Source organism: Arachis hypogaea, chromosome 20, assembly GCF_003086295.3.
Source record: "Arachis hypogaea cultivar Tifrunner chromosome 20, arahy.Tifrunner.gnm2.J5K5, whole genome shotgun sequence".
Classification (NCBI taxonomy): domain Eukaryota; kingdom Viridiplantae; phylum Streptophyta; class Magnoliopsida; order Fabales; family Fabaceae; genus Arachis; species Arachis hypogaea.
The window spans coordinates 1207579-1349208 of NC_092055.1; the positions used below are offsets into that span (position 1 = coordinate 1207579).

Here is a 141630-nt window from a genome sequence, read left to right on the forward strand (position 1 = left end):
ACGCGTGGTCGTGTTGATATGATAGAATGAGACACGGACTGAGTGGCATTAATAGGACGCAGAAATTTGTCGAGTGTTATGAGGCAATTAAATGAAAAAGTATGTTTAAATTAACTGCTTAATCATTTTCTTAATTTTGGAAAGAGTTGGGTTGGTATTTATTTATGCAGTTGGGCTTTTTTTTGCTAAATCCATGAATTGGACTGATATTGTATGGAGATGATCCAAATTAAGTCATAGTCATATATATAATAAATAAGTTAGCTGTTCGGGAAAAAAAAAAAAGAGAGAGAAAGTTAGCTCATGAATTGTAGAGGGAAAAAACGAGTTAGTTGAAAAATTATTGCTTAATAATCACTGGTTGCATCACATTGAAATTAATTAAATAATTTATTCTTCAAAATATTAATCTGTTAACAATGATTTATTTCAGTTAACCAAATAGTAACATTGTCAGTCATTTAAGGAAATAGGGACTAATTTATTTTATTTTTAAATCACGAAATCAATTTTTTTTACAGTATTAAGTTTGAAATAATTTAATTTATAGTCAATATTTTCAATATAACGCTAATAATTACCAATTTAATAAAGCAAATTTTTTTTTGATAACCAAATACACATAAGTAACAATATTAGAATATTACATGCTATCCCGTCCCAGCAAGCAATGGAGACATAGGCTGTGTAGAGTCAGAGGATATACAGTCTGTGTTAGAGAAGGGGATTTATGTGCTTAGATTTATTCATCCCTAATGATGATGATTATGATGTTGGGGTTTTCGGTGTAGGCCCAACATATGAATTTTGTTATGATGTGGGATGGGCTTTTTGGTTCGATTTTTCGGTAGGTAAAATTATGAGTTAAAATTTTTACGAATTGGATAGAGAAGAAAAGTTTTGGTAAAAAAGATTGATAATTATAACAGTAGAAAACAAAAATACAATGGTAGTTGCTAGTAATTGGTTAATTTAGAAAGGAAAATATATAAACGAACTCGAAAAAGTAAAATAAAAAGAAAAGATGTAACTCGAAAAAAGTAAAATAAACAGAAAATATGTAACAAAATAACTTAGTCAGAAAAATTATGATTAGAATTTAGAATATTGTTCAGAGTCAGTGTCATTTTGATAATTTGAAAATTAATAAGATTTAACGATTGAAAAAATTAGAAAATGAGAACTTTGGTTTGAAGAAAGAATTGTTTCAATTAAAATATAAGTAGATGTTTATTAAACCAACTAGGAATGATAAAAAAGTATCTACGTATTTTTAGAGACGTTAACAGTAGTTGTCATTGTTAAGTATGAGTTAATATTTTTGTAATTTATAATTAAAAAATTCTTGAAGAAGTCATGGTTGTTGTCCATGTACGTTTGTGTATTTTTATATATTGTTTATATATTTATATATTATCTGGAGATGGTGATAATGCATTCAAAAGCGGGATTGAAAAACCTTATAACCGAGTTTGCCGCGGAGTTAGGCGAACTATATAAAATTTATAGAGTTTGCCGGAGATATGGCGAAGTTGCCAAATTTTATAGAGTTTGTTGGCGGTTCGGCGAACTTGCTTAAATGCCAGGAAAAAAGAAAATGGGATTTAGGGAATTAAAGTTCATAAATCATGTTGGGAAAAATTAAACCCTTTTTTCATTTAAAAAAAAAATCCCTTAGGATATGCATCTGATTAAGCAAAATGTAACGCTCAACACAAGACACACCTAGCAAGTGATTTGTGATCATATTCCGCGAAGGCCGTTTCTACCGTGCTGTAGCCGTTATGTTTCAGCAGGCGATAAACTGAGCTGGAGGCATCTTCTAGTAGACGCGTATTGATAAACTCCGCACGTACGCCGTTCTCCTTCCCGAGCTAATTATGCATGAGACTGCATGTGGTGCTTCACGCTCCTCGCTGTGCTTGACGCTGTCAAACCGAGGACAGACAGGAGGGATGCTTGGTGCAGGTAGAGATTGTACTGGAGCGACAAATAGAGGCTGAAGAAGATCCAGAAGGAAAGTCCAAAGACAATGGGAGGCAGAACGACCGACAGGCACACTTTAAGCGGACCTACGGAGGCTACCATCATAGGAAGTAGCTGATGGGTTAAGAGAAGTGTGTTCTCGTAAGCCATGTCGAAGGGGCAGCTGACCTCCGTGTAGGAAGTACAAGAACGACGGACAAAGTACATGAAGGTGGAGAAGGTTGGCCGGCTAAGAGAGCTTGTCCGAAAACACCTTATGCCGGTCTTCTGGACGGAGCAGACATTTTTTGGTGCAAAGAAGTTACGCCGGTTAATTTGGTTAGACGTGTTGTGTAAGAATTACGTTTATGTAACCTTCAATTCTAATATACGGTTTACTTCTATCTAATTTGTATTTTCTTGCAGTGATCAATTATGTATGTTAAGAAAATTATATTTTGATTTCACAATAGTTGCAATATTTACTCTGGTGTCTCTAAGTTTCAATATTGTCCAAAGTTAGTAAGAGTCTTACTTGTTCGGACGATTGGCCCATGAGAAAGGAGTCGAGCCCACTATTCTCCAGTCACCCATCTTAAGAAGATATATAGTCTCATTATGTTCGGTATAGGAAATTACGTTACATTACCTGCAGTAGTGGTATTTTCCAACATATACTTGTACTATTTAATAATGAATCGGATGTAAAGTAGTTAAGAAATTATTGAAATTTAACAATAATTGTTATTTCATTATAAAAACAAATTAAAAATACGTATTCCAGGCTAAATATAGCAAAATATATTTTATTCTTGAACCATATTATTTAATATGCAGTCTGATACTCTTAAGATATTATGGAGAAAATGAATTTCGAAGTTAACTTCTAAATCGGTTATTATTTTTGTTTTGTAGTTTTGTAAGAAGTAGTATAAGCTAATCGTTTTAAAAACCGAACCGGACTGGGTTGGTTCAACCCGGTTAAAGGAGAACTGGTGAGCCAAGCGATCCGAGTAAGCGTAAAGAAAGCAATTGGCAAAGAACCGGTTATTGTACCGGCCAAACTGAAGTTAACCGGTAAATAGGTAAAATAAGTAGGTTTTTTTTATGGTTTTTAAAGGTGTAAAAAAGAAAAACAAACCCCCGGTAAGACAGCCCAACTGTCCCCTTTCTGTCAGAAGAAAATCATAAAACCCCTTTGTATCTCCATCCGAGTTTCACGCCGCAACCACCCCGTTCACTTCCTGCGCCGCTACCAACAACAGTAGTGTCACGTTCTTGGCTTCATAGTAACCCTCAAAGCACAATTTGAGCGTTACTATCTGCCGCCGTAGAATGTCCGCCGTAAAACGCCGGCGCCATAAAAAATATGGTGCTGCTTCATTTGTTTTTCGTGTTTTTTGGGTTAATGTTGGAGTATTTATGTTAATGGATGCTGGTACGGTGTTAAATTTTTTATAATTATTATGTTGATTTTAAGAGATTACACAAAAAAAATGATGCCGATAAGTACTACACGAAATTTATTTTATTTGACAATATGTAGCTGATAAGATTTTTTAAAGGATTTAAATTTAAATTTTTGATGACCGAAGTTATAATTTTTAAGATGTAATTTTTAGATAGTTTATTTAGTTGAAAATTTATTGAATGTACAAAATTAAAAAGGACTTCTTCATTTTTTATAATTGTATGTCATATGTTAATAAACTTTTTGAATCCCAGTTAAAGTATGAATAGACTAATAAACCGTTGAGTTGGTCACTCTATGGATTCATTTGGTGGTTCGATTTTTGCAACCTTTTATAAAATACATATTAAAATATGCTCATACATTGCGAATAAACTGAACGATAAAGTGTGTGTTTGGGTTAGAGTTGGTTAAACTGAAAATTGAAAGAAATTAATTCTGTAAAATTAATTTCGAAGATAAGTGAGTTTGTACCCACATAATTTATGTTTGGCAATTCTATATTAAAATTAATTTGATAAAATGAAATTGTTTGGATAATGTTGGTTAAAATCACTTTTAGATCGATAGTTAGTAAATTACTGAAAAATTATAATATTATTTTTAAGTATATTTAATCTTTTTTTATAGTTCTTTTAGTATTTTTTTTATATGATATTTTTTATAAAGATATGCTTTAGTTTGTTATAATTTTTTGAATAAAAGTTAATACTTATTTATTAACTTAAAAATAACATATAAAGTAATATATTTTTGCAGTTTGTATGAATACTATGAATAATCCTAATTTGTGCACTGTTTTGGATTCTAGTTTTTTACTAATTGTGTTTTTATTATTATTTAGGATAAATTTTTTACTTAATTTATCAATTTCAGTAGAAACAATAATACATATTATAACAAGTTAGAATAATAAACAATGAACAAGAAATATAATAATAGATTTTACAATGTGAAGAAAAAAAGAAATAGTATAATTTTTGGAGTAGTCTCAGTATTCTTTTATTTAAATGTATTTAGGACCGTCAAATTTTATTACTTGTGATTCTATTTTTTATGTAAAATTAATTTCTTATTTACGTTATCATTTTTAATAAGATCACTAATTCATATTATAATAGAATTACAATAACAAGAATTAATTGAGAATCAAAATATATAAAAATACTACAAATTGAAGCAAAAAATAATTATTTTATATAACTTAATACCAATATGAAAATTCTTTTGAAAAAAACCAATAATGATCACGAAAGGTGACCTCATGTTGAAGTGAACGCATATTTTTTGCTTCCAATACACGCACTTTTAAGCTACAAAATGAAATCTGCGTTTAGAAGAAAGGGTGTGTTTGGGAAACTCGTTGGAAGAGAAGAAGCACGTTTCGACTTCTTGAAAGCGTCAACTTTTGGTTTGGCAAATTTTTTTTTCATGAAAGCAGAAGTGATTTTGATACCGAAACAAACGTTTACAAGAAGCAACTATTTTTAGCTTCCGTGTTTTCCTAACGAGCTTTTAGCCATGGATACTTACCGTTTATTTATCTTTTACCAACTTTATCCTTCATGTATGTTATTATATTATTTATAAAATTCTTGTTATTTCTATTTATATTAGCTATATTTTTCTATTATTTATTGTTTTTATTTTTTTTTAACTTTTTGTTTGATATTATACACTTTTATCATTGTGATTCTTGTTTATTATGTTTGTTATTATCTTTTTATAATATGATTTATTGATTCTATTAGATAAAGTAAATTAAACAAAAAACTAACTATAGATAATAATAATAGTAAAAAATTATAGCATATTAAAAAAAAATACCAAGAATACTAAAAATATAATAAATAAATAGATCATAAAAAATTTTCAGATTTGTTTCAATAACTATAAAGTAAAAATTTAATTTTTTAATTATCTTTAGTATTCTCTGATATAATTGTAATTCTCATATACTATGTTTTAGTGTAATTTTTTACAATATAGATTATGATTCTATCAAAAAAAATAAATTAAATAAAAAATTAATCATAGATAATAATAAAATTATAAACGTTGGATTCCAAAGTAATACTAGGAATAAGATTTTTGAAGGTACTAGAATAAGAATACGACGTAAAAAATACTACAGTAACATTCTTAGTTAATACGTAAAAAAAATATAAAATATTTGATTAAATATTCTTTTTTATATATATATATATATATATATCTAAAATTTATATTGATTTATTTTGATTTAAAAATATATTTTATATATTTTTATATGTTATTTTTATTTTAGTAAGTAAATATTCTTTAAAAACCTTGATGTAAACAAAATTCTTTGTTCATAACAATAAGATCCTAATATTGGAAAAAATCTACGGTTAAAGAAGGAAATTAGTAAATTGCGTCCGATTTTATCTTAACCGAAAAAATTAATTATGTATAGAGGTTTTCGTGTGGGTGACGAGAATGGGGTTGGTTTACTGACACACGCAACTTTACTCGGTGTTCAGTTCAGGTCGTATCAGCGTCCATCATATGCCTGCAGCAATACTGTCACCGAGGTGAGAGAGAGACACCAGATAAGTGGAAGCAGCTCACCTCGGGAAATACATTTTCGCTTTTTTAAATAATTTGTTTTATCGTTGTGTTTCTCTGTAGAATTAAATATTTTTTACATGAAACCAAAGGATATTACTTCTGCTAAGACGTATAGTAACTAGTAATTAATACACATAGATAATGAGTAAAAAAATTAACTTACATAGTTAAGTTATTAATAAAATATTATTTTTTTTATTTGAAGTAGATAATAGTAAAATATACAAACTTTTGTTAACAAATATTTTTGGGCAAAATTATAATATAAAAATTGGATGATTTCTGAAGGATATTACACGAAAATCTAATTTTAGTATTAGCTTGTTTAAAAATTATTAATTAGGCAACAAAAGAGTGACTCATGAAATAATTATGTTAAGTCCAATATGGTAAACGATGAGGTCCAGTTTCGAAAATAGTTATTTAAAGGAACTTCGAAAATGATTTCATTAATTAACTTAGATCTTGCAGCCAAATTTTCGTTCCATAATAACATCATTGGAATTAACTTGCTAATTAAATATTTCAAAATGGAACGACAGTACGGTAAGTTAAATAAGAAACCGGCTCTGGTGTTATACTTTCCACCGGTTACCATCAAATATTGTTTTTCACGGGGCCTGGGTATATATCCATCGTGTGCGTCAGGGATACAGAATGAGCAATCCTCTTTCAGTGTGAGTGAAACCCACCCGTAAAATTTTCCACAGTCATTACCCATGAACACCGGCAAGTACAGGCTCTATGCTGTGCGCAAGGGACGTATTCCTGGAATCTACACAAATTGGGAGGACTGTAAAAAACAAGTTAATGGCTTTCCAGATGCAGAGTTTAAAGGTTTCCGCCTGCTGAGAGACGCCGAACATTGGTTGGGAGTTGTTGATCCAGCATTGACACTACCCACACCTCCGGAGGTAGATTCTGTAGTTCATCCTCACACGGGACCGTTTGAGCAACCGGTCTCTTTATCCAAACACTTCTACAACATGCATGTGGGCTCAGGAGTGGGTGAGTCATCGCAGAAAGCAGTTGTTCCGTGTTCTCAGATTCCAGAAGGTTTTGGTGCGACTGTTGGTACGATTACGCCAGTGGTTTCTCTTTTCTTATTATTTTTTCCCGTGTATCCTGGCATTGAGTAACTTTTGCTGTTTGTAATTGTCACCCGTGTTCAGGACCGAACATTGTTCCGGAGAATTGTATTACTCAGTTTGCAGTGTTTGAGGACTTGGAGGTCTATCTCATTCGTCTCTGCTGCCAGCTGAGGCTTGATTATCCGGTGTTTAACCGGCGTGAATTTTTCTCCGACAATGGTGAGTTACTTCATGGCTACTGGGTGACACTGCGATCACAACAACGAGATGTTAGCTGGATCGTGGAGGGTGGTTTCTCATCGGACGAGCAGACCGCAAGACAGGACGCCTCATTCAAAATGTTGGGTAAGGTGCTGTCTTTAGTGGGGAAGGAAATTCACGACTACAACTATAGGATCGTTGCCGCCTTGAGAGTGCGGGTTGAGGAACTGGAAAGGCAACTACGAGTATGTGTTCAACAGCGAATCCGGGATCTGGAACACGAGAACCGAAAGCTTAGGTCTGATCTTCAGAAGTATAACGACTTATTCGAGACTTGAATAGAGGGCTCACCTTGTTTGCAATTATCTACGCTTACAGTTTAGCAGCTTATTGTTAAGTCCTTCTCCGTAACTGATGTTTATATTTAGTAGTCATTCCAGTTTACGTTTCCGTTCTGTTAACTGCAACGGTGACTCTTGTAAGTTGGAGATAGGTAATGTTGTTGTTGGGGTTTAGGGTTGGTTTCCAATCATTTTCAACGAGGGTTAATGAACTACTTATGCAATTGTTCAGTTTAATCAGATATTGTCGTCGGGTTTGTCACTTAATATTACGCAAAGTTATTTTATTTAACTTTACGCTGCTAAACGTTGGCATGCTGTACTAACAAATATGGACCCAAGTATTAGACCTCTAATAATGAATTTAATTTACTAACCCAGGAACTCCACAGTGGAAGCAACTACTACAACACCACAAAATTTTGAGTACTAGCAGACCTTGATATGGTTTCTTGTTTAAATTAATATAATTTCTTTTCGTCCCATACAGTCGGGTATAGTCTGCTACGACTGCCATAGGATATCACTAAGACATCTGATCATTCTGATGGGAAGGAAGGTGATGTTTCTCCTGTGTAGTCACACAGACGTGAATAGGCCTGCGGATCCAGTGGACAAAGGTTGAAGTCTGGTTGGGTAAAGGGAGGGAGACTCCATACATTGAATTTGAAGTTAGGGTCAGCTATGAGTGAATTTTTGCTTGTGCTGTATTGTTCCAGAAGAGGGCCACAGATATGACGTCCTTCGGCCCATTACGCTCCATTGTTCCCAAAAAAACCCACGAATAAGATACCCAAACATGGGGTTGGCTATGCGGTATGAGTAGAATTGGGCCCTTCTTGATGACGTTAGGTAAATACAATTAGCATTGCCTTCATTTTTTATTAGTCACACGTGTCTCCTGTTTACAAACTGCGATGTTATTGGGATTCTTCTTAAGCACACTTCTTACCTTACCCACTGTACTCTCACTCTATTGTGCAGTTGCTTGTACTGTTCCTGATGGAGTTACAGAAAGAGAAGAGCGTTGAGGAGGCGGTGAAGCGTCGAAAGAGAGGAACCAAGGATGAATCTCTGGAGCCTGTAACCACCGTGGACGATGCAGTCAGTGGTGTAGCTGATCATACACAGGTATGACAATGTTGTTCTTTTTCTGCAATGCTAAGGTTTCTTTTTACTTTTCGCTTCTTATCACCCGTCTAAGCATCACTTACACATGGGTAAAGTGACGTGCTTCCCTTCTGTCAACGTTGTGCAGAAAGCATCAACTGGAGATAACATGATTTTGGGGATCCTGACGACGCAGGCGAACCAAATACAAGCCTTAACGGCAGTTGTGGCACAGCACGGTCGAGTGCTGGAACTTCTAGCATCTTTGAATGTACCGGCTTCTTGTGACAAGAAACCTAAGATGGATCTGAATCTAAACTTGCATCCCTCAGGCGTGGATATTTACGGTAAAAATGGAACACTTCAGGAGCCGGTGAAAGTGGTGGCGAATGCCGGAACTCTCTCAGGTGAAGCTCCGACACGCCAACAGTGTCCTCCACCAGAACAAGTGGACGTTGCCCGGGGTTTATCGGGCCAAACGCCTACAAGGATGTCGAGGGTCAACAAGGGAAAAGCCGGCACACGCCAACCAGCATCAGAACTCAACTTACAGGTTTTTATTTCTCAAAATGATTTTCGATTCGTGTTATTTTAACCTTTTTTTAAAAGAAATTTTTCGTCGTATTAGAATACATATGTATATGTAATTTCGTTCATCGCAGAGAAAGCTTTCATTTAAAGATGAAGGGAATTCCTCAGAAGACCTCATAAGAAACATAAGGTCAACAGGTCCTGGCTCTCCATGGACATTTTACACACACCGGAGCGCGGACATTAAGTCGGAGGAGACTCCAAAGGTACATGAAACACTGCATGGAAACCCTGGATGAACATTGATTTGATTCTTTATGTTCTTCTTGTTTAGTTTTCATCATTGATGTCGAAATGAAGAAATATTTTGGGTCTGGGATAATTTTTTTTTTGTCTACTTCCTTTGGCCAAGTTTTTGGCCTCTTTAACCTTTTTCTTGGGCCAGCATATATGCCAAATTTGGAATTTGAAATTTTTTGGTTAAGTTTTTTGCACAACATTTGCAAGTCCAGTATGGTTACCATTGCGGTTTCAGGGGCCACTAATAGATCTTGGGCCCTAGGTGGATTCAGTTAGGCCCAATAGCCTTGTCATAATCTGATTGGAATGCATTTGTTATTAATCACTATTGTATGGATCCCTTTATTTTTTTTTCCGCTTGGGTTGTTTACCGCGGAAACCGTCAACTGTTTATGTATTCCTATGCAAATGAAATATTCTTTCGTAGCATGTTTGGGTTTCTTAATGGTATATTCTTGTTGGGCCACAATACTAACATACTTATGAAAATTTATTTCCTAAAATCCAACACCGTGATCGCGAGGCAGTGCCTGGACCTCTCATTCTGGCCCCCGCCAGGGATGCAGTTTGTCGGCCACGAACTCGCTGTTGCAGCCTACATCTTCGGCAACGGGCTATCACCGAGGTAAGCCGTTACATAATTAGGGTTGTCTTCTTTAGAAGTGCACAATTTTTTTTAGCATCAGAAACTAGTTTCCCTACTGACCACGGTTTTCTCCTCGTTATGTCGACCTGTCAGCGAAATCCTGGTGGAAAATGAACATTGCATCGGGAATAGGGAAGCCCTCTTGACATTACGCCCTGGAGAGGAGGTCGTTGACGACGTAAGCAACTCCAACTCATTAATTTCATCGCAACATAATTTCGTTGTTTCAGATTACATTCGCTAATTGTTTGCGGCTAAATTGACCCACACGTAGGTTATCAACCTTGTCGTAGCAATGGTTTCCTCAAATAAGGCTGAGAAACGACGGTGGTGGCTACCAACCACCTTTGCGGTGATTTTCTTAACCGGTTACATTTTGTTTTTGCAAAATGATCTGTGGTTTTTTTTGGCAGTAAAACTCATTCATGAGCTTCCGTCCCCCAAATGATAATTGTTGCAGCAAATTGCTAGTAACCCAGGCCACCACTGCAAGGCAACTCTTGATTACATCGTAGCAAAGTACACGGGGTTCGCCGACAATTTATTGAAGGTGATACTTGTTAGACCTAAGAAATTTATTAGCCGTTTAGGAAGAAGTAATAGTTGCAATCTGACTGCCTCTGGTCCCTCTTGGTGCAGATTTATGTTCCGCTCCACATGCGAGGCCATTGGTATTTGATGATTGTTGACATGTGGGATGAAAATTTGATTTATCTAGATTCATTAAAGTCTAGTGTGGACCGACAGGCTCGAATAGATAAAATGCTGGAAGTCGTGAGTTACTCTGACATATTATTCTAGTCTAATTTCCTTCTCCTTTTCCAATTTTTTTTATATCAACTTAGTTATAGACTTTGTTCTATTGATACAAGGACATGACTGCCCCTTCAACAATAAGCAAAATTGGTTCCCCTTTTCTTCATAATTTTTAAGACTCATACCACCCATGCTTATAACAATATATATGTCACAAATCACTGTAGGCTCGGTTACTTGAGCTGTTGTTGTCGGAGACGTCTTCATACTTCGGCAAGACGACTGTGCCGAAGTCTATCTCCAAGTTTAGGATCCAGGAGCCACAGATTTCTCAACAGGCAGCCGACTCGTATGCTGTGAACTCTATATCACTTTCGTATCTGCCGTGGTTAATTTACTCTTTATAACCATAATTTCTGCGTTCGCAGCAACGACTGCGGAGTTTGGGTTGCAGAGTGGATGATCCAGTACGATTTATGGGCATCTTATGACCTTCAGGTTGGATAATTAAAGACTTTACCAAATTGCTTTCTTTGATGTAAAAGATGTGGGTTTTAGTACATGTGGTTGTAATGAATGTATGTGTTACCATTATGTGTATGCCTTACAGGTGATCAATGAACACACCAGAATGACCATTGCTGTTGATCTAGTTATGGGTGAGCACAACCCAATCTCCGAAGAAGTTCAACAAAAAGCGGTTCAATTCTGGGACACGAATATGATATGCTCTTACTTGAAAGGAGCTAGACCAAGAAAGAGGACCCGTAGTCCTGTGGGGCCACTAAGTCCCTAGGTTATATGTGGCTGAAAGTATAAACTTTTTTGGGTTGTTGAATGCAGTATGGAATGCTTTAATGGATCTTTGGTAATAGGAATTGGTCTTGGTTAGACACTTTTGTAGGTAGTGAATTTTTTTACTTAGAGTGACAGAACCACAATCTGGGTACAACCAACCTTGTCGTGTGACCGCACCTATTGGGGTAACATTAGTTGGAGTTAAATGCGTCAACAGAGATCTGCTTTGCTTTAATTTTTTTTTTGTGCCCATACATGCGCCTGATGAAATTTTTTGGATTGTAATTGTTGGTCACTATTGTACTCAGAAGTCAAAGTAATCGTATAGGATGATGTGAATGTTCCTCTGTAGATACAAATTGTATATGAAATGCTACTCCATATTCAGTAAGTACACTTGTTCCTGCCGATGGAAAGTAGTCCAAGTGATTGAACCAACCTCCCGAGGAATAACTAGTTTTAATATTACATTTGTTAACAACCCATGCACATGGAAAACATGAGCGAGTGAAATATTTAGTCTATGGTACCATAGACTCAATTCTAACCACTTATAAAGACTGTAATCAGAAGTCGCGATTGAATGTTCACTAGCTAGTTTCCTTGATTAAAGCCTTTAAAAATTTTAACTTACCACCGCTAGCACGAAAACTCAAATAGAACATGCCTGCATTTTTTTGCTCTTCAATAGAACAAGGCTGGTTAAAAACAGTTGAAAGTAATTTATGATAACGCTATACTGTCAAGTAACAACAATGGCATACTAAATGGAGGTGGATCTGCCAGCAAATGGAAGACTATCAAAAGTTATGTTACGCGTTACTGTTACTAGTCATACTATTGGATTCAGTAATCTCATGTTAATCCTCAATGATATATCAAAGAGTCTTAATTAATTTACGCCTACCCATTACTAATTCGTGTATTCACTTCGTTACTCTCATGTTAATCTTTCAATGGTCTCCTCAGATGCTAGTTGCACTTCATGCTACCATCAAAACAAGGCTATTAGACACACTTCATGTAACGAACGTACACAAATAGCAAATACTTCCCTGCAAGAATTTTCCACCCTAAACATATAACAAGTGATCCACATCTCATTAATCAGTGCTTGAATTTACATTTCATTGGCACTTAAGTAGCCATTCTTTTTACCCAGCAAATAATAAACTCAAGCATATATAAGAACTAACACTTAAAATAACAAAGACCATAAACCACTTCTATTATCACACGAAACAGAATTCTCTAAGGAACACCGAATTGGACAACTATTTATGCTGCGGAGCTCGAACCCAATCTTGAACTGAGATAAGTTATTTCAGTCATCAGCTGCATAGGTAAAAGTAAACATAATTACTCAATTCTGGTTTGAACATCTATTTTAACGTGCCATTAGAACATGAGTGCAGAAGTCAGTTATTTGAGTACGACTAGGAAACAAAAACCACATACCTGTGCTATTACTTCGTCGGTGTTACTTATCGTGTTCGGCTCCCATTCCATAGTCTCCTTATGTCCAGCTGCAGCAGAAATTTCATGTTGTGAGGTAATCTTCGAACCTGATGCCTCCAGCCAAATCGGTGCACACAAATTATTGGGACCGGTAACACCTTTCTTCCCTTGTTCGAATCGGATCTGCACGCCAAACAGCTGAATGAGGCCATCGTAAGGAAACAAAAACACCTAATTTTTTAAAAGGAAAACTATGCTTGCTACAATCAACATGGGTATGCGGTGTTCTCACCCATTCCGTCGGTGAAGACTCCTCCGACCCTAAAGTTGTAGCCTGAAAATCTTTGCTCTCTTCAGATTTGGAAACAAAGGACCGGTCGGCGTTGCAGTGTCGTTTTGTGTGACCCGTTTTGCGGCAACGGGTGCAGCGCCTCTTCCGTCCGCCCTGCCTCCTCACACGAGGGGCACCCTTAGTCTTCGCAACAACAGGGTCGTGTAAGTCAACCATATCAAGAGCTTTCTTCTGACCCCCATTTTCAGGGCCTCTATCCAGTTCTTGACACAGCGCATGGAGACCTTTAAGCGCCTGTGTGAAAGACAAAGGGCTCCTGGCTCCAACATAAAGCATCCACTGTGCGGCTGCATGAAGTGCACCATGGCGCAACAAGAAACCAATTTCACTACCAACTTCCGTGATCTCAGCATACTTATCCAACGACTTTGCATCCTTTCGCCACCTCTTCAGAACCAGGCTATCAGGAATTCGAGTCAAGTGCTCATGCTTCATTACAAAAAACATATGCCTACAAGGTATTCCCTTTTGCTTCCAAAAATTGCATGCGCACTCCATTTTCCTTGAAACCCTATCGTACAGGACAATCACCTCTCTACCTGGGTCACCGTATTCCTCCAACGTGTACACCATTGTAGTTGAACGTCTTATCTTAGCTACAAAATTAACTGCACCGACACCCACTATTTCCTTCTTCGCATCAACGAATATCTCCCGTGTGTATGCATCTGCAGCATACCTTTCAAGAGGATCCAAACAAGTTGTCATTACTGGCATCCCATGGAGTGATCTAAATTGTGCAACTAATTCGTTATTTCGGTACTCTCGCACGACCAACTCCAAATTTTTAACCATATCAAGGAGACTGTGCCTAGACTTAAGAAAATTCTTCACGTATGCGTTAATGCCTTCGCACCGGGATGTTGTCCGAAACCCTGCACAGAACTTGTCCTGTAAATACGCATTAGCCCACATCATCCTCTTCTGAAAAGTTTCTTTGGCCCAAAAACTGTTCTGCAACCCATACTCTTCAATGGCATCATCCCACTCAGCCTCAAATTCATCTATTTCCATTTCTGAATACAGCCACCGGGTGAAACATTGTCGTAGTCCCTCTTCCTTCACATTAGCGGTTACATTCTTCTCCATATGCCAAGCACACAATCGATGCGTTGCCTCCGGAAAAACAGACTTGATTGCAGCTTTCATTGAATCACAGCCATCCGTGACGACAACCGACGGCTTCTTGTTACACATGACTTCCAACAAATTTTCCAGCAACCACTTATAAGACCCAACGCTTTCATCTAACACCACGCCAAACCCAAATATTGTCGTCTGCTTATGGTTATTCACACCAGAAAATATCACCAGCGGCCTCTGATATTTATTTTTCTTGTAGGTCGAATCAAAGGCTAGAACATCCCCAAAGTATTGGTAATCAACTCTACTGCCACCATCCGCCCAAAACATATTGGCTAGCATATTATCCTTAGTAAGATTATACCTAGCCATCGACATCGGATCAGCCCCCGCTTTCCCCTCCAAGTATACAACAGCGGCGTTAGCGTCCCCATCAATAATCTTTGCACGCTTAGCCTTGTTAATATAATTGTAAGCATCCTTCTTAGTGAAGCCCATTAGAGAATAGCCACCAGACTGTCCAGCCATATACCCCAAAATCTTAGACGTCGGAACACCATGAGCCTGCATACCAGATATTTGTGCCTTAGCGGAACAATTTATTTCTCTAAAATTCGTCATCATATGAACCATATATGTCGGAGTTAAATCGTGGTTATGATCCAATACTATTTTTCTCACCCTCCATATACCACTGACCACATCAAGGTAGATTGACAACTTTGCCTCACAATTTGTCCGCGTTTCCGGTTTATGACTTCTCTGCCTATCTAGCCTATCATAGTGACGACGTTCTCTCAGGCCCGCTCTATTACAAAAAAATCTACGACGAATAACCCTTCCACTGTCATCTTTTCCCGAGTCACCCTTTCGAATACCAAAACCAAAACATTTGCCTAACATCCTGTAAAATTCATATGCTGCTTCATCGCTACGGAATGCCTTGTTCATTATATCTTCCTTACTCAACTGCAATACATCTCGATACTCATCGGCTTCTTCATCCGACAATTCATATCCACTCTCAGCCATTCAAAATTCTCAGTAAATTTTGGAGTTCACTAAATTCAACAACGAATACCCTGGAAGATTATTTCCATCAAGATAAATAATAAAAGTAACTGCTCAGTAACACAGCAACAACAAATCTCGTCACCATTGTGATTCATTAATTACGAAAATACAATACTGCAGTGGCATAATAGGATATTTCATAAACAATTACTCATCAACATGCAGCAAAAATATCTGACATCACAAACTACTCATCAACTTAGTCTAAACAATTTTACAATCAACCATTCAGCAACAATAACAACTTCTTTTTATTTCTAAAAATTATTCTCAACCATCATTACTTCAGAAAAATAATTTACATCACAAATTATATGAATTAGCAACAAATTCCCCATAAAACTTACAAATAAAGAAAACTTGGTATCAACTGCATATACTTATTTTTCATCACATCCTCAAAAATAAGTAGAAGATGAAAACTTACAATTTCGATGGCCAAAAAGAGGACTCTGATTCTTGAATTTCGTCTTCTCTTTTCTGTCTTCCTCTATTCAGATCTTATTGTTGGGATTGGATGAACTGGTGAAAGTTGAAACCTGAAAGAAGGGTTTAAGGAAGCGCTGTCTTGAGGCAACGGGGTTTCAACGGTAACAAGCATTATCTTCAATGTACAAAATTAAACTGTTCTGTTAGAAAAACTTACCGGAGTAAATGGTTTGGACATAAATCAGCGCCGCTCTTGCTCGTATCCCTTTGTACCCTTCCATTTTTTCGCCCTATCACTGTCTATGCCCGTCACCCTTCCCCTTCCTGAAATCGTTACAGCGTGGGTTACCCTAGTTCTTCCAAGGTTCCAACACTTATTATTATTATTATTATTATTATTATTATTATTATTATTATTGTTGAGAGTAAGCCCAGAGAGCATCCCAATCTATTTTTCTTCAACGCATAACATAGCTTCAAAAAAAATTTTTGGGCTTCAAATCAAATTGGCCCAAACACTTAACCACCTTAATTAACATAATCTACTACCTAACTTATTAATCACTTTGACAAGTTAAAGCCTGTTGTTTCTCTGCTTCCGTCAGATTTGTTTTGTCTTGGGAAACATCTTTACACGCGTCTAATATCCATGCACTCCACCTAGTTTCAGCATGAAAAGAAAATTCTTCATTTCATCACCGTAGCACTGCCCTTATATTAGGACCACCCATGCAAGCAATTAGATTCGAAAATTTCTAAATATTGCAAATACTACAAATATTGATTATTCTGTTTGCCCCTTCGTAATTGAACTTTTTATGAAGAAAACAATACAATTAGTTTGCATTCTTATAATATACATGTAATTTCTTTGCATGTCTTCTTCAATAAATTCTACACCATACTATAATCTTTATTTAATACACCCTAACTAGTAAAACACATAAAAGAAAGAAAAATAATTATCTCTTTTATTTTTTAATTTATTAAAAAATTAATATATTTAAACAATGAAATTACTTAAATACATTAAGTTTTTAATAGATTTATACAATGAAAATTAGTTGTCAAGCTTAATTACCTAACCCATTATGTGGCAGGCCATTTTTGGTGGAGTCATTTTCATTCAAAATTTTATAGTAAATTGCAAACATTCCAGATTCCACCATATATAATAGTTTAAAAATAAATAAATAATTAAATATTCCACTAGGATTATGTGGATGATGATGGTGAGTGGTCACTGTTGTTCTAACAATTCCAAGAAGTCAAGGTTGTCTAAATCGTGGGACCCACTCCATTGTTTGTCCCAAAAGCATCAACAATCTCGTGAGTCTTTTCTATGATCATTATGCTCTCTATAATATAATCTCACGATATATATATATATATATATTTGTCTTTTTATTTAATTTTTAATTTAACATATTAAGAATTAATTTGTTGTAATACTGAGTTTTATTTAAAAATTTATTATTAACTAATAAATTACCGTATATATAAAATAGAATTCAAACTTTTAATACTTACTTAAATAGATTAATAAAATAATTATTAGACCAACCTAACTTAATTATAATCTAGCATTATATTATACTAAACTAAACTAACCTTATTTCATTCCCAAAATAATGTAGTAGTAATAATAATCTATCCCTTGTAGATTGCAATTTCATTTGTGTGTCTTTTTCACCATGAGGCCCACTATAAGACACCATAGTCTAAGATTATTGATGAATCATTTGGGATCAACCATCATAATCATATCATAATCCATAAACATTAAAGTCTCCATACACTTAAATATACCATTTAATCATCATCTCAAAACCACACTTTTCTTAAGATTATCATACATTTTTTATTTTTTCTTAAATTATAAACACACCCAAAATTAGAAAAAAAAATCATAAGGTACATGAGAACAAAAAAAAAACCTTTAGAACTTTTTTTTTTTTATTGTCCACGGTATCCCCCAACTCGATAGATCAAAAACTAATCCGTCGCGAATCTAAGCTCCATTTAAGGGTCTACATGCATAAGGCGAAATTCGAACCCCCGACACTTGTTTAATCGAATGAGTGAGCTGACCACTCGATCGACTAATAAACACACAGTTATTGTCATAAAGAATTATCCATTTTTTATTAGCTCCACAATCACACATAATTATCTTAGTATTATTAACATTCATAATTAATTTTTACATATTATTTAGTAATTTTTAATGGTATGTGGCATGTCTTTCTCGGTTGGTTAAGCACTTTACTTGGTTTATCAGAAAAAACGAATTAAGAAAGACAACAAATCTAGGGCATGGATCTCCACTGCAGAGCATTCCCAATACAAAATCCATACTACACATGTTGTCCCAATGTCTGGTCCCTTTCTTCTATGTGTCTCTCTCTGTCACAAAATACAAAATGGAAATAAAAAAATAAAAATAATACAGAATCTAACTGGTAAGGTGTAAACACATGCATGCCTTTTCTGGATTATTTTATCATTTGCATGGATATATGTAAGATATCAACTCTGCAATCAAATTTTTTGGTAGTTTAAAAAAAAATGATTTTGTATTTTAATTTTTTTTTTACCAAAGATAGAAGACTCGAATTCGCAACCTCTTAATTGAGTATGGAAAAACTATGTCATTTGAACTATTGGCGGTATTTTAATTTCTTGACAACCGAAGGATTTAGTATTTTAATTTCTACACACTTTAAGCATTAAAAAAAAATGCTACAAAATATAGTTTTATATTATTGCATTAATAAACACAATTATTTAACTTCTTAAAAATATAAAGTTACCAATTATTTTGGCTCTCTTGCTATCTGTTTTTTCATATAAATTTAATTTTAATATACTATTAATATAAAATAATTATATATATATATATATATTTAATTATGTAAATATTTATTTAAAAAATAAATATAATTGAATAATTACATAAAATATTTTATGCTATATGTGTATTAAAATTAACTTTTTTTTTACATTACGTCAAGAGATCCAAGAGATTAATAGTTGAATAACTATAGAATATATAGTATGTGTTTGGATTAATATTTATTAATATGTTTTTGTAGAATAAATTTTGATTGAAATTGGATTGAGGTTAATGTAATTTTTGTTTGAATATTTTTTGTCAAATATAATTTTTAAAAATAGATATTATTTGAATAATATTAGCTAAAATTACGTTAGAATATAAAATTATTAAAACGACTTATTTAAATGGTAAAAATTCAGGTGCAGTCAATTTTATATAAAATTGATAGTTGAGCGGTTAAATGATTTGACTGATTTAAATAAATTTTTAGGTGGAAACTCAAGTGCAGTCGACTTCACTCATAGCTGAGAGTCGTTAGATGAAAATTTAGTCAAATCAGTCAAATTATCTAATCGCTCTTAACTATCAACTTCACGTAAAAGTCGACTGCACCTGAATTTCCACCAAATTTTATCTAATAATTTTTAATTATCAACCTCATGTCGCTTTTTAATTTGATTATGGAGGCAAAGCTGGTGCTGGACTTGGATATGGGGAGGAGTGGTGCTTAGCATTGGTGTGGTGTCATGCACAATTCGGACCCAACGATTTCTTGAACTTAATTCAAAAAGCAAATTAACAGAGAAAACGGACCATCCGATTTCATGTAAATCGTCAAAAAAAATTTTGATCATGGAGAAATCGCAGGGTCCGATTTACTTTATGTGAATTTCAGATCCTCTCTCCATGCAAAACGGACCCTCCGATTTGCTTCCAAAAACTTAAAAACAAAGAACTCGGAGGGTCCGATTTCTTAACACCAAATCTGAGCAAAATGCTATCCCACAAATTGGTGTAGCACCTCCATCATCCATAACCCGACACAACACTTTTACCTCTTCTATAACAAAAAAAATCAACTACTTCATGTGAAGTTGACTGCAATTGAATTTTTACCGAATATGAATTAGATTTTAAAAATTTAGACTAGATGAAAATTTAAAGTTAATAAGAAGAGAAAAGCATAGTAACAAGAAAGAAGGGTTAATAAGAAGAAGCTTGTGCTGAAAGCACAACATCCCTTTCTGTGTGTCTCACATTCTCTCTCTTTCTGAGTAGATTCCTGAACACAAAAGCTAAGAAGCAAAGCATCTTCTCTTCCCGTACCTATACATAACATAACATAACAAATTCCCTTCCTTTGCTTTCCCTTGCAAGTTTCAAACTTTTTTTTCCTTGCTTAACAAGAACAACACTTCAAACAAACATTGCCACCTTTGTTTTGTTTTCACATTTTTTAATAATCAAGTCTTATAACTGTCGGTGTTTCTTTTATGTGCATAAATCAACCCCAAAGTTTGGAATATCTACGTAATCCAAATAATTATGCTTAATGCAGTCAAAAAATGTGTCAAGAGTTTCAACTTTTTAGTCATTGAATGGCCCCCAAGTTTCAACTAGATAACTCTTCCTTCTGTTTGTGAAAATGCATGAGAAACTCATGAGAAACTCTCTCTCTCTTTCTCTCTCTCTCTCTCCCCATTCTGTTGCTTCATCATTTCTTCATGATGTTTATGGTGCAGAGTCCTCTGCTTTCCGTTTTGGGTTCTCTCTCCTTTCCTTAAATTTTAGCATGAGGGGCTAAAAAATTGAACTTGAACCATAAGTCCATAACCCACTTCACAAGTTTCAAACTTTTTCACATTTTTGTGTTCTTTGGTTTATGAGAGTAATCAATTTTTTTGGTGTTACTTCAGTTTGTTCATTCATTCTTTGAAGTTCAGCCCTTTTTTTGTGTTTTGTAAACACTGTTTAACATATTGGAGGTGGAAAAACAGTGAGAAATCTGAGAGTCACAATAAGAAGAAGAAAGTAAAGTGACTCAAAATGAGTTTTCTGACAGGAACTTCCAAAGGGTCATGGCAGCCAATAATGACTGCAAAGACAAACACTCAGAGTTACTGGCTAAACTGGAGGGTCTTTCTTTGTACCATATGGATCCTTGTTACCTTAATCTTCTCATCATTTCTTATTTGGAAGTATGAGCATGTGAGGAAAAAACCAGCAAGGAACAATGGTAATGGTGGCAATGGTGAAAACCTTGAAGAAGAAGCAGAAGAAGAAGAAGAAGAAGAAAGAACTTCAGCAACTTTGTATGAGGATGAGACATGGAGGCCTTGCCTTAAAGGGGTTCACCCTGCATGGCTTCTGGCTTTTAGAGTTCTTGCATTCATTATTCTTTTGGTGCTTCTGATTGTCAATGCTGCTGTGGATGGAGGACGCATTTTCTACTATTACACTCAGTAAGTTCTCATTCCTTATTGATGAGTTTTGTCTTAGAAATTTTTGGTACTTTTTAGAGTTTTTGCATTTATTGTGCTTTTGGTACAATACATGATACTAAACACAAGTTTAGGAAGCATATTTAATCTTAAAAAACCTCAATCCATAGTGAACCTAGCTAGCAATCTCTGTTCTTTGAATTTGGCATGTCATTTTCCCATTTAGTGCTCTTGAAGTTAAGCCTTTATAATTTTGTGATCAATCATAGGAATATTTAAAGATTCTCAGAAGAAACAAAGTCATTGTCTTACCTAATTTATGATAACATCTTAAGCAACCAACATTTATGGCAAGGTGGTTTGTTCTTAGCACTTTCTGTATTAATTAATTATCTTACAAGCTTCTGCATTCCATTTTTTGGTGGATTCTTAAACAGGTGGACTTTTACATCAATCACCATTTATTTTGGGGTAAGTATGAAAGGCCTAATGTCACTCTTATCTATCTATCTATCATCATATTTGTACATGATTTCTTATGTATATTTGTCCTTTGTGTGCTTGAATTTGCAGCTTGGATCTTTGCTTTCCATTCATGGATGTTACCAGCATCATAAGAAAGCAACAGGTGATAAGGTTGATAATGTGGATGGAGATGCAGAGCAAGGATTCAATGGTGACCCTGCACTTCCACAAAGTTCTAATGCATTCGACCAAGATAAAATCTTAGCAGCCCCGAAGGAACATCTCGTTCGCCAACATGCGGGAACTTGGGGTTATATCTTTCAAATAATATTCCAGGTATACTTCAATATTCACTCATTCAACTACAAGAATGATTGTATGATACCCTTTTCTGAATAATTGGAAAAATGAAGAATTATAGCTCAGTTCTTAGTACATTTGCATTGATCTTGTTATTTTGTTTCTTCACTTGTGAACAGATGAATGCAGGTGCTGTATTGCTCACTGATTGTGTATTTTGGTTCCTAATTGTTCCATTTCTAACAATCAAAGATTACAACATAAATTTTGTAAGTATCACCTAGGAATTTTCTATGATATCTTCAATCACATTAGAGAACTTTAAAGCTAAACCATATACAAACTCTTCTGTGGCAGTTGATAATCAATATGCACACAATCAATGCTGTTTTCCTCATAGGTGATACTGCTTTGAATTCCCTGGTGAGTTTCTGCATTTGATTCCATTGAAATTGTTCACTCTCTTTGCATCTTACCCTTCTTCTAATTACCTTCACCTCTTCAGCCGTTCCCTTGGTTTCGAATTGGATACTTTTGCCTGTGGACAGTAACATATGTGATTTTCCAGTGGATGGTTCATGCTTGCATCTATCTCTGGTATGAGTCTTCATTGTTATTTTGGCCTCCACTTTTGTGAAAACATCTTATGCATCATAGTTTAACCTCTAACATGACTATTTTTCTCTTAAAAAAAACAGGTGGCCATATACATTCCTTGACTTGTCATCTCCATATGCTCCATTATGGTATGAATTTTATGCCAAGGAATATATTCTCTGCTAGATATGCACATTTTTGTAATGGGAAATTCCTCTTATTTTTCCCATTCCCACTGTTAAAACTATCATTTCATTGTCAAATAATCAAACTCGTGAATATTTGGTAAATTTGATTCATTAAACTCAACTGTTGAGTTTACTAGTAACGCCATAAACTCGATTTCGGACCTAAACTTACAAGAGTTTACGAATTAACTCGAGAGACAACTTTTTGTTTATAAAACTGTTGAATGTTGATAGAGCCAAGAGTTAACCAATTTTGCTGACCCATTTTTTTCTATGACTTGTGATTGATTGATAGGTACTTTGCTGTGGCATTGCTGCATATTCCTTGCTATGGTGTATTTGCTTTGATAATGAAGCTGAAACATTATGTGCTGTCAACGCGGTACCCTGATAAATATCTATGTTCTAGATAGCTAGAAAGATAAAGATAGATTACATGACTTTGGCATTAGGATTAAGCAAGCTTTGATTTTCTGAAGAATATTACTTTTTTCTTTTTTTCCATAGGAATAAGGAAGAGAAGGAATGTACAACCAAAAATAGTCACAATGTAGTGTATGAACTCATATTCATATAGTTAAATATATCAGTCTTTCTTTTGTGTAATTTTCTTTTTTTTTCTTTGGGATATAACTATATTTGTGAAGTAATAACTTTACAATTAAGAATGGTGATGCAAAAATGACCACCGAAAGTGAACATGTTATCACCATGTAGCACACAAAAAGTTTGTTTTATTATATATTAGCTTAACACACTTACCTATGGCAAAGTTGGATATGATGTGCAAGCAAAGAATTAAGACTTCAAGAAATAGTTTTTCTTTGTAATAAAAATTTTATTAATAAATTGACTTCATATGTACATATATATATTATATGCAAGATCATGCTAACAAGTTCCTTGATACCACAAACAAATTTTTTTTTAATAGAAACATTTTTCTTTCAAGTTTTTAACATTAGAAGAATAAAAATTTTCTATTTAACCAATGTTTTTAAGGTACTTTTTAGCTATTTCCTTTTTTTTTAATTCATACCATTTACTCTCACCAAATTTAATATTCAATATAAAATCTTAAGAACTTCTAGTGCTAAACTTTTGGTCATTTTATTTAAATACATTTTCCAAGAAATTATGGCCGCTCCAAACCAACCCTTGCAGCCCTACCTAAAAGTGAGGAATCACTTTCCAGTTTCCACCACTAAAATAAGATATGTAGGGTAAACTATCATGTGCTTATTCTTACTTTTCATAGTACTATGCTTGATCATCTTTTATCCAGATACCATTATGAATATTTTTAAAGAATCTACCGACAAGAGTAAAGAATTACTATCAGTGATTATAAATTTCATTTACATTATTAATGAATTTGAGGGGCAAAAAGTTTACTTATGACATTCACCAAAATTATCACTAAATGTTCATAATCATTTATACATTGACTTACCGCTGAATATCCACATCAATAATGTCTAAGATAACTTTTAACCAAATAATTGTCTGGTTCTAAGAATCTTTTCCAGCAGTGGGACTGGGAAGTTCATCATGAAAGAAGGTACATAACTAATTAAGCAATCATATCAATGAGAACAAATGCACGTACAAAATCTGATAAAGCTATATAATGAATAGAACAAATAAATGAATACAAGAACAGAACAGAACAGAACAGCGTAGACCTTTTTTCTTTTTCTCCAAAGAAAATAGCCTAAACACTACAAAAATTTTTGTTACAAAAGGAAATGATGACCCAAAATTGACTACACAGACAACTGTGATTATTGAACAAACATCGTTAAGAATAAGATGCAACAAAAATGTATAGTACAACTAATCAACAAGAGATATAGACATAGGGCATAAATTTTCATTATAAAGAATTGCTTGGCAATGAACCCATTAATATTATATTTTCGTCTTTATGCTCTCTGGTCTTCTCTGGCTTCTCCCTGGAAAATAACCCAGAGAGTAGTTTAGGTGATAACCCAGCAGAACTAAGTCCCCTCCCTAACAAGTCCAAGGTTCCACTTGAGTCACTAATTCCCTTCTGGCTTGGAATCTTAGTTAAGCTCTTTGTCTCGTTTGATCCGAGCTGTGTGCCGCAAGGACAGTTCGCATGCTTTCTGAAGCAACGCTTATGGAAAACAGATTGACAAGCTTTACACCTTTCGATATCATCTTCCTGCTCATAATTAAGCTCAGGTTAAGAGTGTTGTTTTGAGTAGATCAGAAGAATTCCATAAGAAAAATGTGATTCTATGAGAAGTGTCATATTCCTTTATCCTAATAATAATAGAAATAAAAATAAAATTTGGGCTCAAAAATATCTTATATCAAATGGAAGAATACCACTCGCTACTTGAAACCTAACAATTGTATAAGGAATCCCAATGGAAGTGCTGATAAAAATAATATAGAAGGAAATTTTAGAATAAATTAACTTCCAGATCCCTATGGTACCCACAACAAATTCTGTGACAATCTTAGGCTACATGCAGACAAACCTGAAATGGGAAAATGAGAGAAGATGGGTCACTACAATCTTGTCGGCCACTACAAGGGACTCCCACATCACAGCATATGAGACACTGGTCAGTAATGTGTTCCATGATTTTACTTGACACAGTTTCCACCATAACCGGAAGTGCTGCACAACAGTTGTTATACATCAGGAACATTTTATATAGGAAATGCAGCACACAAACTTCACAGTATACCATTGGTTTGATTTAAAATATATAATCAATAGGATAGTTCTATTATCTCATCATCTCATGTGACCAAAAGAGAGAAATGAAAATTCAGTGAAAAGTATAAAGCAATGTGCATTAATTTACAGCATAGGTGATTTAATTAATCTTAAATCCGGATGCTCTGACCAGATGGATCTCTCTTCATGCATGCATCAAAGCATGTGTAGGTGAAAAACTAGGGTTTAGATATAAATATATTGTAGTGAAACCACATTTATTCATCCGAAGAGATGAAACACAAATGGAAATGAAATAAAAATGAACTTCCCATTCCATTTAACGTACAAATAAGCAATGAACAAGAAATAGAAGCTTACCAGCAAAGACTCCTTTGGAAAGATCAATCAAATCCCTGAGAGAAAAGAAGTCATTGCTTTCAAGGAGATACCTCCGGCTTCCAAGTGCTCTGTTGATAGACCTCCGGAATGGGCAGCGAACAAATGGAAGCATGATTCCTATCTTTTTCCTGACACTCATAACACGACGCAAGGCTGGGACCTTCAACAAAAGGAAGGGATTCACGGCAGTGACACAAAGCATAGGCTGCAGAGAAATTTGTCAGTGAAAATTTAAGTGAATGGGAAGACTTATTTAAAAATATAGAGAGTTAAAATGGCTGGCATTCTGGCAAGGAAAAGAAAATCATATGAATCTATGAATCATATGTATCTAGGAATTGATTGTTACAGAATTAGGTAACAGTAACTCCTTGCTGAACAACACAAATATTACTTCGAATCCTCAATTTTTTTAATAAAAAATACTTCCAATCCCCTGGTTAGGGCATTTTTTTTTTTTTTACTACTTTGAACTTCCTAGGGATCCCATAAAGAGGTTTTTTTTTTTTTTGTTTGGGGGGGGGGGGGGGGGGGTTATAAAACCCCATAGAAAGAATTTCAACTTTACAAGTCAACAGCAGCCAATCACAGAGAAAGGATATGGACAATTAAGCTATGAAACACCATGAAATTTAATATGCACATGTACTAAGCCAATTAAATCTAATTCTGTACAGACATTAACAGCCATTAATCAAATTGGTTTTGCATTACTTTACAAGATTTGCACCAAATGCATATGATAATTCAAACTGATGGCCATTCAATATTCAATATATCAGTGTTTACTGTATACTTGGACAGGAATTAGGATAGGAAATTCTTGTTTTTTACACTGAAAATAGAGAAGAGAAACATTATACATATATTTGGACATTAACAAACATACAAACAAACAATATTTAAAAGGCAAGCTTTAGTTTTAGAGTTACCTGCTCATGTATAGAATCCAGATATGACTTTGCTAACTGAGAAACAGGATGATGCGAGAAATCCCAATGATGCAAAACCCTTGCAGGCAAGACTGCAGTCTCATTTGTGTGGCAAGAAGTGCAGAACAACTGACCAGTGTATTCACAAAGTCGGGGCCTCCCCCAGCCAAATGTCTGTACAAGATCCTGAATCAAGGTTTTCTCATTATCAAGATGCTTATGGCATCCAGCACAAGTGTAATGCTGTGCTTCTAACAACTGTCTCACAGATTTGTTTGGTGGAATTTCAACTATAAGTGATATGGTTTTCCCCAAAGTAGAAGAGTTCCCAATGATTCCTCCTGTGAAAGAAGACCGAGACACTAGTGCATTTGACACATGTGAAAGAGGATCTGAATCTTGAGGGGATAAAAACAAAGCCAATGCTCTTGGAAGACTTGAATAGAACCGGGTACGGAGAATAGATTGTAAACACTCTTGAATGAGAACACTTCTTTTAGCAATAATATCAGGAGATGCGCTTCTAAACATCTTAGACTCCTTTTCAATAGAAGACCAAGGCGAAGGTAAATTCCAGCCTTGCTCGCTGAATAAGGTTTTTAAGCTACGATAGAGGCCAAGGAAATCACGATATCGCCTTTCGACCTCCCACTGATCCCTACCACTCCACACTTTTATTTTATATACAGTGTATTCCTTAACCCCAACCAATCTTTCACTGAAAGAAACATCTCCTTTCTTCTGCCTTGCACCAACAACTTCAATTCTATCTATTCTTGCCGGGCGCTGACCTAGCATGTAAGCATTATCTATACTAGAAGTAGAAGCAGTCAGCCCACCATCTCTTGAAGGCATCGACAATTGTGATTCAATCATTCTATTATGCATGGAATGCCTACCCCCAGGAGAATCCATAGAGTCCAATAAAATTTCTTCCATTTCCTGAACAACCTCATCATAGAATTCATTCAACTCAAAGTCCTCTGTCTGCAATAGTTAGTAGAACATATTAAACCCAATAGAGAATCCATCCGAGCAGAATATTTAATGATTATTGACAAAATGCGCAAGTACACAACTCAAATGTGCAGCAGAAGTGAGGTGCTTCAAACCATTTGTCTGTGACAACATTTCAAACAACCTTTTCTGATAGAGATTAGAGATGGGGGGATGGGGGTAAAACATCCTTTCTCAAACAGTAAAATAGCAACTTTGTTGCAAAATAGGAATGACAATGCCATTTTCATCTAACATATACACTTATTCAAATAATCTAACACAATCAATAATTCCTGAATGTTATGCATGGTTAGTATATATCAGGTAAGGGATACAGCATAAAATGACAGTTTGAAACACATGGGTACTAGTTGCTCACCTTAGATTTTGCAGGAGTTTTTTCTAAATGCTCTGTTAATGTTGAAATACTCTCTAATGTTTGCCTCATTCCAACATTTGAATGATGTAAGATTCGTTCATGACTATCAAATGTGTTTCCATTCATATTCCCTATATGGTTGGATGGATTGGAAGAACTTTGATCAACTCTGCTATCAGGAAAGTGATCAAATCTGACCATAGAACTACCCAAGTCTGTGTTTTTGACATGTTGAGCAAGATTAGCCTCAGTTGTAATTTGACTAATTTCACTCTTGGTGTGTTTATTCCCCTTCTCCAGATTTCCACTATCAGTAGCATTTAGACCCTTGTGCTGAAGACCTCCTTCTGTGATAGGATCCAAATATACATCATATGACATGGTGATTGAAGATGTTTTCGGACAATTAACCAATGCATCAACACCTTGGACCTGTGGATTGACTGTGTTTGGAAAATCAGTTAAGGTATGCGTAGAACTATCCATTTCGTTATTCAATTTATTGGCACCTTGAACCTGCCACATTGCAGGAGTAATATCTATAACCTCTTTCACTGCTTCAGGCTCATCTTTGATTTCTTCAACTTTTTCACTCACAGCAACCATGTTCATTTCATCTTTACCCCTTTCCAAACCCACTGAGCTCGCAGAGTCAAAGTTCACTGCATCATTTCTAACTTCATTGTTCTTTTTTTGCTTCTCGCGGAAAAAAACAGACATCTCAGGACTTTGATCAAACCTATCATTATCTAGCAGAAAATCATCCAAGTCATTTGAGCCAAAGGCCACAGAGGAGTTTATAAGCAATGGATTCTCGTTCCGTGCTTCCAATTCCTCGCGATATTGCACACTCTTCGCCACAAAAGACTCATTCCTATTGCCATCACTGCTGTCGCTTCCATAGTTATACATTGAATCCTCACCCTCTGAATGCTCAAAATCGGACAACCCTCCCTCCTCAACCCTCTCATTCTCTCTTTCCTCCTTGTCTTCCAACCTCAATTGCACACCAAAATTATCGAATTGATCCAATCCCTCACCCTCACCACACAATCCACCCTCCAATTTTACCTCACTATTACTTACCATGCGCATTGAATCTTCTCCCTCCAAATCCGATAACCCATCATCCTGTGCTCTCTCCACATCATCCAATTGATCCATTCCACTTTCCGATCTCGCATCGCCATCACCAACCCCGCACTTCTCACTATCCTCAACCCTAGCGCTACCATTATTATCACAATTCCCAATCCTATCATTACTAAACCCTAACAACTCCGATGAATCAAGCACAGTCATAGCGAGCTCATCACTGCAATCTCCGTACAATTCCAATCCGCTAGAACCGTACCGGAGGCTCCGCCCGCAATCATCGTCGTGATTCGTCTCCGCCCTACCTCCTCCGCCGAGAGTGAAATTATCTAAACCGTTAGCGAAATCAGCGTCGGAGAAATCATTGAAGAGTGTAACGGCGCTGCCGCAGACGCTAGGAGTTCCCATGAGGGAAGCGGCACTGCAGTAACGGTCGAACTCCGATTCGCCACCGCAAGACGAGTACCGCGACAGAGGCGAGACGGAAGCGGCGGCAGCGGCATCGTCACCATCGGATTGAGTGATCCGCAGCAGCAGTGGTTGAAACAGATCCGACGATTCCGGCGTCCTCTCGCCCATCGATCATTTAGAAATGAATTTCCAAACGAAACGAAATCGTAGATACAGAAAAAAATATAACAAAATAAAAAAAATGAAGGAAATGGAAATAAGAGAGGGGAAGCTGAGAATAGTTACAGTAAGGAGAGTGAGATTCTCGAAGAAACCGTTGCGGATGATTCGATCGAGAACGAGAAGAGAGCACAGTGATACATTGAAGAGAACCGTACAGAAGAAGAAGAATGATGACAATGCACACAAAAACTCAAACTGTGAGAATCAGCTTTTTGTTTCTTAGTTTAAACCATTTTTTATTTCTTTTTAAATAAATATTATGTTTACGGGAAAAACTCAGGTGAAGTCGACTTCACGTGAAGTTTATCGACTTCACGTGAAGATCAACTTCATCTGAAGTTGATACTTGAGAGCTATTAGATAAAAATTTAGTCAAATTAATCAAATTATTTAACGGTTCTCAAATATAATTTCACGTGAAATCGACTGTACGTGAGTATCCAGCTATGTTTACTTTTTTTTTTTCATCTTTTTATTTATGAACATCCTAATATCCTTATCAATTATGACTAACTAATTATTTTATCATAAAATTCTTTAAAGATGAATCAACTATTTCCATTTCTATGGAAATGAATGAATCATTTATTGAATTAAATAATTATCTTATATAGGCATTAATCTTTAAAAAATATGTATTTGTTATTTTTATTGTAAATCATTATTTTATTACGATAAATTTAAGGTTTGATTCTTATTTTGTATTTGATAAATCGATAAGACTATTTGTTTGTATTTGTAATTTTATCAAATAAATTAGACAATTTTTTATTTTAAATATTATAAATTTACTTACAGCACATCAATACAAACAATTTTAAGAGTTTTATCTATTATTTAATCTAATTAAATTTTAAATTTAAATATATTTATTATAAAATATATATGATGACTACTAAATTAAGACTTTGCATTCAAGACATAATATTATTTAAGTTGGAGAAATGTAATGAGGATGTAGAAAAGTAGTTTGGTTTCAGAACTACCAGTCCAACTGTCGAAGTATATAAAATAAAACAAAATGGGACATATATCAAGATGAGAGTATGTATGTTGTTTATTTATTTATTTTACCTGCTACCTACCAATCAAAATATGTTGGGAGTTGTCTGAAAATTTAACAAGGCACAAGCACATTGCCCAACTAAGATATATGATAAATCATGATTAATACTTTATCCCTTTCTTTGGCTTATTTACTTTTGACCAATATCATGCTTTCCTTTTATTTTTGTTTCTATTAAATTCTTAAGTTATGCCATCCCCATCTCAATACTATGGGACTTGTTTGGCTTTTACATATAATTTTTGTGTAGTTTTCTCTGAAATAGTCCCTTAATATATAAAGATCGAAATGATAGTGCAAAAATAATATTCATCTACATAACACATTCAAATATGATACTTATAAATAAAATCAAATCAAATAGAGTGACAATAGATAAAATGGTTAATTCAAATCTTAACAAGAAATAATTTAAAATTAACAATAAAATAGATGTGACATTAATCATAAAAGGCGTGACAGCAGATTTTTTTTTTTATTTTATATATATATATATATATATATATATATATATATATATATATATATGCATGTCCCAATAAAACAAAACATAAGAATAAATGATTTGAATTTCTTAAAAAAATTTAATTTTAATTTTTTCTTTATTTGTAAATCAGACAAAAAAGAGTCTGATTTTTAAATCAACTTTCACACTCTTTAAATTTAAATTTTATTTCATTAATATATTATAGTTATTTCAAATCATGAAATTGAATTTTAAATAAAAATAAATTCTTTTTTTAAAGGTTTGAATTATTTACTTTAGTCAAACAAACTTGTTAAGTTGACTTGACAAAAATATAAATGTTTTTAGTATGACTTCTATAAACTTCAATGTTAAGATTAAAATTAGTAATAATAATTAAAAAATAAAAAACCAATTGCATAAAAAAATTTCTCAGCAGAAATTCAAAAGCTACAAAAACTAATCATTTCTGTACCCAACAAAAAGTAAAAGAAACCCATAAAAAAAATTGAACAAGATTCCCCAACATTACATGTGAGTAAAGCTAAATTTATTATTTATATCATTCGCATAAACCCTAAACTTGACACTACTCCCATCACTCTCTCCTCACAAATAATCACACTCATTCTTAGACACAATTCTTGTCCTGTTTCAGTTTCACAACCATGCTAACAACATTAACACATCATGTTCTATGTCTCATTTTTATTATTACTACTCTTTTTCCATTAATAAGTTCAACCTACATGAATTCATGCAGATCATTTTGTGGCAACATAACCATAGATTACCCTTTTGCCCTCCGATACGGTTGCGGCCACCCCGGCTTCAAGGACCTCCTCCATTGTATCAACAATGTCCTCATGTTCCACATAAGCTCCGGATCCTATAGGGTCCTAGACATAGACTATGCATACCAAGCACTAACACTTCAAGAGCCTAACATGTCGACGTGCGATACCCTAGTGCTCGGCGGCCAGGGCAACGGCTTCACGGTCGAGCCGTGGCGTGCACCGTACATGAATCCGGCACCGGAGAACGTGTTTATGCTCATAGGTTGCTCGGCTATGTCACCATTGTTCCAAGGTTTTCCCGGGAAGCACTTGCCATGCAAAAATGTTTCAGGAATGGGCTGTGAGGAGTACTATGGGTGCCGGGCCTGGGATGGGCTGGGCCACAATAGATTGGGCTCAGGGTATTTTGGGTCAGGCCCACCAGCATGTTGTGCTGTACCATATGAGGCTATTAAGTCCATTAACCTTACAAAGCTTGAGTGTGAAGGGTATAGTAGTGCTTATAGTTTGGCACCAATAAGGCTTAATGGGCCTAGTAATTGGGCCTATGGGATCCGTGTGAAGTTTTGGGTGAAAGAAAGTGAAGAGTTCTGTGGCGCGTGTGAGGCAACCGGTGGCGCGTGTGGGTATGGCCTTGATGGAATTAAGCAAATTTGCATGTGTGGGAACTCCAATTCAACCTCCAATTGTGATTCAGGTTTGTTAGTTTAATTAAGGTGAAGACTCACATGCAGTTGTCTTTATGTGAAGTTGATAGTTAAGAATCGTTAAATAATAATTTAATCAAACATGTCAAATTATTTAACGATTCTAAATCAACAATTTCACATAAACAAAACTGCATGTGAGTTTTTGCCTTTAATTAATCCTTCCATTTTAAATTCCCATTTTGTTTTATTAATCAATGTCTTCAAACGATATACTAAAATATGATAATGGAACCACTTAGATAAAGATGTTAAAAATGTCTTTTTTTAAAAATGTTTTTTAAAAATTAAAATTTAACACATAATCAATTAAATTATATTATTTTTTATTAAAAAATAGATTGGACAAATCAGTTTAACAAAAAAATAATACAATTTAAGTGATTATATGTATTAAATTTTAATTATTAAAAAATATCTTTAAAAAAAGACATTTTATGCATCTTTATTTTTATGGAGCATCTCCATATGATAATGGTAGATATTACCACGAATAAATGGAGTGATTAGCAATTTGCACTTTGTTTTGTTGTAAATTAACAAGTGACGGTTTATGAAAATTTGCAGTTAGTTTGTCTTCTAAAACAAGGCCCATGATGGTAGAAATAATAGCAGGTACTTATTGTCATTTTTAGTTTGACTCATATTAGATTTTTTTTTTTAATTATAGAATCTCCGATATTATATCATAAAATTGCTTATCCTATAAATTTAAATTCGAAAAAAAAATTATATAAATAATTATATTTTTAAGGTAAATATTTCTATAAAAATGTCATCACATAAAAATGACATTGTAAATAGTTAGATGGTTTAGCATGTTTGATTGAGTCATTTAATATAGTTTGCAATATCATCATATAAAAATGTCTTCACGTAAATTTTCACCTATTTCTAATACTTACAAGTTACAACTAAATTTAGTTGCTTCATTGATCGAGTTGAGTTAGGACTAAGCAACAATCATCTCTTAAAAAATAACAATTAATGATGAAGGAAAAGTGGAAAACATTTTTTTGTACGACAAATCTACATAGGAACATTGCTATTTCTAGCATTCACCTATGGGACCTTAATAATTTAATGAAATTTTGTATGAACAACCTCACTACTCCAATTTAATGAGTTTGCTATGTGTAACTCCTATTGCAGGGTTATTGACCTACATGCTGGCACGGACCACGACTAATAAATACTAAGATTATATCATTTATATATTGCATGTGAGAATGTGATGTTTGATGTTTAATTTGTACCACATATTATATTCCACGTTGTAAGTAAATGTCATTTTTGCCAAAGAAAGTACATATATACCAACACGAGAAACATGTGGGATTTAATTTTCATTCACAATCATTCATTTTGCATAGTACTTCAATACCTTGTTCAGATGTTCTAACTTATAATATTTTATTGACCATGCAAACCACACTCATATATTATATTGGAAACATTTCAAGTGCACCGGAGAGTACCGGTGCACCAGTTGTTTTAACCGTTGATTTCAATTAATATATATTATATATATTTTTTATAATTCAAATCAACGGTTAAAACAATTGGAACACCAATACTCTCGGTGCACTTGAAAATGTTTCCTATTATATTTACCATATGTACTAAAACAAAAATAATTTATATTTGTGGAGGATATCAATTATGATCCTCTAATTTAAGGCCTTGTCAAATTTATTCAAATATCTCATATTAATACAAAAAATGAGTTAACTTAGAATTATCTATTATTTGTAGAAACTAGAGAGCAATGTAATATGGCTTTTTCACTTGATCTTATTCTTGAAAATCTGACATAATTTGTATAAAAACAGCAGAACATTTGTTTTTCCAGTGCTGCCTCCTTTTGTTCTTGTAAAAATAAAACAATAAAAAGATAAAATGGAAAACTTCAAATCCCCCTATACATTCCTAAAACCCTTTTTCTTTTTTGGCAATAGTACTGAAGGATACATAATTTTACATCCGAGATTACATTAAATTATTAATGTACATCAAAGCCAGTCCATGCATCAAAATGATTCGAGCTTTTATTCAGTGACAGCATCCTCTTTTATTTTCTGCAATAGTTGAACACAGGAAGCAAAAGAAGATCAACCAAATGTGTGTGTGTGTGTGTGAGAGAGATACTCAAAACTCAAAAAGTAGTATATACAAGATCCAATTTTAAGTCTAACTCACATTTGAGATGTCCTTCCACAAATCAAGAGTCTTTAGAGCCTTTCCTGATTGTTGTGAGTCGCGCGCTACAGACACCCCTTCTGCTAGGTTCCTTACGCGGCCGCTGACTAGCAGAGCGGCTGCTGCATTGAGAATCTATAGCCATTTTTTTAATTACAAAGTTCAAAATATCTTGTAAGAGACAAGTGCAATCATAGTTCATAGAATTCGACACAAATTTCAAAATATTAGGCATGGTAGCAATATGAATTCTAGTCCAACAAAAAATGTTCTGTGCTTGAGTGTTTACAATTCAGAGGAAGGGGAATATAATGAAATAATCTGGCTCAAAATTGAAGGTCAATGGGTCAAAATTAAGATGGATGATGGGAACAAACACCATATGAACTTGATTTCATAAATTCCTGTATCAAGGCCAGGGGCCAGCACTTTCCTATCACTAGAATAGAGGTATTATCTGAAAAACAAAAGGTACTCACAATAGCATCAGCAATAGGCCCTGGCTCTCCGCCTAAAACGCGCCTCAGAACCTCTGCATTGTATTCGGGGCCACCACCTTTTAAGCCTTCAAGAGTGCACCGAGGAATGCCAAACTCCACTGGCCCCACAAAAAAAAAATATAGCTGATGTAACGAGTGCATTGAGGTAAACATATGCAAAAGATCCTTTATACAACTCAATTATAGCACATGAGCTATATCAATTTACTTCATTCCAGAAACAAATCTGGAAAACAATAGAAGTATCATAATCTTACAGGGATCAAATGAGAACTTATCAATTCTCTCTGGTGTAACATCAAGAACTATACCAGGGCCTGCATGAAATTCATACAAGATGAAAGTACTGCTCAATTCAGATTCAAATAAATAAATCTTCTGATGAAAAAAACTCCTGATTCAAAGCATGCAGGAGATCTTACCAAGAGGACTCATCTCATCCAAACCTTCAGAGTGAACCACTAAAGCTCTTTTCATGCCAAATCTATGAAGTGCTTTAGCCATTTTGTAGACCTATTTAATAAAAATGAAGTTGTAGACCTATTTAATAAAAATGAGGATGACTCTAAGCAATTAAAGAAGTGTAATTTGAACAGAAGAAAAACAATATGGATGCATTATACAAATAATTGAGTACAGAGAACCAACTCATACATATGCAATAACATGTAATTCGATTCAATTCATTTGAAGGATACTAATACAGAGATTGTTTAAAAAACGTATCAAAGCCTCAAAGGTTAGAGCTCCGCTGCCACACACTTTTATGGTATTAAAAAGACAAAATGACCTAAATGGGCTAATACTACAGGACGGGGTTGTAATTATTTACAAAGTTCCAATGTAGACCATAAAGAACCAAGTTGCTTTCACAACTATCAATGATTCATATGCTAATATTATGAGCAAACAGAATCTTTCTTGATTATGCATTCTCCCCTTACTATAAATTTATCTGTTGGAGAACTTGCAAAGATTACACTGCAGATGGAATAGAAAGTCATTTTTTCAGTGAAATAACACCAATGAATTCTACGCAAATAAACTTACCAAATCTTCTGTGTATACCCCAACAACTGCAAAAGGTGCTTGCGCTGGATTTAACAGGGGCCCCAATATGTTGAATACAGTTTTTACCTTCAGCTTTTTTCTAATAGGCCTGACAATCTGCATTGCTGGGTGATATTTTGGAGACATCATAAACCCAATTCCTGCTTCATTCACACATTTTCTTATCCCCTAATTTGCAAGGATAGGAAAATGAATCACTGAATGCATTCATCAATAATAATTTCTATAAGATAAATCCTATTATTTAAACAAAAATACACAGATAGAGCCTAGAAGACTAGAATAGTCACTTTCTTATGAAGATGTCAAGACTCGCGATATACATCAATGCATTCCAATAGTTTTACATTATGGCTTAGCTTAAGTAGCTTCCTTTTCCTATGAACGCGAAATAAGCAGCAAATTTTTCACTATTATGTTCTACAGTTAACCAGTGATATACTGCAATCTTTTAGAAAAACCATATTTCATTAATTATGCAAAGTTAACAAAGTAAGTATGCCTTCAGATAACAAACAAGGCTAATATGAACCATAAGTAACAGTATAACACATTCACAACTCAAGAAAACTAACTGAGATGTTCGTTTTTTTCACTAACCTCAGGACCTAGGTCAATGACAACCCCCAATGCTTCCAATACATCAGCACTTCCACATTCAGAAGAGCTCGATCGGCTTCCTTGCTGCAACAAGTCACACAATATCCAAAACAAGCATCAATACAGAAACAATTTCAATTCAAATATTCAATCACATCAACATATATTCACCCTAAAACACCTTTGCAACTTTGGCACCGCAGGCTGCAGCAAGTATCGAAGCCGCAGTCGAAATGTTAACAGTGTTGGCACCATCCCCTCCAGTTCCAACAATATCAACCACATCAAGCAAACCTTCCACCTTGGTAGCATGATTGATCATAGCCCTTGCTAACCCCACAATCTATCCACAAAATAATCGAAACAATGATCAAACAAAAGGAAACAACTCAGCATTTGCTCAAAAGCTCATAATTCCAATGTCAATGAACAAATTAAAAGCAGATCCCTTTATATGCAGAATCTGAAAACAAGAGCAACAAAAAAGAAGTTACTTCTTCAAAAGTCTCGCCTTTAGCTCTCAAGAGAACAAGAACAGCGCTAATCAAAGCCTCATCAGCTTCATTCAAGAGGAAGTGAAGAGAAGCTTCAGCTTCAGTTTCCGATAAATCAACTCCATTAATCAACGATTCAATTAGCTGCGCAAAACACACAAGAATTAGAATCAACTTAGAAATGAAGGAATTGAATCAATTAGGAAGTAAGTAGAATGAAAAATGGTTGATAACCTGGGTAATGGAGGAAATGGAGGAAGGTGAACGTGCATTGTTGTTAGAAACGGCGACGTATGCATTTGAAGAAGAAGCGGTGCAGGCGATGGAAAAGGTGGTTGCTTTCGGGTTGTTAAGGGAAAACGAGGTTGGAAGGCGGTGATGAATTGAAGGTGTGGTGAGGGAAGAAGAAGAGAGAGCATGCGGCTGCGTGAGTGTGAGTGTGTGCGCCATTGATGTGTGTGCTTCTTGGGTCAAACTTTGTTTAAAGAATGAAGAATGGGTTTTGAGACTTTTTAGATTGAAATCCAAAGTCTTAGAGTGTGTTAGAAAATGAGATCCAATCTAAATTAACCAACTTGGATTTGTTCGAGTGGTTAGCTCACTTGTCCGCTTAAATAAGTGTTGGGGTTCGAATCCTGCCTTGTGTATACAGCAATTCATTAGCCAGCGACAAACCCTTAAATAGAGCTCTGATCTGTGACGGATTAATTTTTATCCTGTCAGACTGGGAGAAGACAACCCAAAAAAAAATCCAATCTTAATTCAAATTGGTATAGTTTTGGGTTTTTACTTCTTTTGTTTTTTTTTTTCCATTTTGATTTGAATAATTGAATTGTTTTTAAACATTTTTTGTTTTTTTTTTTTCAAAGTGTCCTCAAACAAGACTGAGAAAAGATTAATCTGTCGCGAATTTGAGTTCTATTCAAGAGTTTGTTATTAGCTAATAGATCACTGTATGCAAGCGAGATTTGAATATCTTATACTTACTTAACTGGAGAATGAGTTGGCCACTCGACCATCCCAAATTGGTTAAATATTTTTTATGTTTAAAACATTTCTTTCAATGTCTTAAAAATTCGATGTATTTAGACATATAAATTTAATAATTTATACATAAACATGCTATATTAAATAAGAGTGTTGTATTTTTATTAATTAAATATTTTAGTATTTTCATTTGTTATATTTTATATTAATAATTTAAATTTAAAAGGATAATTTGCTAATTAAGTTAACTATTCTTTTAGTAAAATTATAAAAAAAATTCAAAACTTGTTAATTTATTTGTTGCTTCTAATAGTTGGTCAATTTTTGAGAAAATATGTGCTTACTACTTTCTTTGAAATGTATTAAGATTTATCCAATACATAACTTTCTTTCCTTCTAATTAAATTAGTGATCATTCTTTACTTCCTTTGGCATATTAGAATATCAATGTATTTAAACATATCTTTTTTATTATATTACATTACAAATTAATGTATTTTGGACAAATTATCCTATTTCCTTCCAAATTAACAAATTAATTATATTTTTTCCTTTTGAGTATATTAGAAAAAGAAATGTTAAGAGATTAACATTTTTATCAATATTAGTTGATATTTGACTAACACTTTATTTTTATACTATTAGAATTTAAAATGTTGACTAAATATTGATAAAAAAAATTCTGTTGATAATATAGCATTAAAAATCCTATGCATTTTGGCATGTATATTGTTAACTTTTCTGGATATAGAAAAGAATCCTATGTATTTAAACATATATATCTTTACTTTTATATTTAAAAATCAATGCATTTAAATATATATTTAAATCTATGTTATACATCTTCATAGCTGTGATTGGATCAAATAAATTTTGAAAATCAAAACCAATTCGATAGAAATGGAAATAAATCTCATTCAAATTACAACAATTCTGATTAAAACACTGCTACTAGTTACCCACCTTCTAATTTAATTTTATTATGGAGAAGGTAATGGTGTAGGACAGCAATATGGAGAAGTAGCATGTTTTACAGGCGTGTGGTATCAGGGAACTACAAATCGGACGATGCGAGTGCTCCCAGAGAAATCAGACGGTTTGATTTTCGTTTCATTAAAAAAAAAAAACTTTTCATACAACACGGACGGTCCGATTTGTTTCTTCCAAAATTCAAAATTTCTCCCTTGCAAATCGGACCATCCAATTTGACCATGATATTTTCTTTCCAAAACAACTCTCCCCCTTGCAAATCGGACCATCCAATTTGACCATAATATTTTCTTTCCAAAACAACTCACATGGTCCGACTTGTTTATATCACAAGTCAAAAAAGGCTACTCCCACATTTTAGTCTAGTACCACTATACCCCCATAACACAGCACATCACATACATGCCTCCAATAACAAAAAAAAAAAAAAAAATGAGCCCTAGTTACCCCATCCTTTACCTAGTCATTGCAAAATATAATAAGCTATAGCCATTCCCATTATTGAAAGATTACAAATTTTGAAAATTTTATGTTACATAAAAAATAATAAAAATTTGAATATAAGAACTCTTGTATATTACCACAATTAAATATGCATTAATCCATCTACAACAATGCAAAACATATCCCATGTACACAAAAAAATCAATAATTAAATTAATTACTCATATAAAATACATATTAAAATATAAAATATATAATAAAAATATATAAAACAATATTAGTGACCGATTTTTAGGTACCCATCAAACTTTTATCTATCATTCTGCATTCACTCATATGACTAGACAAGTTCTGAAACCACCATCCCATATTTAATGCTAAGATTGCATTACAAACCTCTTGGTTGCACACTTGCACTTTATGTTCATACAAAGACAAAAACACTTTCTCTCCTTCCTTATTCTATTCCATACTATGCAACAAAACATTGTGTACTATTTGTGTGAGTATTGAATTCAGAGCTGAGCAGAGTTATTGGCTATGGCTCCAGCATCATTGAGGAGGGGAACAAGTTGGTTTGCTCGGTGTTTCTCCAAAACAGCTGCAAAGAACAGGAGTCATAAATGTTTTTTGACAAATATAAGGTAAATTTGAACAGTGATTTGGTTGAGCAAAAACAGAAGGAAAAAAGGACATACAATCACAACCACCAATGTGTTTCCCTCCAATGAACACATTAGGCACAGTATTCTGTCCTGTCCACTCAGCTAGAGCTGCTTGAATGTGACCACCATCTCCTTCAAATAGGTAAACAAAATTCTCTCAGCAAAATTATAATAACCCTTTGGACAGAATTGGATACATTAGGCTGCGTTTGTTTATTGTCTTTTAAATACATGGACACAAACACAAATACACAAAGAGACATATACACAAAGATACACAAATTTTTTATTGTGTTTGGTAATACTAAACAAGACACACAATATAAACTAAATATCAATTTTACCCTTGTATCATCATCAATGGAATAAGGACAAGAATAAATTACTAAGGATAAAAGAGTAAATATTTGTGTCTCATCAATATGTCTCCGTGTCTTATCTTTTTTGAAGGACACAAAATACATGTATTTTATGTATGTTTGTGTGTCACCGTATCCTTCAAAAATCCGTGTCTCAGCAAACAAACGATGGACGTGTACCACCGTGTCTATGTATTAGTGTCTGTGTCTCATCAAACAAACGCAGCATTAGAGAACAATATTCAAGACACTGATATTGAGTTCCATTTTCATTTTTCAATATTTTTTATTTTTAATGTTTTCAAAACTGAAAAGTGAAAGCAACAAAATATGTTCTTACTATTTTGAATTTTAAATATATTATGTATATCCGCTACCAAATCAACTATCATATATTTGTGTATAAATACACGTATTATTTCACAAACTTTGGTTATTTTTTTTGTACACATTGTATTATTGTTTTAATTTTTTCCTTCACAAAATTATAAAAAGCTGAAATCAATCATGCCTAAAAAATTGCTTAAATTTTCTGTTTCCATTATTGAAACATGGAAATGAAAATTAGATAATGCCACAATGATAAGGCAAATATCACAATTAAGAGAAGAAGCAAATCAAAGCTACCTTCCTCATCCAATTCAATGACTTTGAAAGATGCTGATAGCTGTGTGAGAAGATCTTTGACCCTCTTGCAGTATCCACAATAAGTCTTACTGCCATTACACAAATTAACAATGGAACCTTGTTCATATACACATAATTGCCTTGCCAATCAATAATGCCAACTATATAATGCTACAACTCATATTCTAATGAATTTTAAAAGATACTACTTCATGAACATCAAAATAGTAACCAAATCAATCACCACGTATTTGTAACATTTTTCTAGTTGTAAAAACTCAAATGCAGTTTAACTTCAGCTAATGTTGATATCAAAAAGAATACGGATGCTTTTTTTACCACCAAGTAGAGATGAATACTATATGGTAGCTACAGGAAATTCTTTAGCACTGAATCGAAGTATTCGGGAGGAACAGATTGTCCCAGCGCGATATCGTCAAAAATTTCTGACTATTGCATGGGAAGAGGTTCATCTCCGAAGTATTTTCCCCTTTTAATATTTTTCTATTGGAGCTTCGCTCATTCCTTTTATCGAGCATAATGATGCGAATCGAGCATTAATGAGTTCAAATATGCAACGTCAAGCAGTTCCACTTTTTCGGTCCGAAAAGTGCATTGTAGGAACGGGATTGGAACGAAAAGTGCTAAATGACAATTTAATCAAACTTGTCAAATTATTTAACGACTTTCAACTATCAATTTCATGTAAACCCTAAAATTAACTATACCTAAGTTTTCACCTTTCATGTAAACCCTAAACCCTAAAATTAACTATAGCTGAGTTTTCACCTTTTCTGGTATATTTTCCATAATCCGCTATTAAAAAAATTAATTTTTTAAAGTAGCATAATTAAATTTTGTGTTCATGTATCAACCAAAACAAGTATCATGGTATTTCAATTTTAGTTTTAAAGCTCTACTCTACAGTCTACACTATTCATGATTACAAGTCACAACCTGCATAACAATCAAGGTTTGAAAAGTGTGATCATATGATTGGGTCGTTGACTCGATTAAAAAAAGTCAAAATCCAAAATTGAGAACGAGAGATACCTGAAAACAACAACAGGAGCTGAAGATGCAATCTGCTTAGCCTTATTCAACGCCATTTCAAGTTCCTCTTTGCTTATTTTCTGTGAACTCAAGAAAGACCCCATTTTTTTACCCTTTTATCACAGAACAGAGGACAAAACCACAGGTGGAAAAGGTTGCAGCTTTCGGGAAAGGAAAGGGACACGTGTTACAAGCTCCCAAGAAGGGAATTAATGGTGGCAATGTCTGAGAAGCGCACGTGTTGGGGATTCTGCAGTTGATTGCCACCCCAACAATTGAAGGGTTGGTGCGATTTTCGGAAGAAATAAAAGGAAAATTGAAGTTAGAATTGAATGGAATTGGAGTAGCAGAAGAAATTAGGGTTTGATTTTGATTTTGCGTTTAGTAATGATCGGTGAGGGTTGTCGTCTTTGTCTTTTGGCTCTTTGATGAAACGACAATGTCGTCTATTTAAGGAAAAGGGATAAAGCTTAAAAGTCAAACATCAAATTTGGAAATTACTTTTTTTGAAAGGTCGATTTTATTTTATGAGAAAAGAACAAATAGATCCTTAACCTTTTGTCCTGCGGATATTTTTGTCTTGCGGACATTTTTGTCCCGTGGATGTTTTTGTCCCTAACCATTGAAAAATACTTTTAAGTTCCTGACCTTCACAAAACTTGGACGGATCAGACCCTGACGGAGGCATTTGGACGGAGGGACTGATCCGTCCAAGTTTTGTGAACGTCAGAGACTTAAAAGTATTTTTCAATGGTTAAGGACAAAAATGTCCGTAAGACAAAAGATTAGGGACCTATTTGTCATTTTCTCATATTTTATTTTTATTGAAAAAATAGTTCTATTGAGTCTTTAAAATTTAAATAAATTTGTTATGATACTGTTTTATATGAAGTATTGATATTTTTAAAATAATAAATTGTTTAAGCTTTTTTTTAAGTTTTCTAAATTTTAAAAATTATTAAAAGATACTCTATCACTCTAATTAATTATGTATTATCTCATATTTTACTAAATTTATTTTATCTCAAAAAAAATCATTTTATTCTACTATTTCTAGATATGCATTTTTTTTCCATTGCACAAATAAAGTTAATATATCAAATGAACCCATAAAAATATGTTTGATATACCACCATTTTAGAGACATAAAGAAAGAAATAAAAGGGAGAGAAAGTAAGTGATAAGATAAATAAAAAGATATGTTGGAAACTACTATAATTTAGAGATACTCTATAGTTATAAAAAGGTGAAAACTCAGGTACAGTCGACTTTACGTGAAGTTGATAGCTGAGAACCATTAGATGAAAATTTAGTCAAATCAGTCAAATCATTTAATAGCTTTTAGTTATCAACTTCACGTGAAGTCGACTGCACCTGAGTTTTCACCTTATAAAAATTCAGAATTTAATAATAAGTATAATTAAATAACATTTTTTAAATAAAAAATATAATAGATTTTACTATTTTTGTATCTTGTATGTTTGTATGACCTAAACTTTGTTACACATAAATAAGACTTGTCTTTAAATTAGACACAAATTTTTGTCTCAAGTTGAATTCACTTGGATGCAAAAATGGCTTCCAAATCTTGGTACAATGAACTAGGTTTTGACTTGAAATCAGATGAACTACCACTCTTTTTGGTTCCCCAAAAACCACTCCACCTACTAGTACCACTAGTGGAAGGATCATTCATTGCTCCACTTCTTTCTCTACCAAAACTAGATTTTGCAAATTCCCTCAACTGTTTAAGCCATGGTCTATCAGGTGTACCTGAACTCATGCTATCAGAGCTTCTATATCTGTCTCCCTCTCCGAAAACGTTGCCGCCGGTTCCTCGATTTTCGTGTCCATTTTGTGGCAACTCCTTCTCCAAAATCTTGATGCCCTTTTGAGGCATGAAGTACAAAAGAAAACCAATTGAAGCAATCTTCAATCCTTTGAAGAATGACTTTTCTTGAGGGTCAAGAAACCTTGTTTGTCTATATAATGCACACCATTCATTTGCAAGTTGAGCACAATACTCCACTAGGAACAACATAATCATGAAGATCCCAAGCTTTTTCTCAATTCCCAATGAGATATCCATCTTCAAGAGCACAAAGCAAGTAACAAAGAATGCAAACTCACATGAGAGTGAGATTATCTCAACTAGCTGAACCTTTTTCTTTATGAATGGCTTCTTTAGCAGCATAAAGAATAGCTGAAATGATGTCATTGAAAGAATAACAATAATTGGTGTCTTGGAACTTCCATTTAGCACAAATGCACCTGCCATTATTCCAAGGGTGACCCTCCTTATGGTTTCAAGAAACACATAGTAAATCCTGAGAATCCCAAAGAGCTTTTGGATGAAAGGCGCCTCGGCGTCTTCTGTTTCGTCGTCCGAGGCAATGATCCGGTCGCCTAGGCTTGGAAAGCGTCCGCCGGTTATTTGGGAAAGCATGTACTTTGGAGGGCCTCTTAGGTCCTCAAAGAGTGGTCCAAAGATGATTAGATTAAGAGATTTTGGTTGGTCCTTCCAACTCCATTGGCCTCTTTTACCTGGACCAAGAGTTACCCTAATAAGCTCTTGATACCAATGAAATTCCTCACCTTCTTGATGAACTTCCTTGTATTGAAGTAGTTTCCCAAATGTGATACCAATTGAGAGGAATAGGAACAAAAATAGAAGCACAATAGACACACAAACCAATAGTAGAATGCCAACTGCCATAGCTGAAGGACCTCCCCCTATAAAATCCACACATTCAAATGACAAAAATTACACCTGGTCATGACAGTTAGAATCTCGATTTAACTTCTTAAAGATATTACAACTTTAAATAAATCAACCGATTTTACAAAACTTTTACTAAGTCAAATGATTTTACCATTTAAATCTTGTTATAATTCTGTTATTTAGTTTACTTTTTCGATTTCACATGAAATCTCGATTTTCTCTACCTTGTTAACTGATACCTCTCTTGTTTTTTGTTCAAACTTCAAACTATGCAATTTGCTAAACAATACCCTAAGAACACAAGTTAAGGTTTCTAAATGACAAATAAATAACATTAAGATTACCACTAATAAGATCAGAAGAGGCCTTGCAAATAGCAGGTAGTGCAAGAACTACAAGGAATATCTCAAATCTTGGAAATATAAGTGCTCCATATGCCCTTGGCTTATCAGAGTTTCTCTTCCCATATTTCAGGATCATGAGGAGAAGAGCATGCAGAACCAGCAAACCACCACAGATCACAGCTAACCAAAACATGCTTCTATAAAAATCTATCCATCTATAAACAAAATAAAAGGGAAAGGAAAAAAAGAAAAACCAATTTGAAAGTTGATTATTGCATATATATGTAACATAATGTATAGACTATTAACATCCATAAAACTCACCCACTGTAATCCTCTGAATCCAAAATATATTCGGCTTCCGGCCTCACGTTTTCGCTCTACAGGTATGCATTTTCGTCTTTCATTAAAGGATACTAACCAATTTTCATTAATAAATTTCAGTAGCTTGATGAATAAGTTAACTTGGTCTTACCTCAAAAAATTGCTGGTACTCTAAAGAAGTAAGTGGTGATCCATACACTGATGAAGCTGCAATGCTCAAATTAAAGCTTTGGTGAATTGGTTTTGAAGCTTTGGTGAATGATGAATCAGAGCTTCCATAAGGACCAGAGGCTATAGTGAATAGGTTCAGTTGTCCAGGTTCCCATGGCACTGTAAAATAAGGTACAGTCCATCGGATATGCCTCGCGAATTCATAGAACTCGACCGGTAACTTGGCTGTTAACCATCTTGATAGTGCAAAGACTTGAATATGACACAAAATTCTCTGCATGATTTACAAAATTTGAGAATATATTGAAAGATATTGAAGTTAACTAAACAATTTCTAATAGTAAGTAAGGTTTTCAAGTTAGTTAAGTATCCTACAAAGAGATTCCTCGCCGGATCAACGATCAAGAAAGATGACTTGGTAAATGTACCAACAGATTGAAGGCTTGCTGTTGAGATAGTAAGCAGCCCTGCCACAAGTGCAGTCGCGATGAAAGAAGCAGTTGTAAATGCAGAAACCACTGATGAAATCACAGGCATAGTGTCTGCATCATTCATGAGTTGTATCAATGTCTAACAAAAATTATAGATAGCATCAATTTTTAAAAGAAAAGATTAGTAGTAATCATTAATCAATCATCTTACAGTGCCTAATTTGTAGAACATTGGAAGGTAGATTTTGATTTCCTGCTACATCACGAGTCGCATTCTCAGGAACACTGACATATACTAAATCATTATCTGCTTGTAACTCAACAATGTATGTGCTCCTTCTAAATTCATGGAAGCTAGAGAGACATGAAAAAAAGTTTGATTAATTAGGATCCATCATCAACTTTGCAATATAGAGAACAGAAAATGCATACCTTTTTACAAGGCCTCCAGAAACTGATATACAAGAAGTGTTGAAACCAAACACAGGCTTTGCAAATTCAACTAATATTTGGAGATTATGTTCTTTGGTCCTCATGCTATATGTACTCAACATCACAGCAGGCCTCTTAGAATCTGAATTCAATCACATGAAAGAAATATTAGCACTTGAATCTAGATTTCTAGATAGTGTTTTTTTTCTTGGTGGATAATATCTACCATAAAGGAAAGTAACTGGTGAAGTTGGAGAAAATTGAGTCATTTCTCTGCTTATTATAGACTCCGAATTGAAATCGACCGAGATAATTGCAGTATGGGAGATATTACCAACCTGAAATCATAGTATGTCAAAGAAAAAAAAACAGAATATAATGTATAATTATGAAGAGATGAAACTAGATTAAGCAAAAGCTATATTCGACCAACCGAGTATCCGAATCTTCTGTTTCCAAGACTCTCTTCATTGATTGGAAGAAGTGAACCCTGACTAATGCTGAGAGATTTCATGATTTCTGAAGATGAATTAAGAACTGGTGCTGAGAAGTACAAATATACTTTTAGTTTGTCATTGTCATTAGTTGCTTGAACTGTTCTTGTTTCACTGTTAAGTTGAAGTAGCTTCTCTGGTATATGAGTCCTGAGGTTCACATAAACCTTTCTTCTATCTGTAGATCATGTTAAAAAATTTGCAGGATTCACTATAGTTCTTGTCATTTCAAAATTAGAATTTTTGTTTAATAAACTATATATATATATAAATACTCACCAAAATGTACAAAGACACTTGAATTTTGCTTTCTTATAAAGCTGTTACCAGCCATGTCTTTGCAGAAATCTCTGTCCATTACAAGGATTGCGCGGCCGAATTGCGCAGTCGAGTTCAAACTAACAAGAAGAGAGTACATGAGGTTTGGTTTCAAAGTTGTAAGGGAAGATGGTATAACCTGGCCAGCACCATAGACAAGAAGCTGCAAAACAATTATAACAGAACTTTGTTAAAGATTCATTATTCAACATAGAATCTATGTCACTTATTCATTATTTTTTGTTCCTGTTTTGGTTAGAACAATTGGAATTAGTTAACCATGAAATGAAATCACCAACTAACTTACATTGCAAGCATTCACAGACTTGCATCCAAAACCTCCTCCACCCATACAAGGTTCACTGAAAGATATATTCACTGTTACATTTAAAGAACTTGTGAAATTTGTTGAAGTTGTAATATATGCAGTTGGAGGAACTGTATCTGAAAAAAGAAAATAAAAAATTAAATTAGTGATAAGTAAAATTAAATTCAGAACAAATTAAAAGCATAAAGATAGAGAATGGTTCTTCACCAATAGCCCAATTATAAGTAGCACATCCAAGTCCTTGATTCCCATTATTATTGTTGCACACTTCAAATGTATGATTTCCATCCTTCAAGCTTGAGTATGTAACTCTTTCTCCATTTTTACAATCTGATGCAATCCCATCATCCACCTGCATACATGGTATATATATATATATATAATCATCAAATTTGCATTATCCCATGCTAGATCTCACTCTACTTTTAGCTACAGAAGTACCTTTATACGATTTGATTCAATTTGATTCTAGTACCATAGGTGGAAACTCAGGTGCAGTCAACTTCACGTGAAGTCGATAACTAAGAGCCGTTAAATAATTTGACTAATTTGACTAAATATTCATCTAACAGTTTTCAGCTATCAACTTCACGTAAAGTCGACTGTACATGATTTTCACCAAAATGAAATTCTACTATTTTTTCTATAATGCAAACACTAACAAATGAGTTACTACTACAAAAAGAAAGAGACAAACCTTGCAACTGAGGCTGCAGTTTGATGAACATGTTCCACCATTACCAGAATCAACAACTTCAAATGAAAATGCTGCTGAGCTCAAATGAGAGAATGCATGAGGTGCCTTCAAGAACTTCAAAGAGAAATGATCTGAACCACCACCACCATCACATTTGGTTATTGAACACAGTAGTGATGAACAAACCAAACATAGTACCATACACAAGTTCAACACTTTATGCAAACCCATCTCAGAGAACACTCAAACTAACACAAAGTAGGAATTCTTCAAATTAATGGAGTGAAAAAGTGAACATTATGGTGAATTTGTGAAGTGAAAAAGTGTTGAAGGGTGTTTCTATTTCAAGGATAAGTGAACATTATGTATATATATATATATATATATCTTTGTTTATTAGTGACCATTGATTAATGAATAATGCATTATAAGGATAAGTAGTGAATGAACAATGTGACACAATTGTTTTACACTTCGTGACCTTTGAGGTTGTAATTAATATAACAGAACCACGTGTAACAATCACACGATAGAGAAACTGTCACGGGTATATATTAGTTCTTGTCATCTATAGAATCATAGAACCTGCATTTAATTATGAGTCCCGCTAGGGAGACAATAGACTACTTGTTGTGTACAGGCTATTGAGTTACAAAATAAACATCTCTCACCAAGGATCGAACTCTTAACTTTTGGGATCTAGCGCTCTAATACCATGTCATGATACCACTCATCCCAAAAATTTCAACTGATGAAAAAAGATAACACTAATGGTTATATCTCTAATACTCCCTAAACCTCCATTGTACGCATTGTATAAATATTTGATTGCCTCCTCGTACTTTTTCTAAATTATATATGTAATTATATATGTATCTTTGTTCAGGATTTTTTAATTTTTCTGTTTTTCTTTTCTTCGACTCTTCTTATTTTTTGGTTTTGTAAAGATGCAATAAGTGCATTTGGTCTTGTTTGGAAGAGAATGAATCACATTAGTTGAAAAAAACTCACATACAATGATATTCATTTTACAGTTGAGATTAGTAAATTATCTAATTATTTTATGTAAAAACAACTATAAATAAATTCACCATCTCATTAAATTAGATGTTATTCAAACTATAAACTAATTTAGTAGTTTTTGTGGAACTAAGGTTTGTTTGGGTGGGCTTCTAAAAAAAGATCCTTTTTTTAGTTATCTTTTTTTTAAAAGATCTTATGAAAAAGTAAAAGTAATTTTATGTTTTGATATTTTATGCAAAAAGATCTTTTAAAAAAGTACTTTTTTGTTTATTTATTATATGAAAAATATCTTTTTTTAAGAAAAAAAATATTTTAAAAAAGACGTAAATTACAGCTTCTCAAAAAAGATCTTTTTTTTTCTAGTACTTTTACTTTTACTACTAAAAATTTGCTAAACACGCTAAAAAAATAAAAAAAAAGATTTTTTTCATTGAAAAAAAATATTTTTTATCAAAATAATGGCGCCCAAACAAATACTAATTTTCATAAATTAGTTTATAATAATGGTAGTTGAAAGAACCAATTAGCACCATAAATGCAAGATAATAGAAGGATTAAATTAAACCATATATATCTATAGGCATGAATGGACTTAAGAAAATGAAAGGAAAAAATGAAAAAAGTGTTCTTGGTCCAATTCAATTGTATAAGAAGACAATAAAAAAGGGAATTAGAAAAGGTAAGGGGAGAACATAGATATTATTGCTTATTATCATTATTTCAGAGAGTGACAAAATCATGAGAATGATTTGTCATATCAAAACAAAATGGCTGCGAACCACAACCTTAGAAACGTTATCCAATCACCTTATATTATTGCTCTTTCTTATTGGCCATTTGCATTTAAATAGAATAATTACTACACATCCAAATTTATCTGTTTTTAGTCTAACATAATAAAATCAGTTATAATTAGTATTATTTTAAGTCTTATTGTTTAACTCAATTAAATTTGATTTATAAAAAATTTTAAATATGTAGCGTTACTCTTAAAAATAATAAAAAAAAATTAACATGCAAAACATAATCCGTGAAGGATTAACTAATTGCTGTCTAACAACTAGTACTTTTTTAGTTAATTTCAAGTCTTAAATTAGTGAGACAAACACACTAGTCTCTAATTTATTGAAAAAAATTTTAGTAATTGAGTATAAATTTATCACTAAATTATTAAAAACTAATTCTATAAAAAAATAAACTAAAAAAATCGTTAATTAACAATAAATTTTATTACAATAAATTTATCGCTAAATTTAAGCTAACTTTGTGGACAAAATAAAATACTAAATTGTTGCTAATTTTCCTGTTTTATGAGATTTAAAATGAGTACCTAAAAAAATAGCACGATCTCAAGTATTAACAAAGAGAGTTTTAGGTAGTTTGTTAGAAGGGTTTGTTTGATTCATTCAGATTCGTCTAGTAATGTTCATGGATTGGATTCGATCTGCATATTTATAATGTTTATCTGAATCCGATCTGAAAATTGCGGATATAAATTCAATCCGCAAGGCTATCGAAGATCCGATCAACATACTAATAGGATTGGATGTGTAAGTATCCGCATATCTGCAAAAATAAAGAAATAAATAAGTAAATATTCTTTTTATGTTTTATTTCAACTAATAATTATCATATATGTTGTATTATTTTGATTTATTATTTAAGAAAAATATGTTTAATATTTTTTTAATAGTAAACATATTTAAAAGAATAAAAAAATGAATTTAATTAATATTTTTTTAATAAAAATAAGCTTTTAAAAATATTTTTATATTTTGCGAATATATCCGATATTAGATCCGATCTATAAATATGCGGATTGAATCGGATTCAAACTTAAAAACTGTGAATATTAAATCCGATCCGATCCGATCTGCGTTCACTCCTAGATTCGTCCGTTTAACAAAAAGTAACTAACTTGTCATATATTTATTAAAAAATTAACGTAACACTTTATTATATTTATATTATGTTAGTATTATTCTTTATTAGTGGCCTGGGTCTGCTTTTGAGAGCGTGAAGAGCTTGCATGATCTTTAATTCTTTACAAGAAGAGACATAAACATGTGGAGAATCTGTTTTGTTCTTTAAAAGTAAATTAATTATATTTGATCACATTTCTGAACGATGATTTGGCAGTTATATTAATTTAATAAAATATACTTTTTTCTCCCAACATCCTAAGTGTACGATAAATTAATTATGTTATCTATCTATTAAAATTAGTCATTAAAATATAAATATATATTAAAAATAAATTAAACTACACATATTTATACATAAATATATTAATAATTAATTTTAATAACTAATTTTAATATACGAATAATATTTTTATAATTAATATATCTATCATATATACATGCCTATCTTGGCAAAATTAAAGTCCATGCCACATAACATTATATGCTTGTGCTCTCATAAATTTAATTTAAGATCTAGAGTTTCTGAGATCTTATTCCGTAACCACAAATATAGGAGTATCATTAATTATTTTTCATCCTCTTGCTAGCATATTTTGGTTTTCCATTATATATATAATAAAAATTAAACTAATATGTATTTTAAGAACATGTATTAAAGTTATTAATTAAAAAAATATAAGACTAAAATTTTTAGTACGTTAATTGTATATTTATTAAAATTAAAAATTTTACAAATAATAATTTTAATGTATCTCTTTAAAATACATATTAAATAATTAAATCCATATAATAATGAATAAGATATATATGGACACAATGAATGCATTGGTATGTGTCAAAACTAAAATAATACTTAAAAACTATTGTTCAGAAAAATAAGATATAAAGTACCCCAAACTTTAGATAAGAACTACCACACAATATATTATCATTCTAAACCATGAATACTTGTAATTGTCAAAATTTCATTATCGTTATCAGCATGAAGATCACTCTTGTTCCCTTAACCATCAGAATTTCTTGCATGTAATAATAATAATAATAATAATAATAATAATAATAATAATAATAATAATAATAATAATAATAATAATAATTAATATTATTATTATTATTATTATTATTATTATTATTATTATTATTATTGAACTAATTAAGTAAGCTTAACTCATCTTAAAAATTAGTTCAAGAGGTGATAAAATTTTTTATTTATAAATTTTTTAGAGGTTATATTTTTAAGAGACGTAGGTTTTGTTTTATATGTATTATAATTATATAGAAAAACAATAAACCAAGTTGATTATAGATTATCTTAGATTTTTTTTTCACTTTGTTAAAATTGATCTTTCTCTATATATTTATTTGTAATTTTTTTATTGATTATTGTTACTTTACTCTTTTTTAAAATTGATCTACTTTTGAGATTCATATAATAATATATATACTTGATATTATTCTTGTGTTTTGTACAATAGAATACTAAAAACATACATAAACTAATTATGTATGTTAAAAATTTACATGAAAATATGTTATCCATAATATCTTATATATAGGATATGCTTGTGTGATGTTAATTTAGTCATCCATCAACATTTCTTTTATCAGATTTTAATCATGGGTTGCTGCTGGCTTATTAGAGAAATAGTGAAGCTAATTAATAAGTTTCTATTTGATCTTTAATTTAATTTTGTCAAAAATCATGTGACATTATTAGCCAAAGCTAAGGAAGAAATAGAATGAAAAGCAACATAAGAACATTAGCCAAGCAAATAGATTAGAGTATGAATTAAAATTTGATACATATTTGATCTATCTGTATTATTAGACATTTGTATAAAGTTCAGTACACTAGAGCCTAAAATAAATTAAATTAAATTAAATTATATCATACTAATATTATTTTTCTATTATAACTAGAATAACTTCTTAAAATTTATGCCAATGAGTAATAGTTTAAATAGTATAGTCTTTTCATACTCACCTCGTGGGTTCGAGTCTTCTTATCTTTGATAAAAAAAATTTCTTAAAAATTATCCAATCAAGGGCCCAAAATAAATATAGTGAACTTTAATTTATTTGTGTGTTATTGCACTTGACAAATATTTTTGTCTTAATTTGATAGATAATGAAGTAATTACTGGATCATCTGAAAAGTGTTTGCATAAGGAAAATTATGATGAGAAAGAAACAAATATTATTAATCATCAAGAACTCAAGGATGACCTTCTACGCAGACACAGTGGCTACATTACTAATCTGAAACATGAATTCTCCAAAAACAAGAAGAAAGAAAGGCTACCCAATGAAGCAAAGCAAATCTTACTTGCATGGTGGGATATTCACTTCAAATGGCCATATCCAACGGTAATATATATAATCAAACCATCTTTTTTAATGGGTGAAAACTCAGGTGCAGTCGACTTCACGTGAAATTGATAGTCGAGAGCCGTTAAATAATTTGATTGATTTGACTAAATTTTTATCTACCGACTCTCAGCTATCAACTTAATTCACATGAAGTCGACCGGACCTGAGTTTTCACCTTTTTAATTACTTCCACATTATCATTAACTAATGAAAAAGTAAAGGTAAACAGTTATTAACCAACTAACTTTAAACAACTGCAATTAATAATGATTGATCTTGTATTTTTTAAAAAAAATTAAATAATTATTAATTAATGACAATTTAAAATTAAGATGATCAATTAATGACAAATTAGCTGGTAGTGTCAATATTGGTTATCTAGCAGAGTTCATTATTTTCTATCATATTTTATCGTAAGATGAGTTTTTTTTTTATATAATTTTAATGAGATACTATTCAATTTGGTCTATGAACTTGCATGCGAGTTTTAATTTAGTCCCTAAAATTTTAATTGCTCTATTTAATTCCTAAACTTTAAGAATGTGACAGATTTTAGTTCCTAAGATAATTTTCGATGCATAGAGATTAATAAAACGCTTATATAGACTACCCCATTAGACTCTAAATGACATTACTTTTGTTTTGGCACTTGAATAATTCAAAAATAAATTTTTGGAGTGTCCATTAAATATAATTTAAATTATGCAAATGTTTATCAAATTTGATACTTATAAGAATAAAAATAACAAAGTTGCACGATATTTTATATTTAAATAAAATATATGATAAAATTTATTTTATGTATTAAATATGTGTACAATTAAACTTATTTTATAATAATGTATTAATTAAAGAGTAATTTATCCTCCAATTTTTAATAGATACATATGAAAGTAAATTGCCTTATTGCTAAACCAATTTGGGTTGGTCGAGTGGTCAGCTCACTCGTCCGCTTAAGCAAGTGTTAAACCCTTAAATGGAGATTCGATCCGCGACGGATTAATCCTTGGCCTGTCGGATTGGGGAAGATCGTGGGCAACCAAAAAAAAAATTGCCTTATTGCTTTATTTTAACTAGCAAGCCTCATAATTTTTGTAAAAGATAGAATTGAATAACAACTTTTAGATGGATCTAATTGATGCAGCATGCAGATAAGGTTGCCCTAACTAAATGGACCGGTCTTGATACGAAGCAGATAAACAACTGGTTTATAAACCAAAGGAAGCGGCATTGGAAACAAACAGAGAAAATGGAAACCACTGTAATTTTGGATGGTATATATGGCCCTATTTGTATCACTGATTAATAGGGATCTGCCCCCTATTAATTTGCCTACTATATAGAATAATAATTTAGAATAAGTCATTTTATATGAATAAATATGATTTGAAATGGATTTAATTTGTAAATTAAGAAGATAATTTTTTTTTAATGTTATATAGTTTTAATTTTATGCCTAATATATTTTTTATTTTATTTTTTAATGTTAGCTTTATCTCTAATATTTAAAATACGTTCTAGGGACCACTTCGATAAAAACATTAAAAATATTTTTTTTAAAGACGTTTATATGTATCATGATATTATTGGACATCTTTATTAAATCGGTTAATAATTTATTTTTTAATAAACCAGAACAAAATCGGTTTATTATAATAACAATAATAAATCCAATTGTTCGCACTATAATTATTAGATCCGATTTAATCCGATTGATTTACACAATCTAAACCGAATCATGTTTAAATTTTTTTATAAAGAGACAAATATATTCCTGATTTTTGTTTAAAAAAAAAGAAACATGATCCAGTATCAGTTATATATGTAAATTGATCGGTTCGACCGAATTTTATAACAATTAGATTTATTGTTATTGTTATAAAAAAATTGGTTTTATTCTAGTTTTTTAAAAAATTAAAAAATAACCAATTCATTAATTTGTTAAATAATAATGCAACACATAAATATCTTTACAAAAAGACGTTTTACGTGTCTTTATAGAAGATATCCTCCATAAATTTGTTATATATCTTCTAGAAAATTATCATTATGGTAAACAAATTTCTCTATTTTCCACTACTTATATATCCCTTATCTCACACACACACGTTAAAATAATTACATATTTTATATTAAAGGAATAAAATATAAATAATACACACACATATTAAAACAATTATATATTTTATATTAAAGGAATAAAATATAAATAATATAAAATATTATTTTTATTCTTTAATAATAATATTATATTTATTTATTTTTATAATTTAATTTTAATATTTTAACATTATAAAATATTTTATATAATTATCTTACTATATTCATTTTTTTAAATAATAATTTATACGTTTAATATATAACATAAATAGCAATACATAATTGAATACATTGTATCAAAGTTAAATTCATATTTTATTATAATTTTATATATTATTTAATTATTATTGAATCAAATGATTTAATCAATAATTCTCCGATTTGATTGAACTATTAATTCAATGACTCAATAATTTAACTGAATCAATTATCAATTCAATTCTAATAACTATAATTTCGTTCCTTGATTTTTGTTAGTCGGTGTACTTTTTTTGTGTATTTTTAATAGATTTTGTCCTATTCTTTTTTTTTTCTCTCTCTAATTTAAGAGATTTATTTTGGTTGATTTGAAGTATAAATTAAGCATATGTCTTTTTTCTCCCTTCTATATACTTATTTTTTCTATTTTAGAATAATGATAATAATAATTAGATTTTAGACATTTTAATTACAAAAGTTTTGATATCATAATATAAAATCAAGTAGAATCAAATGAGTGATTATTTATTTGATTCTATTTTCATAAATAAAAATAGATAAAAAGGTAAACTAATAAAATTCTATAAGTAGAGTTTAAATGAGAGAAGGTTGGTTGGAGAAAATAAAGTAGAAGGATCATGTTTAAAGAAGACTAACAAGAGGTTAGGTAAAAAAAAAAATATCCTGGTGCATAAGCAATCAATAAGATCTGAAAAAAAGGTTACACTCAAAAGACTCAACTTTATCCAAAATAATTGTGTTAAAAGAAATCTTTTATCATGTATGAAGTTTTTTTTTTTGGTTTCCCACGGTATCTCCCAACCCGAAAGGTTAAGGACTAATCCGTCGCAGATCTGATTCGAACCTCCGACACTTGTTTAAGCGGACGAGTGAGCTGACCACTTGACCAACCCAAATTGGTTAAGGACTAATCCGTCGCGGATCTGAGCTCCATTTAAGGGTCTGCCGCTGGCCAATGGGTTGCTGCATGCACAAGGCGGGATTCGAACCCCCAACACTTGTTTAAGCGGACGAGTGAGCTGACCACTTGACCAACCCAAGTTGGTTATATATGAAGTTATGGAGATGGTGAATAGTATAAGTATCAATAAAGCCTTTAACGGTAGAATTCGTAATAAGTTCTCTTTAATTTTTTTGGCCCTTAGCCCAAAAATTAAAAAAAAAATCTTATCTGTCCTAATCTAAAAACCAAAAAAAAAAAAAAAAAAAAAAAAAAAAAAAAAAAACAAGACATGCTCCGCTCAATCCTACTGAACACCACTTCATATACAAACATAAAACATAACTAAAAATAAAGTGGATTCTATATATAAAGCTATGTGGTTGATGTACGGATACCTATTAGCAATTTGTATTAGATTTATGTGGTATTATTTATTCTCGAATTAAAAAAAGAAGAAGAAGATGGAAGGTTTTTCTATTTGTATTAGGGTATTAGCGTGACTCTTATAAAAAGGTTTTGTTTTTCTCTATTTTGATATTACAGTTTTTTTTATCTTCTTTTTTCTTTGGAACTTATCTTTGCCACCACAAACCCAAATCTTATTATTTTGTCTGTAATTCTTTTAAACTCTCATAAAATTTAAAACTTTGTCTTCACACATGAACACAATATTTTTTGCCTCTCTCTGACAAAAATTCAACTTAATTACTGATATACAAGCTTTTTTTTTATTATTGTCTCAGTCCTATTTTTTTTAAATATTCTTTTGGGTATTAGGATTTTGAGATAGTTGTGGATCTTGATATAAGAAAAAAAAAGAAAATTTACTATTCGAAATATTTTTTATTTTAATTTTTTAAATAAATTTGAAAAAGATTTTGGTCTTTTTAAAAATAATTTTAGTATTAAAATAATTTTTTTTATATTTTTAGTATTAAAATAATTTTTTGTTACCAATTTAAGTATATTATAGCTTATGTTATGATTTTACTTTTTTTTAATCTATTCTTCTCAAGTTGAGATCAGCCTGTTACATTCAATTCTACTCGATCCTAACACTACTTCACAAACAAACATAAAACGTAACTGAATAGAGTGCGTTCTATATATAAAACTAACCCAGCTTAGCCTCGAGACCGACAAAGAGTAATATAGGGATATTCACCTATTATTTATCGACTACGCCTTTCGGCCTGATTTTAGGCCCTGACTCACCCTGTGGACGAACCTTGCGGAGAAATCTTTGGGTTTTTGAGGCATTGAATTGTCACCAATGTTTGCATTATTCAAGCTGACATTCTCGCTACCGCTTCGCCTACTACTACTCGTGTGGATCCTTTCTTCTAAGGTGAAACACTCCCTTACTGATTTATTTTCACATCATTATATGGTTGACGTAGGGATAATTATCAGAAATTTACATTAAATCTATCCCTAACTCATTGAGTTATGTTGTCTTCTCACTCAAACCACTGGACAAGTAGAATCAACTAGGATTTTTATATACTTATACGGTTGGCTTTGAGTTTAGGGTTGATAATGGCACTGCAGAAAAAGATAATTAATACCAGGATGATATTTTTTTTTTTTAGTTTATTTTTGGTAAATTTTGAAATTTTTTTGTTGGTAATTGGGTTTTAATAATAAATTCTTTTTTTTTTGTGAAAATACAGAGCTTAACACAATAAAGTGGAGTAAACAGAAATAGTAGAAACTATAATCCAAAAGTAAAGTACGTACAACCATATCATGAAGAATAATTCCTATGTCATTTTCGGCATAGTCATCAACAACTAAAGGGATCCCCACCTTTCTACTCGTTAGAGCTCAATAACTCTTTAGTGAAAAAAATGTGTATGTTGGGTTAAATGTCTAGTCAATAATTAATACAAAATGGAGAAGTGTGAGCTAGTAGAATATTAGTGGTGAATTTTAAATTGTGGGTATATTGACCAAAGTTTTAACTTTGTAGTTGCTAGAACTATTTGAAATATTTATCCTACCCTCTTAATTTGACTGATATGTCAAGAGTGGTTTAGTGTTTTATTTGAATTTGGGTTAAATATTTTCTCGAAACAAACTTGCTCTTTAAAAATCATTTTAGTTGGAGTTTGTTGTAACTTTAAGATCACATATTCAAGTCGTAGAAACAATCACTAATAAGATTAGATTGCGTATATTATGCCCTGTAGATATGATTCTTCTTCAAATTTTATGTTAATATAGAATACTAGTATATCAGATTATTTTTTTATTATAAAAGAGTAAAATACTTTAAAAGTATGTCACAGCTTAAAATGAGTCATAACTGGCGCTCAGAAAAAATAGTTCCCCATCAAGCCTAACTGATTCGAAAATGAGATAAATAAGAAGGTTACACATATTTTTGATAAATTTACAAATTTTTTTGATGAATAATTACATATTTTTAACAAAAATAAAATAAATAAATATGAATAAATTCTGCCTGTGACATATGGAGCAGATGACGCCCAAGAACTCAACAAGAAATAGATATCCATTGCAGATCATTACTCTTAAATAGAAATACTCACATAATCAAATATTTATTTCTGAAAAATATTAAAAAAAAAACAGAGTGAGTTTTGCAACTCAGTGACTAGACAGTACATCTATAATTCTCATGAGACCATATAAACATTATTATAAAAATAATTTTATTTAGAAAATAATAATTTATATGAATGAGTGAATCAATAAGGAATTTCTCGTACAGAATAAAATCAAATAATCCACACTTGGGCGGCTCCACCTTTAAGGGTAGCCCTTTCCTCTCGTGTGTCTGTACGGAATAACAGATCCAACGTGTGGCCTACACGTTAGGCTAGCAACGCCCCTGCTAGCTGAGGTCTGAGCCAGATGCATCTAGGTTAACGTCATAACCGCCGCTAACTACGGTTTTCTAATACGAGCCTCCCAAACCAATTCAAACATATAATTTCAAATATAACAAATTATTCGATCTTTCAAGCACGAGGTATCAAATCAAATCAAATAATACTTTCTCATACAAATCTTATTCAATTATATTTTCTCAATCTTAAGGCATTTCAAATATATTTTACAATTTCAAAATAAGTGAATACCAACAAATACTTCAATGTTTCAAAAATACATATTCGAGTAAAATCAAATGCTTTAAAATAATATAAAACTTCTTCAAACATACATATAGACTCATAAAAACATATAGTCTCATGTGCACATTAAAATGAGCTTAACAAGGATAAATATTTAGTTCTAATAAATCGATCATTCAAATTAATTTAAAATCTTTTGATAAAAATCTTTGTAAGTATAACTATAAATTCAAACACCGTATATTAAAATAATTATAGCTAAGCCAAATAATTATAAATGTAAAGCATACTCACAACATGGTCCTAAGAGACCGAAGAGGCCGAACTCGGGTGCCAAATTAAAAGGGTACGAAAGAGCGCAGAACTTGAACTGGGACAGTGCAGCAACTTCAATTCTTACGATAGCAACAATGGCCACAACACCAGCCAAATGTAGTAGATTCAAATCGAATAAAAGACAAATACAAATATAGTTCTAAAAATTCAAAACAGAATAGAGGTAAAAAATAAATCAGAATAAGAGCAAGACAGAGAAACGAAATGGCAGCAGAGACAAGGTGAAAATGGAATAGATCAAGGGAAGAAGCTAGACCAGAACAGTGGCAAGACAGTGTTGCCGGCAAGTTTGGAAGTTGTAGCATGTTTTCCGGCAACAGTAAAAGCTACACTGGTGAAACAAAACAGCGGTGGCATTAGATCCTCTCCTCCGGCAGTGGCATCAGTAACTCCGACAAAAACAGGGAGGCTAGGGGTCAGCCACGGTGGAGCAAGTTAGGGGATGAAGTAGCTCCAGGTGCACCAGCGGTGAGCTCCAGTGACGGCAACGGCAGAAACCTCCATCGTCACCTCCTCTCACGAATGCCATCCTCCTTCCCTCTATCTTGTAGCTCTCTCACCCTCTCTTTGTTCTTTGCGCTTTCCGCTACAACGACAAGGTCTCCCTCCAACGGCGATTTCTTCAGCGGCGACGATGCCGCGCCTCCTCCCTCTCCTCGTCGCGTTTTCTCTCTCAATGTCTCTCTTTCTGGTTCGTTCTTCATCCCTCCCTCTCCTTTTTGGGTTTGTGCTTGTCATTACCTCTTCTCTGATTTGAACCTCTCTCGCTCTCTCTCGATGTCAACAACGACAGTGGCTCCAGCCCTGCTGGCCCTCTTCCTTTTCTTTTTCTTCCTTTCTTCTCTTCCTTCTTTCTCTCATTCGCTCTCTTTACTTCTCTTCTCTGATTTGGGGAGAGAGTGTTGGTAATTTAAGAAGTTAGGGTTTGGTTTAGGAAAAAAGAGGAATAAGGGTATTGTAGGAATTTTACAAAGCATATACAAAATTTTGTGAGATTGACATGGACTAAATTATTGGGAATAAATAGTATGACCACAATCCAATCAATTATGTGTCAAATAATTTATTATTGTTATTATATTAAAATGTTAATATAATAAGATCTTTGATTAAATTTAGATATTTATCATTGTGATAATGATAATAATATTGAGAGATGAATCTATTATAATTTAATCTAAATTGTTCTTGGTCATAGGATTATTAAAAAGGACATTATAATCCGAAAAGATATATATATATATATATATATATTAATAGATCTCATTTATTAAATTATATATATAGATGGTGCATATAGAGATATCACCGTTGAACTAACTCATTTTGAGAATTTCTAATAGTTATAATTATCACATATTTGTCAATAGGATATTCTCAAAATAAACATAGTAATAGAGTTTATTTGACTTGAGACTATTATAGTAATTGAGAATGTATTAAATACTTTGATTCCGGACAACTAATACCCTAGGGTGCTAGTTGAATGGACATTGAATATGATTTGAATACTTGTAGAATTAATGATTAATCAATAAAGAATCTGTCAACTCTCGGTAAAGAGTTTGAGCTCTATGATTATGATAATTGAGATGAATAAAACCTTGGCCAAGGAGATTGAATGAATGAAAAAATGAGTTTCTTAGGTTATTATAATAATGGTAACAAGTTAGAATTTGACAATTAAACCATATTTTAAAGGTTAACCAAGAGCGAGAAAGATGAAAAGAATTATACTTTGTTTTTCTGAGGTTCTTAGTAAAAATAGATTACTTCATACTATTGGGTTGTTGAGGAGTGTTGCTAGACGCAAACCTTAATTAGTAAATTTAGTATGTCTAATTTACTACCCTCTTAGTATTGAATAGGGGTGGCAAACGGGCCTAAACCCGTCGGGTCGGCCCGCGTAACCCGCCGCTGAAAAATTGGGACCGCCAAATAGCAAAAGCCAGCCTAACCCGCACCGCTTAAACCGCGGGCTTTGGCAGGGCGAGCTTCCCCGCCGGACTTAATATTTTTTTGACAAGGGGTATTTTTACAATTTTTTTTTGCCAAAACCCAACTTCCCACAACCCAACTTACAAGAGAATGAAGATGAAAATTGAGTATTTTGGATTATGTTTATTTTGTTTTAGAGACAATATTTATAATTATGTTTTCGATTATGTTTATTTTGCTTTGGGAACAATATTTATAATTATGTTTTGGATGAAAACTTGGTTTATAATTATGTTTATTAGATATTTATAATTACAAATGTAACACCCTCACTATCAGAAGTCACGCTTCGGGCTGCGCTACTCTGATAGCAAGAAGTATTAGGACTACTTTACATACTAAATAATAAAATAGGAACCTGTGACTCGACACTGTATCGCTGAATTCTTCGAAAACCAGAAATAAATACTTTATCTTAAGAAAAATACAAACAGACATAGATTCATATACAAGACTCCTTACCTAATAACTCAATATATTATACATATAAAACATACAATTCCTATCCCTCTTACAAACTTGTAATAACAAGGACGAAGGAAGAAAATAATCAAATTAATACAGCAACATATATAAACCAAACGCAGTATAACTCCCTATAACGCTTCCTCATCTGGTTCCTGAAAAGGTAAAGCTGTAGGGGGTGAGAACCTAACCACACGGTCTCACCATGGAATTTCAAAGTTGTCATAAGAAGATATTTAATAAGAAAACTGTTCTCAAGCTCAGTGATTATCATTGCCTTATGAATCTTTTAAAACCATAGGAAATCGTTCAAAACTTTTTTAAAGAAACAATGTTTAATCTTTTAGAAATCCAAAACCTTTCCTTTCTTATAAGAAAATCTCAATCAGAAACCAACCACGCAATCAAACAACACCATCATTAATTCAGCACTAAAGTTCATTCTCAAATGTAGCACGCCAGGACAAACACAGGCAAGACAGACAAGGAAAGCACAAGTAGGTAGCAGTTACAGTAAATAATTCAAGTAGTAGTTAAGTACAGTCTAGCAATTAGGCAAACCAAAACAAGTTCAAACCCAAGCAAAGCATACAAATGCATATAATACATACCTGTCCTATGGCTGATGAGTCTCATCTGTCGGTTATATAGCCAACCCGACATGTCTGGTAGCTAACCCGGAAATCGTCCTCTTGAAAACTGGTGAGCGGTACAGTACCACGATCCTCACCTGGTGGGCGATAAACCACCTCGATCCCCACCATCTGCGGGCGGTAAACCACCTCGATCCCCACAGACGTTTTCAATTGGAAAACAGCACACACGTGGGCAGTAAATAACCACGATCCCCACAAAATAATTTTCATATCAAATTCATCCTCTTTATCTTTCAATTCATTCAACAATTATTATCATTCATCAGTCCATATCTCATTTCCAAATTCATTCAAAATCATATTTCAAAGAATATCCTCATCATCCTTCTTTCCATTCCGTTCACTAACAATCCCAATCCAAAACACAATTCTTCCTTTGATAAATAAATTAATCTTAAACCATATAATGTTTAAAACGAAACCTTTTAAAATAACTACTTCAAACGAAACTCCTAATTTTATAAAATTTTGGCAACATCTCCTCTAAAATTCGGACTCTGCCACCCTTTTCGGGTCCCATCCAAACATTTCTCAAACTTTTTCTCAACCATTTTCAAATCTCAAACAATTTTCCAGAGTTGAACCAGTTCCAATATCAATTTATTTTCAAATCAAACCAATTCCAACAATAAAACTCTTTTTAAAATCAAATCAACTCAAATATTAAATTATTTATAAAATCAGACTAACTCAAAATCAAACCGCTCCCAAAATCAACTCATTTTCATATCTCAAATTATTTCCAAAAATCGATTCATTTATATTACCAAGTAAACTCTAAAACCAAGAAAATTCACCTTTCATAATAATCAAGTAAATAACATTTCAAACCGATTTTTACCAACAACCATACATCATTCACGCAATCAAGCACTCAATAATCCAATCCAACAAACCATCACATCCACAAGACAAATATAATCACAGAAGTATATCTTTTTGCGTCAATATCTATTTATCACAACTCTGTAATGTAAAATAGATTTAAAAAAAATCCCTACCTCGACAAGCCGAAACCCGAAAACCAAACGCGTCAACTGAACTCTTTTATCTCAGCCTGAAATAAAAAGCAGCCACAACTACAGCAACTCTAATTACGGCACGTAAGGACCGAAACTCGAACCTAAAGAATTAATGTTGCAAGGACTTTAAAAACAGATAACAGAGCAGCTACCGAGAGAATTCGGAACAGGAAACAGCTTACCAAACTTACGAATAGCCGAGAAAACTGAACGTCGGTGACTCCGTTGGCGACGCGGCAGCTCGATGTCGCATGCACCACTACTAAACTCAGCATGCGAGAACCACAACTCGACCCTACGTTACCGTCATCACAATTACTATAACAAGCTATGACGAAAAAAACTTATTTTTAAAGGTTTCAGAGACGATAAAGCTTACCAAGGGAAAAGGGACTTCAGTGGCGGTTTCGGGCGGCGACGTGGCGTGGTGCGGCGCGGTGGACGGTGGCGGATCTGCGGCGGTGAAAGGCGGTGGAGGCACGGCCGCTCGAACAAAAACCCCCCTCCGTCGATCTTTCTCTCTCCTCGAGCTTCTCTCTCTTTGAATCTTGCCGACGGCAACCATGGGAGCTCGGCGACGGCAACAACACACGGCGGCGCAGTGTTGCGTAGCGGATCGCGCTCCTCCTCGCGGCACTGGCCCGCGTCTTCTCCTTCCCCTGTTCGTGATTCCAGCGGCGACGGCAAGGATCCGACGAAGCTGGCGGCGATGACGCGAGCAGTAAGACGCCAAGACGACGGCAAGCTACTTCCTTCCCGACGCTCTTCCTCATTGGTGCGACACGGCGGCGCGGCGGCAGTGACGCCCGCCGGCGCCGTCCTTCTTCTCTCCCCCTTCTTTCCTTTTCCCGCGGTCCCCCACTCCTCTCTTCCTTTTCTTCTTTTCATTCTTTCCTTCCTTTCTTTTTTTTTTCTTTCTCTCTTTAGTTTTTCTGAAGCTGGGTTTTGGGGAAGGTTAGGGAAGAAGGGTTGGTGGCGGTGAATAGAAAGAGACAAGGAAAACTGGAAAAGAAAAAGTAATAATAAAGTTAAAGGAGAGAATTAGTATTTAAAATTTATATAAATATATAAAAGAAAACATAGTATATATTATTAATTTTAATTTAGATTTGGGGTTTAATTTAGATTTGATTAATTTTAATCAAATTAGGATATAGAGTGTTAATTTAAAATCTAATTTAATCTTAAAAATTATTTTAAAATATCATTTGTTGTATTAAAATATTAATTAATTTAAAATCAAATTCTTTAATTGAATTTATAAGATAATAAGATTAATTTTCTTTATTCCTAAAACATGAAGTATTAAATTATAGAAATATCAATTATTTGAATTAAATCGCATAAAATTTTTTGTCATTTCGTAACTACTAATTTTATAATTTAAATATAGAAAATAATTTAATAATTATAAAATTAGGTAAAACTCTAATTAATTATCAAAATCTGATTTAATTTTTGATTTAATTAGCTTTGATAAAATAATTTCTGAAGATAAAATTTTTAATGAATTAAATGAATTGAAATTAATTTATAATAAGATTTATTCGAAAATTCTGGATCTTACAACAAAGGCTTTAATGTTTGTGAATATAAAAATTATAATTTGTTTATATTTTTAAAAATTATAATAGTTAAAAGTAAAAAATAGAGGAGATTTTTTTTATGCCTTTATATATATTATTTAATAGTTAAAAGTAAAAAAAAAAAAGAGGATATTTAGCGGGCTTAACTCGCCGGCCCGCCAGCCTGTCGTTAGGCGGGGCGAGCTCGGATTCTGGGACCGCCTAACTAGGCGGGGCGGGGCGGGCTTCCCCACTTGCCACCCCTAGTATTGAACCTATGGAGTCACGTATTAACGAGTGTTTTAATTTTTGCTGTAGAATTGATTAATTATTATTTTGATTTGATCAAATAAATAATTATATTAATTCAAATTGAATATTATTATATTCTTTGCTAGTACTAAGAATATAATAATAATATGATAATTGAGAATATTAAATGAGATTTGAGAATAATTAATTATTCTATCTCTAAACTTGAATTCTAAATTTGGATGAAATCCTAACTGATTCTGTTTCAAATTGAATTATGATATGATTCATAAATTTGAAAGATTCAAGTTTAAAATAGTAAGATATGATTCAAATTTAAATTGAGATTCAAATTTAAAATAAGTAACAAATCTCATACTATATATATGTATGTCAAGAGTAGAGGAAAGATAGATGAGAAAAAAACACAAGAGTTTTATTCCTTTACCTCTACACACATAAACATATGTGAGTCTATTTTTAGAGAAGAATTTTATGGTGTGCAAAGAGTTGAAAGAGATTTCTCAATTTAGATCAAATATTCATTGGTCGAGGAGTTGACAGCAAAGGTTGGTTTCGGTGTGGATACGCATAGCGCCTTTGTACCATCGAAGGGAGAAAGTGATTTTTACTAGGTATCTAGATCTGATCTATATATTGTTTATTTGAATAAAATTTAAGTACAAAATAGATCTTTAAGATTTATTTCTTTTCTTCTGCGGCATGTTATGAACACATGGTAATCCTTCATAAACCTAATTCATTAGGAGTAAATATTAAAAAAAGAAGCTTGGGAGAATATTGTGATTTGGCATTTTATTTGAGTTTAGGTTAAATACTTATCGAAACAATTTGCGCTTCAAAAGTTATTTTAGTTAGAGTTTGTTGTGGCTTCGAAGTCACCAATTCAAGTCGTGAAAACAACTACTAATATAATTATCAGGTTATGTTATGTATATTATATCTTTCAAGTATGGTTCTTTTTAAATTTTATGTTAATGTAGAATATCAATACACTAGATTGTCTTTTTATTATAAAAGAATAAAATACTATAAAAGTGTATACAAAATTTTGTGAAATTGGCATGGAGTAAGTGTTTGTTTGAACGTTATTAAATCAATAAAAAAAAGATATTTTTTATTTTTTAGTGTATTTAATAAATTTCTAATAGTAAAAATAAAAATATTAAAAAAATATATTTTTTGAAAAACTACAATTTATATTTTTTTAAAAATCTTTTTTTTAAAAAAAATATATTTTTAACATAATAAATGAACAAAAAATATTTTTATCTTATTTTATCTAAACATAATTAATAAATAAAAAAATCTTTTTATATAAGATATTCAAACATAAAATTATTTTTATTTTTATAAAAAATTCTTTAAAAAGATATTTAAAAAAAATTTATATTTTTCATCAAACAAATTCTAAACCTAATTCATTAGAGCAAAGAAGTTAGAAGTTGGGGAGAACATTGTGGAAAGTTCTTTAATTGAATAGGTAACTCTATATGGAAAATTGGGAATGAAATGTTATTTAGGGATTTTGTGTGTGTACAAATAGGTGAGTCCTAGTTTATAGGAGGGAATAAATATGAACTTGTTAAATTCCCTTTCCATTGTTTCACAATGCTAACTCAACTTTGTATGCTTTGCTTAGGTTACAGGGACAAACATGGAAGACAGAGAAATTATTGATTTATCTAGTGATGATGAGAGTGAAAACGAAAAGGTTATTCCCACAGCTGTGAAGCAGGAGCCAGATCTTGTTTTCGATGTAAAGCAAGAAAAATCGAGGAATAAAGGTGAACTGGCGAATCGAAATGGACCTCGCATTCATTCTGTTCGAGCAGCTGATGATGATGATTCAGACGTTTCTTATGCGTCAGCCATTTGTGCAGCACCCCTTACTCGGCAGTTTTGGAAAGCTGGGACTTATGATGATGCCGCCGCTTCGAAAAAATTCACACTCCAAAGTAATTTTCCAAATTAATGCAGCTTCTAGTTTCTTCCATGGCCGTTAGTGCTTATATTTTTTTGTTGGACACGGTATCCCTAGCCTAGTGAAGGACTAATTGGTTGCGAATCTGAGTTCCATTGATAGGGGTGGTAATATGTACCCTACCGGCGGGTATCCAATTCGATTCCATCCGATCGGGTAAGGTTGCCAACTTGATCTACAGCGGGTAGGGTAGGATGTGGGTAGGATTTTCGTGTGAGCTGGATAGGGTGCAAGTTGAGTCTCAATCCTATCCGACTGACCAACCCGCACTCTATATATGTTTATGTTATATATTTATATAAAAATTTGTTTTAAACGGATGTTGGATTAAAGACTTCTCACTAAATATAAAAGATCATTAACCATCAAAAGAAAATCATTAATTAATAATTTAACTTTTTTTTACATAAAATTCAGTTCTATTTTAAATTATTATCAAGTTATATAATAATGTTGTATATTTTTTGTAACCCGTGGGTAGGGTCGAATATCCACGGATTAATAATGGGTAGGATTAAGGTTGAGATATTCTCAATCCACGGGTAGGATTAGGATTGGATCCAAACCCTACCCTATTCATTGCCACCCCTACCATTGAAGGGTTTGTCACTTATGGGTTGTTGCATGTATAAGGCGGGATTTGATTAGTGCTTATATTGAGTTGTGACAGAATTTTTCTTTGATTTCAGATGTCAAAAACTATCTACATGTACACCCGATGTTCCTTCACTCGAATGCAACTTCACATAAGTGGGCATTTGGTGGTATGTTCTTATGACTTATATGAACTTGTTCATCCTTTTTGTTTTTATTTTAATGTGTTGGTCTTTTTCTTTGATTTTGGTTGCAGCCATAGCGGAGCTTCTCGATAATGCAGTTGATGAGGTGATTATTAGTGATGTTTCAGTTGTGAACTGCATGAATTTTAAGGATGAGCAATGCTATATGACCAGTAAATAGTATTATTTTTTTAGCCAACAATAATTTGCACTCTTATTTACATACCTTTTGCAGATAAAAAACATAATTTATAATTATATTTATTAGAGTTTTGCACACATGAATCAATATAGTTTGCATCTATGTTTGGTAGAGTTCGCACACATGAATGAGTAAAATTTATTTGTTAAAAATAATTTAGTGTTTGTGCTAGCCAAATGATGGTAAAAAATACTAAAAGTTGCCGGCTCCCAAGAATTTCCTTTTAAGCATTGTATATACTATGTTAGTTTTATTTTTCATTTACCTACATACTAATTTTGGCATTGATTTCTGATGGTGCATTCTTTATTAATTGTGATACAACAAACAACAAATCCTTATCCCACTAGGTGAGGTCGGTTACATGAATCAAACATGTAGATCTTGTTTGACCACCTCGTTGATGGTCTTTCTAGGTTTTTTTTTTTGCCTGTTACCCTTTGTCCATTTTTCATCTCATCCACCTTTTTGACTGGGTGCTCTGTCAGTCTTCTCCTCACGTGTCCAAACCACTTAAGACACGATTCTACCATCTTTTCCACAATATGTGCTACTCCAACTCTCTTATATTTTCGTTCCTTATTCTATCCAATCGCGTATGATCTCTCATCCATTTCAACATCTTCATCTTTGCCACACTTAACTTATGTTCGTGCTCTCCTTTGACCGCCCAACACTCTGTACCATAAAGTATATCCAGTCTCATAGCAGTGCGACAGAATTTACCTTTAAGTTTTAAAGGCACTTTTTTGTCATATATGAAACCAGACACACTCCGCCATTTTGACTAACCTGCTTGATTCTATGACTTATATCCTGTTCAATCTTTCCATCATCCTATATAATGCACCAAGATACTTAAAACTTTTAATTTTTCGTAGGATGTTTTCTCTAATCTTCACTTCTGTATTAGGGTTTTTCTTTTAGCAGCCGAACTTACATTAACTGTGATGTTTTCCAGAAATGATTTCCGTTTTGTACATATCCTTCGTTTCTGGTTTCTACTGTTACTATACCTTTTTTTAAGGTTCATGTTTATTCCGATGTTCTTTACTTAATTATCATTCCATAGATTGGTGTAAAACCATAATTTTTGTTGATGTGATTTTTCCATTTCTTGTTTGAAATCATCATTTAACATCTTACATCTTACATTTTACATTTGTTTTATGCTCCAATTTGTATTGCATTCTCGCCATTTGTGCTTAGGATAGATCCAAAATGGGGCTACCTTTGTCCTTGTAGATAAAACTTCGAATCCAAAGGACGGAAGTCCAGCATTGCTGATTCAAGGTACAATGGTTCTGGAACTCATCAATTTTAGAAATTTAGTAGTTATTGAAAATCCTAGCCTGACTCTTGTTAGCATTTGACATTTTTTATTGATTTTGTACTGACATTGGGTAATCAGATGATGGTGGTGGAATGGATCCAGAAGCAATGAGGCATTGCATGAGTTTTGGATTTTCAGATAAGAAGTCAAAGCTGGCTATTGGGCAGTGTATGGGTCTTGGCATTGTTTCTTCAACTATTTTTGTATTCGTGCTTTATTCTTTTTTTGAGTTTTAGATTTATTGTTGCAGATGGTAATGGCTTTAAGACCAGTAGTATGAGGCTTGGGGCCGATGTCATAGTCTTCAGTCGGCATATGAGTAATGGGTATGTCCGTATGTGACAAAAACTTAAAACATCTATCCATGCTGAAGTTATTTAGGCTTTTAAACATTATACCTTCTGGTCTTTCATTAGAGTGAGGCAGGGTGATTTTGGGACAAAAATTGAAGTTACAGTGGAAAAGAAAAGTGAAAACTATGCTTAATTTTTCTTACTGTTTTTAACCTGCATCAGGATATTGACGCAAAGCATTGGACTTCTGTCATATTCATTTTTGGCGCAAGAAAAGCTTGACAGAATAGTAGTACCCATGGTGAGTGGTATTCCACATTTTTTTATTATGCAAAGGGTTTGGTTTATATTGTGCATAGGCTTCAAATGCTACTCCTCTTCAACTTATTGCTTGAATTAAGGGGTGCCGAAATAGTAATTATACTCCAAATAAAGTTAGATTGAAAAGGGATCATTAAAATTTTTTAGCAATCCTGCTACATCTACACCCTTTATAATAAACACCGTTTTGACACTAGTATTTTCTTAACAACTGAACACGTGTTCTCTTTGTTTTGTTAATTAAAGAATAATTTAAATACACAATTATTTAGTAGCAACCATATTTTTATATGGGTGTTAAGAGTATTTGGTGTATGAATAGGGTTTTTCTTTTTTAGCATTCCTTTTCCACTAGATACACCAAAACATATAAGTTGAGGGCTACCATAAGATTCTTGCTTCTTACAAGGATCTAAAGCTTTTCAACTTAGTGAGGTGTTGATGCAAGTCCATTGTCAATGGACACGTCCAAGCATTCCAAAAAGCTTCTTCTAGAGAGAATGAGAGACTACACAATAGGGAACATCAGCAATTTTAATGATTTGCCAAAAGATGAAAATCAACCAATCACCATTTGGTAAAATCTTTTAAAAAAATTAAAACGAAAAATTTATATATATTATTATTCAATTGAAACATCAAGTGCTAATTAAATGCAATAAATATACATTAAAAGTGTCATAAAAATAATAATTATAAAAAATTTCAGTTACAAATATTTAAATTCTACAATTTATACATATTAAGACTCCTACTATTCTTTATTTCTTAATCTCTCATACCAATTGTAAAAAATTTCTTAAATTTAAGATATTTTTATATATTTTTTATTCTAATTCATTCGTTTTTTTAATTATTTACAAATAAAAAAATGCATGAAAAGATAGTGTAGCAATTAATGCAAATCGAAAAATGAAAAAAAAAAAGATGCAATTTTATATAACTCTTAATATAAATAACTTATGTATTTTTCTAAAATAAATAAGTTCAAAATCTTAAAATAATATGTTTTGTAAAATATTTTTAATATAACATTTATTAAAATACACTATAGTATAAATAATATTAATATATCTCTTCGCGCATTGCGCGGGTCTCACTCTAGTTAGAAATAAATGAGCTCTTGAGCAATCTCTGCACACTTTATTCATATTTTTGTAGATAAAGTTGTGAGATGCTAGTGCTTCTAGGGGCGAATTCCGGTTAATCGTGTTAAGAACATCTTGCCAAAACATTGTGGGTCTATAGGGAGCCTGAGTTGACAAAAATGTCAGTGGTTAATTCATTGCTCCAAGGGTCCCTTTTATTTTTCTTTTGTTTTATTTGTTTCCCCTAAAATAATCCTAAAAGGACCCTTATTGCAACATGCTTATGGCAGACTTTTAAGAGACTTCTGAACACTGATCATTTGCTAAATCATTTTTTATGCTCTTTCTCATAAGAATCTTTTCTGCAATTGTTGATTCTACTAGTGGAGTTTATTTACAACACTAACTGTTCTTGTCAATTTCAGGTAAACTATGAGTTTAATTCATCAACTGGATCATTGGAGATATTAAATGGCAAAGAGCATTTTGTCACCAATTTATCTTTGATTTTGCGCTGGTCTCCATACTCATCAGAAGAGGAACTTCTTGGACAAGTTAGTTTCTATGTTTCTCCTTTCATCTGTGACTATTGGCTGGAAGTTGTTAGATTAAAATGATTTCAATAATAATACTATGTATATTATGGAGAATGCTTTTTTTTTTTTTTTTAAATTATTTTATGTTTTCAAGTAATGCTAAAAATGAACTTCGGAGATTTTTCCTCTCAAACAGCTTAAATTTTGTAAAAGAGATTAAATTGTCTGTGCACAATTTTATTAGAAAAGGAAATGAAAGCTGTTTGAGTAATTTTATTAGAAAAGAGAATGTATAGAAGTGGATGAGACATCCTCACATATATCCAGAAAAATATGGTTGACCAGCAAGAGAATAAAGCATGCAACAATGCTTGTACCCATATGAAGTAATTTGTTTGACAAATTAGTTTGTTTCCTAATGCTGAGTACATTTCTAATACAAACATGCTCCATGAACGCCAAAGGTTCCAGAATAATCAAACCTTGACATGGTAGAATAATCAAATCTATCAGACTGCATTTGGAAGAGAGACTGAGACTAAATTAAGTCTCTATATTATGTTTGGTGTAAAGTGTACAAGACTGAGTTATGTCTTAGTATCTTGTTTGGTTCAAGATAAATATAGAGATGAAATAAGAATATTTACTGAAATACCCTTAATTATTAAGGAAAATGTTATTAAAGTTTCAGTTCCATCTTCAGAAATTTCAGTTCCTTGTGTCTTCATTTTCTAAAGGTATTGAAGGGACTGAAATTTTAGTTCCGATCTCTGACCATCAAACATAATATTGAATCTTAGTCTCAGTCTCATTCTAGTCTTTGAAAACAAAAACTACCTCAGAGAAGAATAATCAAATGTTTTTATAGCAATGCGATCAAATTTTTTTCATAAGCACCAAATACGTATCTTTATATGGTTGGCTGATTGATGGTTGATTTTTGGTGTACACGTAGTATGATTGTTTTTGATAGTTAGTAACATTTTCTTGTATTCTTATTCTCTATTTCTTAATGATATTCGTTGTTTATCCTCTCAAAATGAGCATGTTCTTAATCAGTTCAAATATTCTTCATTCTGACAGTTTAGTGACGTTGGATCTCATGGTACTAAAGTCATTATCTACAACTTGTGGCTTAATGATGATGGGAACTTGGAGCTAGATTTTATTACGGATCCCGAGGTGATATTTCCTTTTTATTTCTACTGTACTGCCTGTTTTAGAATTTTGCTTTGATTGCTTAACGAGGGGGCTTCTATTCATATGCCAGGATATTCGAATCGCTGGGGATGTAAGGAAGATTGACACAATTCCTGCCTGGAGGGAAGCAAATGAGAAACATATTGCTCATCGGTTCCGTTTCTCTTTACGTGTATGCTGGACTTTGAAATTATTCTTATACTTGTGTGGCCGTGTTAAAGGTTGAATTTATTGGTCTAAAATTCTCGTGTTTTGCAGGTTTATATGTCAATATTGTACTTGCAGATACCAGATAGTTTTCGTATGTTTTTGAGAGGCATAATTGTGCAGCCACATAACATTGCTGATGATCTTAAATATATTGAATTTATCTTGTATAAACCACAAGTTGGTGGAACCGTGGAGGTTATTGTCTTACTTTTGACTGTTTTCATATTATTTGAGGGATAAAAGTTATCTTGAGCTGAATGTTTTAATTATTCTATTTTGCTATTAGTAATAAAAGATATTAAATACAAAACTAATAGAAAGTTAAGAGAAATGAAAGGTCTCAAAAGCTAAATTTAAAACTTATAAATGGTAATTTCAATTACAACATACTGTTTCAATTTACTCAACATTTTTTATAATTTAATTTCTTTTTGGGGCTCAATGTGCAGGCAACAGTTGTGACAACAGTTGGATTCCTTAAGGAAGCTCCTCGAGTCATTATGCACGGTTTCAATGTATATCACAAAAATCGGCTAATACTGGTAAATTATCACCCAAAATGTTATATGCTACATAAGTGGTTGTTAACCATTCTCTGGTGTTAAACAGTTAATGATTTGATAATAGTGCATAAGAGCTAAATAACATCACTTTTTATTCTATTATTAACTTGTATTTATAGTTAAGGAAACAAGGGAAAAAGTACTTTGAGCAGAACACAAAAACATTAAGATTAAGTCCTAAATATTCGTAGTGTAGCTGAACACAGTTATAGCAATCGCAAAAGCTGTCAAGCCGACCTCTTCGCACTTAATTGACTATAACTTGAGCTACAGAGATCCAAATGATGTGGTTCCAGTTGCGTTGGAAAGCTAACATTCGGGGCTTCGAAATGATATAAGATTTGCCATAGTTGCATCACGTTTAAGGGGGCGCACACGCGCTGATTTGCACGTGATTCATTAAAAGCAAATTAGTGGCCAGCAAATTCCAAGGCATTTTGGGCCCAATCCAACTCATTTCTGATGCTATTTGGAAATGGAAGATCAATACACATTTTTTTTAACTTATTAGTTGTATATTGATTCAACCTGAAATTAACACGGTTAAGATGCTGTGCACTTTTCAAAGGGCATGAGTTTCTTTCCCTTAATACTAGTGTGTGTAATGTGGTGCTTACTCCAACTTGTTTAACATTTTTCATATATTTTTCTCTTGCAATTTCCTTATGGAACCTTTTACCAATTCTTTTATGAATGTTGGAAATCTTGTGCTAACTCGTTGAACTAGTTTTTGGAGTTAGCCTCCATAGTTTGGGGTGAAATAAAATAGGCTAGATGTTGGTTATTTGCTATCTAGTCCACAAATGGTCCTAGCTTTCATTTTACTATAACTCCTATTTTTAAAAATAGATCAATTTTATTATGACAAATTTTGGCTGCTGCTATTTGGAGACTAATGTAGAAATTAGAAATTATAAGTCATGTCATATCATGCTCTTCATTGTTGTTTTTTGTCTGCTTTCTCTTTTGAATAAATTCTTATCTAGGTTCATTGACAAATAATGCCAGTTTGTAGCATATAGTTATTATGTAGCTTCTCTTTTATTCTCTCTCTAATACAATTGCTACTTTTCAATATCAGCCATTTTGGCAGGTTGTGAACTATATAGACAGTAGAGGCAGAGGAGTTGTCGGTAAGTAAAACGTCACCATGAGGTGTCAAGTTCTTTTCAATTATCAAGACATACCGAGCCGTTATAATATGCTACATACTAAATTATGTTGATCTCGTGTTAGGTATCCTGCAAGCGGATTTTGTTGAGCCAACTCATAATAAGCAAGATTTTGAGAAAACTTCTTTGTTTCAAAAGCTTGAAGCGCGATTGAAGGAAATGACATGGGAATACTGGTATAGTGTTTATGCTTGTGTTAAAATCTATGATTATCCAGGAAAATAACAGAGTAAACAGTAACTCAACAAATGAAAGAATACTGTCATCTATTTATAACAACGTAAAACGCTAAGACTAGTTTTAATGATTTGTAAGCATTGATATCTGATATGTCTAGGACTCTTAAAATATATGAAGGGACGTGCATTGTAGATTGCTTGGATATCGTGAAAATTATCCAGTTCCTAAAGCGAAACAAGCCGAACTCAATAGAAAGTCCTACCTTGTTGATGCTAAAGCAGCAAACGAAAATGCTGAACTACGCAAGAGAACCATGCGAAACACATCTGAGCAAGGTAATTGCTTATGTGATAATCAAGATTTTGCATCACTATCTTAATCAGTGTAATCTAATTTGTATATCCTGATTTGGTTCAGGATCTAATAACAAGAGGAAGATATATGAACAGGTAGACCTCCATAATTCAAAAAAGCGTGCAAAAGAAGAGAATGTTAAAAGTGTTGGCATATCTCAGAATATGCAGGTTGGTAGTAACTTCGTTTGTTATGTTGAAATTTGTCCATCTTGTTCATATGTATATGATGATGTGAGAATAGTCTTCATGGATTTTCTGGTTTTCCTTGAACATCATATTCTTCCGATTTTGATAACTTAAGTATTCTGATAGCAACTTCTGCCTGTGTATTTTATGGTAGGTTATTCCGGCACCTGCAGCGCAGGTGCTAGACCAAGAGACCTTAACATTGTTGGATGAAAACCAGAAACTACAGACAAAGTGAGTATACTTCTGTTTTGTGTTTACCACCACAGCAACGGTCTCAATTGCGTGGGATGCTGTTGTTCAGCAACTTGGATTTTCTTGATTCTTGATCAATTCTTGCTGTCCAACACAACTTCCATTCTGTTTTTATCTCAGTTTTTCAATTTGTTATTCACAATGGTGTTGTAATATGGTTAGTTATATATTGACCTGCTTTTAAATCTTTACCCTGCAGATGTTTGGAATCTGAAAAGATACAAGAAGAACTTAATCTTAAGGTAATCTGCACGGTCTAATTTTATTCATTCATATATACTATTATCCTTGAAAGGGAGCCTTAGAGCAACGGTTGAGTTGTCTCTGTCGTGTGACCTCAAGGTCACAGGTTCAAGCCATGAAACCTAGTCTCTATGTCCATTGTCTCGATATCTCTGTATATTTGTAACTTTTATTCCGAGATACTTACTAAACACAGTTGCCTGATGCAATTGAAGTATTTTAAATTAGATAATTCTCTATGAACTGCATAGAATGAAATAGTTAAGTTGTTTTGGCTTCTGTGATTTAAGAAAAAAATGATTTATGATTTTACAGGTAACAGATCTTAGAAGTAAAATAGAAGCAGCCAGAGAGCAGCAAAATCTACTATTGGCTCAACTACAACTGCTAGATGTGAAAGATGGGTAGTAGTAGTAGGTGTAGCTGTCACAAATGGCAGTGTTCAAATTCTTTGATTTGTAGAAGTGTTGTACCAAATTTGAATCCTCTAGAGTGAAAAAGTTAATAAAGTGGTAAAGTAAAGAGTTGATCATCATTGATTTTGTGATTTCCAAAAAATGTGTGTTCCATTATTTTAATTTCAGAATGATTCTCTTCATTTTACCACTTTACTAATTTCCTCACTTTAGAGATTTTCAGTCGGGTTGTACCATATGTATAGTTTCACTTTCACCCCTTAGATAGGTGTGTGGCTAGCTAATTTTGGTTTTTGGAGGGCCATAGTGGTCATTTCATGCTGTAAGCCAGTTTGGTTAGTCTTCTGTATACATGTAACTAACAAGATACCCGCGCGATGCACGGACAATACATACACAGATTAGAATGACGTGAATATAAAGAATTGTTGGTTATTTTATCTAGTGTAAAAAAGAAACGATCATCTTTATTATTTTTAAAGTATTTGTAAAATTTAAAGTAAATTGTAATCATTTCAATTAAAAAAAAGAAAGACATGAAGAATAGACTATTCTAGTGTTATTTGTAGATGTAGTGATAATATGAATAATACTATTATGATTTCAATTTATTCCAGTGTTAGAATTTTTTTTATACTTAAGTGTAAAAAGTTATGCAAATTTGATTTCTAGTAAGAATTCAATTTTCATGATTCAATTTAAATCAAATCACACAAAAAATGGTCTAATTTTCAATTGTATTCTCATGAGCTATGATATTACTAAAAGTATCCTCACTAAATTCTTTAGTGGTAATAGTTAAAGGATAAAATAATTATTTCAAACACACTCTACATGTTCTATTTCAATTATATTCTTTTGGTTCCTAATCAAATAATTCTCTCCATAATTAATTCAATTCTCTCAAACATTTTATTAAACTCTAACTTATTAAAAACTTCCAAACACCCTCAAAATTAACTCCATTCTTTCAACATTGTTGTTTAACATACTCTTCCTTGTAGTCATTTGGTAAGTTGGAAACAAAAGAACATAATTCATGGAATATAAAATTATACACAAACTAAACAAAAAAATTCCTAATGCCATATCTTTCAAGTGATGTCTCCATTCTAATTACACCAATGATGGACGCACTAATTGTTGCGGAGAACTTCTCTATAATCAAGTCATCATTAAAAATAGAGCATCAGCGTGTATTCCTAAAAGTACAAAAATTAAATGTAAGAAGAAGAAACAAAAAGAAAGAACAAACTTGCAATATTTACCTAAGGCTCATTGGAAGCATCATATGGACTTTAATCTACTTGTTTTTTGGCCTCCAATGTTCTCTAGATAAAAAAAGTGCATATCTCAAGAAGCCATTAGATTTATCAACTAAGGCATCTAGCAACTAAACCATGAAACCAACAAAAAAATATTTTTTTTTATGGAATTTGTAATTTGCTTTAGCCACTTAAACAATGTTTTCAAAATCCGTAACTCAAAATCATAACACAATGAACGTGTAGGGAGCATTTTCATCAAAAGTGTTGTGCGAAATGAGGTTCGTGACCAATTAAGCCTCAACCTGATAGAGCCGGGTCACTAATCACATATTAGTCATTCGACACCAATCAAAACAACAATAAATAAACAAATTGATATTTAAGAAGTTCAAAAATGTAAAAAAAACTTGAATGTGGCCATGAGAATTGAAAATTGCATCAGTTACAATGGCAATTAGCAATGTTCAATTTAGATGAGATGGTACGGGACCTTAGGTGAATAACATAATTTAACTATTTAAAATTTTATATCACCTCACTTACCTTATTATCAGTCTAGACATATGATATATGTAAGTAACTTAAAGTAAAATTACAATTCTCTTTTATGTATAAAACAAATATTATAAAAGAATAGATGCACCAAAGACAAAGCTGCATCAAAATTTTCTTGTTTTGATATTGTGACAACTCAGTTCTTGCTTAAAATAGAATGAATTGTAAAATAGAAGTTTTGGTTATTAATTACACTTGTAGTATGATTGAAGGGGGAAAAATGCCTTGATATATCTCTTATATCTTCAGTCAACACACGTTAGAATTTCACAAATGAACTACTATAAGTAAAAAATTAGATGAAATCAGTAACTTTGATGCACACAATCAGAAACAGAAAGAATCATTAGGGGCAGATGTGGCATAATAAACACGAATTTAAAAAAGGAATAATAATTTTTTAATCGTGTATATGAAATCCAAAATGAAATGAAATAAATACCTGGGTATCATAGCCAAAAAACATGCCACCAATTCAAGCAATCACACTATCAAAGAGACCGAATAATTAAAGTACTTACCTAATGATGCATGAATGCAAATTCAATAAATTATGCCTCTTAAATAGAAAATGTATATATCAAATGAAATCTAAAAAATAGCAAAGGTCTTGAAATTACTTTAAGATCAGACTCTTGTATTTCAAAATATTGCATGAATTCTTTCCACTAGGAACAGAAAATGCAGCAAGAATTTTTGAATTGACAAATGAACCAATCAAAGATGCACCTAGTAGGAAGAAAAGGTTAAAAACAATCAATGCCATCATCTTAACTTAAACTAATGAAAAATAAACAATGAAACAAAATAGTAATCACATTGTGTCATTTCAAGTTCTTTGAGTTCATCAATTGTTGCAATAACATCATCAGTTACAAATTATTCTTCCATATTTACTGTTGCTTTTTCTTAATTTAAATGAATTAGATCCTTGATAAAAAATTAAAAATTATCAGTATTATCTCTTTTTATCTGGCATTTTTATTCTCTATTTTCACTCATTTTCTGTTATGAATTTTATTGTAAGATAAAAAAATTAGTATTTTCTAATATTTTTGAATATACAATCATTTTGGATAAAATCCCATTTTAAAAAGATACCTATCTTGAAGAAAGTTGTAATACACAGACATGGCAACAAACTTTATTGACCTTTTTCTGCTAGTATCCTCTACCTCGTCAATATAGAGATGTTTAATGAAAGATATTTACAATCAAGATATTAAAAGAATATATAATGAATTTGTCACTCATAAGAAGGGCTATAGACCTATAGTTATAGTGTCCAAATTTATTGCCAAACCAAGATATGTTTTGCCTCTGCTGATCTTATCCCACATTTTAGTGCCATTTGAGAAATAAAAAGTAGAAGTCAACTAAAATCAAAATTAATCTCAAACCAAAAGTTTCAAATAACTTTGAAAACCCAGAGGCTGCAATAGACGCTCACCTTCACCCAATTTACTGTCAACTTTGTACAAAGGTTATCCTCCAACTTGAACCTTTAGAAGCCAAAACACAAATAAATGACCAAATATATAAATAAATGACAATTATAGATTTGATGAAAGAAATTTATTAGAATGGATGAAATTAGTTACCATGTTCCCACCTATCCTCCTAAATATAGAGGTTTGAAAGAGTTAATGGATCTCTTGCAATGAACAAAATTAATTAAATAAATAAAGGACCTGAAAACAGAGCATGCACAATATCAGTTAAAACAAAGTCACCAAAATAATAGAATTTAAATAAATAAATAAATAGATAAACTTGATGAAACAATGAGAACTTTTTATATGTGATAATGAAATGTATTACAGAGCAATAAAAAATATATGAAATTCAAGTATGCGAAGCAGTAATTAGCTCAGCCAAACCAATTAGAAATTAAATTGGAGTTTGTCAAAACACTATAGGGGTGATTCTAAATAGATACTTATTTAATTCACAATTTTAATTGAAAACATATTTTTATCAAACATGAATGACATGAAACAAACAAATGAATAATAGGTATGATAGGAAATAAAAAAAGAATGCACACAATATCAAAATAATGCTGTGACGTATTGTCTGAAAAATCCTGCAAGTGTTTAAAGAGATGTTCTACACCTTGTTCCTCCTAAGGAAAATAAGAAAAATGGTCAAGAACAAAAAAAAAAGAGAGACAGAGATATTAATAAAATGATACACATTATCTGCTTTCTCAAGCTCTTTCAATTTTTTCTGCATAGTTTAAGAAAACACAGAAAATGAATTTAAAAGAAAAATAGATAGCAATAAACTTGGCAAGAAATTTTGACGGATAACAGACAATTCAGAATTCGCAAAGAAGTTTGCTTGCAACAAAATTAGATTCCACTTTATTAGTAAGCAAATCAAAATTATAAGAAAGAAAGAAAAAACCTGAAAAAATTTGATGTCATGATCGAGGCGCTTGAGTTATGCAAGAATCCTATGCTTACCCGTGAATTATAGAACCATTACCGAGAACACTTTAAGTTGCAACTAGTTTGAATATGTCTGAAACCCTAAACTGCAAAACAAAAAAAATGAATACTTATTGAAACCTGAAGCCCAATAGTGTTAATCCCACTTTGGAATAAATAACTAACAGTAGAAATAGTATGCATTTGGAGGAAGAAGAAGAAGTATGCAAGGATCTTTTCCTGCTTTCAAGCGCATGACGTGCAGCAGATTCCAACACTTCTCCAATTTCTATTTATTGCTGCGGTTAGGGACGGATTCAAGGGGGGCAAGTAGTGGCCTTGGCCCCATCAAATTTTAAAAGCTCATATACTATTATAATAGATATCTTGTATAGAATAAAATTTAATAATGTAGTGATAGTAAAAAGAGTTATTATTCTTGTTAATGAGCTATAGTTAAATGACATAGTCTCTCTATTCTCAATTAAGAGGTCGCGGGTTCGAATCTCTCTATAGTCTCTCTATTCTCAATTAAGAGGTCGCGGGTTCGAATCTCTCTATTTTTAGTAAAAAAAAAAGTTATTATTCTTTATGTAATAGGGTTTAAATTTTTCTACATATATTTATATTATTTGTATTTTTTATTTAATTCGGACTTTTTTTTACATTTTTTTTTAAGATTAAGTTTAACATTTATAATCATATAAAAATACTTTAATACTATTTATAATAATATTATTTTTTTCTAATTTTATTTAGTTATTTTTTTATTCTTTTTTAATTAATTTTTACCCTATTATTATATAAAAATACTTTAATATATTTTAAATTCACGTAACAAAATTGTTAGTGCAATTAACTTATATTATTTTATGTCATATTTCTTAATGATATAAAACATAAAAATATAACTTACCGTCACATAAATACTTAATAAAGTAAATTAATTAACAAAATATTTAAAAATATATAATTTTATATTTTATTAGATATAAAACCATAAAAAAATTATGAAAAAATTATAAAAATTGAGATAATTTTTTTATTTGACAAGTATTTATTAATTTTTTAAATTAAAAAATTAATTATAGTTATATCTATTATCAAATATATAACATTATATTTAATTAACAATATTTTAATTTTCGCCCCCTCCACTCTTAGATTTTTGGATCCGTCTCTGGCTGCGGTGGCACGTTCTTGAATATCCTTGTTCTTCCCCATCGTGCTTCCTCCATCTCTGGGTCGCCCTACTTTTCTGGACTTCCGAAATCTCCTTTTCTATTTAGTCTGACTTTTAAGATAAACTTCAAATCTTCAGCTACAATCTCGACCCTACTGGTTGCTGGGATACCGTCCGCTGCTCTCTTCACCTTGTGCTATAGTTTCTGCTGCTTAAACTTCTTTATCTGAGTTCACTCAGTTTTTTCTCCTTCGACACAAGGCTTCTTCTTGCTGCCACATTTGCAACTTCCAGCTCTATTCTGATGAATGGGACTGCCCAACCGATCTTGGTGACTTGAAACACAATTTTTAGTTGGTGACATGAAGAGAAAAATGAGAAGGAAAAGGAGGATAAGAAGATGTGGAGTGTCGGGGGTGGTGAGATGAAGAAAAAAATTAAGTTTTTTTTCGTTTCTTTTTAATTTTCAGTCACCAAAAGTAAAAGGGAAGAGAGCAATTTAATTTTGAGAATGAAATTATGCGAAAAAATCTCGACTTTGACGCACCGGAGGAAACACTGTTCTTTATTGCAACGTGTCGTCATTACTGATGATGCTAAATTGGGGAAATACTGCCTCGTGTATTGAACTGTTTAACTTTTATATTTTAAATAGATATAATGATTATTTGTGAAATGAGTAAGGCAATTTTTTCGTTTCTCTCTATGGTCTTCTTTAATATGTGTACATATATTTATTGACTTGAACCAACGTAAAGATGAATGGAATAAAATTTCATGAAATATGGAAATAATTTAATATTTTAACATATTACTTTTTCTATATAAAAATAATTTGTAAATATAAGTATACTACTAGATTTTATATTTAATTATTCTCTTTATTAAATTTATATTAAATTTTTATATATATTTTTAATTGAGTTTATACATTATTTTTAATTTTATAATTAAATTTTTTATATTAAAAATATTAAAATTAAAAAAATATTCTTTTCAAAAAATGTCAAAATTTTAATTAAGTTTTAATTGTTAATATTTTTAATTTATAAAAAAATATTTTATTAATTTTAATATTCTTTATATTGATAATAATTTAATTATAAAATTAAAAATAATATTAAAATTTAATTACAAATTTGATAAAATTTAAATTTAAAATATATTATCAATATAATATAATTCAGCGATAATTTGATGGAATAGTAGTTATTAAAAGTTAAATTTTAAAAAAGAATAGCTAAGAATTAATTGTCTAAAAATTAATAATAAAAATAGAATGAAAATATGTTACTAAATTAATTTCATTAAAAATTAAAAATAAATTTAAGAACATTAGGAATAAAACGATTACTTTTATTTTTCATACTACTGTTTTTTTACGACATATATATAACATCAAAATATTACAAAATTGTCTTGCATTTTTTTTTTTGTTGACTTATCATCTTGCATATTTAGAAGTATATAAATATGGATACGAAAATATTTATGTTTTTTTATTTTCTACTTATTAAAAGCCTGAATTGAATTGGTCACTTATGCTAAAGCAATCCTTGATTTACGCAGTATAATTCTTGAATAATAGAATTAGTCAAGCCAAAACGTTTAATAATTCTTTTTGAATGTTTACTGTTTAGACTTTAGATTGATTCTTTTTTAAGAAAAAAGTATTTTTTTTTCTCTAATTAAAAATTATTTTTATATAATTACATAGGTGTATGAAGGTTCTAACTTGTAAAACTTATTGGTTTTTAGTTTTTTTGTTTTTTTTTTTTAAACCCTATTAGGTGGAGTGAAAGAACGGTGCCACCTAAAGAGATTGGATGCACTGATTGCCAACACATATGAGTTATATGCATTTCTACAACACAACACACTACACAAGTTGCCATAAAATATAGTCCAATACACATAATAAATTCATAATCATATTATGTATTATATATATATTTGATACGCAATCATTTATAAAGAAAATAATAATAATAATAGAAATTAAAATTGATAATCAAGTAATATAAATTCAAGAATATTACGTGTAATTATTAAATTAATTATTTATATAAAATATATAATATTTTTTTATATAAATTTTAGATGCATAACTTCTAAATTTTAAATATTACATTTTATTTTTAGATATATAAAATTTTACCGAAAATTATTAATTAATTTTTTAATATACAGATTTTGAAAATTAATATTGTTATTTTTATTTGTAATAATATTATTTTATTTATAATTTTTGTATTATATATTTATATAAATTTATAAAAGATAGTAAAATTACCGAAATAGCAATGATAATATTTATTTGTATTTTAGTAACAAAATAAGATCTACTTGCAAATTCTTATTTATCTTAGATCTTACGGGCAGCTAAACTGCCCGTTGCCCGAGCAAGTTGCATTGGCAAGTGGTGGATAGTTGCCTCATTACTTTGCCCTAAAAACAGCATTTGAACCTCTTTATAAAAACCTCTCATTTTCTTATCATCTTCTACTCTTCACAATACATCTAACTTATTTTCGCACACTATATTTTTTTTTTTCCATTCATTCTTATATTTCCTATTTTTCTTTATTTTTTGCTTCATTGAGTTCTTCATCTATGTTCATCATCATGTTGTGTTACTTTTGTGATTCTAATATAATTATTTTCTCCATTTTAATTAATTCTTATTGGTTATATTTTGGTGCAAAGCTTCCATCCGCATGTGATGCACAGTATGAACATGACGGCCATATTTTGCACAAATTGACTATGTGTCTTGAAGCACCATTTATGTGTGCTTTAAGCTGCTTCAATAATCATAAGAGGTTTATATGGTTAGTTTTTTATTTTCCATGTTTATATAAACCTCTTTGAAATAGCAAGCATATATGTATATATAATAAAGTATTTTTATTTTCAATGTATATCTTGAAGTATTTGCTTATATAAATGAGATGAAGGTTATCTAACGAACAAAAAATGTCTTAAAAGGTTTAGTTTAAGTACATCCAAAAAATGAAAAAGTGATTGATTGGTGGAAAAGTAGCTTTTCTTACCGATTTAAAGTTGAAAGTTTTGACAAGACAAGTGAAAATGACCCACAAAAGGAATATGGAATATTCTACAAACGGAATATGATATATTCTTTCGTAAAAAAGTATTCAAAAGATGTGTGCTAACACTAAAAAGTAACTATTAGTTTGATTTAAACTAAGATATAAGCAAAAAGTTACCAAGAGTTTGATTGAGAGTAACTATTAGGGTTCTTTTGTTTCAATTTTAGGAGTAATTTTATAGTAAATGTTTTAAAAGTTCATTCAAATGAGTAACATAGTATTTATATTTTTTAACTGGAAGAGTTTTTGAAGTTTCAATACCCCATTCACTTTATTTTTTAAGCTCTATTTTCTTCACTGAATACAAGCCCATTGCATTAAACAATAATACTTTTAAAAATAAATTTTAGGATATTAATAGTATTGGGCTACAAAAATATCTGTGACCACAAAAGATTGATCTCGACCTTCATCAATCAGAAAACTTAGACTCTCATAATATGACCTATAATATATGAGGAACAAAAAATTAACCAAAAACAAAAAAAAAACAAAACAAAAAATTTTACAAATCATTATAGTCATTATTAATTATTACTGACTTATAATAATAATAATAATAATAATAGATTTCTATGGGTTGATGACATTATAAAGGCAATGTTAGTAAGTATTTATTCATAATTCTTTAATAATTTAAAATTATATTTAGTTGACATTTTTATATAATAATGTTTAAGTATAGGGTTCCATTTGTTACAATATTAAAATTTATATTATTAATATAAAAATATAATTATTTGTGTATTTTTTTATTGGTTTAAATTTTTAGAATAATTAAAATATTAGAGATATAATTATTAATATATTTTTTATTAATTTTTAAAAAAAAAATTATAATATGACATTAACAAATTACAATTAAATAGGCAGGATAGAAACTGCTATCACATTATATCCTTAAAATTTTTGAATTTATCAATTAACTGATATTATTATACAAAATCAAAAGAAAATGTCTACAGACCTAAAAATATTTGTTTTTTGATATTTATATAAATATATTTTGGACTATTTAGAATGACCAAAATTTACATAAACAACTAAAAACAAAGAAACAAAAAGGAATGAACTAATTAAAGGAACTTAAAATCTCTATTTTTTGAGACACTAAAATGAATGAGAGTAGCATCAATGGAGTTCATAACTTCATATTCAAATACTCTCCATTCTGTGTGTTAAGATCAGAAAAGCAGAATCTAATGCCCTCTTCCCTCTTATGATTCTCATCAACTTCTTCGCTTGAAGTAATAGCTACTTTTCTCCAATTGCCCCAGATTCTCAACATTACATATAACATCACTAAGCATATCAATGTTTTTTTTTTTTTTTTACCAAAGATGAGGAGACTCGAATTCGTGACCTCTTAAGTAAGTACGAGGAAACTATGCCATTTGAGTTATAACTCATTGGCCTAACATATCAATGTTGAAGGGAAAACAATGGCAACTATTATTGCTGCCACTTGTGTGTTTGACATCTGAATTTTCTCACTAGAAGATTCTGTGCAAGAAACCAATAATGTAAGTATTTAGTAGCAGATTCACCTTGTGCATGATATTACTTTCCTTTATATACTTCAACAATTTCATCAAGTTGATATTGTCTATATTTAGTTCAAAGATAAAATCATTGATGGCCATAGTAAAATTAGATGTTCTACTTTCTTCAGAAGCCTGTTCTATGTGATGATGGTAAGAATCCATCAGATTTCCATTCTTGAGTCAGAACCATCAGAGTTTGAATATATCTCCGGTTGGCTGGTCCCAAAAGACTGCGGAATCTCACAAAGTGCCGTTCTACATGGCAATGCACATTCTCCAGCTGTACAAATAGGGAACAGAACAATTAAATTCAGAAGTAAATATGACTTGTTCAATGTCTATGCTACATAAAATTGACGAGCATACCCGTGATAAAGTAATTTTTGAGTCATACATGCTGATGAATGAATCAGCTAAATCATGTGCCTCATCTATTATAACAATATTGGATATCAAATTCAGACCAAGAGCTTCAGGAGATGATTTCTACAAAAGAAATTGACGGAAGGACAACAAGATCAGCTCTCACAACCATGTTTCTAGAGCCGTAGTACGGACAGGTTCCCAATGTTTATCCAAGGTTTGCAAGATCTTCAATATCCAAGGGTCCTCGTTCAGATACCTCATTTCTGAATTCATGTTGTAGTTTATGTTTTCTAAGCATTGGGCAACCAGAAGAGGCCTTTGTTCCAAGGAACTAGATTGGCTCCCCAAATCGGAGCCTCCCAAGGGACATCAATCCAACAGATAGACGGGCAGGGACGAGGCTCAAATCGGAGTCTCGGATTTGTTCCTCTGTCCAGGTGTCGCCCATGCAGATCATTGGCGTGGAGGGTCTTCACTCTTCTCTCTCCATTCTCTTCGCGTTGCGCACTTCACTCATTTCCATCACTCTTTGTTCTCATTCCCAGAAACAACAATTTTGTTCCAGCACTCCACCTTCTTCTTCCTTAATCATTGTCGAGTAACTTTCTCAATCACTCTTTACAGCCTCAATATTTTGTGCCACAAAGACGTCACTTGCCGTGAATTCATTGGATAAAAGGCCACTAGATGTGATCTTCGTAGAAAGAGTGTGCTCGAACACTTAGTCTTGTTGTCATTAATGATATCTTTTAAAACTGAAAAGCAATCTTTTAACTTGATTCCAATAAATAAAATGGAATAGTAAATCATTTTCTTAGTTTTCTCAATGAGTGAGTAATCAGTATTAAGACAGGAATTTTTGAAAAAATAAAATAACATAATTACCAAATGGACCAATAATACATAATCAATAATCGACCAATAATACATACCTCTTTACTAAGAGGAGAAATAAGGTATTGGATGTTAGTAAATCCGAAAGTTGGAGTTGGGACTCCTCTTCCTTGTCTTTCTCATTCCTCTTCCTTGTCTTTCTCATTCACATCTAGCTTAAACTGCTTCTAACTTCCTTCATCTTGCATCCTGTTCCTCCTTGGCAGGGGATTCCAAATGAAACCAAATGAAACCCCTTGTACCTCTTTTCATCTCCCGACGAACCGCTGTCATTGGGAGGTGACTTGCCGAGACAATTTGAGCACCTATCCCCAGCATATCTTCAAGTTATGATTCATTTGCCATCTCTTGAAAACTAACAAAATCAATGTAATCAATCCAGTATTTAGAACATTGGTTACTGATGCGGTTGATTTTGTTGGTTTTCAGGAGATGACAAGTGAATCATAACTTGAAGATGTGCTGGAAATAGGTGCTCAAATCGTCTCGGCAAGCTACCTCCCAACCGCAGCAACTCGTCGGGAGATGAAAAAAGAGACCAGGGGTTTCATATGGAATCCCCTACCAAGGAGGAACAGGATGAGTAAGTTGAAGATTCTATGTGCCATTTTTCAAAAGAACAGTGATATACCTTCACCCTTGTGGCTTCATTTTTCTTTTTCTTCTGGAGTTCCAAGCATCGCTCATTTATGCGTGTGGAGTTTCCAAGTGAAAGCACATCTATGGTAAAATACAGCATTTGTTGTTAGCCATTTCAGCTTAATCAAATGGAAAATGATAAAAACTTCTTCAAAAACTCAGTTCCAAGTTAACGCAAAGATTTTTCCTTGACCCTAAACTCACAACAGTCATCTCACACTCCCTAAATCCCCTTCATCTTCACTCTCATACTCTTCAAGTAGAAACTCCTTGTCATCAACATCTGTTGTATCGATTTTCTTTTGTGAACTTTGACATACTTTTCAGCAAGAGAATGTTCACAATCCACAGCCCCAAAATCTTTACAAATTTCCTTATTCTCCTTCTCCTTCTTATCAGATACCGAAACTTGTACTCCTTGTTTTTCACTTTATCCTCTTTAACTTGGGGGTCTTTGTTAACAACAAAGTTCCTCAACCAATCAGGGTCATCATCCGAACCAACACGCATCCTGTGATTCCTGCTGTCCCCTCTGATCAAGCACCCATTGCAAAGCACTACAAATAACACTCATAGTCTTCCCAGTAACCTTTTATAACACAAAAATCTCACCAAAATGAACCTAATTCTTTTATCTTTTTTTTTTTACTAATAAACAAAACAAAGCAAAACAACAACATGGAATTGCTTCCAATAATGCAAGACAGACCAAAAAAAATAGTAAATTAATTGTCTTCCACTCTTCTCCTAACTAAAACATAATAACATCACCAAAATTAAACTCATTTTGCAAACAATTAATAATGCAAGTGTGATACAGCAAAACCTCCCAAATAAAATAACGTTAAATTTAAGATTAAAAAAAAATAAATGAATGTTGAATTACCAGTAGGGATTTCTAACATGGAGACGTCACCTTGGTTGAGAGAGTGATAAAGAGCCTTCATGAACTCCATCTGAATCGAATATGGCTTGAAAGGGAACGCTGGGAACTTCACTTCTTCTTCTTTTAACTTCCATATTCCTAATTCCTTCACTTCTTTCGCAGCGTTGATTCAATGAGTTTTCTTTTTCTTTTCCTTTTTTGGGTAATAATCATCGAAGAGAGAAATGAAGACTTGGCGCCACTACCAACAAAAAAGTGATTTTATAATTTTTTTTATTCAGTAAAAAAAAGTTGAAAATTTAAACAATAAAATTAAACAATCTACAACCCTAATCCTCTATGATTTCTTTTGGAAAAATAAAATTCCGCTCAAAAAGGAAACCATAGTTATAAGTAAATAGTAATTGAGAATATTTGTCAGCACCAAGACATAGAACAAGTATACATATAGAGCAGTACCAAACAATCCAATTCTCAATTACATGAATCATAAACAATAGGTTGTCTAAAATATCCACAGAATCAATCAAATTCAGCATTAAAAAACATCAAAAACCAAATTTTGCAGTTAAAAAGAATGAAAGTAAAGATGGGATTTTATACTCACAAATTCCCCTTAATCTTGAACCATGTCTCAGCATTTGTGAACAGCAGCAAGATCATCTTTACAAGCACAGTCCAATTTAATTGGAACACCAGACTCAACTATCACTCTCCAAACCCATGTGACAAATTCTATAATTCCCCTCCCAGGATCATGAACAACAGCAGCAGCTTCAAGATCAGAGACACATAAGAAGCTGCAATCATCAAATGCTGAACCACCATCACCATGTGTTGAATAGAAATGAGAATGGCTTGAACCACAGTCTTCTGCATCAGAGAAATACACGCTACCATCATCATCATCATCATCTATTTTTTGCAACAGCAAGAAAATTTCAACAACACTTTTAGAAATTGAAAAATCAGCAGCATCACAAAATCAATGAGCAGAAGCACAAAATTTCAGTAATTATTTGATTTCCATGTTTAGCAGCTGCAACCAAATTTCAACAAAAGTTTCAGAAATAAAAAACACGGCAACAGCACAAAATCAATGAGTAGCAGGCTAGCAGCACAAAATTTGAATATTGATTTCCTTTCCATTAATCGATTCACAAGAGAACATTCAGACTAAACAGATTGATAAAAGGAAGAAGTGAAGAACCGAAGAAGTGAAAGCAGTGCCACTAACTTTTGACGGAGAGACGGACGGCGAGCGGCGCCACGATGGCGACCTGCTCCAACCCTCGAACAGAGAAGCCAGCGACGATGCGAACGACGTTCCGAGCTACAGCCAACAAGAGAGGGCTTGGGTTCGGAAAGGGGGAAGTAGGAAGGCACGGAGGCGCCGAGAACACGGACGGCGGCGGCAATGCGGCAGAACCGTTGAGGAGGAAGCTAGGGTTTTGGGCTTCGGACGGGGTGAAGGAGTGTGAGATTCGCGAGTGAGAGAGAGGGGGGGGTGAGGGTGACTGACCGGGGGATTTTTTATTTAAATAAATAAAAAAATATAATAATTACCAAAATAAATAATTTAAAAAATAATTACCGATTTAAATTCTTTAGTCTTATCTCGTTTACACTGTAAACGAGATAAGACACGTCAGTTGTAACGTATCTATAAAAGGATGTGTAACCTTTGGTATTCTTTACAAATTTTTTCTATCTTTTTTGTGTTTCTTATTTCCTCACGAATACAAGGCATTAACGGCCAGTAATAGTCCATAATAGTTGTGCTTGTTTATCCCAACTGTCGTACGAGAAACGACGACAACGGGGTGACATTTGAGTGTGAGGATCCAATATTGTTTCGCACTCAGCGTGTGGAGACGTTGTCCGATTTGAGGAGTTTGATATCGAACAAGCTCGGTAGTTCAGAAACGAGGGAAATCGGAAGGGTGGCGTACAGGTTGCTGGTACCCATGAGTAACCGAGTCTTCCGGTTACGACTATTCCGACTTCTAGGGGACGAGCTTGTGCGAGTCAGATCGTCGGCACGTCTCCTCCGATCCAGCACGCCCTTCGGGGGGCAACTCTACCAGCCTGGGGTCCTCCAGAATCTCCTGCCCCGATAGATGCCTCACACGGCAAGTCCCCCGCCACCAATCGTAGTACTCGCTGGTAGGCCTAGTGTCGAACGTATGGTGGATGATAATCCTGCGACCGGGCTTGAACCTCTGCCTCCACCCGTCGTACCACTGCTGGAGTCGCTCTGGCCACCAGACATCCTCACCACGCCCAGTGGTGGTCAGATACCTATTGTTAAATACATTACGTAAATAAAGTAGTAAATCTATCAGATTAACATACAACTACAAATGTATAACTTTGAAGAAATTATAATCCATTAATACGTGTCAAGTTCACTGGAATGCCTGGCACTGGCTGCTCCCCGTTGAACTGCCGTTTCACCCTATCAACGTGGTGAAACCGGATAATGTTGAAGCAGACCAGCGAAACGGCCGACAACTATATATCCCACTCCTCCTCCTCACGGAATTGCAGGCACAGGGCGTGCAGTGCAGGGTCATCATATATCCTCCATGCAAACTGAATAAAATTTTGTGTAACAAAATAACAAGTATTACAACACAGCAAGAATTTAAAATAACAAAATATTTAATTACATGACTAACCTCATCGAACCGTAACCGGTCGATCGAAACCCTCCAGTACAGGACTTTGGCCTGATGCTGATCCCTACTCTGCTGCTGCAGTCCAACCAACCTGACAGTAACAGAGATATATACAATTCATTAAGTAACAAACCATGCGAATTAACAACAATGTTTAACGCGAAATGAAAAAGTAACCTCTGGTTACCTCGCAGCTAACAAATACTGGTAGACTCCTCTGTCTAGTGGACACCACTGAGAAAATCTCTAGTAAATCCAACTCATCAGCAGCGGAGTGCAACTAGCGATGTCCGTGACGCCCCGCTGTGCCGCCAAACATAGTGACTGGTAAGTCCAGGCCAGCACAGCAGAGTCCCAAGATAATGCCTTGCACTCCGCGAAGTCCCGGAGTAGCGGTAGCCACCGTACGTGAACCAGGTTGTTGGACTTGGCACAGCCTGCTGTGCCGCCACCGGAGGCCTGACACCAAGTAGCTGGTCAACCATGGCCCACGTGTCCATGCCATACCATCTACCAAAGTCACGAAGGCACCCCCAACGGGGTTCCCGTGTGAACATAGGCCAAGGTGGTACGCCACGTTCTACATGGTGATAGTGACCTCACCCCACGGGAGATGAAATGTGTGCGTCTCCGGACGCCATCGCTCCACGAGTGCTGAAATCAGGGAATTATTAAATGTGAAGTCCTTGAGGGGCAACCCGAATCCAGCCTCAGCCAGATATGGGACAATGGCGTCCAGTGGAGGAAAGGTATGGCTAACTCACCGGGCAGTAAAAAGCGAGGCCTCTACGGAACGAAAAAAAATATTTTTAACCTATAAAGAGGTAATAATAAATTTTTGTACACTACTTAAAAAATAAACTACTACTACTACTTAGGAACATACTACCGTGTTTCTACTCTACAGATGTCTATAAATTACTTATGTCGGTAAGCAAATCTTTAATTAAGTCATATCAATCTTACAGAAGCAAATATTATTCCAAATTCATCATACAGTCAAATTCCTAAAGCATTTTACTCAATTCTTGTCACTACCAGACTACCCTAACAATATCTACATACTTAGATTAACCGAACATAACGCAACTAACCTCGAAGTCGGCCGTCCCGGTGTAATGCGACGTCTCGTTTAGTCTGTTGATGTCCCCATCGTTCCCTGCTTGGCATGCCATCACCGTATCGGACTCAAATATGGTAGAAAAGGGTACAAAAGAGGGGAGAAAGAGTTTGACTAAGTTAAAATGGGGTCCAGAAACTCCTTGTAAACGACTTATACTTATAGGTGCCATTCGCTCTTATCTCGTTTACAGTGTAAACGAAATAAGACTAAGGAATTTAAATCGGTCATTCTTTTTTAAATTATTTATTTTGGTAATTATTAGATTTTTTTATTTATTTAAATAAAAAATCCGACTGACCGGGTGGATTTTTTTTTCCTTAAAAGGTCAAAACGGCGTCGTTTATACAAAACCGGCCAGTTTTCAGTCCGGTCCAACTGGCCAGTTCAGCAGTTCGGAAATTGACGGTTTTAGAAGGAAGATCGGCCCATTTTCCTTGTCGGTTTCTGGTTGAACCGGTTTGTCCGGTCGGTTCGGTCTGATTTTAGAACATTGATAAAAATTGAAACAGTACTGCAGAGAGGAGGTTACCGTGTTGGTGGGCGTCTATCGGGGCGAGCAGGGTCGCAAGCTCAGTGGTGAGCAAGGGGAAGGCTATCAGGGCAGCATGGGGTGGCGAGCGTGCCTTCGATAAAGGGCAGCACGACAATGCTGCGGCAGTGGGCGGCAGCAGGCTTCAGCGGTGAATGGCGACATGGGAGAGGACGTGTCCACCGAGACGCGATTGAGGAGGGCCACGCGAGGGCCGGGGGCGACGCGAGGGAGAAGAGGCAACGCCAACATTGAGAGGAAAGAAGAACGATGCTGAGAGAGAATTAGAATTAGCGTAAATGTTGACAAAAGTGAAAAAAAAATTCTGATTATATTTTATTAATTAAAAATCTAAATTTTAAAATTGAAATTAACTTTTTTTTTGTTTAAGTTGTTTAGAAAAGCATTGTTCCATCTTATTCATACCAGAGAAATTATTCTCATATTCAATAAAAATATTTATTTTTTATTTTATTTATGTTAATAGTCAAATTCGATTCTGAAAGATCACTTATTCTTTAAATTAGTTCTCAAATAATTTTTTTTGTCATATTAGTCATTGAAAGATAAAACGTAAGTTAAATTAGTCCTTTCATTAATTAGATAATAATGTATCATGTTAAATGCCACGTAGCATGATGACGTCGTATGTTAATGCCACGTGTCATGTTAGTGACACCTAACATGCTATCACTTGATGTAAAAAAGTTATTTATAATCAAAATAATTTCTGAAAGTCTAGACATAAGTTATTTTTATCCCTAAAATTTTAAAAATTAATCAAATTAGTTATTATATAAATTTTTTTTATCTTTTTTCATAATATTAAATTTAAAATATTTTTTATTGTACAAATTTTAATATTATTTTTTAGACCTTAATAAACAAAATTTTATTTACATAAAATTATTTTGTCATTTGTATTTTAAAATTTTACATTTTCAAACTGTAATATTTTTATAGTGAAATTTTTTTATTTAAACGAGTTTTTCAAATTATTGTTGATTATATATTTTAAAATTTAAATCTTTTAATTTTTAAAAACGATCATTTTTATTATTGTTTAATTTATATGGCTGAACTCAATAATTGAAAAATCGATTTGTGGAATCACTTGTTGAATCTTAATATTTTAATATAATTTTTTTAAAATAACTACTATATTTATTTAGTGAGATTTAAAATATTAAAACATTTAAAATAACTACTATACTTATTGATTGAAATCGAAAATATTAAAACTAGTTATATACTAATTATATACTTGTAGTACATTATCAGATACCAAATAATAATAAATATTTTAACATAAAATGTCTGTCTAATTTAAAATCATTACACATATAAAATATTTTAAATTAATTTAAATGTCTTATTCATATATTTTAAAAGATTTAAATTTTGTTGTCGAGGTTGGTCTGTTTCAGTCCAGTTACTTGTATGGATTGTTTAGATATAAATTTTTTGTCTTGAAATATTAAAGGGGCGTCTAATAAAATTGTCCAAGTTCATTGCAAAGAATTAATTCACAAATTTTATCCAACCTTTTTCATTCTTATTGAAACGCATATTCTTTTTTGAGAGAATGAAAAGTTTTTGGAGTAAACTTGATTATCAGGATGGAGGTGTGGTTGAGGCTAGAGGTTACAGTGGGAGCATTTGGATTCTTTGTTCCAATTCAATGATTACTGTGAGAATGTTGGAGGTGATTGATCAATGTATTAGTTTTGAAATTTCTATGGGCAATATTTTTAGTTTTTGCAGTGTTGTGTTTGCTAATCCTCATGACCTGAGCAGGGTTTCACATATGATCCAGGGACCTTGGATTGGGTTAAGGAACTTTAACGAGGTTCTGATGCAGAATGAGGTTAGAGGAGGGGCCTTCAGTGATACTAGAACATAACTATTTGCAGATACTTTGGTAGACAACTGTTTGATATAGAAACTATTGGGAGAAGTTTCACCTGATATAGGAATGTGAGAGGGGCTACAAGTTGTAAAGAAACTGAATAGAGCGATCATTAATCAAGAGTGGCGGTTTTTGTTCTCTAAGACTTATAATGAGGTTTTAACTTGTCTCCATTCTGATTACTGTCCCTTACTCATCAGATGTTTAAAGGTTGGGATTCCTAAGAAGGGTCTACGTCCGTTCTAATTTTAAGATACCTGGATTACTCATTTGCTTTTTCGAAAAGTTACAGCTTGGAATAATGGATCTCCGGATGTTGTCTAGAGTTTGCTGGAAGTTCAAAAGGATGCACTTACTTTTAATAGAGAAATTTTTTGAAATGTGTTTGTTAAAAAGAAGAAGTTGGAGAGGCAGCCGAATGTTATTCAGAGCTCTTTGGGGCATAGGAAAGATCCGGGGTTAAAGGTCCAAGAACAAGATATTAATGAAGAGCTAAATATTATCCTTCTTCAACTAAAGCTTATGTGGTACAAAAAATCCAAAGAGTAGTGGGTTCGATTTGGAGACAAATATACTAAATTTTGTCACCTGCAAACAGGGGAGGCAACACAGCAATAAGATTAAAGGGTTGTTCATAGATGATGGAACCTGGGTTACGAAGTCACGGGTGTTGAAAATGAAAACAAATTTTTTTCTTCAAAAACTTTTTTCTATAAGGGAGGATATTGAGTGGAAGACACGTAACAAAAAAGAGTGGTCATAGAACCGAAAGTTAAGATATTAAGTAAGGTGAAAATGTTTGGTAACAAAAAAAAAATTAACTAAAATAAATTATAATTTTTTATTTAATATTTATTAATTATTATAAAAATTAATAAATATTAAATAAAGTAAATTCTGACTATTTTTTTTAGTTTATCTGACATTCCTATAAGTAAGGATGTTGAAACTGTTGAAGAAATTTTCTGTTAGTAGAACAATATGTATTTCATCTACAATCTACTAGAAAAGATTATCATAAGTAAGGATGTTGAAATTGTTGAGAAGTTCTCCTATTAGTAGTACAACATGTATTTTGGCTTGGTTTGGTAAAGTTTTTTGAAGAAGTTCTTGTCAAGTTCTTTATTTTGTATTTGGTAAATCAAAATGACCATGTGCTTGTGCTTTTTAAAAGTTCAAACTCTTCGTTTTGTGTTTAGTAAATAAAAAAGACCATGTGTTTGTGCTTGCAGTTTTTAAAAGATTCGGGTACTTTTGAAAATACCTAAAGTAGAGCTTTTCAAAATTTAAAAATCTAATATAACCTCATATGATAACTAATTTTCAAATTCAATGCTTACATTTATGTCTATTAAGGTATTTTTAAATTTTAAAAGCTATTTTACCAAACGTAATTATTGTTTCTTGTATTTATTGAAAGCTATTTTTAGTCTGATTTACTAAACATAAATGCTACAATTTTTAAAAAGCTATCTTTTAAAAATTAGCTTTTATAAGTTACTTTTGAAAAGTAAAAACTTTACCAAACTAAGGGTTTGTTTTGGTGAGCTTCTAAACAAAAGAACTTTTTCCGAGTTATCTTTTTTTAAAAGAATTTATGTAAAAGTAAAAGTAATTTTATGTTTGGATATCTCATGCAAAAAGATATTTTATTTGTCAATTATGTTTGGGTATAATAATATAAAAATATTTTTTTTGTTTATTTATTACGTGAAACATCTTTTTTTTTTTAAGATAAAAGATTTTTTAAAAAATATAAATTACAGCTTTTCAAAAAAAATATTTTTTATTTTTCTAATGCTTTTACTTTTATTATTAAAAATTTGCCAAACACATTAAAAAATAAAAAAGTGATTTTTCATTGAAAAATGATTTTTTTATCAAAATAATAAAAGATAATTTTTTAATTATTTTGCTAATATTTTATTTTTATCATTAAAAGTTAACAAATACACTAAATAAATGAAAAACAAATATTTTTTTACTGAGAAAATATTTTTTGATAGACTTTAACAATTTGATCAAGTTAATATTGTCTGTTTAATTTAAAGATAAAATTTTTGATGGTCACTTGACCACAGAAAAATAAAAAATCAAAACGGAATCACGAATATAATTGTAATAAGATATTATGAAAATGAAATAATTAAAAAATAAATTATTTAAAATTCTTTTCTGAAAAGAAAAAAGATAAATATTTTGAATATTTTGAAATAAATGAAGTGAATTGTTAGAATTATACTGTTTTTTATTTCTTATTCCTGCTGTATTGTTGAGTTTTGTTGTAGAGAATGAAGAGGGCTCCCATTCCTGATGATGATGATGATAGTGTTGCGAGAAAGGGCAAGGTTGTCACAACCACCGAGGGGTGGCCGGAACTGCTCCGCCGTACCACCACAAAACCACCGCCTATCCTGCTGGACGAGCTCATAGCGGAAATCCTGCTGAGGATTCCGGCAAGGTCTCTTGTTCGTTTAAGGAACAGCGTCTGCAGTTCATGGAGAACCCTAATTTCCAGTTCCCAATTTGCCAAGGACCACCTTCGACGTTCAATGGCGGTGGATCCAGCCTTGACCCACCCACGTATTGCCTATTATAGCTCCAGGTACTCATACCCCACAATCGGAGTTTTCTCCATCCAATCTGTGTTCGAGAACCGTCCCCATGAACCCACCAGAGTAGTTGCCTATGAGGGACGACGCCACCGTCTCATCATTGGCTCTTGTAATGGATTGCTGTGCTTGCACGATAACGAGCGTGCCATGCTGTGGAACCCCTGCACCGGATTCACATCTCAACCGCTTGAAATTGGTCGTATCTTCTACGTCTGTGGATTCGGTTATGATCATGTGAACGACAAGTATAAGCTTTTTCTCATTGAGGAAAAGAAATCAGGTGGATCTGTCACCAGAATTTTCACATTCGGCCCAAAATCTACCTGGAGAACAATTCAGGATTTCCCATATAGACTACGTGACCACAATAACAAGGCTATTCTGATTAATACGGCAGGGCATTTTGTAAGTGGCACTGGCACCCTTAATTGGCTTCTTTGCAGCTGTCTTACTAGTTTTGTCGAAGTTCTTTCCCTTGACTTGGTGAAAGAGACTTATAGTCAGATTTCCCTTCCCAGTAGGGATTCAGATGATGATCTCAGTGTGTTTCCCCAACTGGCTACCTTGAGGGGTTGTCTTGCTGTTTGTTATGAGACTAAGAAAACTCATTGGACTCTCTGGATGATGAAGGAGTATGGAGTTCCTCAATCTTGGACTAAATTGGCCATAATCCCCCGCCACCCACTACTCCTTGATCCTCCTTTAAATTGTGCATTAGAGCCTATGTACATGTTGAAAAATGATGTTCTACTGGTGAATTCTCCTAATGGCAAGTTTGTTTTATGTAACTTAAATGATGACAGCATAGATTTTCCTAATATTGACAGCTCCGGTGATGGCATGACCAAACTCCGTCCTTTGTCTCGGTGTTCAGGCCCAAGGATCTTTCACATCTATCATGAAAGCTTAGTTTCACCCTCGCACTTTGGTCTTCCAACTTGCTCATCTGAAATGTGGTTATTTAAGCCAAGCCTTTAATCTCTTAAGCCTATTCATTTGGTGAAGAATATCCTATATTGTCTCTTGAATCCATAACTTTATTATCATTAATGTGGTGCCTTGTTTTTTTCTATTTTTTTTATAGACTCTGTCTTCGATTTAATTAGAATATTAGAATATGTATTTATCATGAAATTCTATATAATAATTTATGTTTTAGACGAGTTTGATTTTACAAAACTGCGAGTGCAATTTCTGCTAAGGTTCAGGTGCAAGTGCTATGTAACACCTTATTCAACATGAATCATAAACAATAGGTTGTCTAAAAAATCCACAGAATCAATCAAATTCAGCATTAAAAAACATTAAAAACCAAATTTTGCAGTTAAAAAGAATGAAAGTAAAGATGGGATTTTATACTCACAAATTCCCCTTAATCTTGAACCATGTCTCAGCATTTGTGAGCAGCAGCAAGATCATCTTTACAAGCACAATCCAATTTAATTGGAACACCAGACTCAGAACTATCACTCTCCAAACCCATGTGACAAATTCTATAATTCCCCTCCCAGAATCATGAACAACAGCAGCAGCTTCAAGATCAGAGACACATAAGAAGCTGCAATCATCAAATGCTGAACCACCATCACCATGTGTTGAATAGAAATGAGAATGGCTTGAACCACCGTCTTCTGCATCAGAGAAATACATGCTACCGTCATCATCATCATCTATTTTTTGCAACAGCAAGAAAATTTCAACAACACTTTTAGAAATTGAAAAATCAGCAGCATCACAAAATCAATGAGCAGAAGCACAAAATTTCAGTAATTATTTGATTTCCATGTTTAGCAGCTGCAACCAAATTTCAACAAAAGTTTCAGAAATTAAAAACACAGCAACAGCACAAAATCAATGAGTAGCAGGCTAGCAGCACAGAATTTGAATATTGATTTCCTTTCCATTAATCGATTCACAAGAGAACATTCAGACTAAACAGATTGATAAAAGGAAGAAGTGAAAGCAGTGCCACTAACCTTTGACGGATAGACGTACGGCGAGCGGCGACACGACGGCGACCTGCTCCAACCCTCGAACAGAGAAGCCAGCGACGATGCGGTCGACGTTCCGAGCTACAGCCAACAAGAGAGGGCTTGGGTTCGGAAAGGGGGAAGGAGGAAGCCACGGAGGCGCCGAGAACACGGACGGCGGCGGCAATGCAGCAGAACCGTTGAGGAGGAAGCTAGAAAAAGGGGGGGGGGCGGGGGCTGAGGGTGACTGACCGGGGTCCGGGTGGGTTTTTTTTTTTTCATAAAAAGTCAAAACGGCGTCGTTTATACAGAATTGGCCAGTTCTCGGTCCGGTCTAACCGGCCAATTCAGCAGTTCGGAAATTGACGGTTTTAAAATGAGAATCAAACCGTTTTTCTTGTCGATTTCTGGTTGAATCGGTTTGACTGGTCAGTCCGGTTCAATTTTTAGAACATTAATAAAAATTGAAATAGCATTGCAGAGAGATGGTTACCATGTTGGTGGGCGTCTGTCGGGGCAAGCAGGGTCGCAAGCTCGGTGATGAGCAAGGGAGAGGCCGTCGGGGCAACATGGGGTGGCGAGCGTGCCTTCGATGAAGGGGCAGCGCGACGATGCTGCGGCAATGGGCGGCGGTGGGCTTCAACGGTGGATGGCAACATGAGGGAGGACGCGTCCACCGAGACGCGATTGAGGAGGGCGACGCCAGGGCCGGGGTGGCACGATGGAAGACAGCGACGCGAGGGAGAAGAGCCAACGTCAGCGTTGAGAGAAAAGAAGAATGACGTTGAGAGAGAATTAGAATTAAGGTAAATGTTGAGAAAACTAAAAATAAAATCTCACTATATTTTATTAATTAAAAATTTGATTTTTAAAATTGAAATTAACTTTTTTTTGTTTAACTTGTTTAGAAAAGTATTATTTTTTTTTTACTAAAGATAGGAGACTCGAACCCGCAACCTCTTAATTGAGTATGGGAAACTATGCCATTTGAACTATTACTTATTGGCTTTAGAAAAGTATTGTTCTCTCTTATTCATACGAGAGAAATTATCCTCATATTGAAATTTTTTTTATTTAAACGAGTTTTTTCAAATTATTGTTGATTATATATTTAAAAATTTAATATTTTAAATCTCACTAAATAATATAGTAGTTATTTTAAAATTTATAATCATTTAACTTTTTAAAAATTATAATTTTTATTATTGTTTAACTTATACGGCAGAACTCAATAATCGAAAAACCAATTTGTGGAATCACTTGTTGAATCTTAATATTTTAATATAGTTTTTTTTTAAATAACTACTGTATTTATTTAGTGAGATCTAAAATATTAAAACATTTAAAATAACTACTATACTTATTTAGTGAAATCCAAAATATTAAAACTAGTTATATACTAATTATATACTTGTAGTACATTATTAGATACCAAATAATAATAAATATTTTAAAATAAAATATCTGTCTGATTTAAAATTATTACACATATAAAATCTTTTAAAATAATTTAAATGTCTTATTCATATATTTTAAAAGATTTAAATTTTGTTGCCGAGGTTGATCTGTTTTTGTCCAGTTATTTTTATGGATTGTTTAGATATAAGGTTTTTGTCTTGGAATATTAAAGGGGCGTCTAATAAAATGGTTTGAGTTCATTGCAAAGAATTAATTCAAAATTTTATCCAACTTTTTTCATTCTTATTGAAACGCATATTCCTTTTGAGAGAATGAAAAGTTTTTGGAGTAAACTTTGTAAATCTTGAGTAATTAGTGAATAATTAGCTAATAAATTAATTATTAATCAAATAAATTAAAAAATAGAATTTTATGATTTAGTGAGGTAAAACTAATTAAAACAAGAATTTTGATACTACTTTTAAAGAATTTGGCCTAAAATTGAGTCGAACGGACCGAACCGGGCCGTATTGGGTCCAAGGCGCAACGCAACCCAATAATATAAAAGAGCTTCAGCTCTTCCTCTCTCCTCCAAATGAAACCCACGCTGCAAGCTTGCATGAGGGAGGAGGAAGAAGACCAAACCCTCACTCAATAATTAAACCTCACATAACTTTTGAATCGAAGCTTCAATTGACAAGTCGTTAACGGCCACGTGTTCGTCTCGGAATCCTCTACGAAACTCACCCCATAATTTGGTAAAGAATTCATCTTTTTCTACCCAAATCTTCCCTTCTCAGTTTTGAATTTGAGGGGTGTTGAAATTGAAAATTTATATGATTTTGGTATCTTAGGTTCGATTTAGCTTCGTGGATTTGCCGGGTCTTATCCCAATTTCGCATTGGTAAGGTGAGAAACGTTTAATCCTTTTTAAGTTATCTAATTAGTGAACCCTATGGTAATTTAGTGTTATTTGGTGAAATTAGTTTGGATTGTGTACTTTGGAAACAAATTGGTGGTGTTAGAGACTTGGTACTGGACTCTGGGGAGCCGGAGACCCGTTTGATGAGACTTTGAAAACTTGGGTATCATGGAACGGTAACAAATTGTGACGTTCTGAGTTTACGAGGAATCGGCCAAGGTATGGTTTTGGTTTCTTGTCTATAATATGTAATGTGTCGTGAAAACTTAGGCTAGTTGACCCATACGATATTGTTATTTTTAGATGCAGGTTGAGATGCGCCTCGCTAGGCATCTGAAGTTCTATTGCAGCGAAGATGGGAGTTTGGGCTTTTATATTTTGCTATGTGTATATATATATATATATATATATATATATATATATATATATGCTTAGTCTTCTCCTTTTATGTATTTTACCTTAGTGCCTCTTAGAGGCTTTTGTTGGAGAACTAGGGTTTATTATGAGAACTTTAAATATGGGATTATAAGTATGTATGTATGTAAATATTCTCCAGTCAACCCTAGCTTCGCAGGCTGAGCTTGAAGCTTGACTACTTTGTATCCTTGATCCTCTATTCTTATGTATATATGTTTATATGTATTTATTTGCGCTTAAGTTTTTCTTCGTTACGTTGTCGCTTCGTGAGTGTTACGACTTTTGCTTTAAACTTTTCTTCAAAAGCTCATAGATATAAAACTTTTTCAACTATATATATATATATATATATATATATATATATATATATATATATATATATATATATATTTTAGAGGTCGTAATATCTCACCACCTTCGTTTTATGAGTTAAGCATAAGACTCTGTATGGTAGGGTGTTACATTATGATATCAGAGCAGTTCGTCCCCGTAGAGCCTGAGAAATGGACTGACTATGCCTCTGAGCATACTCTGGTTGTGTGTACATGCTATTTAGAATGTCTGCTTGACATATATAGCATAAATATTCATGAGCGTTACCTTTGGAGACTCGAAGCACTAGACTTTAAATATTAAGACTGATCACCTTAATATCAATTGTTCGGTGTGGACAAGACCCAAATGGCATCTCATGGACGCGAGCGAGATGATACGACTGATTTTAGGGTTGCTGTTGTGCAAGCTATTGCTGAAAAAGGATGGAGCGGGTAACTTAGGAATTGTGATGGAGGCGGTGATGGATTAAGTGGAGAGACAACCAAGGACTAGAACTCGTACGGCTGAATAAATGGTCGACAGCATTTAGTTAGAGAGATAAAGAGATTCAAGGAGTGTTCTGGTAGAATATATGACTGACTAAGATTTTAGTGGCTTATAATCAGAGTAACGCTGTGAAAGCGCAGTGAATTTGGTGGCCCTAGAATTGTAGAGACGAGAGAAAGGAGACTTGGGATATGGAATGATTTCGAAGGTTGTCGTAAGGTCAGAGATGGAAAGTGTGAGTGTGTGGTTTAGGTTTTGTGGGATTGACTTCGATCAAGGAATTGAAGAATTAATAAGTATTTGAAATAGTTGAGAAGGATTAGAGATTAACTTGAATTAGATGGAACTCTACAAGGGTAAGGAAGTTTGCAGTCATCGAGAAAGAGTTAGACGAAACTAAGAATGAAATATACGGGTTTAGCTTAGGCTTGAATTTGATTAAGATTATGATGTTGTACCTGAGACTAGAGAATGTGAATTTGTGTTTGAATTTAAGTTGGAAGAATAGCAAAATGAATGATAAGAGGTCGGTTTTGAGAGTGAATTTTCGAAGGTGAAAATTTCTGTTAGGAGGGTAGAATGTAAACTCCGAGTAATTAGTGAATAATTAGCTAATAAATTAATTATTAATAAAATAAATTAGAAAATAGAATTTTATGATTTAGTGAGGTAGAACTAATTAAAACAAGAATTTTGACACTAATTTTAAAGAATTTGACTCAAGATTAGGCCGAACTGGCCGAATCAGGCAAACCAGATCCGTATTGGGCTCAAGGCCCAGCCCAACCCAATAATATAAAAGAGCTTCAGCTCTTCCTCTCTCCTCCAAATGAAACACACGCTGAAAGCTTGCACGAGGGAGGAGGAAGAAGACCAAACCCTCACTCAATAATTAAACCTCACATAACTTTTGATCTGGAGTTTCGATTGATGAGCCGTTAGCGGTCACGCCTTTGTCTTAGAATTCTCTATGAAACCCACCCCATAATTTGGTAAAAAATTCATCTTTTTTTATCCAAATCTTCCCTTCTCAGTTTTGAATTTGAGGGATGTTGAAATTGGGAATTTATATGATTTTGATGTCTTAGGTTCGAATTAGCTTCGTGGACTTGCCGGGTCTTATCCCAATTTTTCATTGGTAAGGTGAGAAATATTTAATCCTTTTCAAGTTATCTAATTAGTGAATCTTATGGTAATTTTAGTGTTATTTGGTGAAATTAGTTTGGATTATGTACTTTGGAAACAATTTGGTGGTGTTGGAGACTTGGTATTGGACTTTGGGGAGTCGGAGACCCGTTTGGTGAGACTTTGGAAACTTGGGTATCATTGAAACGGTAACAAATTGTGACGTTCTGGGTTTTACAAGGAATCGGCCAAGGTATGGTTTTGGTTTCTCGTATATAATATGTAATGTGTCGTGAAAACTTAGGCTAGTTAACCCATATGATATTGTTGTTTTTCATATGCAGGTCGAGATGCGTCTCGCTAGGCGTTTGAAGTTCTATTGCAGCGAAGATGGGAGTTTGGGCTTTTATATTTTGCTATGTATATTTATATGTATGCTTAGTCTTCTCCTTTTATGTGTTTTACCTTGGTGCCTCTTAGAGGCTTTTGTTGGAGAACTAGGGTTTATTATGAGAACTTTAGATATGGGATTATAAGTATGTATGTATGTAAATATTCTCTGGTCAGGCTTAGCTTCGCAGGCTGAGCTTGGAGCTTGACTACTTTGTATCCTTGATCCTTTATTCTTATGTGTATATATATATGTATCTATTTGCGCTTAAGTTTTTCTTCGTTACGTTGTCGCTTCGTGAGTGTTACGACTTTTGTTTTAAACTTTCTTTCAAAGGCTTCTAGATATAAAACTTTTTCAACTATATTATATATTTTTTTATTTTTAGAGGTTGTAATATCTCACCACCTCAGTTTTATGACTTAAGCATAAGACTCTGTGTGGTATGGTGTTACAAACTTGATTATTAGGATGTGGGTGTGGTTGAGGCTAGAGGTTATAGTGGGAGCATTTGGGTTCTTTGTTCCAATTCAATTATTACTGTGAGAATGTTAGACGTGGTTGATCAATGTATTAGTTTTGAAATTTCTATAGGCAATATTTTTAATTTTTTGCAGTGTTGTGTATGCTAATCCTCATATTCATTGGTGTATGGACTTGTGGCATGACTTGAGTAGGGTTTCACATATGATCCAGGGACCTTGGATTGTGCTAAGGAACTTTAATGAGGTTCTGATGCAGAATGATGCTAGAGAGGGCCTTCAGTAATGCTAGAGTAGCGCTATTTGCAGATACTTTGGCAGATTGTCAACTATTTGATATAGGAACTATTGGGAGAAGTTTCACGTGGTACAGGAATGTGAGAGGGGGCTACAGGTTGCAAAAAAACTGAATAGAGCGGTCATTAATCAGGTGTGGCGGCTTTTGTTCCTTGAGACTTATAATGAGGTTTTAGGTAGTCTCCATTCTGATCACCGTCCCTTGCTCATCAGATGCTTAAAGGTTGGGGTTCCTAAGAAGGGTCTTTGCCCGTTCCGATTTCAAGCTACCTAGATGACTCATCCGCTTTTTCGGAACATTGTTCATACAGCTTGGAATAATGGATCTCTGGATATTTGTCCGGAGTTTGCTAGAAGTTCAAAAGGATGCACTTACTTTTAATAGAGAAATTTTTTTAAATGTGTTTGTTAAAAAGAGGGAGTTGGAGAGGCAGTTGAATGTTATTCAGAGTTCTCTGGAGTATAGGGAAGATTCGGGATTGAAGGTCCAAGAACAAGATATTAATGAGGAGCTAAATATTATCCTTCTTCAAGAAGAGTTTATGTGGTACAAAAAATCCAGAGAACAGTGAATTCGATTTGGAGACAGATATACTAAATTTTTTCACTTGCAAGCAGTGGTGAGACGAAACAACAATAAGATAAAAGGGTTGTTCATAGATGATGGAACTTGGGTTACGGAGTCGCAGGTGTTGAAAACGAAAACAAATTCTTTTTTTCAAAAACTTTTTTCTATAAGAGAGGATGTTGAGTGGAAGACACATAGCAAAAAAGAATAGTCATAAAACCAAAAGTTAAGATATTAAATAAGGTAGATATATTTAATAATAAAAAAATTTAACTAAAATAAATTATAATTTTTTATTTAATACTTATTAATTATTATAAAAATTAATAAATATTAAATAAAATAAGTTTTTTGATTTTTTTTTAATTTATTTGACATTCTGATAAATAAGGATGTTAAATGTGTTGAAAAAATTCCCTAATAATAGAACGGCATATACTTCATCTACAATCTACTAGTAGAAAAGATTATCATAAGAAAGGATGTTGGAATTGTTGAGAAGTTCTCCTACTAGTAGTACGGCATGTTATTCAGCTTTGTTTGGTAAAACTTTTCGAATGGGTGTTTATACTTTTTAAAAATTTAAACTCCTCATTTTATGTTTGGTAAATTAAAAAGATCATATGTTTGTACTTGCATTTTTTAAACTCCTTTAATGGTTACTTGAGCATAGTAAAATTAAAATCAGAACGGAATAACGAATATAATTGTAATAAGATATTATAGAAATTAAATAATTAAAAAGCAAATTATTTAAATTTTTTTTAAAAGAAAAAAAGATAAATATGTTGAATATATTAGAAGGAGAGATTAGATAAGATAACTCGTTAAAATAAGATAAAATACTGATTTTTTACCTTTAATTTTATAAGTGAGACCATAAATAAATAAGAAAGAGAGAATAATAAATAATTAGAATAAACACTCGTCATCATCCAATTTTTTTCACTTGGGAAGATCTACTCACTCACAGGTTAACTAGTTAAATAACATTGGATTTTGTTTTTGATTTCTTATTCCTGCTGTTGTAGAGAATGAAGAGGGGTCCCATTCCTGATGATGATGATGATGATAGTGTTGCGAGGAAGGGCAAGGTTGTCACAACTACTGAGGGGTGTCCGAAACTGCTCCGCTGTACCACCACAAAACCACCGCCTATCCTTCTGGACGAGCTCATAGAGGAAATCCTGCTGAGGATTCCGGCAAGGTCTCTTGTTCGATTAAGGAACAGCGTCTGCAGTTCATGGAGAACCCTAATTTCCAGTTCCCAATTTGCCAAGGACCACCTTCGACGTTCAATGGCGGTGGATCCAGCCTTGACCCACCCACGTATTGCCTATTATAGCTTCAGGCACTTATACCCCACAATCGGAGTTTTCTCCATCCGATCTGTGTTCGAGAACCGTCCCCATGAACCCACCAAAGTAGTTGCCTATGAGGGACGACGCCACCGTCTCATCATTGGCTCTTGTAATGGATTGCTGTGCTTGCACGATAACGAGCGTGCCATGCTGTGGAACCCCTGCACCGGATTCACATCTCAGCCGCTTGAAATTGGTCGTATCTTCAACCTCTGTGGATTCGGTTATGATCATGTGAACGACAAGTATAAGCTTTTTCTCATTGAGGAAAAGAAATCAGGTGGATCTGTCACCAGAATTTTCACATTCGGCCCAAAATGTACCTGGAGAACAATTCAGGATTTCCCATATAGACTACATGACCCCAATAACAAGGCTATTCTGTTGGCTCCGGTAGGGCTTTTTGTAAGTGGCACTGGCACCCTTAATTGGCTTCTTTGCAGCAGTCGTACTAGTTTTGTCGCAGTTCTTTCCCTTGACTTGGTGAAAGAGACTTATAGTCAGATTTCCCTTCCCAGTAGGGATTCAGATGATGCTCTCCGTGTGTTTCCCCAACTGGCTACCTTGAGGGGTTGTCTTGCTGTTTGTTATGAGACTAAGAAAACTCATTGGACTCTCTGGATCATGAAGGAGTATGGAGTTCCTCAATCTTGGACTAAATTGGCCATAATCCCCCACCACCCACTGCTCGTTAATCCTCGTTCATCTTATGCATTAGAGCCTATGTACATGTTGAAAAATGATGTTCTACTGGTGTTGTCTCCTAGAGGCAAGTTTGTTTTGTGTAACTTAAATGATGGCACCATAGATTTTCCTAATATTGACAGCTCCGTTGATGGCATTCCCCAACTCCCTCCTTTGTCTCATGGTGCAGGCGGATGGATCTTTCACATCTATCATGAAAGCTTAGTTTCACCCTCGCACTTTGGTCTTCCAACTTGCTCATCTCAAATACGGTTATTTAAGCCAACACTATAATCTATTTTTTTTTTTTACCAAAAATAGGAGACTCGAACCCGCAACCTCTTAATTGAATATAGAGAGACTATGCCATTTGTGCTATTACTCATTAGCCAACACTATAATCTATTAAGCCTATTCACCCTCGCACTTTGGTCTTCCAACTTGCTCATCATCTCAAATACGGTTATTTAAGCCAAGTTGCTCATCATCTCTTAAGCCTATTCATTTGGTGAATAATATCTCTTTTGAATCGATAACTTTATTATGATTAAGGAGAATGTTAGGTAAACAATGATTTTTTTAAACAATATAAACAATAGATATTTAATTTATTAAATGTGCGAATAATTATTCTAATATTAGATTTAGATGGATAATTTAAGAGTGTAATGTACTTTTTATTTTATTTAATCTTCCAACTTGCTAATCTCAAATGCGGTTATTATTTAAGCCAAGCGTATAATCTCTTAAGCCTATTCATTTGCTGAAGAATATCCTACACTATCTCTTGAATCCATAATCATTAATGTGGTGCCTTGTTTTTTTGTTTTTTTTATAGATTCTGTCTTCGATTTAATTAGAATATTAGAATATGTTTTTATCATGACATGCTATATAATAATTTATGTTTTAGATGAGTTTGATTTTACAAAACTGCGAGTGTAATTTCTGCAAAGGTTCAGGTGCAAGTGCTATGTAACACCATATTTAACATGGGAGTATCTCAATTATAGTGAGATTAGTTTATCAAATAAACCATTTCTTATAATTAATTCGAATATAAGAACGATTCAATCAATAATAATAATCTTATATATTAATTTTGGCCTTCTTAAAATGGTAAAAACAGAATTGCTTCTAATAATGTAAGACAGACAAAAAAAAAAAAAAGTAAATTCGTTGTCTTTCGCTCTTCTCCTAACTAAAACATAATAACATCACCAAAATTAAACTCATTTTGCAAGCAATTAATAATGCAAGTGTGATACAGCAAAAAATTCCCAAATAAAATAACGTTAAATTTAAGATAAATAAATAAATAAATGAATGTTGAATTACCAGTAGGGCTTTCTAACATGGAGATGCCATCTTGGTTGAGAAAGTGATAAAGAGCCTTCATGAACTCCATCTGAATGAATATGGCTTGAAAAAAAGTTGAAAAATTAAACAATCCACAACCCTAATCCTCTATGATTTCTTTTGGAAAAATAAAATTCCGTTCAAAAAGGAAACCATAGTTATAAGTAATCGAGAATATTTGTCAGACTCAGCACCAAGACATAGAACAAATATACATATAGAGCAGTACCAAACAATCCAATTCTCAATTACATGAATCATAAACAATAGGTTGTCTAAAATATCCACAGAATCAATCAAATTCAGCATTAAAAAACATCAAAAACCAAATTTTGCAGTTAAAAAGAATGAAAGTAAAGATGGGATTTTATACTCACAAATTCCCCTTAATCTTGAACCATGTCTCAGCATTTGTGAACAGCAGCAAGATCATCTTTACGAGCACAATCCAATTTAATTGGAACACCAGACTCAACTATCACTCTCCAAACCCATGTGACAAATTCTATAATTCCCCTCCCAGGATCATGAACAACAGCAGCAGCTTCAAGATCAGAGACACATAAGAAGCTGCAATCATCAAATGCTGAACCACCATCACCATGTGTTGAATAGAAATGAGAATGGCTTGAACCACCGTCTTCTGCATCAGAGAAATACACGCTACCGTCATCATCATCATCTATTTTTTGCAACAGCAAGAAAATTTCAACAACACTTTTAGAAATTGAAAAATCAGCAGCATCACAAAATCAATGAGCAGAAGCACAAAATTTCAGTAATTATTTGATTTCCATGTTTAGCAGCTGCAACCAAATTTCAACAAAAGTTTCAGAAATTAAAAACACAGCAACAGCACAAAATCAATGAGTAGCAGGCTAGCAGCACAGAATTTGAATATTGATTTCCTTTCCATTAATCGATTCACAAGAGAACATTCAGACTAAACAGATTGATAAAAGGAAGAAGTGAAAGCAGTGCCACTAACCTTTGACGGATAGACGGACGGCGAGCGGCGACACGACGGCGACCTGCTCCAACCCTCGAACAGAGAAGCCAGCGACGATGCGGTCGACGTTCCGAGCTACAGCCAACAAGAGAGGGTTTGGGTTCGGAAAGAGGGAAGGAGGAAGCCACGGAGGCGCCGAGAACACGGACGGCGGCGGCAATGCAGCAGAACCGTTGAGGAGGAAGCTAGGGTTTTGGGCTTCAGACGGGGGTGAATGAGTGTGAGATTCGTGAGTGAGAGGCGGGCGGGGGGGGGGGGCTGGGGGGCTGGGGGAAGGGGTGGGTGAGGGTGACTTACCGGGGGATTTTTTATTTAAATATATAAAAAAAAAAATAATTACCAAAATAAATAACTAGAAAAAGAGAGAGAGAGGGGGGGTGAGGGTGACTGACCGGGGTCCGGGTGGGCTCTTTTTTTTCTTAAAAAGTCAAAACGGCGTCGTTTATACAGAATCGGCCAGTTTTCGGTCCGGTCCAACCGGCCAATTTAGCAATTCGAAAATTGACGGTTTTAAAATAAGGATCGAACCTTTTTTCTTGTCGGTTTCTGGTTGAACCGGTTTAATTAGTCGGTCCAGTCCAATTTTTAGAACATTGATAAAAATTAAAACAGTATTGCAGAGAGGAGGTTACCATGTTGGTGGGCGTCTGTCGAGGCGAGCAGGGTTGCAAGCCCAGTGACAAGCAAAGGGGAGGCCGTCAGGGCAGCATGGGGTGGCGAGCATGCCTTCTATGAAGGGGCAGCGCGACGATGCTGCGGCAATGGGCGGCGGCGGTCTTCAACGGTGGACGGCGACATGAGGGAGGACGCTTCCACCGAGACGCGATTGAGGAGGGCGACGCGAGGGATAAGAGCCAACGCCAGCGTTGAGAGAAAAGAAGAACGACGTTGAGAGAGAATTAGAATTAGGGTAAATGTTGAGAAAACTAAAAATAAAATCTGATTATATTTTATTAATTAAAAATTTGATTTTTAAAATTGAAATTAACTTTTTTTTTGTTTAACTTGTTTAGAAAAGTATTGTTCCCTCTTATTCATATGAGAGAAATTATCCTCATATTCAATATTTATTGTTTATCTTTTATTCTTAAATTTTATTTATGTTAATAGTCAAATTCGTTTCTGAAATATTACTTATTTTTTAAATTAGTTCTCAAATAATTTTTTTAGTCATATTAGTCCTTAGAATATAAAACGTAAGTCAAATTGGTTCTTCCATTAGTTAGATAATAACGTGCACGTTCAGTGCCACGTAGCATAATGACGTGGTAGGTTAATGCCACGTGTCAGGTTAGTGACACCTAGCATGCTGTCACTTGACGTAAAAAAGTTATTTATAATTAAAATAGTCCCTAAAAGTTCAGACGCAAGTCATTTTCATCCCTAAAATTTTTAAAATTAATCAAATTAGTTATTATATAAATTTCTTTTATCTTTTTCATAATATTAAATTTAAAATAGTTTTTGATAGTACAAATTTTAATATTATTTTTTAGACCTTAATAAATAATTTTTTTTACATAAAATAATAAAAATAATTAAATTATTATAAAATTATTTTGTCATTTATATTTTAAAATTTCACATTTTCAAACTCTAATATTTCTATAGTGAAATTTTTTTATTTAAACGAGTTTTTTCAAATTATTGTTGATTATATATTAAAAAATTTAATATTTTAAATCTCACTAAATAATATAGTAGTTATTTTAAAATTTAAAATCATTTAACTTTTTAAAAATTATAATTTTTATTACTGTTTAATTTATACGACAGAACTCAATAATCAAAAAATCGATTTGTGATATCACTTGTTGAATCTTAATATTTTAATATAGTTTATTTTAAATAACTACTATATTTATTTAGTGAGATCTAAAATATTAAAACATTTAAAATAACTACTATACTTATTTAGTGAAATCCAAAATATTAAAACTAGTTATATACTAGTTATATACTTGTAGTACATTATTAGATACCAAATAATAATAAATATTTTAACATAAAATATTTGTCTGATTTAAAATTATTACACATATAAAATCTTTGAAAATAATTTAAATATCTTATTCATATATTTTAAAAGATTTAAATTTTGTTGCCGAGGTTGGTCTGTTTTTGTCCAGTTATTTTTATGGATTGTTTAGATATAAATTTTTTGTCTCAGAATATTAAAGGGGCGTCTAATAAAATGGTCTGAGTTCATTGCAAAGAATTAATTCGAAATTTCATCCAACTTTTTTCATTCTGATTGAAACGCATATTCCTTTTGAGAGAATGAAAAGTTTTTGGAGTAAACTTTGTAAACTCCGAGTAATTAGTGAATAATTAGCTAATAAATTAATTATTAATCAAATAAATTAGAAAATAGAATTTTATGATTTAGTGAGGTAGAACTAATTAAAACAAGAATTTTGATACTACTTTTAAAGAATTTGACCTAAGATTTGACCAAATGAACCGAACCAGACAAACCGAGCCATATTGGGCCCAAGACCCAGCCCAACCCAATAATATAAAAGAGCTTTCGCTCTTCCTCTCTTCTCCAAATGAAATCCAATAAAGACCAAACCCTCACTCAATAATTCAACCTCACATAACTTTTGTATGTAGAGAGAGAAGATTTTGTATTTGTATTGTGTGTATTTTCTTGTCTCAGATCATGCTTTTTATAGGCATACATAGGTTTGCTTTTCAAACCACATTTATTTTGCTTCATCCTAAGGACTTATTTCAACATAGAAAATGGATTGCCCATAAATGGATATCCATTCTTATCCTATTCTAGTCACAACAATGCTTACATTTATGTCTATTATGATATTTTTAAATTTTAAAAACTATTTACCAAATACAATTATTGTTACTTGTATTTATTGAAAGTTGTTTTTAATTTAATTTACCAAACATAAATGTTACAACTTTAAAAAGATTATCTTTAAAAAAATAAAAATTTTACCAAACTTCCTTTATTTATAATCTACTGATAGAAGAGATTATTTTTTTTTAATTATTTTGTTAATATTTTATTTTTATTATTAAAAGTTAACAAATACACTAAATAAATGAAAAACAAATCTTTCTTTATTGAGAAAATATTTTTTATAGACTTTAACAATTTGATCAAGTTAATATTGTCTATGTTTAATTCAAAGATAAAATTTTAAAGAATATTTTTTATAGACTTTAACAATTTCATCAAGTTAATATTGTCTATGTTTAATTCAAAGATAAAATCTTTGAGGGTTACTTGAGCATAATAAAATTAAAATCAGAACGGAATAACAAATATAATTGTAATAAGATATTATGAAAATTAAATAATTAAAAAATAAATTATTTAAAATTTTTTTTTGAAAAAAAAAAAAGATAAATATGTTGAATATATTAGAAAGGGAGATAAGATAAGATAACTCGTTAAGATAAGATAAGATATATTGTGATTTCTCACATTTGATTCTATAAGTAGGACCCGAAATAAATAAAAAAAAATAATAAATAATTAGATTAAATCCTTGACACCATCCAATTTTTTTTTTTTCATTAAAAAGATCCAATTTCTTATTCCTGCTGTTCTAGAGAATGAAGAGGGGTCCCATTCCTGACGATGATGATAGTGTTGCGAGGAAGGGCAAGGTTGTCACAACCACCGAGGAGTGGCCGGAACTGCTCCGCTGTACCACCACAAAACCACCGCCTATTCTTCTGGACGAGCTCATAGAGGAAATCCTGCTGAGGATTCCGGCAAGGTCTCTTGTTCGATTAAGGAACAGCGTCTGCAGTTCATGGAGAACCCTAATTTCCAGTTCCCGATTTGCCAAGGACCACCTTCGACGTTCAATGGCGGTGGATCCAGCCTTGACCGACCCGCGTATTGCCTATTATAGCTCCTGGCAAAAATACTACCCCGTAATCGGAGTTTTCTCCGTCCGATCTGTGTTCGAGAACCGTCCCCATGAATCCACCAAAGTAGTTGCCTATGAGGGACGCCTTCTCATCATTGGCTCTTGTAATGGATTGCTGTGCTTGAACGATAACGAGCGTGCCATGCTGTGGAACCCCTGCACCGGATTCACATCTCAGCCGCTTGAAATTGGTCGTATCTTCTACGTCTGTGGATTCGGTTATGATCATGTGAACGACAAGTATAAGCTTTTCTTAGTTGAGAAAAAGATCGAGAAATCAGGTGGATCTGTCACCAGAATTTTCACATTCGGCCCAAAATCTACCTGGAGAACAATTCAGGATTTCCCATATAACGAGGATACTCTGATGAATACGGCAGGGCTTTTTGTAAGTGGCACTGGCACCCTTAATTGGCTTCTTTGCAGCGGTCGTACTAGTTTTGTCGCAGTTCTTTCCCTCGACTTGGTGAAAGAGACTTATAGTCAGTTTCCGCTTCCCAGTAGGGATTCAGATGATGCTCTCTGTGTGTTTCCCCGACTGGGTATCTTGAGGGGTTGTCTTGCTGTTTGTTATGAGACCAAGCAAACTCATTGGACTCTCTGGATGATGAAGGAGTATGGAGTTCCTCAATCTTGGACTAGATTGGCCATAATCCCCCACCACCCACTGCTCGTTAATCCTCGTTCATCTTATGCATTAGAGCCTATGTACATGTTGAAAAATGATGTTCTACTGGTGTTGTCTCCTAGTGGCAAGTTTGTTTTGTGTAACTTAAATGATGGCAGCATAGATTTTCCTAGTATTGACAGCTCCGCTGCTGGCATTCCCCAACTCCCTCCTTTGTCTCATGGTCCAGGCGGATGGATCTTTCACATCTATCATGAAAGCTTAGTTTCACCCTCGCACTTTGGTCTTCCAACTTGCTCATCATCTCAAATACGGTTATTTAAGCCAACCCTATCTCTTAAGCCTATTCATTTGGTGAATAATATCTCTGTTGAATCCATAACTTTATTACCGGGGGATGTTAAGTAAACAATATGAACAATGGATATTCAATTTATTATGATGGTTATTTTAATATTAGATTTAGATGGATAATTTAAGAGTGTAATGTACTTTTTATTTTATTTAATCTTCCAACTCGCTAATGAGTTATGGCTCAAATGGCATAGACTCTCCATACTCAATTAAGAGTTTGCGGGTTTGAGTCACATATCTTTTTAAATTTTGCTAATGAGTTATAGCTCAAATGACATAAACTCCTCATACTCAATTATCTTTGTTAAAAAAAAAAAACTTGCTAATCCATCTCTTAAGCCTATTCATTTGCTGAAGAATATCCTAATTTATGTTTTACATGAGTTTGATTTTACAAAACTGCGAGTGCAATTTCTGCAAAGATTCAGGTGCAAGTGCTATGTAACACCTTATTTAATATGGGAGTATCTCAATTATAGTGAAATAAACCATTTTTAATAAGGTAAAAACTCAAATGCAGTCGACTTCACGTAAAATTGATAACTGAGAGCAGTTAGATGATTTGACTGATTTGACTAAATTTTCATCTAACGACTTTCAACTATCAACTTGAAGTAATTACACTTGAATTTTCACTTTCTTATGATTAATTCAAATACAAGAACGATTCAATCAATAATAATAATCTTATATATCAATTTTGGCCTTCTAAAAACAAAATTCCGTACATTATTAATTGAGATTAATTAGTTCACTTCAGTCTCTATTTTTTCCATCAAATGTTAATTTGTTAGGTAATATAGCTGAGCAGGGCCTAATTGTTTTTAAATTGACATATTTTTTGGAAAGAATATTTTTTTAATTTTAATACTTTTAATACAAAAAAATATAATTACAAAATTAAAAGTAATGTATAAATCCAATTAAAAAAATATAAAAATCTAATATAAATTTGATAAAATTATAAAAACAAAGAGAGTAACTAAATATAAAATTTAGTTATATACTTATATTTACAAAATTAACTTTATATAAAAAAAAGTAATATATTAAAAATTTACTTTTATTTTCATATTTCATGAAATTTTATTCCATTCATCTTTATGTTGGTTTAAGTCAATAAATATTTATACACATATTAAAGAAGACCAAAGAGAGAAACAAAAAAATTACCTTATTCCAACTAAATGATAGGAATGTACACTCTAGATTCAAAATAACTAGTATATATGAATATTATATGTGTAATATCTCACATGACTCACCCTTTTTGCCAAATTAAATAGGCAAGATAGAAATTGTTATCATATTATATTTTAAAAATTTTTTAATTTATCAACTAATTGATATTATATATATAAAAAAGAAAAGTATAGGGTATCAATATATTATCTGCCAAGTTATAAATAAGAGTTGGCAGAAGTTGACAGAAATGCTGTTGGTAACATAAGGGGATCGAAAAAATTTGATATTTATATAAATATTTTTTGGACTATTTAGAAAGATCAAAATTTACGTAAACAGAACTAAAAACAAAGAAATAAAAAAGAGATGAACTAATTAAAGAAACTTAAAAATACTATTTTTTCAGAGATTAAAATGAAAGAGAGGTAGCATCATTGGAGTTCATATTCAAATACTCTCCATTCTTTGTGTTATGATCAGAAAAGCAGAATCTAATGCTCTCTTCCTTCTTATGATTCTCATCAACTTCTTCACTTGAAACAATAGCTACTTTTCTCCAATTGCACCAGATTCTCAACATTAAATATAACATCACTAAGCATATCAATGTTGAAGTGAAAACAATGGCAACTATTATTGCTGCCACTTCTGTGTTTGACATCTGAATTTTCTCACTAGAAGATTCTATGCAAGAAACCAATAATGGTGGTCCACACAAGTTGGCATCATTGTTGAGGAATGAACTCATTGGAAACTGTGAAAATGTTGAAGGAATCTTGCCATGAAGGTGGTTGTTTGAGAGGTTCAAAACATGGAGGCTTGTGAGTTTGCCAAGTGAAGGAGGAACTTCACCTTCAAGTTCATTGAAAGAAAGATCAAGTCTTTCAAGCTTCATTAAGTTTCCAATGGATGATGGAATCACCCCAGAAAATTGGTTTCTGCTTAGGTCCAATATTACTTGCAGCTCAGTTACCCCTCCAAGCTCAAATGGTATATTACCTAATATGCATATCAGCAATATACATATAATTCCTTACAATATATCATTTTAGAGTAATGTCCTAAAGGAAAAGCCTAGTGGCCAGCAATTTTGTTAAATTCTGACCAGCATGTGTAAAAAAAAGTGAGTTATTTGATGAAATCTCACACCAATCTTACACCATTAAAACCATCATTGATGGCTATTTGATGGCTACAAATCACAAAAATTGATGGCCCCATAGCATTCCTCATGTCCTAAATTCGTTTTCAAAAAGATTTTAGTTTGACAATTTAACTCTCAACGAATTTTAATTAATAAATCAGTTTTTAATTTTTTATTTTGTTGGACATATTAATTTTCACATTAAATTTTGTCTAAAATGTTAGATAAATAAGATATTAAGAATGTAGTATTCTTTGTAGTAGTAGTTCTTATATATTCACAATTAAAACATAGTCGAAGAAAAAATTTATATTTTACAAGATTTCTTTGTAAAATTATCTAATATGTCACATGGACACATATACAAATATTAGATACGATACGATAAAAGGTATAATTTTAGAAAAGTATTCTAAATCCATTCTCAAAGAGTTTTTAGTCGAACAATTTAATCCTCAACGAATTTTAATTAACAAATCAGTTTTTAATCTTTTAAGACATTAATTCTCAAGTTAAATTTTGTCTAAAAAATTAGACAAATCAAATATCAAGGATGTAGTACTCTTTGTAGGAGTGGTTCTTATATATTATATTAACAATCAAAAGATAGTCGAAAGAAAATATCTCTATTTGACATAATTTTTTCGTATATTTATGAATTTTATTGGACTTAGAAATGATACATTGGAAGACTCAAAAGATTATGTTAAAGATACGATAGTTTTTAAAAAATTTTAAAATTCTCAGATCAATTCCTTTATATAGAGGAACAATCTGATATAAAGACTGATTTGTTGAAGACTAAATTGTTTGACTAAAACTTTGTTAGGAGCTGATTTGAGTTATTACTAAATATTTTATGTTAAGCATAAGAGTATATAATATGTTATTGAAAATGAAAAATGTATAGAAGAAGAATCTTAGTATAACTTACCAGTTAAGAAGTTCTGTGAGAGCCTTAGCTCATAAAGCTTTGTGCAATGCTGAATTGTTGATGGAATGAGGCCAGAGAGGCTATTACTTTGCAAGTTCAAGACATTGAGAGAAGTGAGGTTTCCAATTTCATGAGGGATTTCACCTGAGAGATTGTTGTGATGGAGAGAAAGCTTAAGTAGATTTGAGCATTCACCAATCTCATTAGGTACCTTGCCATGGAAGTCATTGAATGAGAGGTCTAATTCACCAAGTTCTTTCAGTTTTCCCAACCATGGAGATATTTGACCAGTGAATCTGTTATTATTGAGCAGAAGGTGTTCGATATTATGACACAGTGAGAGTTGTGGTGGCACATCCCCTGTTAAATTGTTGAATGACAGATCAAGAAAGTTGAGAGCTGAAAGCTTGCCTAATTCAGAAGGAATGCTTCCTGTAAGGCAATTCTGCGCGAGCCGGATACGAACGAGGTTCGACGACTCTGCTAGACTAGAAGGGATTGGACCCGAGAAGCTGTTGTTGGTTAAGTCCAAAACAGTGAGAGAATTTGAGCCAGTGAGAGGAAACAAACTTCCACTGAACTTGTTGTGTGAGAAATTAATGATCTTTAGGTTCTTGAGAAGAAAGAGTGAAGTAGGAAGAGGTCCTTCAAATGAGTTATTGTAACGGGTAATGGTACTAAGTTCTGAAAGGTAACTGAATGTGGAAGGTATTGAACCTGAAAACCTGTTATCTGCTAATGCCAACAACTGTAGCATCTTACAGTGTCCCATGCTTGAAGGAATTGGACCTGAAAACTCATTCTGCCTTAAATGGAGAACAACTAAGTCCTTAAGCTTACCAATATTCTCTGGTATGTTCCCAGAAAATTGGTTTCCAAAGAAGTCTATTTCCCTTAGGCTTGTGCAGTTTGTTAACTCTTTTGGTATAGGTCCATTCATCTGATTATCATAAAGGTAAATGGTGTTCAATCTCTGTAGTCTTCCAATCTCATCTGGAATTCTTCCTGTGAAGAAGTTGCCAAACAAGAAAAGACCTTGTAAGGTACTAATATTTCCGATTTCTCGAGGCAGAGAACCGGTGAAACTGTTGTTATTCAACACAAGATCTGTGAGGTTCTGTAGTTTGTCCAAATCGGAGGGAAGTTCTCTGTTGAAGCGATTATCCGAAAGATCTAACTGTTGAATCGAGGAGCAGTTGAGTATCTCCAATGGAAACTTCCCAGATAGCTCGTTCCTTGCCACGAACAACTGCTCAAGTTTTGAACCTCTGAAGCAGAAGCCACTTGGGATACTACCTGTTAAAGCATTATCCGACAGAACCATAGTTACAAGATTCTGTAGTTTGCTGTTAAGGAGTGTCAGTGATCCAGAGAGGTTATTTCTGGACAAGTCAAGCTTCTGCAGCCGGCTCAAACCATTGAGTTCCGAAGGAATTTCGCCATTCAATTTGTTTCCAAGCAAATTCAGGTATGTCAAGTTTGAAAGACTACTCAATGATGAAGGGATTGAACCAGATAAACTGTTATTAGCCAAATTCAGAATCTTCAATGTTTTGAGTGACCCTATAGAAAAGGGTATCTCTCCTTCAAGCATGTTGTTCGATGCTGCGAAATTTTCGAGCTCTTCACAAGCTTGAATCTCTTGGGATATGATGCCACTAAGACTGTTAACCTGCAAATCAAGTGTTGTTAGATGCTTCAAGTTACCAATCTCAGTTGGTATGCTTCCGTTAAGGTTGCAATTGGCCAGTCCCAACACTTTCAACTCACTCAATTTTCCAATGCTATTCGGAATTTCGCCTTTCAGCATGTTATCTCCAAGTCTAAGAACTTGCAACTTGTTCAAATTACCTATCTCTGCAGGAATTTTACAAGATAGATTGTTTGAGTAAAGTAGCAATGTTCTTAGATTTTGAAGATTACCAAGCTCAGAAGGGATGCATCCGGTGAGAGAATTCGAAGACAAATCAAGCTCCTGAAGATGAATGAGGTTGCTGAAATCAACAGAGATAGAACCTGAAATTCCTGAGCTAGAAAGATTCAAGCCTACAACATGTGTCTCATCATCATCATTATCATCCACTTCTTCACATGTTAATCCATTCCAGCTACACAGATTTGTTCTTGGAGACCAGTTTCTCATGACTTCTAATGGATCAACAAGTTCTGATTTGATTCTCAGAAGCCAGTAGGAATCTCTTTCACTATCTCCAAGAGTTGTAACAAAAACTGTTTGCAATATGGTAAACAATAGAAAACAATGGCACATGAAAATGGAATCCATTTTGGATTGGACCAATTTGAGTTTCATGCTAAGGATTTAAGAAACTGATAAAATGGTCCAAAGGGTAATAAGCTCTGAGAGGCAAAAAAGAATCAACAAAGGCTCAAATTCTGAGAAGCAGAGAAGGAAAGTAGCAAGAAAAGAATAGGAAATGAAGGAAGAAGCAATAAGCAACAATTGTACATGAAATTCTATAAGAAGATGTAAGATCATAATCAAACTAATAGTAGTTCTAGTGGAAGAGTAGCCATGCTAAGTGTGAAAATAAAGTTGAGTTTTTTGCAGATATGGTAGATTATGAACTTGTTCAACTTACAATTTATCTGATAAAAGTGTAGATACCTTTACACCTTTTGAGTTTCAACAACTTTTTCATCCTTTCCAGTATTGGCAACAAATAAAATATTTTACTTTGTGGCATGTGTAATTAAATTGTTAAGCATAGGATATGGTGGGTTTTATTAATGGTGCACTCATGCATAATAGAAAAAGGTGACATCATAATGAGGTCACTTTCTATCCTTCTACTAATATTGCTTTTAAGGAAAAGAAAATCATAATACAAATTCTTAAATATATTGAAAAGAAGTTTTGTCGTAAGTCAACAGGATTGCAAGTGCTATGGTCAATTCTACTACAAAATTGTCAACCAAATATGCATAAGTTGGTTACAATTTTGCTACATTTATAATTTTTTTTATATAATAAACACTATTTTAACACCAGTATCTTATTAACAATCAACGTAGATTTTCTTCGTCTTATTAATTAATAACAACCGTATATTTATATAAGTACATATACGTGTTTTTTTAAAGATATTTTTTAGTAATTAAAATTTGACATATATAATTAATTAAATCGTGTTATTTTTGTTAGGTCAGACAAATTAATTTGATCGAAAAAATTGTGAATCAAATCTTGAATGGTCTAAAATAATATTTTTTTATAGAAAATGACTACAATATTTTTATTATAGAAAATAACTAAAATACTCCTATTTTATATATATTAATTTTGAAAACTCTAAATTATAACCCTATGACGGCAGATAAGTAAAGGATTCGAATTTAGGATTCTTAAAATTAATATATATAATAGGAGTATTTTAATCATTTTCTATAATAAAAATATTGTAGTTATTTTCTATAAAAAATAATATTAATTTAGACTAGTTTAAGATTTAATTTACTATTTTTTCGGTCAAATTAATTTATCTGACTTAATTTTGATAAAAATAACACGATTTAATCAATTATATGTGTTAAATTTTAATTACTAAAAAATATCTTTAAAAAAAATATTTTAGACGTCTTTATTTAAATTACTCCGTTTATACAAATATAAAAAATATTTGGTGTATGAATAATATTTTTATACCGATTATGTCGTCTAATAAATGCAAAATTGCAACTCCAAATATGTTAATATAATATTTGTATAACATACATGAACCTGTCCAATTACTGTGACCTTAGTGTGAAAAGAAGCTTTTAGAGTTATCAATATCCACAAAGAAAGAAAAGGCAATAAGAGCCTAAGATTACAAGCGTGCATAATGGTATCTGAGAAAGTGAGTATGAATTCATCATTATATATGAGAAAGTTGAATCACCATAATATTATGAATTTTACATTATGCTAGCTTATTGCTTTCCTTGGTTAACTTGTGTTTGCTTTATCCACGTGTGAAGCACATCACATTCTTAAGTGTCCCTAGAGATTGAGATTTCAGAACATATCCTTTATCTTAGATTAGATTTGTTTTGTGGCGTCATGTCTTGTTGCAGCTTACTAGGTGGTTTGTGTTTTTTCTTCCTCCTTAATTCGATGTTAAATATGATAACTAAACATAGGAGAAAACAAACACAATAACTTGAGGTTACAAGTTAATGAGTGTTAAAAGTTAAAACTATTTGAGGTTTGGTGTATTACAAGCACTTAATCTAAAAAGTAATTACCCAAATTAATTTTAAGGTTTTTAATATCGGACAATTTAGTTTCATAAGTTTCAAAATATACAAAACAGTCTTAATTATTTTAAATTTGATTTATTTAATTGAAATGATTGTTTTAAAATTTTTAAAATTTTTCAAGAACTATTTGAGATTTTAAAAATTTTTAGAAACTTATTTGTATCTCACTTTTCAAATTAAATTAGAGTGAATCTGTATTATTGTCTAAAGAAAATAAATGTTAAAAATTATTTATGTATTTTAAAATTTAAGAGATTAAAATGTTCAATTTTAAAAATCTCATGAACTGATTTGGATAATTACTCTAATTTAAATGAGATATATTGTTTGCATTTTTTTTTATTTCGACACTCATCTAATAATAAAAAATTGCTATTCTAGTATGTGAGGGACTGTTTTGATTATCGAAATAATTGTTTTGAAATTTTTTAAACTTTTCGAGAACTCTTTTTATATTTCATTATGTAAACTAATTTGTCCATTTTGTACATGTAAACACTTAATTAACGACTACGTGTGCGAGTTAACATTGTATTGAACAGTTAGAGAATATATTATCAAACGGAAGTAAACGTTGAGAATTGTTTTTTGTCTATTTTAAAATTTGAGAGATTAAAGTATCCAATTTAAAAATCTCAAAAACTAATTTAAATAATTACTCTTAAAATTAAGAAAAACCGAACTAAAACAAAAAAAATCCATCTATAAATTAGGTAGGTTATACCAATGATAATCATAATCGTAATGTGATTCAAAAGATTACTTTATCTTTGAGTCGTGACCAAAATAAGTTAGTTACTATAGCATATGTTTGATTCAGCTAACATTCAACTATTGAATGAAATGAAATAGAGTAATAGACTAGAGAATGTGGTGTTGGTTAAAAATTGAAGGACGTGTTTGGTTTATGTTTTCATTTTCTGTTTTTATTTTTATTATTTTTTATTTTTTAAATTTTGTAAAAGAAAAAGTGAAAACATGAGTTAAAAATAAAAAATAAAATTTTATTATTTTTATTTTTTTTTCACTCTAGAAAATAAAAAATACTAAAAATGAAAACAAAAAATGAAAATACAAACCAAACGTACTCTAAAATTGTTTGGCAAGATGTTCTTTTGCCTAATTGCCTTTTGTTTAATGAAAAATTTGCATCCGCATGAGATTAGTTTTTACTTTTTATTTTTATGAAGATTCTATATATATGTTAACCAATCACATAAAAACAAGGCACGTAATCTTTCATATTTCAGTGTTATACTGCTATCACCATCTTGGCTCAATATTTCTAAAGATTCATGAACAAGCAACTCATAAAAATAATGATGAATATTCAGTAGAGTTTGCTAAAGTCCTAGTCATGAAAAAAAAAATATTGTATACACGTATTGTAGTTGTAGATGTACAAAATGGAAACTATTTATTTACGATATTGTAAGATATGTAAGTACAAATAAATAATGTCGATGTGAAGCACTAGTAACTTAGGCTGCGTTTGTTTACAGAGACAGGATACTGAGACATAAAATTGTATTTAGCAGAGGAGATATGGACAGAGACAATGTATCCATAGACAATGAATTAGTGTATTTTGTGTCCATCCTGACAGGAAGAACACGGAAACACTAACAAGAGACACAACTTATTTTTTATTTTTTCATTATTTTTGTTAATTTTTTATAATTATATTTTTTTATTATTATATTTTTCATCTCAAATTTTTTGAATAAAAAAAAAATGAGAATAAATTAGATTTTTATAATTTGTTCTAGTTTATCACCAAACTGAATACAAGAACATAAAATTTTTATATTTATGTCCATCAGTGCCTTGTCCTGTCCTTAGTGTCTTGTTGTCCTGTTCTCGGAAACAAACGCAGCCTTAGTGCTTCCACATTTTTGGGATACCACGAGTGCTTATATTATCACTATGATCTTCATATATAGTATATACACATCAACACATGCTAGCAAAGTGCTTTTTATTAATGGCTAGCATGCACAAATCACTTCACCATGCTGGCCACCAAAAGCCTCTTGATGGTTGATGCCTTTGGTATTCTCGACCCGATAAACTAAAGACTAATTCGTCGCAGATCTAAGTATACACAAAGTGAAATTTGAATCTCCGACACTTGTTTAAGCGGACGAATGAAATGACTGCTCGAATAACTCAAATTGGTTTACATAGCTTATAATTTATTATTAAGGTTTAAGTTTGGTATACAAATTATAACCTTTTGTTGGAAAACGCTGGGGTGTATAAACATTTGAATATCTTTGCACTTTTTACAAAAAATACAAAACTGATCACACATGGATGCTTTGATTTTCATATAATGGCTGTTACACATCTAACAAAAATACATTAATTTCTTTCGATTATTCATAGATTTAGTTAATATTGATTTGAAGGTAAAAATACAAAAAATTACCACCTTGCACAACTTTAACTCCCTAGATCATAGGATGACATGCAGTCATGCAACTCTTATGGAAAAACCACAATTAATCAAAAAGAAAAAATAGTAAATAATGAACTGAATTAATTGAAGACGACTTCTTCTTCTCGTGGGAATGATAACTCGTGAATTATTAATTTATTAGATTATTTGACATATTTGACTAAATTACTTAATATCATAAGTATTTATATCGTTAACTATCATCTTTATATGAAAACATCTTCATGTGAATAGGTACCCTAATTAAAATACATTGTGATCTCGTTCCCAAAATGAATATCTACTAAGGCATAGTACTTAATATAAAACATGATATGCAAAAGTATAACTACAATTCTACAAATGTTTCTTCCTCCTGTTTGCTTCTTCTATATTGTGAGCCCTCATTTACAATATCTTGCAACCTCAAATTTATTCTGGATGAGTCAAGAGGATTCGTGTATAAATGTTCAATTAGATTTTAACATTTTGTTGAAGGTAAGAGGTGCCTTGATCCATGGGAAACGGATCTTCTTAGGTTGATTTTTCACATAACCTTGTTAGGTGTGATCTTTTACCCTTCATTTAAAATAAGGAATCAATACAAAACACTTGACAAGCAGAATGAAAGGTGAGAGATTACACATGGAAGTTCGTATGAAAAATCAACATGAGAGGATCAATTCCAAGTTCTAAACAAACTTTACAAGGAAATTGTTTACTTTTACTGCGCCGCGGTGGAAGCAGGAGGTATAAATCTCATGAGGAAGCTTGACAGGGACCAAATGCAAATCACACCAAGGAATTGTAGGACATTCAAAAGGGTACCCAGAGAGTTATTTATAGCCATGTTGTGTGAGGTCATCTCAGCTCCTCTAACTGTAAATGATAAAGCAGTCACCAGTTGTGCTGCTCTATTTAGTTGGTGCAATCTATACACCTGTCAATAACAATCTATTAGTAGAAGTTGTTGATGTAAATTTGCATTAAGATCTGTATCATTGATGATGCACCAGATTTATCTCACTGAATCTAGACATAGTCCTTAGTTCCTTATTCATACATAACTCATCAAGTGAAATTTTTAGTCGATTCGTCCAATTAAGAAGACCTAGAGAATCAAAATGCTAATTTAGTGTATCAATTAGGCAGGCAAAACTCTATAAGGAAAAGGGTGGCTGGATAAATTAATCTTTTTGTGATTACACTTTACGAGGAGGACAAAAATACATAATTTGATCAGCATGGAATTGGATTGTACTTACTTGGAAGATTAATGGAATAGCAGACCATGAAGGTGATTTTCGATATCTTGCATACTGTTCAAATGCAAATTGGACAACTATACCAACCAGGTATGGAGCAAGAGTTGCGGATGCAGCAGGACCAGTCCACGGCCAGACCAAACCCATAGTGACCATAGGAATTACGAGACTAAGCACCAGGGTAGCAACAGAAGAGACGCGATGTCCCAACTGAGAGGGCAGAGTATCTCGACTGGTTGTAGCGGTTTCTTGTTGCATGGGTCTCCTTAATCGGTCTAGTAGATAAAGATATACCGCAACACCACAATAGAAAATTGCTTCTGTGAAGAATAATATGAGGAAATCTGTAGATGAAGAAAGCTGTCAGTTCAGAGAAGAGAGCCAAATATGTATAAAGAAAGAAAGAAAGAGAACTAAAAAGATTTCAAGCAAGCAATTATACATGCAGACCCCAAGAATTACTACAATTACTAAGTCATGCTTTTCCCCGCTACTCGGACTAAAAAATTAAATTTCTAAACCAGGTTCAATATTTGTAAAAGTTTTATCAACTTCAGCCCAAAATTTATGATGAATTATGCTTGTGGTTTAATTAAGTCTCATTTTCAGTCCAATGACTATTGTTAATTGATTTTATATCGAGAAACAATAATTCCAAATTAATCGATGAGCAGCATATCCACGTTCAGAAAGTCCAAAATGCTCCCCTAGCATTTTCCAATTACTAAAAACCCCAAATGAAATTAGTTCCCCTTTGCACCACAGGTTTCTTCACCAGCAGATGGCACATATTACCCACATCGGTTCAATAAGTTACTTAATATGAACTACATCCAAATGCAAGAACAGTATTGCAGAGTGAAGACAAAACAATGCATCACCAAAACACATACAATGAACAAACAAAACAGAGAGGCTTTCTTCCATCGAAACTTTACCTGTTAACAAAGAGTCTTCGAAAATGATGGAGAGCACTTTGCGCAAATAGAGTGAAGGAAAAATGAAAGAAGCAACAAGGACCGCAGGACCCACAAACCACAAGATGCTATTTTGACTCTTTTCTGATTTTGACGATAGTGTCTCCTTGTCTTTTCCATATGGACGGTTATAGAATGATATAAAGCCTGGTTTTCCATCACTTCCCAATAATTAAAAGATGAGTTGCCAATGGTAGATATGTCTTCAGCAATAGCATCTTCGCTTTCTGGAACTAAAGCAGCTTCATCAAGCTCAGTGCTTTGTGGTTGATCCTCAGAGACAACAGAGAGAGCATTATGCTGTTTCTGGAACCTTCCCTTTAACTTTGGAATTCCATATATAAACTTGAACTGGCATGACTTGTCTAACCATGATAGAAATACAAAAAAGAACGTTAACTGAGAACACATCCAGAGGATTTCATACATGTCAGGAAACCCCTAGATCACATCATTTGCGCTGATGCAGGTACAAATTAGACTTGTGAACTTCACACTTTGTGCCAAAGGATTCCCTCCATTAAGCAAACAATTAAATATCTGATGGAACTCTCATGAAATATGCACATGTAAAGCCTTTTCAGCATTAAAACCTCCAATAATACCATGATTAACAGTTCTTACTGGAGGGAATTTTCACTGAAGTGTGAAGTTCAGGGGTCATTTGCACTTTTCAACCCCAAGATCTAATCAGCACATGGACCAAAGTTTAAAGGTGTAGAGCCATCTACAGCTAACAGACTTATCTAAGGAGTAACTTGTAACATTCATATCTCTAAAAGAGGAAGAAAAAGCAGCTGACAGAAGCTTACTGCAGAATGCAGAGATTCATGAATCACCGAATAGATAAGCAAGCTACCTTTAGCATATATTTGCAGCTGGGCAGCAGTTTGTTTGTTGACAAACAACCCTTGTGATAATCTTGACTGAATATAGAATGAAAAGAACGCCACACAAGTTGAAGAGTAAATCAAGCAATACTCGAAGATAATGAAGCAGAACAGGATAATGAAATGAAGTTTAACTAGAAGATAGCAAGAGTGCGTTACTAAAGTATGGCAAGTTACACAATTGCTTGATTAGTAGTTTAAATATATAGAAAGCTCTAAGTAGACATTGTTGAGATTTATACATGTCATGCCTATCATCACCATATTGAAGAAAAATAATTATATATACAGTGACTATTGGAATGCATACATCCATTTGACCAAGTGAATTGCGACCATTAGATTACATATCTTCCACTTTCGTCCAAGTTCTACTGATGAACGAAAATTCAGCAGCGAAACCCTATCCAGTCTTAATCCAATACTAACAGGGAGATCCTCATTCTGCAACTTCAAGAGCTACACCGAAATCCAACAGATTCGAAGTGTCCTCTAAAACCAAAAGCTGTCTATCTAAATCCAATAAGTTGTGTATAGTTGTAATCAATCAAGGCTTAAAACTAGGGAGAAATTCTTGGATGCTCCTAGCGCGCTCTTACCGTCGAGTGTGTCATCATAACAACACTAAAACCATCAAATTGGAGACAGCAGCTAGCTAAACACACAAGATAAGTTAGGCAGCAGCTTTTTCCTCTTTCAATTTTTTCTTTTGAGCCCTAACACTAAGAATAGCTATCACCAAATGAGGGCCAAATTGCACACTACCTCATGCAAAAGCATAACCCTAATCAACAAATGCATAAGCCATACATACATAACCCTATTCAAGTAACTATTAGTCAATCCAAGCACTAAGTTTTCATGGAACGAAAATGGATACAAATAATTACACCATAAACATGAAATTAATTAATAAAACAAATTAAGACAGGTCATAATTAGGGGTGATTGATATAAAAAACGTACCTGGAAAAGTGTTGTACGGTTAAAAGGGGAAGGAAGAGGAGCCACTAAGCAAGAAGAAAATGATGAACCAATTCTGCTACTGCTTCCCATAATCATAATCATAATAACAACAATAATAATAATAATAATTATACTAATGATATGTTAGTTAGTGTGATTGTAGAAGCTGTAGTAGCTTCGAATTAAGCTCAACCTGAGAAGAACAAATCCTGAACGAACATCAACCCATATTTGATGATTTTGGGGGAATATTAATATTAAATTAATATTAATGTGAATTAGTGATAATAATTAAATAATATTATATTATAGCATATTATATTATATTCGGCGTTTGAATTTGAGCTCAAGAGTGGAGAGTGAAGAGAGTGTGGTGTGTTTCTGTGATCTGTGTTGAACCGATTTGGCTTCTCTTTCTGGTTTTGGATGATGAACCCTCCAACATATTCCACATTTTTTATTCTTTCTTTTTGTTTTTTTAGGAACAGATTTAGCTTTGAAATTAAAACAAACCTAAAAAATTTCGCATGGGACAATTTTGTCTCTAAAATTTTTTTATTATATTAGGTTTTAGAATTTTACAAAAATAAAATGAAAAAAAATTCTAAACGGCCCTTACAATTATTTCAAAAAACAATGAGACCCTTAATAAAAAAAATCTAATCCGACTGTTGAGCTTTACTTTTATGAGACTAATTAATTCTTGTACAAAAAAAAATTAATGTTATTTTTTTTTGCATAGGAGCTAATCAATTTCAAAAAAAAAGATCAGAGACTGAATTTGATGTTTTTTTTTAAGACCTCGTAGTCCTTTCGAAGTAATTATCAAGAGTCGGGTGGAGTATTCACTCAAATAAAATATATAAGTCCTTATCTTAACTAAATGTATTATTTTTATTTGGATAAATAAACTTTTAAATGTGTGATAGAAGAATATATATCTCTTGTTTTCATAAAATTTAAAAATTTTAATATATAATATTTTTTTAGAGACGAAAACATTTAATGCAAAATTTGTTAAAAACGTATTTAAGTATATTTTCTTAAAAAAAATGTGAAATGAAAGGAACAAAATTTCATTAAACAATATTCTTTTCATTACATTCAATTTGTAATTTAAAGTTTTTTATTTATAAATATTGATTAAATATAAAAAATGAGTCGCTAATTAATTATTATAAAAATGTATATTATTTTAGTAATTAATTATTTTATTAGAAAAATGTTATAAAAAAAATTGGAAGCAACTATGCTTGAGTATTTAAGATTTTCTTTCTGTGTAATTTAAGAAAACAAAATAAAACACTCAATATACTCTTCTTTTTTTGTCCTAAAAAGAACTCTATAGTATATATTTGAAAAATTTTTTTTTTTTTTTTTTTTTTTAGTCTTGGGCTAAGCCCATAAACCCTACCCAAACCCATAATCCAACCCGCCCAAACCCAAACCCCAAACTGATCTTTTCCCTCTCAAGGCGTTGAATTGCAACAGCAAGAGATAAGCTTCCATGGCATCCAAGCTAAGATCCTGGTTTCTTCCACTTTCCGATTGATCTTGTCTGGAATCAAGGCGTGGTTTGGTTCATGAAGTCCACATCAGGTCTCTCTGTTGGCATCACCTCCGCAAGAAGCTTCGCCCCAGAGGTTGAGTCACTGCCTGAACCCATGATTTTTCAGGTTCTTCTCCTATATCCTCTATTGGTAACCTCGTTATCTTACCTCTACTGACCCTATCTTTTCTGAATTATCAAGATATTCTGAATTTATCTTTTCTTAATATTTCCGCAATTTCTTGTGTAGGATATATACACCACGACGCATGCAGTTTGTTCAAGTTTGTTAGCTGAGCAATTATATGAGCCAGACGATTTCCATTCCTAGGAATCCAGGTAAACCCACTGTCTAGCAATCGGTTTCTTAGAATTTGAATATCTTGCAGAATTGCTTCAATTTCTCCTATTGAACCTTGAGATTTTATTGCCTGAATTAATTGCTGGTTGTCTGATTCAATAAGCGTTCTTCCCATTCCCAGATTTTCCACTATTATAAGTGCTTGTCTAATTGCATTTGCCTCTGCTGCTAAACTAGAGTGAGCTTTAATTCTTCCGGAGAATCCCAGCTCTAATTCCCCTTTATCATTCCTGAATACTACAGCAATTGCCCCATCTCCAGTTTTCTTGTCAAAGGCGGCATCAACATTAGCTTTAAGCCAATTTGCAGGAGGAGGTCTCCATTTTGCTTGTTGAGTGCTTCTTTTTTTGAACTCTTTAGTTACTGTCTTGTCCTGTTTTATTGCTTCTCTGTGAGTTCTTTCCATTAATTTAGCTCTTATGATAGTGCTTTTGGGATTTGTTTGTTGTTCCTCGAATACTGCCTTATTTCTCGCTTTCCATATTTCCCAAGATAGAAATCCAATTCTACTAATTCTGTCTTCGTGGTCATCCCCTCCACTCCTTTTGATTTTCAAAATATTGTCTATCAACCAATTACCGAATGATGTTACTGTGTATTTGGTGGGTATGCAATGACATTGTGCACCAAACCAAGTTCCCCTAGTCCATTCACAAAGCAACACCGCATGCTCCACCGTTTCTTCCTCCTTTTTGCAAATTGAACATATTGGGTTGTCCCGCAGCCTTCTTTTGTATAAATTAGAGTTTACTGGAATAATGTTTTGAGCTGCCTTCCACAAAAACATCCTGATTTTCGACGGAACATTCATATTCCAAATTTCCTTCCAGAGTTCCCGGTTATCAGTGCTTGTAGATGGATTCTCGCTCAAACCTTCCAGTGTCTCCAATTTTGCTACTTGATACCCTGTTTTTATGCTATAGTTGCCATCCTCTCTGAAGGGCCAAAATAATGAATCTTCCTTTCTTACTATGCTTATGGGAGTTTTAAGAATCTGCTCACATACTTCCGGTGGGAAGAGGTCTTTGATTTTTGATACATTCCACCCTGTTCCTTCTGTTATAATTTCCTCCACTTTTTGAATGTTTGGATTTTCAGTAATTTCAGATCTGATTTCTCCCGATATCCATCTATCTCTCCAAATATTGACTTGAGATCCGCTTCCTATACTCCATTTACCCTTCCTTTTGAGAAGCTCTCTTCCTATTAAAATACTCTTCCATAACCATGACGCGTTTCTCTGAATTTTGGCATCCCAAAAGTTGCTATTAGGAAAATAGACAGCCTTAAGGACTTGAACCCAGATTGCATTTGGATTTTTCATAGCTCTCCATGCTTGTTTAGCTAAATGGGCCACATTCTGGCACTCTAAATCTTTGAATCCTAGCCCTCCATCTCTCTTACTCTTGGTTATTGAGCTCCATTTCTTCCAGTGGATGCCTCGTTCTTTTCCCGACGACGCCCACCAAAACTTAGCAATTTTTGAACTAAGTCTTTGACAGAAATATTTTGGGAGCTTAATCACATTCATTGCATATGCTGGTATGGCCTGTATGACTGCTTTAATTAAAATTTCTTTACCTGCCTGACTGAGAAGCTTTTCCTTCCACCCTTCTAGCTTGTTTAAAACTTTTTCTTCGATCCATGTAAGTACTCCGGCCGTTGATCTTCCCCAATATGCCGGCAATCCTAAATATTTCCCTGGCGAGTCCCACGTAGTCATTCCTAAAATCTCTTCAATATTGACTCTAGTTTGTATTGGGACTTGAGATCCAAAAGTGATTCCCGATTTCTCCAAATTTATTCTTTGTCCCGACGCCTCTGTATACTTGTTTAAGATTGAAATGATTTGGAAAATCTCTTCTTCACATGCCTCAGCCAAGATTATGCAGTCGTCAGCAAATAATAAATGAGTAAGTGTTGGTGCAGTGGAAGCTATTTTAAATCCTGATATGAGCTTTTTATCTTGTGCTTCATTCATAAGTATTGTAAGAACCTCAGCTGCGATAATAAACAAGTACGGTGACAATGGATCGCCCTGCCTTAATCCTCTCTGTGGTATTATCTTTTTGGAAAGCTCCCCGTTAATCTTGAATCGATAGTGGGTGCTCTTAACACAAGCCATCAAGCGCTTAACCCATATTTCATGAAACCCGAATGCTCTTAGAACCTTTTCAAGAAAATCCCATTCTAGTCGATCATAGGCCTTATTCATATCCAATTTTATGGCCACATTTTGTGATCCTCCATTTTTTCTGTTATTTAAACTATGATAAACCTCTTGTACTATAATAACATTATCTTGAATTAGTCTGCCGCTCACAAATGCACTTTGCGTTGGAGATATTATGTCTTCTAGTATACTCTTGAGTCTCATCACCATCACTTTTGCAATGATTTTATAAATAAAATTGCAACAGCTGATAGGCCTAAGTTGATTTAAGCATTCTGGATTTTTAGTTTTAGGAATGAGAACCACCACTGTTTCCCCAAATTCCTGAGGTAAACTCCCTTCATTAAAAAATTCTTTGACTGCACCATAAACTTCCTTGCTTATGATTTCCCAATGTTCTTGATAAAATAAGCCATTTAGTCCGTCCGGACCAGGTGCTTTTAGGCCCCCCATGCTGAAAACTGCATCTTTTACTTCCTTTTCTGTGACTTCTTGTAGCAGGTTCTGGTTCATCTCTTCTGTGACTTTCCTTGGAATTTTGTTGATGCAATCTTCCCAATTCAGCCTCTTTGTTGAAGAGAATAGATTTGAAAAATGATTTTCAATCAGAGACATGAGTTCCTTGTTCCCACATACCCACTGTCCTGCTGTGTTCTTAAGCTTCTCTATTTTGTTTTTGTTTCGCCTTTGAATGGTTGTTGCATGAAAGAAAGCAGTATTCTTGTCGCCCCATTGTAGCCATTTTAGCCTTGATCTTTGTCCCCAAAATTTCTCCTCTTGTCTCCATAAGAGCGTAATACTTTCCTTTAAGGCTTGTATCCTTTCTTGCTGATCCGCTGTGAACTCAGAATTCTGCAATCTGCTCAATTCTTCTTTCTTGCTCTGTATTTCTCTATCCGCTCTCTTAAAGGTGCTTCTACTCCATTTTTTTAATTCTTCCTTGCAATTTTTTATCCTCAATCCTACTCCAGCTCCTTCACTATCTGTCTCCCCCCCTCTGTTCCATCCCTTTTTAACAATTTCTTTGCACTCCTTGTGATCTGTCCAATATGCCTCAAATTTGAATGCTTTTTGAATTCTAATATTCTGCTCCAGCTTCAGCACCAATGGACAGTGGTCTGAACTCACAGCCGGTAAGGCTGAAAGGGAAGCATGTTGGTTTAAACTCCACCACTCCCAATTAGCCATGGCTCGATCTATTCTTTCTCTGGTTACAAACCCATTTCTTGGGTTACTAAACCAAGTAAACCTGCTGCCTTTTAAATCTAAGTCTATCAAAAAATTAGCATCCACAAAATTTCTAAATTCTCTCACATGTGCCTGAGGTTTTGGATGCATACCGATCTTCTCTTCTTGACTCAAAACATCATTAAAATCGCCTATGTACAGCTGCGCCTCCCCTACATTGGTAGTGGTGGCAGTGATATTTCTCCACTGTTTTCTTCTTTGCTTATAATTTGGGCAACCATACACAAAATTACCAATCCATCTGTTACCTTTTCTATCATCAACATAGGCTTTAATAAGATTATCATTCCAAAAGTAAACCTCAACATCATATTTTTCATTCCAAAACAAGGATAGACCACCGGACAAACCCCGGGGTTCTACACAAAACATGTTTTCAAAATGTAACCTTCTTTTGATTCTGCTAACATTTTTTTCTTTTGCCCTGGTCTCTATGAGGAATACTATGGCTGGCTTTATTTTTTTACATATATTTATAAGTTCCGAAACTGTCGCGGGAGCCGCCAGCCCGCGACAGTTCCAACTTACAATACTCATGGCTGAGTTGGGGGCATGTTAAGGCCCGCCTCCCCAGCCATTAAAATCTTCCCTATTTCCTCTTCGATCTGCATCACTTTCCCTTCCTGTTCCTCATATATTGCCTCTTTTCTGCACTTTTTCCTTCCTCGCAAGTGTAGACCAGCACTTTCTGCGTCCTCTTCTTCATTCTCAGCACCTTCAATCATCATTGGTATTTCATCATCCCTTCTTCTTTTTAATTTCAGACTCTTGTTAATGTGGCTAGCCAACTCTGTCTCCCAAGTTTCTGCTATAGATTCCGTTTGTTTTGCTACTTCATCTTTCTCATCCTCTTCATTTGCTAATTCCACGATGTATAGGTCTCCATCATCTGAGCTGTAAATTTGTTGTCCTGCCTGTAGATAATTACTAACTGTCTTTGCTTGTTCCCTATAATTCCACCATAAATGTCTTTGGTCAAGGTCATTCTCCCCCTGCACTCTTTTTCCTAATTCATTCTTTTCTTTCTTATCCTGTTTGTCTCCTTCCATGGCCCTCTTAAAAAATTCCACCTCTTTTCTTCTTATCCCTATCATTGTTGATATATTTTGTTCCCCTTTAGTTAGCCCAATTTCTGTTATGAAGTTAATGCCAATGGGCTTGGATGTACTGCTGGCCCAATATTTTCTTTCCTCTGGACTATTACTAGGCTTCTTTGATTCACTTGCTTCCCTTTCAGCATTCTCCATTTCTTTTATCTCTCTAACTTTATTTTGCTTGTGGGTTACTTGCATGGGCTCAACTCCTTTCTCTTTTAGTTTCAAATTATGGAAATGACCTTTTAAAGCTGACCCAGTCCCCTTCTCATAAATTACTTTCTCACCCTCCCCCTCTTCTAATGTTATTCCAACAATTCTTTTATCTTTTTTTGTTTCTTTCCCAACGTTCTGACCAGCACTATTTCCAAGATATTGTGTATCTTTTTTCCGGTTCATTTCTTCTATCTCCATCTGTTGTTGGAACCTTCTAGTTACCTGTAGGTCTGCTCCTGTGCCACCAGCTTCTACAGTATTTGCCTGCTCTTGGATAGGACTGCCTTCTCTTCCTCCTTCCGAATCCCACTCTCTATTCTGTGTGTTTTTTCCACGCGCCACCCATAAATTTGACTCTGAAATTTTAGTTCCGTTGCCGTCTTGCCTGATTCCAGCTTTTTCAGCCAATGAAGAAATCGACCGGAGTCCCAGAGCTGAAAGATCTGGCCCATATCTTGGTAAGTTTGAGTTATCAATAGCCATTGCCTTCTCCTCTTTGCAGCTTCTCTTATCATGACCTATCCTTCCACAATTATAGCAATAATCATATAACCTTTCATATTTGAATGAAGCCCAAGAATAGCTGCCATCATTTCTCTTGTACCAAAATCCTGTTTTCAATTGCTCCAACGCATTCACTTCTACTCTAACTCTCAAAAAGTTTCTAAGCAAATTTCCGTCAACGTAAGGATCTTCTGCTTCTAATAGTTTTCCCAGAGAAGTTCCTATCCTTTCAGCACTACTTTTATTCAACTTTTCCAAGGGCAAGGCATGAACTTGGACCCAGAAAGCGATGGAGTTATAACTTACCTCTTCAAATGAAAGCTCTGGCCTCCACCATTGCAAGCTAAGCATATGTCCGTCCACCCTCCATGGCCCTTCTCCATGAATTCTTATGGCATCTTCTTCATGCTTGAAGTTGAACAAATATGTGTTTGTGCCCATGCTTGAGATAATCAAACCCTGAGGCTCTCCCCACATTCTCTTGATTGATTTTTCCACAGTGACCCTGTTTACATTCTTCTCTGTCAAAATTCTTCCAACCAACTTCTTCCTGATCTGCTGTTCCTCGACAGCCTGGTCTCCATCAAGGTGAAGAACTTCTCCACCCAATGCTGCCATGAGTTTAAAATGTTAACTAGCTAAACTGAAAAACTAGACTCAGAAATTTGTGATTGTTTTGGTTGCTGATGTTATGATTTTCTCCTTCTTCCTTTAACAGAGCTCCACTACCGAAGATAAACAAGCTTCCTGTCGAAGTAGTTGCTCTAGCTATCTAGAGAAATCAGCTCTCCTTCCGAGAGAAAAAGCTATCACATAATTTGTTCTGATGCTACATGTTCAAACTCTGGCCATCTATTTGAAAAATATGAATAATAAAATTTTTTCATTTTTCTCTTATTTTAATAGTAATGGCCCAAACGAAAAGCATGCATTAGGGCAAAAGCTTAAAGTCAACAGGGGCCTTTTCATGACCCAAAAAAAAAAAAATAAACAGGGGCCTTTCCAGCCGAGTGAACTAAATTAAGTGTTTTGAGTTTCTATAACCAAAAACTGAAGTGGGCTATAGTTTTTCTAAAAAAAAAAGGATGTGAAGTATAAGAGTCGTAAATTTATAAGAAATAGAAAAAGAGAAGGGCCTTGGCCCCCAATGTTACCAAAAGAGATTAGAAAAAAAAAAAAGACTAAACTTAAATTAGTCGAATAGTCAGCTCAATTATTCATTGTTTAATCAAGTATCAAGTATTCTTCATTTTGATTTTTGACATACCATTCTCAACAAATTTATAAACATCTATATAGGACGAATGAGTTAATAATTTTGTTGAACTTACAATATGATTTTAACTTTTTCTAGGATAGAAAAGTTATATGTAAATAAAAAATCAATTATCATATATTTAATTATTTATATATATTTTAAATATGTATTATATATTTTTAGATAAAGTTTATCTAATTTTCTCTTTTAAATAAAAGATAAGTTATTCTTATCATATATTTAATAGATATTAGATAAAATAGATTATTACATCATGATTAATATTAACTCTTAATTTAATTTGAATTTTGACAATCAAACTAATTAATTATAATAATAAAAAAATTTTGTAAATTATAAGAGTTATATAAAAGACCTTATTTTTTACTTTTTTTTTTTTTAGAATAAATTATCATTTGTATCCATAAAAGATACAAACGCTGACAAATGTATCCATATAAGAATAAAACACGGAAGATAGTTTCCGTGTGCCAAGAATACCCTAAGTCCTAACAGACCAATTGTGTAACCAACGTCCGGGTACTCTTGGCACACGGAAGCCATCTTCTATGGTTATAATTGTCATGTTATTCTTAAATGAGTACATTTGTCAGTATCTGTATCTTTTATGAGTATAAATAGTAATTTATTTATTTTTAAACTATATATGTATTAATAAGATCTGACAATATAAAAAAAAAAATACTAAATAGAACGAATGAAAATAAAAACCAAAAGGCTAAACTAGGGGTGTTTGCGGTGCGGTTTGGTTCGGTTTTAAGAAAAAAAGTCATCTGATCCGAACACTTAATTTATGTGCGGTGCGGTTTGGATTGGATGAATTTTTTTGGAAATCCGATCCAATCCGATTCGATTACAAGCGGATTGAATCGGTTTGGATTTGCGATTTTTAAATTAAAAAAATTAAATACATATAACAAGTCTCAACATCAACAATGACATAATAAGTCT

The 141630-nt window shown here is 33.0% G+C and overlaps 16 protein-coding genes, 2 long non-coding RNA genes and 1 pseudogene across 50 annotated transcripts; 8 read left to right on the forward strand and 11 right to left on the reverse strand.

The window, feature by feature from the left end:
* Positions 1-6613: 6613 nt before the first annotated feature.
* LOC112782967 (uncharacterized) lies at positions 6614-7924 on the forward strand. The gene is made up of 2 exons (XM_025825667.3): positions 6614-7102; positions 7201-7924. The coding sequence occupies exons 1-2, from the start codon at positions 6748-6750 to the stop codon at positions 7656-7658; spliced, it is 813 nt and encodes a 270-aa protein (XP_025681452.1). The 5' UTR covers positions 6614-6747; the 3' UTR covers positions 7659-7924.
* A 644-nt stretch (positions 7925-8568) lies between these two features.
* LOC112782965 (uncharacterized) lies at positions 8569-12193 on the forward strand. The gene is made up of 11 exons (XM_025825666.3): positions 8569-8792; positions 8920-9324; positions 9434-9568; positions 10130-10227; positions 10342-10426; positions 10523-10600; positions 10709-10798; positions 10888-11022; positions 11232-11353; positions 11433-11502; positions 11615-12193. Exons 1-11 carry the CDS (start codon positions 8664-8666, stop codon positions 11798-11800), a joined length of 1533 nt encoding a protein of 510 aa, XP_025681451.1. The 5' UTR covers positions 8569-8663; the 3' UTR covers positions 11801-12193.
* Positions 12194-12826: 633 nt separating this feature from the next.
* Positions 12827-16583, reverse strand: LOC112782964 (protein FAR1-RELATED SEQUENCE 5). 2 transcript variants are annotated; one of them, XM_025825664.3, is made up of 6 exons: positions 16416-16583; positions 16197-16308; positions 13553-15777; positions 13261-13443; positions 13083-13137; positions 12827-13052 (listed from the first exon to the last, which is right to left on the reverse strand). In XM_025825664.3, coding segments are annotated over exons 3-6 (2415 nt in total). In that variant the 5' UTR covers positions 15728-15777; positions 16197-16308; positions 16416-16583; the 3' UTR covers positions 12827-13050. The 2 variants fall into 2 exon arrangements, with proteins under 2 accessions (XP_025681449.1, XP_072086191.1); XM_072230090.1 differs by having other exon boundaries at positions 13261-13458.
* Positions 16584-20232: 3649 nt separating this feature from the next.
* LOC112784187 (uncharacterized) lies at positions 20233-23634 on the forward strand. Its single transcript, XM_025827310.3, has 8 exons — positions 20233-21499; positions 21916-21949; positions 22052-22279; positions 22423-22512; positions 22601-22666; positions 22749-22840; positions 22942-22989; positions 23324-23634. The coding sequence occupies exons 1-8, from the start codon at positions 21084-21086 to the stop codon at positions 23439-23441; spliced, it is 1092 nt and encodes a 363-aa protein (XP_025683095.1). The 5' UTR covers positions 20233-21083; the 3' UTR covers positions 23442-23634.
* A 1000-nt stretch (positions 23635-24634) lies between these two features.
* Positions 24635-30389, reverse strand: LOC112782482 (uncharacterized). The gene is made up of 5 exons (XM_025824879.3): positions 28436-30389; positions 27058-28044; positions 26105-26330; positions 25539-25681; positions 24635-25216 (listed from the first exon to the last, which is right to left on the reverse strand). The coding sequence occupies exons 1-5, from the start codon at positions 30107-30109 to the stop codon at positions 24905-24907; spliced, it is 3342 nt and encodes a 1113-aa protein (XP_025680664.2). The 5' UTR covers positions 30110-30389; the 3' UTR covers positions 24635-24904.
* Positions 30390-32280: 1891 nt separating this feature from the next.
* LOC112782329 (uncharacterized) lies at positions 32281-34548 on the forward strand. The gene is made up of 3 exons (XM_025824681.3): positions 32281-33189; positions 33767-33814; positions 34352-34548. Exons 1-3 carry the CDS (start codon positions 32364-32366, stop codon positions 34396-34398), a joined length of 921 nt encoding a protein of 306 aa, XP_025680466.1. The 5' UTR covers positions 32281-32363; the 3' UTR covers positions 34399-34548.
* A 416-nt stretch (positions 34549-34964) lies between these two features.
* Positions 34965-38646, reverse strand: LOC112782415 (anthranilate phosphoribosyltransferase, chloroplastic). Its single transcript, XM_025824775.3, has 10 exons — positions 38298-38646; positions 38064-38207; positions 37751-37912; positions 37570-37653; positions 36949-37137; positions 36321-36411; positions 36156-36215; positions 35878-35996; positions 35399-35533; positions 34965-35277 (listed from the first exon to the last, which is right to left on the reverse strand). Exons 1-10 carry the CDS (start codon positions 38511-38513, stop codon positions 35248-35250), a joined length of 1230 nt encoding a protein of 409 aa, XP_025680560.1. The 5' UTR covers positions 38514-38646; the 3' UTR covers positions 34965-35247.
* A 2069-nt stretch (positions 38647-40715) lies between these two features.
* Positions 40716-43687, reverse strand: LOC112782417 (glutaredoxin-C1). Its single transcript, XM_025824776.2, has 4 exons — positions 43189-43687; positions 42136-42224; positions 41183-41281; positions 40716-41085 (listed from the first exon to the last, which is right to left on the reverse strand). Exons 1-4 carry the CDS (start codon positions 43290-43292, stop codon positions 41000-41002), a joined length of 378 nt encoding a protein of 125 aa, XP_025680561.1. The 5' UTR covers positions 43293-43687; the 3' UTR covers positions 40716-40999.
* Positions 43688-44618: 931 nt separating this feature from the next.
* On the reverse strand, positions 44619-50021 carry LOC112782414 (uncharacterized). The gene is made up of 13 exons (XM_025824774.3): positions 49450-50021; positions 48960-49104; positions 48732-48868; positions 48386-48587; positions 48046-48284; positions 47839-47950; positions 47613-47754; positions 47392-47534; positions 47125-47291; positions 46730-47023; positions 46579-46634; positions 46255-46469; positions 44619-45921 (listed from the first exon to the last, which is right to left on the reverse strand). Exons 1-13 carry the CDS (start codon positions 49678-49680, stop codon positions 44747-44749), a joined length of 3258 nt encoding a protein of 1085 aa, XP_025680559.1. The 5' UTR covers positions 49681-50021; the 3' UTR covers positions 44619-44746.
* Positions 50022-63848: 13827 nt separating this feature from the next.
* LOC112783719 (uncharacterized) lies at positions 63849-66640 on the reverse strand. 13 transcript variants are annotated; one of them, XM_072229657.1, is made up of 4 exons: positions 65987-66635; positions 65790-65902; positions 64541-65642; positions 63849-64084 (listed from the first exon to the last, which is right to left on the reverse strand). In XM_072229657.1, the coding sequence occupies exons 1-3, from the start codon at positions 66493-66495 to the stop codon at positions 65638-65640; spliced, it is 627 nt and encodes a 208-aa protein (XP_072085758.1). In that variant the 5' UTR covers positions 66496-66635; the 3' UTR covers positions 63849-64084; positions 64541-65637. The 13 variants fall into 13 exon arrangements, with proteins under 13 accessions (XP_072085758.1, XP_072085759.1, XP_072085760.1 ...); XM_072229658.1 differs by having other exon boundaries at positions 65587-65642; positions 65987-66631; XM_072229659.1 differs by having other exon boundaries at positions 63849-64098; positions 65587-65642; positions 65987-66631.
* A 2179-nt stretch (positions 66641-68819) lies between these two features.
* On the forward strand, positions 68820-79200 carry LOC112783789 (protein MICRORCHIDIA 6). 14 transcript variants are annotated; one of them, XM_072230093.1, is made up of 21 exons: positions 68820-68928; positions 69088-69403; positions 69520-69585; positions 70119-70193; positions 70280-70314; positions 71625-71703; positions 71822-71911; positions 71994-72069; positions 72259-72337; positions 73871-73999; positions 75065-75163; positions 75252-75353; positions 75440-75586; positions 75841-75933; positions 77036-77087; positions 77191-77302; positions 77484-77641; positions 77724-77830; positions 78003-78082; positions 78303-78345; positions 78662-79200. In XM_072230093.1, the coding sequence occupies exons 2-21, from the start codon at positions 69103-69105 to the stop codon at positions 78752-78754; spliced, it is 2016 nt and encodes a 671-aa protein (XP_072086194.1). In that variant the 5' UTR covers positions 68820-68928; positions 69088-69102; the 3' UTR covers positions 78755-79200. The 14 variants fall into 14 exon arrangements, 9 of the variants coding, with proteins under 9 accessions (XP_072086194.1, XP_072086196.1, XP_072086193.1 ...); XM_072230092.1 differs by having other exon boundaries at positions 68860-68991; XM_025826863.3 differs by having other exon boundaries at positions 68860-68991; positions 69532-69585.
* A 473-nt stretch (positions 79201-79673) lies between these two features.
* LOC112786122 (uncharacterized) lies at positions 79674-83350 on the reverse strand. 7 transcript variants are annotated; one of them, XR_011878838.1, is made up of 4 exons: positions 83204-83350; positions 82995-83124; positions 82187-82276; positions 79674-82087 (listed from the first exon to the last, which is right to left on the reverse strand). It is a non-coding gene; the product is annotated as an uncharacterized lncRNA (long non-coding RNA). The 7 variants fall into 7 exon arrangements; XR_003816168.2 differs by having other exon boundaries at positions 79674-79920; positions 80031-82087; positions 82995-83350; XR_011878841.1 differs by having other exon boundaries at positions 83054-83350.
* A 5493-nt stretch (positions 83351-88843) lies between these two features.
* Positions 88844-93157, reverse strand: LOC112784270 (uncharacterized). Its single transcript, XR_003193814.3, has 6 exons — positions 92880-93157; positions 92250-92515; positions 91643-91883; positions 90156-90837; positions 89224-89978; positions 88844-89137 (listed from the first exon to the last, which is right to left on the reverse strand). It is a non-coding gene; the product is annotated as an uncharacterized lncRNA (long non-coding RNA).
* Positions 93158-100175: 7018 nt separating this feature from the next.
* LOC140182749 (F-box/kelch-repeat protein At3g23880-like) lies at positions 100176-101477 on the forward strand. Its single transcript, XM_072230101.1, has one exon. It carries the CDS (start codon positions 100176-100178, stop codon positions 101475-101477), a length of 1302 nt encoding a protein of 433 aa, XP_072086202.1.
* An 8241-nt stretch (positions 101478-109718) lies between these two features.
* On the reverse strand, positions 109719-114679 carry LOC114926085 (uncharacterized). Its single transcript, XM_072230102.1, has 4 exons — positions 114671-114679; positions 113284-113656; positions 112673-112977; positions 109719-112344 (listed from the first exon to the last, which is right to left on the reverse strand). The coding sequence occupies exons 1-3, from the start codon at positions 114677-114679 to the stop codon at positions 112700-112702; spliced, it is 660 nt and encodes a 219-aa protein (XP_072086203.1). The 3' UTR covers positions 109719-112344; positions 112673-112699.
* On the forward strand, positions 109926-112111 carry LOC112784269 (F-box/kelch-repeat protein At3g23880-like). Its single transcript, XM_025827420.3, has one exon. The coding sequence runs from the start codon at positions 109926-109928 to the stop codon at positions 111228-111230; it is 1305 nt and encodes a 434-aa protein (XP_025683205.3). The 3' UTR covers positions 111231-112111.
* Positions 114680-116707: 2028 nt separating the features above from the next.
* On the forward strand, positions 116708-118314 carry LOC112784900 (F-box/kelch-repeat protein At3g23880-like). The gene has a single exon (XM_025828253.3). The coding sequence runs from the start codon at positions 116890-116892 to the stop codon at positions 118246-118248; it is 1359 nt and encodes a 452-aa protein (XP_025684038.1). The 5' UTR covers positions 116708-116889; the 3' UTR covers positions 118249-118314.
* Positions 118315-119735: 1421 nt separating this feature from the next.
* LOC112785621 (uncharacterized) lies at positions 119736-124170 on the reverse strand. The gene is made up of 2 exons (XM_025829075.3): positions 121458-124170; positions 119736-120378 (listed from the first exon to the last, which is right to left on the reverse strand). The coding sequence occupies exons 1-2, from the start codon at positions 123766-123768 to the stop codon at positions 119789-119791; spliced, it is 2901 nt and encodes a 966-aa protein (XP_025684860.1). The 5' UTR covers positions 123769-124170; the 3' UTR covers positions 119736-119788.
* A 4192-nt stretch (positions 124171-128362) lies between these two features.
* On the reverse strand, positions 128363-132665 carry LOC112784035 (uncharacterized; annotated as a pseudogene).
* Between the last annotated feature and the right edge of the window lie 8965 nt (positions 132666-141630).

Excerpts from the sequence above, each read along its gene's own strand:
- LOC112784269 (XM_025827420.3), top strand. The coding sequence starts at position 109,926 with ATGAAGAGGGGTCCCATTCCTGATGATGATGATGATGATAGTGTTGCG.
- LOC112785621 (XM_025829075.3), bottom strand. The coding sequence starts at position 123,768 with ATGAAACTCAAATTGGTCCAATCCAAAATGGATTCCATTTTCATGTGC. Across the intron at positions 120,379-121,457 it reads CTCACAGAACTTCTTAACTG|GTAATATACCATTTGAGCTT; the intron begins GTAAGTTATACT and ends TATGCATATTAG.
- LOC140182749 (XM_072230101.1), top strand. The coding sequence starts at position 100,176 with ATGAAGAGGGCTCCCATTCCTGATGATGATGATGATAGTGTTGCGAGA.
- LOC112783789 (XM_072230093.1), top strand. The coding sequence starts at position 69,103 with ATGGAAGACAGAGAAATTATTGATTTATCTAGTGATGATGAGAGTGAA. Across the intron at positions 72,070-72,258 it reads AGTCGGCATATGAGTAATGG|GATATTGACGCAAAGCATTG; the intron begins GTATGTCCGTAT and ends AACCTGCATCAG. Across the intron at positions 77,303-77,483 it reads GAAATGACATGGGAATACTG|GGACGTGCATTGTAGATTGC; the intron begins GTATAGTGTTTA and ends AAATATATGAAG.
- LOC112782414 (XM_025824774.3), bottom strand. The coding sequence starts at position 49,680 with ATGGGTTTGCATAAAGTGTTGAACTTGTGTATGGTACTATGTTTGGTT. Across the intron at positions 47,951-48,045 it reads ACAGAAGATTCGGATACTCG|GTTGGTAATATCTCCCATAC; the intron begins GTTGGTCGAATA and ends CTATGATTTCAG. Across the intron at positions 46,470-46,578 it reads GATTCAGAGGATTACAGTGG|ATGGATAGATTTTTATAGAA; the intron begins GTGAGTTTTATG and ends TTTTGTTTATAG.
- LOC112782417 (XM_025824776.2), bottom strand. The coding sequence starts at position 43,292 with ATGGGGTCTTTCTTGAGTTCACAGAAAATAAGCAAAGAGGAACTTGAA. Across the intron at positions 42,225-43,188 it reads GCTCCTGTTGTTGTTTTCAG|TAAGACTTATTGTGGATACT; the intron begins GTATCTCTCGTT and ends GTGTAATGGCAG. Across the intron at positions 41,282-42,135 it reads CATTGAATTGGATGAGGAAG|GAGATGGTGGTCACATTCAA; the intron begins GTAGCTTTGATT and ends ACCTATTTGAAG.
- LOC112784900 (XM_025828253.3), top strand. The coding sequence starts at position 116,890 with ATGAAGAGGGGTCCCATTCCTGACGATGATGATAGTGTTGCGAGGAAG.
- LOC112782964 (XM_072230090.1), bottom strand. The coding sequence starts at position 15,727 with ATGGCTGAGAGTGGATATGAATTGTCGGATGAAGAAGCCGATGAGTAT. Across the intron at positions 13,459-13,552 it reads AGTCTTCACCGACGGAATGG|CTGTTTGGCGTGCAGATCCG; the intron begins GTGAGAACACCG and ends GGCCTCATTCAG. Across the intron at positions 13,138-13,260 it reads CCGACGAAGTAATAGCACAG|CTGATGACTGAAATAACTTA; the intron begins GTATGTGGTTTT and ends TTACCTATGCAG.
- LOC112782482 (XM_025824879.3), bottom strand. The coding sequence starts at position 30,109 with ATGGGCGAGAGGACGCCGGAATCGTCGGATCTGTTTCAACCACTGCTG. Across the intron at positions 25,682-26,104 it reads TTCCAAAGGAGTCTTTGCTG|CACTTCCGGTTATGGTGGAA; the intron begins GTAAGCTTCTAT and ends ACTGTTGTGCAG. Across the intron at positions 25,217-25,538 it reads CTCTCATTTTCCCATTTCAG|GAAGATGATATCGAAAGGTG; the intron begins GTTTGTCTGCAT and ends AATTATGAGCAG.
- LOC112784187 (XM_025827310.3), top strand. The coding sequence starts at position 21,084 with ATGAGTTTTCTGACAGGAACTTCCAAAGGGTCATGGCAGCCAATAATG. Across the intron at positions 21,950-22,051 it reads CAATCACCATTTATTTTGGG|CTTGGATCTTTGCTTTCCAT; the intron begins GTAAGTATGAAA and ends TTGAATTTGCAG. Across the intron at positions 22,667-22,748 it reads ATACTGCTTTGAATTCCCTG|CCGTTCCCTTGGTTTCGAAT; the intron begins GTGAGTTTCTGC and ends TCACCTCTTCAG.
- LOC112782329 (XM_025824681.3), top strand. The coding sequence starts at position 32,364 with ATGCTAACAACATTAACACATCATGTTCTATGTCTCATTTTTATTATT. Across the intron at positions 33,190-33,766 it reads AACCTCCAATTGTGATTCAG|TTAGTTTGTCTTCTAAAACA; the intron begins GTTTGTTAGTTT and ends GAAAATTTGCAG. Across the intron at positions 33,815-34,351 it reads GATGGTAGAAATAATAGCAG|GGTTATTGACCTACATGCTG; the intron begins GTACTTATTGTC and ends CTCCTATTGCAG.
- LOC114926085 (XM_072230102.1), bottom strand. Across the intron at positions 112,978-113,283 it reads CGTCCGTCTATCCGTCAAAG|ATGATGATGATGACGGTAGC; the intron begins GTTAGTGGCACT and ends TGCAAAAAATAG.
- LOC112782415 (XM_025824775.3), bottom strand. The coding sequence starts at position 38,513 with ATGGCGCACACACTCACACTCACGCAGCCGCATGCTCTCTCTTCTTCT. Across the intron at positions 37,138-37,569 it reads TCATTGACCTAGGTCCTGAG|GGGATAAGAAAATGTGTGAA; the intron begins GTTAGTGAAAAA and ends CTTGCAAATTAG. Across the intron at positions 35,278-35,398 it reads TGTGGAAGGACATCTCAAAT|AAAATAAAAGAGGATGCTGT; the intron begins GTGAGTTAGACT and ends CAACTATTGCAG.
- LOC112782967 (XM_025825667.3), top strand. The coding sequence starts at position 6,748 with ATGAACACCGGCAAGTACAGGCTCTATGCTGTGCGCAAGGGACGTATT. Across the intron at positions 7,103-7,200 it reads AGGTTTTGGTGCGACTGTTG|GACCGAACATTGTTCCGGAG; the intron begins GTACGATTACGC and ends ACCCGTGTTCAG.
- LOC112783719 (XM_072229652.1), bottom strand. The coding sequence starts at position 66,495 with ATGAAAAGAAGAAAAGGAAGAGAGGAGTGGGGGACCGCGGGAAAAGGA. Across the intron at positions 65,903-65,986 it reads CTGAAGTCCCTTTTCCCTTG|GGTCGAGTTGTGGTTCTCGC; the intron begins GTAAGCTTTATC and ends ACGGTAACGTAG.
- LOC112782965 (XM_025825666.3), top strand. The coding sequence starts at position 8,664 with ATGGAGTTACAGAAAGAGAAGAGCGTTGAGGAGGCGGTGAAGCGTCGA. Across the intron at positions 8,793-8,919 it reads GTGTAGCTGATCATACACAG|AAAGCATCAACTGGAGATAA; the intron begins GTATGACAATGT and ends AACGTTGTGCAG. Across the intron at positions 11,023-11,231 it reads TAGATAAAATGCTGGAAGTC|GCTCGGTTACTTGAGCTGTT; the intron begins GTGAGTTACTCT and ends AAATCACTGTAG.